Genomic DNA, 144,179 nt, shown 5'->3' with positions numbered 1-144,179 from the left:
AAACTCTGTTTAGAAATAGAGTTCAATCTTTGTATCAGTTCTTCCTATCACGGGGGCAAAACTCATTAAGATAATCTTACGAAGAGATCAAGTGGGAGAAAAAAAAAATAGCCTGTATGTCATATGGCAAAAGCCAAAGAATTGTAGAAACTTGAATGTCCCCCTCCTTCTTCCTCTGAAATGAGGTTGTAGTTGGAGCATTTACTGATTATTTCATGCTAATACGAGGAAAAAATGTTGACAAAAGAGCTTAATTCTTATTTTGCTTATCCAAGTCAGTACTGGATCAGATCTGGCTTTCCTCACCCTGATATATTTGGTCTTGTAATTTTATTCCTTGTTTTAAAATTCTCTCTGATTTGGATTCCAAGGTGAGAAAAATGCTAAATAGCAGCAGTGACACGGCACAGGCATCTGAACCCTTATTTGCACCTGTTCCTGCTTTCTGAACTCTCTTACAGAAGCATTTTGCAAGAATCTATTATTTTGGAAAGAAAAGCATGAATAATGGAGGAAAACCAAAAGTTTAGAATAGAAAGATGTTGTTTGCTGTTATGAAGTAAGGTGGGATATTAAATAATAGATCACATAGAGGAAAGGTTGAAAATTGGTCTAATCGCTCAAATTTTGAAGGAACAGCTGTTCTTATTTTCCCCTGATGGTTACTGCTATGTTTTATGACTTAAACTCCCTTCGTGTGGTCTTCTCGGAGCAGCGGGTCTGCTGAGCCCTCCGGAGCCCTCCCCTTAGACGGAGACACCGTCTAAGGAATCGTCCCAGGATTGGGAGCGCCTCACCTCCTTCTTTGACTGATAAATTACTGAATATATCCTTGAATAAGTCCTTGCCGCAACAGGCGAGTGTTTATCTCCTGTGGGCAAAACGGGGCAGAGGGCTCTGGTTTTGTTTCTTGTGAGTGCGTGTATGCACTCTGTGGATCCTCGTTATTCTTATTTTACTGCACCCCAATAATCTCCTCAACTTGATATCCAAACCTGTATCTTATGTTATCGGAGTGCTAACTAATTGTGTAAACCCTATTTCTAGTTGGTTTATGGGCTGTACTTTTCCGGCCAGAATAAAGTTTGGTTTGGACCTTGTTGTCCACCTAAACTGATTTTGGGGTGCCTCCGTGACACTTTCTTTGTGCAGCCGAACTTCCAGATATTTCAGAAAAGTGCTGTTGGGCAGTTGTGTGATAAAATTGCCTGCAACTGTATACCTCACTACTGTGCAAAGATCCTCTTATCTCAGGAAAACTAGTGAATTTAATAGAGCTAGTGGAGAAACTTCGCTTTTCTTAATCAAAATAAATTTTCTGGACATGAGATGGGCAAGAAACTATGTTGGGTCATGTGATGAAGACGGGGGAAAGATAGTGAGGAAGATGTAAGAGCAGAGGAGCTGCAGCTCCAGTTTGGTGCTTCGGAAGAATTCCTGCCAGTGCAGCCCCTTCCTCTCTGAAGAACAGGGCTCTTGCTCCAGGGTGAGGCAATCCTGGTTTTGCTCTGCTAGAAGGAGACTTGCGGTATCAATGGGACAAAAACTTCAATTTTGTTGAAACATTCAGTTTAAATTGTTCATTCTTTGGCTTACACAAGCCCTACATAGAGAGACAAGATCTAAAACAAGCTACAGTGATTGGTATCTATTAAAAAAAATATTCTGTTCCCAGCAAAAGACAAAATACTTTGCTTTTAACCTTTTTTTCAAAAAACCCAGACTACTTTGTTGTTTTTGTTCTCGATACTATCTGTTTAGAGGCAGAGTCAGGTTCTTGCAGAAAACAGATTTGAAACACCATACTAATTGCATTGGTTCCTGTCCATGATCTTTGCCCAGAGAAATAGCGATGGCAAAGTCCTTCAAGAAGTTCCCAGAGTTTCTCTGCTTCTGGGATCACAACTCTGACTGAAACAAGAGTGGGGTGGTGAGCACCTCCTTGGGGTTCTAATCTGGTGTGATAGTAATGCAATAGGAGAACAATCTGTACTGAATGCCCCTTGTAAGAAGAGAGAACAATTCTGTAACAGTTCTTTGAGATGAACAGGCACTTTTGTTGCCTGATAGTCTTTGGGAAATTATTCCACAGCTGGATCCTCTGGAGTGAAAACAGCTGGACTCTATGGACTGCATTGCCCAAGTTGTCATGAAAAATCATTGACTGAAATTTTTTCCACTGTAGCTGAACCCTGTTTCCAGCAGTTTCTCCATCCTCTCACAGCTGTCTGTGCCCCAAGGTGAGCTCCTGGCGGGACCTGCTTCTTCCTGGGTGTCTGAGGGTGCCCAGGACACCCTGGTCAGTGCTTCAGACAAGCCACTGCTGTCAACCTGCAGTCACTGCTGTCCCATCTAAACAGCGACCCCATCTTGTGTGTCCCCATTTCTGAGGAGTTACCTAGAGTTACCTGTTGTGTGATTTCTCAGTTAAGGTTTTGTAAGATCATCTGCCTTGCACTTGAAAAGATGTTTTCAGTTTATTTTGGGGAATCCTACTCAACTCAAAACAAGGTCACCTGGCCCATCTGAAATCTCTGCCTTGGTACTTTGCTATCCTGGGTGTGCGCAGACTCTCAGCACCCTCTGGTCATGCAGTTCTGCATGGGGTTCACATCCTCACCGCTGTTAAATGTTAATATCAAGGATCTCCTCAGAAGACACCTAACGGTAGTGTAAACTGCTTTACATTTCATGAACTCAGTGTAAGCAGGTGTAATCTCCAAGAGGAGGAAAGAAGCAAGCAAGCATAGCAAGAAACAGATTTTTTTTTTTTAAAGGAATAAAAAGTAGTATGTGAGGTAGTACAGTTTCCTATTGTTTGTTTTTCTTTTTTCACAAGCAGCTCCATTGCCTTCTCTTACGTATCCTAACGTCTAACTTAAACTGTCAGTTAAGTGACCTCTCAATTTAGCCGAAGGTTTTAATGTGGGAGCATGAGGAGATTACGGGAATGAATTGTCAGGCGAAAAGAGAGCTAAAGAAAACTGCTCTGATCCCTAGGCAAATAAGGAAACCAGACTCTGTTTATCCCATTCTTATCAAACCCCAGAGATAAAATTCTGCTAAAAGTGCCAGTGTTATTGCCTTCTCTGCTATTAATTTTAAAAAACTGCTATAGGCATTAATGTTTCGCAGATGCTTGCTTAAGCTGCAAATAATATAAATAAGAAAATGCAATATTTTTCTTGCTGTGAGATGGAAAATAACTTGGAAAATTCTTTTGCACTATGTCCAAAATATCAGCAAAACATTTCTGCACTTCAGTGTCCCAAGACAATGTTCTGAGTATGATGCCAACGATCATTGATTTCCATTTTTTAATGGTTCCTTTAAAAAAGTGTTTCAATTTGAACGACCTAAAGCAGGCACAGTTATTCCCTTTCTCAACACTCCCATGCTAATTCTCTGACAACTGTCCACATAAAAGCTTTATCTTTGGTGGTAGGTAGGAGGGAAAGTAGAAAATCCCATCTTAGTGCAAAACCAGGTGGGTGGTTGTGGGGCTTTTGTTTGTTTGTTTTGGTTGTGGTGGGTTTTTTATTTCTTTTGGGGAGGAGGGGATGTTGGTTGGTTTTGGGTGGGTTTGTGGGATTTTTTTTGTTGTTTTTTTGGGTTTTGGTGGCGTTGTTGTTGGTTTGGTTTGGGTTATTTTTATTGTTGTTTGTTTGGGGTGGTGGTGGTGGTGTTGGTGGTGGTTTTTTGGGGTTTTTTTGTATGTGTTTTCTGACAGTCTCACCAGCATTGCAAAGTCACGCACCTGAGAAGGGTGGGCTTCAAGACCACTGCAATTCCAGCTGGCTTAGAGTTAGATCTGGAATTACCCCTTTGTGACACAAAATGTCAATAATATATGCATCAACCTTGCCAAGTCTCTCTCTGTCCTCTGCTTAGACAGTGTTGACTCCAAAAAACCTCCTTTTAGATGCCAAATTCATTTCTTTAGATTCCTGTGCTACAGTCAGCTTCCAAATGGACTCTACAGCAGTTTCCTATAGCGTTTGCTTCCAGTTGGCCAAGGCTTTGAAGTGCACTAGAAAGTCTCATGTTTCCTGGAGATGAAAAGTTTCTTTTTACCTCATTCACCTGAAAAAGTGGCTCTCAAAGCTGTGGCAGAGCTATATCTAGCAAAGTTCATGCTGATGTCTTTCAGTTATTACTGTCGCATAACACATAAACCAGCAATAACTGCAGGTAGGGTAGCAAATATTTTATTAGCATAATACTTGGAACATGGTAGGATTATATTTTCAAGACAGTAAGCAAGTGAGGTAATGTGTCTTTAGAAGTTACCTCTTGTCAGCTGAGACAGAGTAATAGACTATGTGCTTTTAGTCCATCTCAGAAAACCAAGTAAATTTAAACCACTAAATCACAGACTTCATAAAAAAGCTCAGCCTGGTTGATTGCATCTGTGGTTCCCTTATATAAACAACTTCACAAATTCAGTTTTAAACTGTAACTTCTGTGAATTTTAACTAAGAAGAGTTCAATGAGGTCGCCTGTAACCAGACTGCCCAGTGAAGTCGCTGGAGCATATATAAATCGTTTTGAGGGCAGCATGTGTACATACACACTTCAATTTTGAATCCATGGGATCAGATTGCTACAACAGTAATGGTACTTTTCTTGTATATAAATGGTGTGATGTGGAGGCTGATAGGTTTCAGCTACTACACGCATATCAGATCCAGATACTTGGAACCCAGGGAAATATCACTGAAGAGTTTGTTCTATGCTTGGTACACATATGCTTTTTCACTAAACCAAGGGAAAAAAAAAAAAAAAGCAAGCCTAGCAGTCAGTTCGGGTGTTTTCTTATGAACAAGTGTCTGATTGAGTATCACCTCAAAACATAACTTCACTTTTAGAGCAAGATCCTAGCTGCAGGGGAACCAAAATAAAGCTGTTCTGTTGACTCAGGTGACATGTTTTAGCTCAATCTCTGCTGTATTTAATCTGTGCTTCTCTCACCTGCAGGCAGGAGTAGGGAGCAGTGCTCCTAATGTACTGTTTCTCCAGGTCTATGAGCTCAAGGAAGGAAGCTCAAAGAGGGAAGAGGAAAAAAAAAAGAATGGCAAAGCTTTAAGTGTTCTTTGTTTTGTTAAAAATCTTAGTATACTTCTTTCATACTGTGGATAAAAGCTACAAAAATTCTGCTGTGTTTGTGGGCTCCAGGGGCTCTCGAGTCCTTCATAGCAGCCCTTTTAATGGGCAGCTGGTAGAAACCCCAAAGATGAACCTTAAGGTTTGCACCTGTGTGTACAGAGCTATATATAAAATGCCCTCTCTGTATTTTACTGTTATTCAACCTCTTGCTTTCATGGACAGGGATAGTTTCTGCATGAATTGTGCTTCCTAACAGCTAGACAGTATCCTTTCGAATCAGTCATGGTGTCAGAGGGTAGTTTTGGAAACAAATACTAATATCAGCCATCCCAGTGACTGCTGGCTGTACGAGTCCTGTCCAGTAAGCTGGAAATGAAGCTGCTTTGATCAAAAGAGAGAGGTGTATCCAGCTGGCACCCGTTCAGGTGACACATTGCTTTTTCTTTTAAAGACAGCAAATACTTTAGTACTACATACTGTTTAAGGAAACTTTCCCATAGAATATATGCTGCTTTCATTTCCTTTCCAGATCTTGATCTATTAGGGGGTTTTGGTTTTATTTTTTTTCAGACACACTGCTTCATTTGTATGCACTTACTATTTCTTACCAAAATCTCAGTTTTATGAGGATCATATTAAGTAAATGCTTAAAAAAAAAAAAAAGACATTCCCTTGCTGGTTTTGGTTTAGTCCAGTGGGCTACATTTTGAGATCTAAGGATGTCTAAAGGGCAGTCTAAATCAAATCCCAGGCTATCAAGCACTACACAAAACATTTTCCCTAGGTGCAGTATTTCTTCATAAGAAAAGATATTCCATCTACTTATGTTCCATCTGTAACCAAATTTTACTTGTGCTTGTATTGTGCTTTCATTCCTCTTTTAAAATGTTATTTCCTTTGTTCCACACCTGATTTAAATGAAACCACCATTAGAAAACAACAGGATGGCACATAATTTCGTTGTCTATAACAGTCCCACTATAAATCTTTAATGTATGTGCAAGGACTTAGGCAAATAAAGCCACTGATGAAAGGCTGCCTGTTTACTCAGGAGAGGGTTGCTCACAAAGGCGAGTGTTTGCAAGGTCAGGATCTCTTGCACTTCTTTTGTTTTCCTGCACCACAAGCAGAGTTAACTTTTGCAAGTGCAAGTAGCTGTAGATTACCAAAATATTCTTAATATACCTTTCACAGAAGTCTCTTAGGTTCTGATCCAAAGTCAGTGGGAGTCTCCTTATTGACTTCCACGGATTTGGGATCAAGACGCAAAGCAGAAGGTGGCTGGGGAAAAACTCCTTTACAGATGCAGTTATGGGTTAGGTTGTTTTTTTTTTTCTTTGCTATTACCAACCTGTTCCCATTCTCCAGGCAACTCTTAAAAGATCTCATTACTAACATCTGGCAGAAGGAGAATGATATGAAGTAACAGCAGATGTTTTCTGAACAGGAGAATCTGCTTCTTTCCAGAAAATACCCACAGTGAACATGAAGATGAGAACTGCAAATGCTGTAATGGTGTCACAGAGTCTGAATGGGAGAGAATATAATGCCAGTCATCTTCAGTGTGCTGAGCAAATGCAGCACCTGAAAAGATAAAGGAGAGATCTTTCTAAATACTTTTGCAGCTGAACAAGGATTAGACCAGCTTTATGTATTTCCTTTCTGGCTGCCTTTTACGTCCAGCTCGCAAAAATCCATACAATCCAGAAAACAGTATTTTCTGGTGGTTTGCAGATACAGTCAGTAGAAAATCCTTCCATTTCTCTTCCTAGGAAGCATTTGCAATGTCTGTAAGACACCAAGACAAGCATGTAAAACTGTAACCAAAAAAAACCAAAAAAATTGTTTTGTAAAATCATGCTTCTAAATATAGGGGTTATCTAAGTTTTAAACTTGTATGATTTTCATACGCAGTGATGTTTTTTGAAGCTCTGGTGAGGTTACTATGCAAGGATTTCAAGTTCTTTTTTCTAAAATTCTCTCACATGCTTGTAGATTAAAGTTTTGAAGCATGAATCCTAAAGAATCTGCAAAACAAAAAGAATGCAGTGTTTATTTTTTCAGAGTTCATTCTTTTTGGGTTGGTTTATCCAAGTTTCACGACTTCAAGTACTTGTGATTTATCACTATTTGGGCTTCTAATAATGGGATACACTTTCCTGACAAAAATTGGCCCCTCCTGTGTTGAAGGTCAAGGCTCCCTCTTCAGTCCTGCTACTTTTCATCGTCTCTGGGGCTTATGGTTCATGGCTCCCACCAGGCTTTTTAAAAGTCACTGCTGAAAGTGAGCAAGCGCTGCTCAGCCACACTATTGATATGACGTGTTCTTTCCCCAAATTTCCCCCATCAAGAAAGCACAAGGATCACAAAATGACTTGGGCAGCCCCACGGAGCAGTTGCTTCATTTTTATAGTGGAGGTAAAGAAATCAATATGCCAAGACTCAATGTGGCAAACAGTTAATGCCTCCAAGTGAGGCAGAAAAAATGATCTATTACTGTATCTCCTTGTAGCTGAATTATGCTCAGACTGAGGGCTGAATTTTAAACTAAGCTGGTGAAAATCCAGAACAATTCTGCAACATATGGTGTGACCACGGTTATTTGGTAAGAACTTATAGATATATTGGTGATGCTGACAGAGGGAGTGGGAGCTTGAATTTGAATATGGAAACAAAAATTGGATGGGTGGCATGAGCTACTTTGGACCAGTTTATAATACAAACTGAATGTGTGATGCGGCAAATTCTCCAGTAATCATGAAATCAATCAGACAGGGCAAGGAGAGAAAGGGGAGGCTTTTCCACCAGATAATTTAGATTTGCTTGAGCATGTGGTTCTTTACAGCCATCAGTGCTGATTGAAAGTCTAAAGCAAAGCAATAAGAGAAAACCTGTGATTCACGATAAAATGAAAGGAATCCTTTTTTCTGTTTCTAGAGGAAGAAATGTGAGCATCTGTGTTTTCAGCAGCCTTCTGTCATGTTTCCTCATCTTTCCTTCTGAACAAAGTACTGACTGACACTGGGGAGATGATGTTCTTCCTGTCTGGAATCTCTCTGGCTGACTACTATGAATTCAGAGTATCTGTAGATAGGATCCCCAGAGGCTTAGTTTTGCCAGGGCTAGGCAAAATAGATTTGAAATGTAAATGCTAAATTACTGCTGAGAAAAGGTGTGTGCCTCTGCAGCTATTGTTCAAGAAAACCTTTGCTCAGTTCACATGCTGTTGCCCTTGTAGTTATGCTCAAAAGGGATGAAAAGATCGTTAAAGGTTCCATGAACTAAGTCATGAAGATTCAGAAATGAGCACACAGCATTTGGAGTTTCCTCCAGATGTTTCAGTGAAAATCAGATATTTGAATTTCAGTCTGACACTGATCATCAAGTTTGTTAGGATGTGTGTTTTCACAGCCTTATTTTAAAGTTCAGTGTATTGAATTATCCTCCAAAAAGCCAGATGCCAGACTTCTTGCCTAAAGCTTTAAGGAGCCAGATACAGAAGGTAGAGGAATCATGGATCAGTTCTTCTGCATCTTCTGTAGGTCAAACTGCCCTACAGGTGCACTTTAAAAGTACTGTGCAAAATGTAGAGCATGATCTTTCCAACTCTGGATGGGTTTTGGGTACATAACTATACCTTTTGAACAGCACTTGGAAAAGGCAAGTTCCTTGTTTTTGCTCTGTTAAAACCACAGCTCTGGCAGCAGTATTTAGGAAGTACTCTATCTTAGTCCTTTAATCCTCCTTGAATACTACTGCACTGCCGCTTTACGCACAGTAGGTTCTGGGGGCTGATGAGGGTGTGGAAAGCGAAGAGAGTCTCTGTGGCAAAGAAAATATTCTGAATTGTAGCTATTGCACAGTATTGAGCAATTGCCCTTGGTAAGAAGTGACAGTAGCAAATAAAGGCATATTCATTTTGTTGTTGAAAATGGATTGTCTAAGAATATATCTGAAAATCCCAATTAAATTCAATCTTGATGTTCAAAGCAGATATGTATAATGAAGATTCTAAGAGATCTTCTTTCATACATATGAATAAAATAATTATTATGCAGCATATCTAAGTAGTTGACACCATCAGAAAGTCTACCGTTGAATAGTGGGAAAGGAAGAAAATGTCCTTTCTTTTGTAGTTGGAAAGAATTGACTATGTATGTGGCACATTTTGGACATCACTTACTGTAAGATATTTTTCTTTATACACATGACAGCTTTACTAAGCATGGTACAAAAATTCTCTACTCTTATATGAACACAGCTAAGCTTACCTCTGAGAATGCGTTGAATGTCATATCTTCCAATGTAATGTCTGCACCATGGGTTCCTGGTGCAACTATGATGCATATTTTCACTGTGCTTTGAAATTATGGAGCATATTTATCCACCCACTGTCCATTCTTTTATACAGTTTCATACTGGAAGTTTTGTCTCTGATACTTGAATGACAAGATGGTGCAATTATAGTTCATATTGTAAGGAAACATTGTCAGCGTTTCTACAAAAGGAAAAGTCATAGAAATATAGTGATGTGAATTAAAGCAGTTTAGGTGACTACAAGTGTTGAGCAGCTACTGTTAATTAAATTGACTTGCAATTCATTACTGGCAATGTACTTAAAAAAAATCGGTAAACTTTCCTTTGCATGTATCTGTCTAAAATTGCAATGCAGTAACGTGACTTATGAAGCCAGGCTCTTGCCAGGATTACTTAGAAGACAGGATGAAGAAGTAAAAACATTGGTTTACTAATTTATTCTAGACTATTGAGAAATTAGATTTTATACCTGATGTTTTCCATTTTAATTTTGACATGAACAATAATATCCAGCAAATAATTCTAAGGTTCCAGTTCAGGAAACACATTTTGATTAGAGACTCAGAAACGCATGAAGGCATAAAAAAAGCTATAATATTAGTTTTTGTCTCATGATTCTCATTATGAATCAAGTATCTTTCCAACACTCTTATTTGCATTTGTTTTCCTCCCCCCATTTTGTTCCTCAGAGAAAATAATTTGAAAACAGTAGCTTGTTAAATTATCAGAATTATTTTCTGAAAATATCTGATGATAATGTCATCAAAACTGCGTGTTCGGAGCACATTATAGTTACAGGTAAAATCACTGCTATTTCCTCATGATGGGTAAATCAATACTAGGTTTATAACTCTTATTCAGAGCGATCTTATAATAAATCCTCATGTTCCAAGTTCATTATTGGCTTTGCAGGGTATCTAGATGAAGAAAACAGGGACAGATGACATTAACACTGATTGGGAACCCATTACTGGAAAAATTACACTGATCATGGGTTCAGGTCCTTAAATGAGAGTGACTGTAACACCCCCCAAGTGCTCATAAACAGAAAGGGAGAAGTTGGAATAGGAGAGAAAGAGAAGGGAGACAGGTCAGATTCAGATGTGATTCATCCTCCTCATAGATCTGTCCATCTTCAAAGTTGTACAGCTAATGAATAATTTTTGTTTATTAATTGCTCATTATCTGAACGATTGCACCTCAATAGCACAATGTGTCACAAGAGTTTGTTTAGGCAAAAAAAGAGAAAATTTTTTTTGACTGCAGTGTCAGAAGGAATCGTCCTTATCAGCACCTGAGTATCAGTCTCAAGGAGGAAAGTCTCTAAGACATGCATGTTGCATGGGAGTGGAAAACTGCTATAACTTCCAGGGTATTTCTCAGTGTCACAAGCTGTGCCTAGGAATAAACATTATACACATCTTTAGCAGCATCCATGCAAACACTTTTTCAACAGGAACTGAACTTCATTTATCTAATTTCTGAGAATTATCCCTTCTAATAAAGTGACACTACAAATATTGCCCAAAACTAAAATGACAAAGATAAATCAAAGAGGAAATATTTTCTTCATAATGCAAAGGCTTCCTAGATGTTTCCCAGCAGTTAAAAGTAACTAAATAAACCCCAACTTTTAAACAAAAAATTAGTTGGAAAATTAAAGGCTGCTTTCTTTAGTGGTGTTTTATAGGAGATTAATACCTATTTAATATTGACATTTGACCGAACAGCAAGAAAAGAATCCCTCACTTTTGGCACTTGTGTGTACTGCTATCTAAAAAATTTAGCATGTGTTACCTAAAGAGTTAAACATGCCTGAAGCCCAAAATGGCAGTGATACCAATGCCAGACCCTCATAAGTCACTGAGAAAGCTGTATCAAGAAACCAGAGGAATACAGCTTAATATTAGCCCCTAAATTAACAGAATGAAAACTGCATAGCCAAACTTGCTTTAAAGGCTGCACAGTTTCTTCCAAAGGCCCGCAATTATTGTGCAAACTCTAATTTTGCAAACAGTTTCAAACTATGTAAAAATCTCCCTTCTTATAAAACTTTAAATTATGCTTTCCCTCTCCTACCCAGTACAAATTGAAAGCTGTTACTGCAGAGTACAGAAAGAGAACATTTGAATCGGAAGAAAACCATAGCTATGCTGTGATAAAGTAGTGCTTATAAACATCTATCTACAAAAAGCATCTGCAATTTCAGACCACATTGAAGTATTTACCTCAAACTAGAAATTAGCCGGATCTGCTGAAGTCAAATAGAAGTATTATTCATCATCAAGGCACTCATTCACACAGATGCAATCTACAATTTATCATTATCCCATGGCACAGTCCCTGAAAATCTAGTCTTAGAGTATTAGTACAGAAAATAGTTTGCACCCAAGCAGAGGAAGCCTGCTGTATAATTAAGAAACAGCACACACATGTATGCTGACATTGTTATTAAGCACCATCTCTGTTTAAATGCTGTCAAACATGACTAGAGAGAAAAGCCACAAACCCAAGAGCACTAGTTCAGCACAGGACCAGACAGCGAGCGCTCCCCTGCAATACACACGCATCCACACAATGCCAAACCACACAGTGTCCCTGCATATCGGCTCCATCTCTTCACTTCATTTAGAAAAAAGCAACAACCAAAAAATCATGCAGTTCCGACTCTGCTCCCGGACTGGAGGTGGTTTCTCTCTCCCAGCAAAACCTGCAAAGCTTCAGCTCCTGATTAACCCCGGGAACCAGTGCTGCTGCAATATCCCAGTCACTTACTGCATTGCTTTTCAGCGGAGCAAAAGTGGCTGCTCCTCCCGGGCATACGTGGCTCTCGCAGCCAGAGGGGTTCTCTGTTCAGCACAATTCAGCTCCAAAGTCTCTGCGTGTGGAGGGTAATTGCCTGTGCTCGGTACTGGGGTTTTCTGGCTGCAGTGACTGCTCACCCTATCCATTGCCTCTGGTGTATGCTAAGTAAGCAATCCCCTGGGTCTTCATAAGGAAAGGATGAAGAGTCACAGCTTTGGAGAGCAGATAAGGTGTTCTGCCAAAAGCCTCTGTGCTTCCATGGCATTTTAAAGGCGAAAGGGCTGGGGATGCTTTCATCTCGCCTGACAGTTCTTTACAGTGTAAGTTGTTGTATTCCGTAACTTGCAGTCGAATTTGCAGCCAAACACAATTTTTTATGTTTCAGAGAGACCTTGAGTTTACAGTTTCAAGTCAATGCATTTTTAGATGTTGAGGAACAAACAAACAAATTTCAACTGAACTTAATCTCCTATGTTTCAGAAGTACCAACAAAAGGGAGGGGTTTCCTAGCTCTGAAACAGACTGTACCAGCCTTGCTTACATAAAGGGTACAGTCAAAAAGTAGCAGCCTAAAACTTCATGGATTAACATCCCAGATCTAACACGCTCCAAGCACTGCTCTAATCTGTAAGAAGGGACTGTCACTCTGGCGTGCTGTAGGGTGTCTGTCGCTGCATGGTAGGGGGACTGGTCCTACAGAATGCTGACGGGGCAGAAATAATGGGCAGTTTATAGTAAAGAGGCAGAAAGAGCAAGAGCCACAGCAAATGATTTCTCATTAGGGATCCTAATTTTTTCACTGCGGTGACTATTTGGCCCTTTGGGAAGCTGTGAAGGAATTACTCTCGCGTTCCCTGTAACCAGCTCGAGTGAGGGGTACGGACCAGCAGTTTTGTGAAGCCAGACTGCCACCCGCTCCAGCCCTGACCTTCAGGGGGACAATCAGGAGAACAGACCCATTCTCGTGCTGTGCTTGCCTGTCCCCAGCCCTCCTGTAACCTGCTGCTGGTAATTGTGCCTAACCAGCTGTGGTAAATTGGTGAAAACAAATAGGTTGCAGTCCTGGAGGTAAAGATGTGATGCTTTCTCCATAAAGGTGCCCCAATATGTAACACAGTGATCATTAATTAAGACTAGGTGTTGTGTAAGGTGTTGATTTGTTCATCCCCCTGAAGCTTTTGGGCAGGGGAGATTTTCTTTGCCACTGATCAGAGCGTTAAGACCTCCTGAGAACAGCAGAAGCTCGTTGTTGGTGAGAGGAGGCTATAACCCCCTTAGTAATGGCTTTGAGAATTCCCAGGGGCGTGGGGAAATCCCAGCCGCCAAAACAGTGTGGTTAATGAATTTTGCAGGAATGTTAATTGGGTGCTTTAGAAAAAGGGCAGTCAAGGACAGGCATCTAGAAGGAGGGTGTCACATTTCCCTTTGGAAAGTGTTTTATTAGCCAGACTTCAGCTTTGTCTGTATCAGTGCAGCTTTCTATGATACCCCTCAGAATCCTTGGTACTGTATGTATTGTTTTCTGTGCTGTAATTTCTGCCTGTGAAAATGACAAAAATACTCAATCTGCCTGGCTGACAGATATTTCGGGAAAGGCGTTGGTTTGCACTTTCACAAAAATAACATTTTAGAGGGGAGGGGAAACCAGCACATGATATATTGGTGTCAGCATCAGTGGGTTTCTATGAAATGAGAAATCCTGACCTTTTTTTCTCTCTTGTACTTACAGCTGTGTTTAGCACCTCAAGGTAACAAATTTGTTGAGTCATAGAAAGTAAGAACAACAAAGGTGCCTTGAATTTTAAGTTTGATGTATATAGTAATTTTGTATTAGGTGCTCACGTCTTAACTCTTAATATGCAGAAAAGACACAGTCCCTGTCGCGAGTACTATCCAGTACAAATCAGACAAAATGATGCAGATGTGTAACAACCGGGATTGCCAGGAGACAGCCTTGTTGCAAGAAGAGCAGGAAAATCTGTCCAGATTTGGGACCTGCAGTATTGACAGCTGAAACAACTCACTCTGAAGGACCTCAGCTTTTATAGGACCCTTTAAAAAGGCATTCCAATTTTCCTCATTATTCCTCTGTCACCCTTTTGGAGCACATTGATCCTTCCAGTAAGCCCATTTACTTTCCTTGGTTGGGAGATAAGATGTAATGGATTTCTTTGAAGCTTGAGTTGGACAAAAATAATTGAGTTCGCATGGTAATTAGGTGTGGACCTTTTTAACATTCCAGTAGACACCAGCCCTGACCGTGGGTAGATAAGTAGTTATTCTAACGAGCATCATAATCTCATGTTCTGGAACTGTGGTGTGGGCAGAGGGAAGGATTATAGACTTCAGTGGATCATTTTCCTCTAGTTTTCTGGGCTCCTTGCCTCAGCTCAATAACACGGCAAACTCTGCTGTGCTAACGCATCACTTTACTTTCTGCTAGTATAACAGTATTTTAAACCCTGAAAACAAAAAGAACTGAGCAACTGATTTACTGGGGAGGAGAGGCACAAAGGACAACAGTGTTGACTTAAAGCCTTAAGGAGACATTTTAAATTTAAAAGCACAGTTGTGCCCCCAGTCAAAAAACCAAAAACCCAAAGCTGTCTATGCAGTCATTTCAATGAAAAATAAATACGTTGTAAAATAACTGCCACATTTAAGGAACAGATCCTGGAATTGTGGGGTTGCCAGTTTGTTGTTGTGTAGGAAGGTACCAGTGACTAAGAAGCAGTGTTGCACAAGATGATTTAATTGAAGAGCTTTTCCAAGCCAGCTGGAAAGTATATTATATTCGCAAACTGCAATAAAAGAGAATTGAATTTTAACCTTCCTGCTAGGGAAACATAAAGGGCTTATAATTGACTCTGGACGTGTAATATTGAAGAGAGCCATAGCGTGCAGAGTGTTCACATTTGAATCTATGTTTATTGTAAATTTATTTATTTGATGGTCATAAATATAAAAAGATTTATATAGAAGCAATACAGTTGTGTCAAGAAGAGACTCCATAAGCTTAAAAGAATTTGGGAGTACCTGTGATATGCCTTTATCAAAGTGTTACAGTGGTACGATATACCGAGCAGGTTTGTTGTGGCTGCATTTAACAGCCTGAGCGACAGCCTGAGATAACTGGTGGTAAGTGCCGTATAGCAAGGCGAGGAGCATGGTCTGCACAGTGGGCTGCTGAGCTGGAGGACAGTGCGTGCAGGAAGGTCACAGCATCACTCCTGCTTCAGGTGGGGAATAAAAAAATGGGGAGGAAGGGACTGAGCCAAGCTTGCTCAGGTCACTTTGAGTCTTCAGAGAACTCAGAGAGCACAACTCCAGGTTATCAAGAGACAAGGAAGTTCTGTGCCACCTTCCAAAGAGTTAAGCAAAAGATCACCCTTTTTCCTTATTTTTTTAAATAAATTATTTAATTTAAACGTGAAATATTGCTTCATCATCTCTTATCTGGCTTTGTGGTCAACTGCCCACTGCAACCCACAGAAATCAAGCCCTGGAAAAAGGACTTCATTACTACACATCATATTATGATAGTAGTTAGAGAAAAATCTGCCTGATATTGTGTCCTAGAAGAAAAGTCATTATAAAAATTAGATATTTGCACATTAAGAGGTAGAACAATAGTACTTGGTTTGATGTGAGATCATATTTGTGTGCACACTGAATGAAACTTACTGCAGTTAAACTGTGTTTAATGTGTGAGATGGGCACCCATTCATAACTATAACACTGACATGCTGTTATTCCAGAATAATTTAAACTAAATCGAATGATGATTTTCAACATAAGCATATGACTACAAACTAAACAAGAATGCAGTTTTTAGGAATCTGCTTTAAATATGCAACTTTACTTATTTCAGGTGAATTTTCCTGAATATGCCAACATAGGCAGACCCAGTAAAAGTGAATGCACAGGAGTAGTGTCTGTCCCCTCTAGGAGGACATTCCCAAATCTTTCTTAAATTGATTCCATCCTGTTTCATTTGAGATACTACAGCTTGTGGAGATGAGCAAAAGGAACTGAATATTTACTTAGCAAAGCATCTCATTTGAATTAGAGATACACTTTCTAATTTCATGGAGTAATTAACTGTGGGATCAATATCTTAATTAGCTTGTGTTTTTCTCTTAAATTATCAGATTTTGTACTCTTTTATACCGTGTTTCAGCTTTTCTTCTTTTGTTGCTCTCAGTACTGTTACTCTTACTGACTTGCTACAAATAAAACGCATTATTTGATCCACAACTTTTCATCTATAACATTTTCCATGTAAAGCCATAAGTTCAGCTGACTTTTTTAACCCTTCCTATATGATTGTTCTCTCTCAGGTCAAGACTAAAGGGAAATCCTCTTGTTGCATGGGCGACTTGAGGTATGGCCCCAGTAAAACTGCAGGTGGGATCATGGTACTTGAACTTGGTCTAACTTAGAATATTCAAGAACATTTTACAATGGTAGTCCCTGTGCCCAAAAATACACTTGACCCTTCACAGGTGACAAAAAGGCAGACCCAGCCCTGAAGATCCTTGTTTGGCAAAGACATGTGCTCTGGGAGGATGCACTATGGAGGTGTGGGAAGTTATGGGTTTATATTTCAGCATGAGGGAAAAATGAGCAGAGTGCTACTGAGGAGAGCAGATTATGTGAACTGAAAGGTATGCAGACAGCTCGGATTGTCCATGAGATCAGAGAATGTCTCTTCTCCAAACACATTTTGCATTTGGATCTTGCCACTGGACTTCTGGGGGAAATGATTGATATTAAACTCTGAAGGCTTCTGTGTTCATTTTGGTGGTGTTTTTAACTTGATCAAAGAGAATCAGAGAGGGAAGGATAGTTTAAGTGGTACAGTCTTGATTTTGCCAGCATAAGGATGAGAACTTGAGGTGGTCGCCACAAGAGGTAGAAGCTTCTGAGAGTCCAGAACAGCAACTGAGGAGAGTGCTGTGACATATCAGATAAGAGCATTTTAGTTGTCTCTTAGATATGCTGAACTAAAATAGAAAGTGAGACCTGGGGGCTGTGAACAAACCACAGTCCCAGAGATCACATATTGTGCCAGGACAGAGGCTAGAAATTCATAATTCTGATACAGATCATGGGATTAAGCTGGGACGGGTGATCAGTCTCTTACTGCTTTTCTGTGACAGTTATTTATTGCACAGCAGTGAGAGGTAATGAACTTCCCTTCCCATTTGAACAGAGTTAATTCTACCTATCAAACTTCCTTTGGTATTGAAAATTCAGAGGTATAAACCAAATTATTTTTATGTAGCCAGTTCCCAAAAGCCTCCAAGAGAACAAAAATTGAATGAGTTCCGAGAAATATTTTCCTCTCTTCCTCCTGTGTCTTTGGGAAAGTGTATGATCTGATGAGCTCCTTATCTGCACATCTTTATTCTTATTCTTCTCAGAGTTGAAGTCACACACTCAAAAAGCCGGGTCAAAAGAAGAGCAATAGCAGAGAAAGCAATCTGGCTGCAAATGAAGGATTTAGGAATATGAGTCTTCTATGCAGCCAGCTTCTACAAAGAGAAAGGCAAGTGCACTGCGCCCATGCTGTCCCATTAATATTCTTCTAACTTAATCTAGAGGAGCTGGGACGAGAGACAAATTCAGGTCTGAGGGTCCATGATTCTTTCTGAGGCTGTCTGATGCTGGCAATGGTGGTTTTGTGCAAGTAATGCTTTAAAGAACCTACTATCAAATGTTAAAAAATAACACCTGTGAGTTATCTTAGTAGCCAAGTGTTTCTCCAGGAGAGAACTGGATTGCTTCTTGTCTTTATGGCTTTTGTACGACGGGACAGAGAGCTAATGAGCCCTTGTGAAAGCAGATACCTTTGGTTGTTTTGTGGAAACTGATGTGCTCAGTCCCTCCATGGAATTGAGTCAAAATGACTGTTGTTCCTACTCTGTGAGGTGGGTGACCTGGAACTTACTTTAAGTAACAGTGAGGGGAAAGGCTCTTCTGTTCATTTCAGATGGTCTCTGAAGGCAGCCCCAGACTATTGGAATTTGTTTCAACGCATGAATTTCAGCTTATTAACTAATGTCTGGATACATCAAGTGGTTAATAGTTGGGTGTGAATCTGCTTTTAATGCTTCGTATTAAGCAACAACTAAAAATCTGTGTATTAAGATGTCTAGGAAACAAAACTAAATCAAGAAATAATTACAGTGAGACCTTCTTAAGAGATGGAGACAATCTCAAGACAAAAATAGGTTATTATAGGATGGATCATAAGGCCTGTTGATTATAGGGTCATACATTACACCAGGCTCCTTTCAAAAATTTACCATGGTGCATGGCATGTATCCCTTGGAACAGTATGCAGGTAAAAAATGCATCATATGTGGAATGTGTAAGTCAGATGAGGAGTAACAGCTATGAATGATCTCATTCATCTGTGCATAATTTTCAGATTATGTTGTTGTTACTCAGTATCACAAGACATCTATGACTGGGGGAACCAAAATGAAAATATGGACTTGGAACAAAAAATGGTTCATCATGCCAAATGGAAGGGTTTGTGGTGTGTGGTTTTTTCCTTTTTTTTTTTTTTTTTCCTTTTTTTTTTTTTTTTTTTTTTCTAGAGAGCAAACCATGCCTTCCTGCCATATAGATGCTTTGGGGTTTCTGTGCAAGAAGCAGGCATCTTGCTGCAGTTCAGAGAACTGCAGGAAAAACACCTTAAAAGAACATAAACCTTCCAGTCTTTCCCATTACCAAAGGGAATACACATAGTCATGTTGGGTTAAAAAATAGTCTGAAAGCACTCTTAAAAAAGAAGTCAGACTGCTGTTCTGTTTAGCGTAGTGTGAAACAAGGGAGAAAAGAAAAATTTGCTAGGATGTGGGTTAAGAGAAGGTTGAAAATGTCTAACAAGTTCTGACTCTCTTTTGTACAAAGACAACCTCATTTTGCTTGAGTAGTGGTGAAAACATTAAATGAGTCATATAAATTGATGTCTATTGGAAAATGTTCTTCTTCTGTCTCTTTTTTAAACTTACCTTCAAAAAAGAATTGTGTTCAGAGGGAAAATGTCATGGCTTTACACACCTGGTCTTCCACAGGAATGAGAGAAGGAAAGTTCCTTCCTGAGGTTTTGATCTGTGCTTAGAAGCAGACCACTATCTAAATGGCAACCAAACCGCAAGTCCCAAGATTTTCTTTGCTGATGTAAAAAGCATGCATACCAAGGACCCAAATAGGGAAATCATAGACCCCAAACTCACTGGCTGTTTTACAGTGCACTTCAGCAGAGCTGATGCTCCTCTGGAAGTGCAATTACACTTGGAATTGGCCTTTAGTTACTGAGTCCACAGGTGATGGGCTCTGGGTGGGACACATCTCTGTTTTGCTGTCACAGTCCTTTTCCTTCTGTAGGGAATTTTTTGGCCATATGAAAGGCAGCACTTACATGCTCTCAATTTTTTTTCATTAGACAGAATAATCTTCCAGGCTTATCCTCTGTGATTTCCAAGGGGTGCTGTAAAACAGCATGCCAAGCCCAATTTAGAGAAGAACTATTATCTCTGAGGTTTTCTAGCTGATGTGCTTGGTAAGATGGTATTTAAATTGGACCAGTGGGCTTATTATCCAGCCACACCACAAACCTCCCTATGGTCCTGAGATGAAGATGCATAAATAGGATTTTTATTTTGCTCTTGTACCTACTATATATGACTCTGTTCTATAATTCAGTGCTTGATTTGGCACAATTGATCAGCTCTGATCAGAGTTGTAGATGTAGAGGGAAGAGCAAAGATACCCCTCTATTTGAATTTACCTACTACATGTAGCTCCTTATAAAACTTTATAGCCTTAAAAATTAACAGGCAATGGAGGGAAAGCCTGCATTCAGATAATGAGGTGTTTTCTGAGAGATACAGCTGGTGCTTTAGGATTTCATTTAATGCACTGTCATAGCAAAAGATGCAAGAAAAGTTTCAGTTACTAGTTTCAATAAAATCAGCTCAGCTTTGTGACAAAATAAATCAACCTCAGGCCTCAGGCATATAACAAACAACAATTCCAGTTGAGACTTCAATTTCTTCATGATGAAACTGCCAAACATTATTAAAAAATCATGAACACATTTTTTTTCTGTAAACAAAGAACAATTCATTATAATATCTGCCATCTGATCTTCTATGCCCAGTATATATTAGCAATGAAGATTAAATGCCTTTTCTTGAAAAAGGAAATATACAATAAAAGTAACAGAATGTAATTTTTTTACATACACAGGAGGACCTGGTTATATCACATGCACATTTATTTTGCTGCAAACATCTTTTAAAATCAGAACAAATCTCTGTTTCTCAGCTCTTTAAGAAAAAAAACCTCTGCTCCAGGAAAGTTGAGCTCAATTAAACAGTTCATTACAGCAAACAAAAAGCTCAGTTCCCTAGAGAAGAATAACTTTAAGAATGATGAGTTGTTTGTAGTTTTATGACCAACTGTCTGTGAACGGTCCAGTACTGAACTAACTTCTTTTAATTTTTGCTCGTATTAGGATTATTGGTCCTTTACTAAAACAGTTTAAAAATCTCTACCATGAACTGAAAGACCAGAAAAAAAATCCCTCTAGACTTCAGCCCTGTTATTGTAATATGATGGGGTTTTAGGGTTTTGAGCTTTTCATTTCTTAGCCACCTGCAACTTCTTTTCATATTTGAAAAAATAAGCAAGGTTTGCCATTTATTTAGTGCTGCTAGATATTTCAGTGTAACGAAAATGCATTAAAAAATCTGAGCCCTATCTCAGTTGAGCATGAGCCTGTTCACACCAGAGAAACCATCCCAGTGTGACCGATGGAAATCTTCATGGGAATCCCTTTGCAGACTTTCTCATTAACTGTTCAGCTAAAAAGGGAATCAGGGCTTGTTCTATTCTTTTCTGAGAGGTCTTATAGATCGATAATAACACTTTTACTCCTTTCTGCTACTCAGACCACACTGATGGATTTTTTTCATCACGTGCCAGGGGAAAAAAGAATTAATTCCTCTCAGTGAGCCCCATTGTCCAGGAGAATCCAAAGACATAGGACAGGCCTTCTCATCATGGGCATCCCAAAATCTGTTTATACATACAACCCCAAAAGTGGCTCAACAGGAAGCCTTCGAAGGCTGGAAAAGGACATTTTCCTGCCATAGGGTCAGTGCACAAATACGGTCCTGAAGCTGTTCCTTATGTCCTTATATCTCTTTTGTATCAAGATAGCACAGTTCATCAAACGCACAAGGTTTTCAACTCTACTGGTGCCAGTGGTTCGAGGATCCAGCTGCTGGACGGCAGCAGGGGCAGGAGGTGAGCAATCCCTGGCTGAGCACAGAGCGATGCTCCGGTCCTCCTGTCGCGCCTCACAGCCACGCCGCACCCCTCACACGTTTGCACCGTCTCTCACACTCACCCACTCACTCTTTAGTGGATTAACATTGACATTCTTCTTGGAAAGAATGTGTCCTCCAGAAGCTCATGACTGTGATGTGTGGCTATTTATAAATACCAGCTTGTTGAATAGTTTTCCTGCATTGCTAAGGAACATTTCCTAATTCTGCAATGAGATGCTACATTTTATACAGCAGATGGATGTTTTGTCTGGGTGGATTTTGCAGTGGCTCCAGCAGTTTCTTACAAAGTGCTGCAAAACTCCCGCTGTTGCAATTCCACCTTGATGCTGAATTAGGAGAAAACTGTTCAGCCTTGCACTAAGTGTGTGCACTGGGTGTTGATAAGAGAAGATAACTCTAGATGGATCCAGGCTTTCTCTCAGTGCTTCTGCTGTAGCGTGCCACCTTGTTAGCAGTGACTGGGGACACAGGCATATTCAAGGTATCAAGAGACACAAAATATATTAATACGGTGTTATGTGGACCTGAACAGGATAGAGTCAATGACAGCAGCTGTTGTAGCCTTATCTCCTCTTTTGTTCCCACTGCAGCTTTTTGTAGCATCCTGTCAGAGGTGTTAACCAGATAACTTGGCTGTTTGTACATGTCAGCTGCTAAATCTGGCAGACATGGTGGTTTAAGCTACGTTTTCCAAGAAAACTGGAAATGGATTTGCAAGTTCTTTTTCCTCTTCTAGGTATCTATGCTTGTCTCTTTAGGTTTTAAGTGTGTCTCATTTTAATTGTAAGTACCAAAAGTGGGAAATTAGACAAAGAAGCAGAATGCATTGTTTTCTCTTTGCAGTGCATTGCTCTATCCACAAATAGTATATTTTAAGAAGCCTTGACAAATATTTCCCATTTTATGCTGGAAGTGTTCTCTTGTATTTGGTTCCCCCCACTTTGACAAGAAATCCAAAAAAGTAAGAAACATCAGGCTATAATGGAAAATTATTCTCGGTATAAAATGGTTGACAAAAAGAAGCAGTGTGAAAATATTACACATTGGAGGGTGGGAGAAAAAAAGTAGGGAAACAGAAGTGTTGGAAAACTAGAAAATGTTAAACAAAGGGAAATATTTAGCAAGCAAATTTACAAAGCATGAAAGCTCTAGTTGCCAGGATTTTTTTGAAGGAAAATACCTAGTTACACAATGCCTTAGGTGATGACTCACAAAGACCTACAAAGGAAAGCAAATTCAAGAGGTAGAGACCCTGCAGCACAAAAGTCTTTCCCATCAACAATCTAACCTATAAATCTGGGAATTGTTAGTATAGAATTCTAGAAAGCTGCTCTTAACTACTGTGGTTTGGAGAACCAGGGGAATTAAGTATACTGCTTTCACAAAGAGTTTATATGCTTCAGCCTGTGCATATGAAGATTATTTATAGAGTTAAGTCCAAGAAAGCTGTTTAGTCTGGGAGAAGTTGGAAACCAATTGGCAACAAAACAGTGATCAAGACATGATACCTGGGGTTAACAACTTCAAGGGAGTTAAAATAACAGTAACTCAATAATCAGTTGGGAAAACACTATTTTCCAGGCCCCAGGCAGCTACACAGCTGGTTTGCCAAGTCTGAGAGCCCAAAGATCAAAAAGAATATGAATCTTAAAAGGACTTTTTTGGAACAAGAAAGAAAGGAGTGGGTTGTGAGCAGCTGCCTGGGGATGAGAGGAAGAGTCTGAAAAAGGAAGGGAACGGAGCAGAGCCCAAGGATGGAGATAACTGAACAGACTGGGAAAATGTGGGCTGAAACTCCCTGCTGCTCAGGGCTTGTTTCAGCAGCAGGTGGAAGTAAATCCTAGTGCACCCGGGCATATGGAAACTAGAAATATCTGGTTCCTAAAAGGATTTGCACTGATACACAGGCGTTTGGTGGGGTTTGATTTTCAGTGGACGAAGAAGGTAAACTCTAAAACTGGATTTTGGAGCTGAAATTTCCTCATAGTTTGTGATTCAGCTTTATTTTTGTGCTCATATTTTCCTGAATTAGCCAGGCTGTTCTTTCTATGCAGTGAAAAAATTTCTTGTTAGCTTTACTCATAATGTTCTGTAAAGAGCCTTTGTTCATCAGGTAATGCTCATCAAGCTACTTCATGTTGGCTGAGATGCAATAATTGCTGGTGTTTCTGTCCATTATTGGCCAGTGGCAAAGGAAAAGTCTTAAACTCTAAGTAAAAGAATATATTGCATTGGAATTGACTGGGAAGTAAGTCCCTTTAGGTTGAATTCCTCTGGAAAACACATCGTGTTTGAACATGATTATGACATATTTCCTTTTCCCCCTCTTCTTTTTCCTTCTTTTCCTCTTTTTCCTCTTTTTCTCCTTTAATGCTGATCCTAACCTTTACAGGCTAAACCAAGTCATACACAGCCATTCAGTAAATGAATTGTGATCTTCCACATGAAGCACTTCTCTGCAGTCAACATCTCATCTGCTAACTCAACTCGCAGCAAAAGGTTTTCCACTGACAGCAAAAAGCTCATTGAGACAACAGCATGTAAGTACAAGCATCGCCTGTGTGGGATGAGAGTTTGTGTTTGGAATGACTCTTTTATCTCTGAAGTCTTGAAAACCTTACTAAATATCCTGGAAGCTGATTCCCTGACTGGGGTTTGTTTGGGATTTTTTGGAATCCCATCATGCCTGCCTCCCACCCCATCCCACAGATTTGTCCTGTCTGTCTGCTGTGGCTCATCAGTTGAGCTCAGGCACCACGGAGCACGGATTGCCACTATCCTCATGCCTCAATGAGTTGGCTACTATAGGCTGCATAAATATTTGCTACAAAATAACAACAACAGCCCATCCGAGTGGGATTCAGTTAAGCACTGAATTATTGCTTTTGAATTTGAAATTTCTTGTACAAATCGTCAGGAAAACCCTAAGCTTTCTGAGAGGAAATCCCTCTGCAGTATGAGAGTCATAAACTACAGCAGAACAGAGGTCATTCAATAGCGACCTCCACGTTGGAGTCTGCACAGTTGGAACACAATGCTCTAATACGCTTCTAAGCTGCGGCAAACAATCACCATGTTGGATGGACCCTTTGGTGGATATTGCAATAAATATTGCGTTTTGATGGGTGCTTAAGATTCTCCCAGTGGGTCTTAACTATTATTCAGTTTGCTGAGCAGCTGCTAGCAAACTCTTATGGTGTAGCTGAGTCTTTCCTCAATAAAATGAATGTGTGTCAGTTGTGCTATAGGCACACATCTGTCCCAGTTTGTGTCAACACGGAGTTAGATGTCCAGGTCCACCCACAGATTAATGTTAGCACAGGGTATTGAGCAATGCAACACCTCATTTGTTTCCATCTCTGTAGAGAACTACCTTAATGTTTCCACTGAAGGTAAAACTGTGCTAGCTCATGAAGCAGAGGATTATAAAGTCTACCAGAAATACTGTGCCACAGAGTTTTTGGAGTGACGTATTATGCTGGTTCACCTTCCTCTTCAGAATTAACATCCACCTAAGCAACTCTCGGCATCTTGGCTGAGGACCAACCCTGTTCTCAGCCCCCGGCCGGGACAAGGAGGGCTCAGGGCTGACCCCAAGGACCTGCCATCACAAGGGAGGCACTGACAGCTCTTAAATCATCACACACGTACAGCTCCAATTTGTTACTCAACAGCATCCTTGCTGGAAGAAACATGTGGACTTGGAAAAAGTGAGTCTCGAAGGGTGATTGAAAAATAGATGACATCAATGTTTCCGGCTCTGCACAGGACTCATGGCACCCTACTCTGACACCCTGCCAGGTATGTTCAGTGAGTGGGTAGGACTGAAGAGTAATTCATGAGTGCAGTATGTTAATACCCAAATGCCCTGGACCAGCCATAACCCTCAGTGAACTTTCCCTATGAAGACTGATGGGCCTGACAAGAAAAAAAAGAAACGTGTAGCATTCAGATATGTTTGTGCATGGGCTACAAACATGGGGTGTGAGAACTGGGAGCAACACGTCTGCTTTCAGGTAAGTTCATTATGTTCCATCAATAGTGATTTTCAGGATTCCTGCCACATTTTTGCTTTGGTTCCATCTAAACTCTTGACCCTGTCCCATCAATACTCTTCCTTTTTTCCTACTCTTATTCAGCATAACAGGACCAAACATTGTGTTTGATTTTCAAATGTAATGAATTCTTTGAATTCATCACCAACAAAAGCTTTTTCCTTGGCAAAAAAAAATTACAAATAACTAATGAAACATTTTTAAATGGTCAAAAGCACTCAGCATCTCTGGCTGATATTATTTGGAGTCTTCCCATTGGCACTGATGTGATTTATAGCTGGATAAAGGAAAATATATGCACAGGAATTAAATATATGAACAAAACTTTCTTAATTTTGATCTATAATTTTACTACTTGATAGAGGGAAGGCTGCCCTAGCTCCAAGAAAATTGCAAAATATCTTTTTATGCAGCCATCTAATACTATTACCATCCACTGAATATAAAGGTATAAATGTATTTTCTCTGTCTTCTGACACTCGTTCCCAAAGAAGGCAATCCACAGAAACAAATTACTTTCATCCACTTGTATCATTTTGATGATCTGCCCCCCTGTTTTTTTCCCCAAATGTTCAAGTGTGATCAATAGGATAGAAACACAGTGTCTCTCTATCTGTCCTTGCATTTTCTTCTTCCAGCATGTGCTCCAACAGTAATCTTGTCTCCTAACTAAATAAACTCAACAACATATATTGTTACCTCTTGCTGCTCTGCGTCTGCTGTCCAACATTACTTCATAGCCCACTGAGTTTATTAGGGGATTTTAAAAAGGCATTTCTGGAAATGCTGGTCAGATGTAATTCCACTGGATTTAAATAAATATTTTTTGACTTTTTGCTGTTCTGTGTCAAAGCCAAATTCATGTCTGCATAGATATTATTTCTTATTTTTGCCAAATAAGACAGTAATACAAAATACCACTGTCTCTGCATTCCTCATATTTAGGGATCATTGGTTTAGCAAGCTCTTACAAACAAGCTCTTATTTGTTTCTAAGAAGCATTTCAGAGATGACATAACCAACGCGAGAATTTAGTTTTGTGGATCCTAAGCTCTTTTTCATTATAAATATGAATTCGTGATTAGTCAGAAATCTTTGCACTGGGACTGTCTTTACCATTGCATCTTCATTCTTTTATTTACCTTGTATTCATCCTTTGCACCAAGGGTGTATTTGCCTCAACATCTCAGATTTATTTCCACCCAAATGACAGTTTTCTGGAATTGGTTTTGAGCTCTTCAGTAGATCCAAAGTTTAACTTCTTATTTATCTAGATGGTAGTAAATAATGCATTCTTCTCAGGGGAACTGGATTAATGGACTGAATCTACTGAAAAATTATTATTGCTAACAAACTAACCTATTTCTGACTTATTTCTGACCTTACATCAACCTTTTACTCATCAATGGAGCAGACTCGGAAAAAAAATAATTACATTGTCCTAAGCACTGCACCTACGTTAACAGAAATGCTATTCCTTCATTAACTGACGTTCATGCCTCTCTGCTGCTTCTGCCCGTGCAATCTGGACTCTTTGCAAAACTAAGGGTTACTTGTTTGAGTCAGACTTTCAAGCCCGAATGTCTTCCTAGCTGCAAGTAATGTCCTTAATGAAAACGAAGAATGCAAAATGTTAGAATACCTCAATGCTGCACCATCACCAGCCAAATATTCAGTGTGTGCTAACAGTGTGGGAACAGAGGTGCAAAATTACTGAAGCAAATAAGCGAGAGATCTTAATAGTTAAGTAACATTATGCTTCTTTAAATGTTTTGTTCATTTTTGGTGCTTTTTTCAGTGTCTCATAGAGCGTAAGTCTTGTACACTATCTAGAGTTGCTCTCTTGGTGATTTAAGTGATATTTAGTACCTCAGTCTCATTTTACTGTTCATTAATACTCATTCCTTACAATGAGGTCTTGCATCTGCATACTTCCTTAAGCCACTTGCTCGTTATGCCAGAACTGCAGAATTGAATTTAATACTAACATGAAGCAGAGAGGATATGTAAAGAAATGTAAACCTATCTATTTTTTAATAAAAGCAAGCTCGAATGGCAGGGTTTTTTACACAGCGCATGTCCCGCACCTTGCCTGCTCACCACGTCCTCTTTCAATTTAAAGCTTTGCAAGTAATTGAACACTGTGTTGACAGTAATAAATTGATGTCGTATTATTTGTGGGGTAATTTGGCTTCCTCAGGACTCCTGCAGGTCCAAAGGATCCTGCAGACCTACTCGTTCAGGTGCGTGAGGAATCCGGAGTCCAGCACTTCTGATTATTAAATCTGTGTCCATCCTGCTGCTGTCCACAGGTGAGTGTGAACCTGGGGAGACGAACCCCAACCTGTAATTCTGCAATTTGGCATTTTCTCCTTACACTTTAATGAAAATGTTTCGTGGCACGTGATCCTGCAAGTGCTTGCGTTAACCTGCTATGAAACTGGTCTATGAGGCTTGGTTAGCCCCTTAAAATAACAAACTCAAGAGATTTTCTGGGACCTGATTCTTTTACTTAAGCAGTTAAACCTTGTGTTCAGAGTAATGTCCTTGAGTCCAGTGGCTCAGCTGATAATTTGATATGCAATCCAGCCTGCTCAATGAAAGCAGAATCTGGGCATTTATTTACACCTCTGTGACATTTGTATAATTTAAATTACCTCCTGCGACCCTTGTGTGAATGTTATTGTTCGTGTAATTATAGACAAAAATGATCTTGCCCATAAACCAGGTGAACTGTGTATAAATCCTTTATTTTAGGGAGTAGGATTTTGAAAAGTAAGTTACAGAAGGAATATAACATGCAGAAGAAAATACTCTCGCCAGAAAAAAAAACCCCACACGTCGATTCATGGATCTTTATTTGGTTTTTAATTTATAACGAACTTGCCCAATCTCAGTTTCTGTAGCTTCTGTTAAAATATTAAATAACATTGTATAAAATACATGCCTTGTGACATTAAAGGACATGGAAAGCTTAACCACACATTATTTGCACTCCAAAATGTGGCATGTAGCTTAATAAACCTAACTTAAAGAACCTTAGAACAATGACATTTATGCTTTAATTAGAGCTGTGCTGCACACTTCCACACAAAGTATTTTTCTTGCGGGACGAGGCCTTTCTGCCGAGGTGCGCGTTGCCCTGCAGCGTGCCACGTGTCAGCCCTGTCACATCGGCAACATTGGCTTCCTGGAGACAGACACTGGCAAAACAAGGTACAAAAATAAAAAGCATTATGAAAACCAAATAGAGAGTATAGGCAGCTTTAAAGCAAGGCTTTCTCAAGAACAGATTGGACTTTCCCAGGGAAATGAAGTCATTTATTTCTCTTTAAGGAGAACAAATTAAAGGGACCAGATATGCTCCAAAACCAACAATAACAGTTTAAGATGAAAAATGTTATTTTAATGATCACTATCTACTCTGGTATTCTAACCACAGAACATATGTTTAAAACAGAAAACATCAAAATCTGCAAAGAAATAATCGACATGAGATAAAAACCCCATCAAAAATCAGAGATAGATTAATAGATCTAATTTACTTTAAAGGTACTCACAAACTGTTATAAAAACCAGATTGGTCATAAGACATAAAGTTGTTACCATATGCATCTCACAGATTCGAAGTTATATTCCTTATGCTGGCAAACTGACTAATGATCTCAAGACTGTTCCCCAGACAAGAACATGGCAATTTGTGTGTTATGCATTAAAACTCTTCGTGCTGTGCAGCAGAATGAAACATAAAGTTTGCAGAAGAATTTAGATGTTCTTTCACAATCTGGTCTGGTAAAAAGGAAATTGTGTAGAAACTTAATGTATATTTAAAACTGACAGTCTTACTGAATGTAGATAAATGATGTAGTATGTATACTGCACTTGCTTTTTTTTTTTTTAATCCTACAGACACAATCTCAGTATTTTATCATCTTGTAGGTTTTTATATTGAGAACTTCTGCAGACCATTTGGCTGTTGAGTTAGGTATGTCTGGGGTTTTTTTGCAATTAGAGTTTGAAGGCACTTGGGACTGTAGGATAAGCACAGCAGCCAGGTAGATTTGTTGAAAATAACAGCAGTTTAATTATTTGCTCTAAAACCTAATGGCATTAATTTAAAATATCAATATTGTCAACAATCCAGTAACATCATCTATGCTAAGCATAGGTATTTGGAAATACAGCCAAAATGCTTTTTTTTAATAAAAAAAAGCTGATCATAAAATAAAATTCCAGTTTCTTATGGATTTCTAGCATCTCAAGGACTTTATTGCCAGTCTAAAACCCATAACTTCTAGCAGGGCCTGATGTGGCAAAAATGCATTTAAATCCAGAAAGCTGTGATGCCTGGTTTAGTTTAATAGGACAGAAGTATTTGATGCTGACTTTTGCAATTTATCCTACGTTGAGTTTTATACTAAATTATTATTAAAATATATTACAAAAGTCTAAACTAGATACATAAAGATGGTAGATAAATGTTTTTCTGTGGTTGAAATTAACAATTTTGATATGACTGAAAGAAAATTAGTAAGTGAAAAATGCTTCCAGCTTCCCCCCTACCCTTTTTTTTTCTTTTGGAAAAAAAAAAAACAAACAAGGCATGTTCCACTTTGATGAAACTGCAGATTCCATTCAAGAAATGTCAGCAACCTCCATCAGGGGGATCATTCAAGCGATTTAATGAATACGAAAGCTAACACTGCCCCCCGCCCCCATAATCAAGAAGGACTATAGACTTTATTTTTTTAAAAAGGGAAGTTAATTTTAGAAAACACTAGAACTGTAGGATGCGCATGTGGCATCAGGCCAACTACTTGATATTAGCTGTTAATTGGAACTCCAGTTCTTACTCCCTTTTGCAGGCTCCTCCACACAAAAGGATGATGCTGATGGGTGACGTGAGGGATGGCAGATGATCTGGGAGAGCAGCTCCAACTCTGTGCAACGCAGTGGTGAGGGAAAGCCATGAATTTACTGTTTTATTTCTTCTGCCTGGCAGTGAAGACGGGAATAAATGAGCAGTTACCTCTAGGGAGTTTTCCTCTGTTTTAATCCTGAGACATGCCCTGCAGCATCACACTTAAGAATTTGAAAACATTGGATCACACTACTTAATTGAACCTTTGTTTGACTGTGAGAGAGTTTTGATTCTGAAGACACAATACAGAAAACCACAAAATTTAGAGTTAATCAGTACTTAAAATTAAGGGGTAAAGATAGTGTCAACTCCAGAATAGTAACTGGTATTTTAAGGAAGTATTTTCCTTCCCTGTTACCGCCATCCTGTTGTAACACAGCCCAGTGGAGTGGGCTTTGCATGTGTGGTTGCATGTTGCCAAGTGATGGTTAGATGATTAGTAATTCAACATGACCTTAAATTCTATCACCTGCAAACTGGTAACCACACAACTTATGTCTGTTTTGCTATTGCTTTAAGCAGAAGATGGAAGGATTTGCTGCCTTCATGAATATTTTAGCAGCAGAGCTAATCTGATTCCATATGGTATTAATAGAAGTTCATTTTTTTTTTTCTTAAACAATTTGAATAATGTCTAAGAACAGCATTTGATATTAGCCATGGTAGTGTGAAAATATTGTGTCAATATGTTTTCCACGAAAAAGTACTGCAAGAAAAGATGTATTTTGCAGATGCTAGTCTTCAGGACCCATTCCTACTATTTTGGTCACCTGTGCTCCTGGGGTAAGGCAGTGAGAGGTACAACAACAAATACCTCAAACACATACCAAATAATGTGTTCATTGGGAATGAGAAGAAAAGAATGTTTCCATCACTGGAAACACTCCAGGCGAGGCTGGACAGGGCTCTGAGCAACCTGATCTAGTTGAAGATGTCCCTGCTCGTTGCAGGGGGATTGGACTAGATGAGCTTTGAAGGTCTCTTCCAACCCAAACTGTTCTATGATTCTTCATTAGGAAAATGCAGAGTACTCAACCCTGTTTTTAACGACCATCTTTCATTTCAGGATGAGCTTCTCAAAGGCCTGGTCTCCTCAGACCTTTTGAACATCCTAAATTCAGCGAGGTAGCTGACGGTAAATGGAGGGATGCGGAACTTACTCAGTCCTCATTTTAGCACTGGACAATGTCAAAACTGTATACACATTTCTCATTACCAGGCCTTGTCCATTCACAAGGTGGATCTGCCCTTGCGCCTCTGTAACATTCAGCAGCTTTTGGGCAGCATGATCACTGTTTGGAAGTCTTACTTTTCTCTACAGAAACCATCTGTTTCAAGCAAAGAAAACACTACGCTGATGCTGAGCATGACTAAAGGCAAATTTAGCCAAGGGGTCAGCTGTGTCCAGCACCACTCCAGGAAGTGTTTGGGACAGTATTTTCCTGTGATCCCACGTTATTACTTAGGCTCTGGTTAACCACATTTCACACAGCTCCCTCCTGCGTTTGCTCTGGTCCATCTCCACCATGCACTCTCACTGCCCCAGATGCTGGCAATGTAATTGTAGCATGGGGGAAAACGTACAGCCCTGTCCAGACAGACAGAGCTGCACAGCCTTAATATCCTCCCACCTGGGGTTTGGGAATTAGCCTGTGGTCTGTGGTCCTTTATGGCTCCAATGCACCAAGGGCATGTCTTGAAAATCCTGTTCTCTGATTTTGCCTTCCATCACTGTTCAATACTCTAATTGATAGATCTTAACTTTGAGGTGAAGCACAATGTGCTTAGAATGGCAAACCCTTGATGAAACCTGTAAACATGATATTACGAGTTGATAGCTCAGGCTCTGAAGAATCAGCCACCAATCTACCATTCTTCTGGTCTATCTGTCCTTCTGTCTCACACCAATGGACAGGATAAAATACATAATGAAACAGGCAGTATGAAAAAACAGCGTCCTGCTTACATCCCACTGACACAGGTTAAAAAGCATTTCTTTTCCAAGTTTGTTGTGAGCGTGCTGCCCTGGGGTGAATTCCATGCACGCTCAGGGAAAAAAAGCTGCTCTGGAGTGGTAGTAAGTGGCTCTTCCAAGATTGTGAATTGGTCTGCTAGCGAACAGGAAAAGCGCCAAGTATCACCCGAGCCCACATCACACTGTGTTTTGTAACATGTTGATTGAATTGTGAAACAGCTAACTACTTTTTAATCTTTTTTTTCCCTCTCTCCTTAAATAGCAACGAGTGGAAAAAGATGCTGATTTTCCTGCTTCCAACCCCCCAAAATGAGTTTGCCTAATGTTGTACAGGTGCCTTATCCTCAAAAAACTTTGTGGATGTAAAACACTCAGGCAGGCATAGCGAATACAGATTAGATGAACACAGCAAAATGCATTTCGATCTCTGGATACCCAGGATATTTTGTGATAGATTTCCCTACTATTTTGTCCAGTTCAAAGCATACACCCTAGGCATTGCTATTCCACAGTCCTTTTCCTATAAGCATTCATCTCGGTGTGCCTTTCAGTGCTGTTTGCACTGTAGCATTATCTCTTACCCCAAAAGATGCAGCTATGAAACAGGAATCAGTGTGCTAACTCTATCACTTCACTGTTTAAACTCCTGACACTCAGCCTCCTATTTGAGGGGATCAATACGCGACCCAGCCCAGCTGGATAGAAATTAATTGATGGGACATTTTACAATCAATCCAAAACACTGGGCTAATGCTAAGAGGGCTTTTAATTATGCTGATGATACCTCCTACTTCACTAATTCCCTTAGTTGCAGTTTGCTGGAAGCTCCAAGAGTACAGCAGAGGGAAGTATAACTCAGGATTTGTCTTGTCTTCACCCTCTTTTGTCAGGCGTTGCCAACTCAGGAGACAATGTCAGAAACAAAATGCTTGGCCAGGTGGATCTTCTGGTTAGTTCCTATAGATTGGTAACTGTTTTTAACACAACTACACTAATACACTTTTATTTTTATACGTTAGCTGATACAGTAAAAGAATTGTATTATATTCAAGGTGATCTGATAGGATGGATTAGAAAGAAAAATTATCTGTGCCTATATATCTGGCTATTAAAACATTCAGGATGGTTGTTCTTTCTTAGTAAATGCAAATGCAAGAACCATAAAGCATATGGTAAGGGATGCTCCATCACTTTTAAAGTATGCTTTTGCTAATGTAGAAATTAATTATGCTGCATTCCATAATTCAGGGGTTAGATTTTTGAACATGATTAAGCATGTACTGTCTGGTCATTGAGACACAGGTACCCATGTTCAGGTTGTCTATTTCAGAAATAAAATCAAGGGGGAAGCTACCAAAAGTATCTTGTGCAAGCTTTTAAATGAAAGGGTCTGCTGAGAATTTGCATAATATCTTACTTGTGAAATGCAAAACCTGTCATAAATCATAATTCAACTTATAAGACTAATGCATGTTTTTCTATTCTCTTTTATGGTTCCTGGAAATTGTTATCTTGCATAGCTGGAGAAAGAGAGGCTAAAGAAAGCAGAGAAGGAGCACGTTAGAATAGAGGGCAGATATCAGACAGGCACTTCCTCCACATGTTTGTTTTTTCCAGCTGTCCTGTGCTTTAATGAAATAGCACAGTGTGCTTCAGATTCCTCACAATTTCTTGCTTTCCTTAGGATACAGATTGCCTTCTTTGTCTCATGGGACTCAGGCAGTTTTGTTGCAACTAATTGTGAAAGATTTTCTGCCATTTTAGTCTTTTTGCAGCTTATGATCCTCAGTAAATCTCTCTGATGAGATAAAGAAAACTCTGTAAAGAGGATAAAATGTTGTTTACAAACCTTAGCAAAATACTTTTCATACATTCTCATTTCAAACAAGGCAAAGGATTCCACCAAGTTGGCAGCAGTATTTTTCTAATATACAATGTTCTTAGAGTATATTTTTCAAACTGCCTTGCCATAAATGTAAACGTGTCCTAGTCCTACTGTTAGTTTTATTGTATGTCAAAATGCATCAGTCTTCTGTGGATTACAGACAAGTCAATTCCAGAGATATTGCTGTAAACCTAGAAATCATGAACCAAGAAATGACATACTTTTGTCAAGATGCATGGATGTTACGTTACTTGAATCTTTACATTTTATTGCATTCACGGGCTTTGTAATAGGGCAGATGGGGCAGCAGGAATCTGGGAAACTGGCAGTTTGGTCCCACCATGAGCAGTCATTGAAAAAAGGCTCCTCTTCCACGCAAATGACTGGCTCTGGTTTTTATTACACTAATTTTTCACTCCAGCTGGTATTATAGGGCTAACGAGTTGAAGGGATGTGACACAGTGGCAGGATCATTAAAGGAAGCCTTTATCTGCTTAATAAACATTGTAAAGAAAACAAGTTACGCGTTAATGTGTTTGCACCAGCTATTCCTCTCTTAAGCTTGATAATCAAGCTTCATTGTTTAAATTTGGTTGTTAGTACATAGTGAATTTTATACAAACTCAGAAGAAGCTTTAAATGTTAGAGCTGAAGAGAGGAAAGATGCCTCTGTGTTTGGTTCCTAGTACAGACTTTCACTAACATAGGATTATTGTCTGATCTCAGTTACATTTCTCAGACAAGAGAACTTCTGTCACAACCATTTCACCTTTAGGAGAGTTTCTCCAATTTTCCCTAAAGGAAAAGCACTGCAGATTTTAACAGCGATAACTGTAGAGAACATCATAGAAATTACATTTCTACACCTCCAGGACTGAATAGAGATTAATGTAACTTCCACATTCCTATCAAGGTATTTTATTGCATTTTATAGGAAGAATACAATTTTCTTTTAAATTATATGGAATAGTTTAAAGAACAAGGTTGTAATTTCCTTAACAAATGCTTTTAAGACCTTCCTATGATAGTTCATATTTTAAATTTCATCATTTTCTCTATAGCTTATTTAGGCAAGTGTGGTCATCCATACATGACGAAACAAATTTAAAAAGGGCACGTAATGTTCCAGTTCCGAGTACTTGGGTGGATATTGTTGTTTAATATACATATATCATACTCGCTTCAAACGATCCAAGACTTCCGGATGAATTGGGTGCAATATATTAACTCAATTACAATGGAAACACAGATCAAGGAATGTAGTTGGGAGGTCTTATTAAAGTATGAGTCTTTATTAAAATGTCTCTGGGTTTGATTATTCAGGATTAAAATGTCTGAAACTTCACTTAGCTTCTTTATGTCCCCAGAAAAGAAAATTCTCCTGGGGAAATGTAGCTTCAAGCTTTCGGATCTTGATTTTTGATTCTGTTAAAGTGGAATTGTAATAAATTGGTAAGAAAAAACAAATATCTTTTTTATCCATTTTTGACACTGACCATATATTATCATCCTATATCATCCTTTTTATTATCTTTTTCTTTTGTAATTTTGTTTCTGGACTTTACTCATTCACATGGAGTAAACCATTTCAGAAAGACGTCAGTTTTTCCAAAGGAAATAGCAGAACTCCCCCAACTTTTCCACATTTTAAACAAAATAAAAATCTTTTAGAAATTGTTAGTGCCTGGCATGGGACGAAAACACATAGGTGCAAGTTCAGGTTTTCCAATTTCCAGGCCAGTGCTCAACTTCCAAAGGCAAAGTATTAAGGAAGAGCAGCTCCAGCAAGCTGCAGTGCTCAACTGATCTATTTCTGTTCCCAGTGCCAAGGTGCAGAACACACACGTATGCTGAGCACCAGTGTCAGTGATAACAGCCCTCAAAACTGGGAACAATCATTGTAAAGACACCTAACAGATGTTCTCTGGTACGTAATAACAAGATTGAGAAAAAAACCACTCTTCTTAATTTGTTTACTTTCCTGTTGCGACACATCATGCCAACACTTGTTTGTAAATATATTAACGTGGTAAGCGAAGCACCCCTGTTGTGCCACAGGAACAGTAAAAATTTTGCATATTGTGATTTTGTATATGCCTTCTATTTTGCACTTCGTATTGATATAGTGCTGTTTAATCTCTCAGAAAGGGCAGATTCCAGCGCTGTCTCTGCTTTTCTTGTGAGGAACCCCATTCCATAGGAACTGGGCTTTCAAGGTACACAGCTTGGCATGAACTTAGAGAAACATGAATTCAGTCACTAGATTGATTTCATGCTTTACTGTGTGGGGGTTTTTTGTATTACAGCAAAAGTAAAACATGGAGCATGCACTTCCGCTACTAATAGAACAAACTTTTAAGAGTAGTGACGGTTTATTTCTTCTGCTACCTTTGTTACAGATCTCACAGCAGATATGGAATGCGATAGCAGGGAAGTCGTTTATTACAGATAAACAGAGAATAGCTCTATTCACTTATGGATTGTTTCAGGGATTCTGAAAGACCCTGCTAATGCTGCCTGTTAAGATAGAGAACATGTAGAGGAGAAAAAAAATCAATCTCATCTCTCAATCTATTTAAGTGAACAAAGAATTGCATGTGGAACTGAACAGAGCGAGTCAACAAAGCTCACACCAAAACAAAAAGCAGCTTTATTTTGCGTAATTGTCTGAATCACAGTAGATTTGACAGAACATGTTCCATTCTAAGCCCTAAGGTCCTGCTGAGGTGGAGCAAAATATCAAATATACCGGCTGTAATGTGCTCTTTCTGGGCTAATCTAATATCTCACGGGATATTATGCAAGGGGACAGCACACATAGTTGAACGGTTTCATTGGTTTATATGCAGTCGTTTGGTTTATTCCATACGTCTATTGAAAGCTATGGTAGCGCACTGTCAGATCCCTTTGGGTTTGTTTCTTCTGGGGTGGCTTCCTTATCTCTAAAATAGAAATTTAATAAGAAATATTAATGTTTTTCTGGTAAGAGAGACAGAGAAGATTCAACCTAGGAATACTTGTAAACGCCTTCAGAGAACACTTGAGAAGTGCCTAATGCTACAAATTATGGTTTTATAAGATATTTACCTAGCATTATGGTATTAGGGGTTTGGCCCTTTAACTTTTATGTGTGTATATATAACTTGACATAATAGCGGCATGTGGAAAAGCTTTCATGAGCAGTATTACATGTGCAATTTGAACATGAGACTTTACAGAAACCTAAAGAAACTGAGCTATGACCAGTTTCCTGCAGCAGGGTAAGTTACTCTGAATGTTGCTTTCCTTGTTAAGAGTAAGAATCTAGAAATACTCTGACCAAGGTTCTCTCAAATCACAATGACGTTTTATCTGAATGGAAATAAGCTGTATTTATAAAATTGCTGATATTAACACGATTTTATTATTAGCAAGGGTAAATGCCTTAAAATGAGAATTAAGATTGCCTGCTGAGCATCCAAAACTCCACAGCATCAGGAGGCACTAAAGCAGTAAGATGCTTAGGAAAACAGCTCAACATCTGATAGACAAAAGCACGATAAATCAAAGATAAAGTAGACGTTCCAGATAAGCAGGAGCATTTTAACACTACTCTGATTAACTTCATCTACAGGAAACAAGTAAACACAGCCTCCATGCTTTCTCCATTTTTCTGCCACTTTATATTTTAATAGCTAAACTCTCTTCAGGTTACTTATTCAGCAAAGCAAGGGATTGAGTAGCAACTTTTCATTTTGAGCACTTCCATTAACTTCTGCAAGGCTGTTCAGGGCAACTGAGCACAGCCTTGGGGAGGCGCTTAAAGATTAACAGGCTTTTGCAGCATTCCAGGGTGTGAAAAAGCCTATTTTTTTCCCTCTAGTATAACATACATGCTACATGTGACTGCTGCATTTATTACACTGGTGGCTTTTCACATATCTTGCAGTTTGTTAATTCTGTGATACTGGTGTGGGTTTTTTTGTGGTGACGTGTTGTTTTATTTTTTCTCCCTCTAAAGATCTGAGCTATGAGGTTATGAGAAATATCTCAGATTTCATTGAAAGTGTATTTTTAGTCCTTGTGTTTGTAATGTAAATGCCTTAAAATGCCAGCCGAGTGAGTTACAAAGGATCAGTTGTTCAGTTGCACTAAGCTTGAACGTGAACATAGTGTGAGATAAACCATGGATTTTAGAGGGACATGATACAATTCCTATTCTCCGCCTGGAGGAGTGCAGAATGACCCATCTCTGAATTCCGGGATTTTTTTTTTTTTAAGAACTACAAGAGTTGTTACATTTTCCGTTATAATTCCAGGAAATTAGTATTACGAACAAAGGACTGAGATGTTTCTGTGTAGCACTATCCATTTGAAGCACCAAATCCTCCATCCTGCAGTCAGACATACGCTGAGTGTATTTGTAATGTGAAGATTACACCAAAGCTCCCTTTTTTTCCCCAAAAAAAAGCTCTAGGGCTCACTTCACATTTGACCGAGCTCAACGCCAGCCACACATCAGCGTGTGTGTTGACCCCAGGGACCCCCAGAACAGCATCCCTTGAACCCCAAGCGGAGGAAAGGTTGCAAGTGGAAGAACTCGGGGTGTTCCATCCCACTTCCATCTCGCAGAGGACGCCCGTCGTGCCTGGGGATGACGCGCAGAGGGGTCACGCTGTCTAACGGTCTCCCTCCTGCACCCTCTCGGCAGGGCTCTCGGGTTTGGGGGCGCCGGACAGACCCAACTGTCAGCCCGCTCCCTCAGGGGATTCCGCGCGCTCTGGGTCCGCCGGTTCGAGCCCCGAAGGCGGCGGCTGGTTTGGGACCGGGGCGAAAGGCGCGCCCACCCGGGCCCCTGCGGGGCGAAACGCGGTGGGGCGGGGGGGGGTCCCGCTCGGACAGCGGCGGGCGCGGGCCCAGCGCACATGTGCGGCCGCCCAGCACATGCTCACTGCGCGCAGCGCATGAGCAGACGCGGCGCGGGGGCCATCGGACATCTTGGGCCGCCCCGCACGGAGCGGGGAGCGGGGAGCGCCGCCGCCAGCCCGCGGGGCGGGAGCAGCCCGCCGCCCCCCGCGCCGCCCGGCCCGCCCGCCCCGGCGCCGGCCGCCTTCCCCTCCCCCGCCTCCCCTGAGCTGCTCAGAGCGTCCCTCCTCCCCTCTTGCATTTGTCTTAATTCTTCTCAGAGACAAGATGGCAACGCCGGCGGCGGTAAACCCTCCCGGTGAGTAGCTGCTGGTGCCGTCGCCCCCTGCGCCGCAGGGAGTGCGTCTCGCCACATGTGGCCCCGCCGCACAACACGTCCCTCCCCGCCCCACGCACACACCCGCACCCCGGGGCGGCGCGGTCTCGGCAGCCGTGAGGCCGGGCAGCCCCCGCCGCTCTCCCCTGCGCCCCCCCGGGCTCGTCCCCGGTCGGCGGGGGCTGCGGGCCGGGGGGGGGCGCGACACCGGCGGCGGCGGGAGCCGGGCCGGCCCGGGGGAGGAGCCGCCCGCTCGCCCCGGCACCGCGCCGAGCCCCGCGGCCGGCAGCCCTCGGCGGGTTCCTCGGACTGCGGGAGCGCAGCTGCCTCCTCTCGCCCCGGGTTGTTGCCGTGGGGTGTCGGCACCCCAGCAATGAACAGTTTTGCATAAGCATCTGCGGTCATGTGGCAGGGGAACGAGGAACGCGTTCCCCGGGCGGAGGCGGGTTTGGGCTGCGCCCTGCGGACCTGTGTCCGCCCTGGAGATCGGCGGGAATATTTGGTTTTCCTGCCAGTACGTTGGGCCAAGTTCATTGTCAGGAAGGAAAATTGGGTTGCGAAGCAAAACAAGGCGTCGAAACTGACCAAGGGCACCTCCGTGCCTGTGGGGTCTTTGCCACGTGTTTATTTCCTTGCCAAAGGATGTAATAAACATTTCGTGTTAATGTCACATTTGTTAAGAGAAGAAACTTACATAAACTTTCTCTTTGAAGTTTTGGTGAGGGAAGACTTTCCCCTGATGTTGTTACTCGTCTGTGAGATGCAACATCTATTCAGTTGAATGCGTGGTGGAGTAAAATGGGTTTAGGCGAGATGCTGTATTATATGTTTTGGAGATACACGTGGATCAACTGAGTGTTGGATCATCAAGTATCCCACACTAAAAATAAGGGAAACTATGGATCTTGCACTGGGCTTAATACTGATGAAGAATATTTTTATCAAAAGTGGATTGCAGTTTTATTTGTTTTGATATGTGATCACGTTTTGTCATTTTTCAGACTCGAGTTCAGTTCTGACAATTAAGGGCTCACTTGAGTAAACGCCAACTAATGTTTAAAGGCTGTTCTTTAGATTAAATCCTGCTGTAGTTGGTCGTGTGGTTGTCATACTGAACGTAAATATTATGATATAAACAATTAATTTGTTTCAGTAAGTGTCAATAAAGTAAGCAGGAACAGATCTTTGCCAATCAGATTAAGTTTTAATATTGGAATTCTACATAGTAAATGAAAATCGATATTTAATGGAAGGTTATTAAATGAATATTATTTAGCTTCCAGGATACCATGCTGCGCATGATAACAGAGTTTCATTACTTGCACACATAGTTGGAATCAGTGAGCTGTTTTGCAGACAAAATAAAAAACAAACAGCCTTTTTTGGCTTAGATTTGGTTTGCTGTTGTCCTGTCAGCTCCTACAAGCCGTGCACAGAAAGATCAGCCCAGACCACTTAGCGAAGCTGCTGGATTGTAATAGAGCTTGGTGGCCCTTTTGCACCAACCATTTCCACTTTCTGTTCTCACCTGCCTGCAGCTGAAGCCACCAGAAGATGTGTTTGCAGGAGGCGTGCGACGCACGAACCGCCGTGCAGCCGCGGCGTAGAGTTGTCCCATGAGCCAGGGAATACTCACTTTGTGAATTTAGAGAGCGTTATGGGATTATTGAAGAAACATAAAAAACCATGAGTGAAACAAGAGCCAAGCGTGTTGGCTGTACGCATCTCTGCGCAGTGATGTGACACAGTTGAAGTCAGCTGGCAGTGTGGTCCTCAGACTTTTAGACACAGGTTGCCGGTCCATGGGAAGGATGAGGAGACATGTTGGTTTCTTGAAGTGAACCAACACCTACTTCAAGGCTGAGGTTACAGAGCATCGCTTCATTCGTCATCTAGGCAGTTGGAACAGATCTGAGCTGAAAGACAAATTCACTGGCTGTTAATGATCCACCCACGTTTTCTGTGTGTGAGTGTTGCTGTCAGACAAATGTAGCTATGTGTGGACAAAGTTAAAATGAGGAGTTTTTCAGCTGCGAAGAGGTGAGGAGAGGGGACCTCCCATCTGTAGTGCAGTGCTGTGTTTCCTCTACCATGGACAGCAAAAGATAGAACTGCATGAAATACCTTGATTTATGCTGTATTTCTGTTAACGTCACAATCTGCTGCTTTTGTTATTTTTTTGGATTAACTGCAAAGCAGTGCAGAGAAACAATAAAAAACTGTAGCAAGAGGATTTTGGTGCTGTTATTTTCTCTTGGGGCCAGACCCTCAGCTGGAGTAACATGAAAGTAGCCCTATTAATATTGGTGAAGCTGTGCTGCCTGATGCCAGTTGACTTTCTCATTTGCAATGTTAGGGGAGGACAATAGAGAGATTAAATTGTTAAGCATCTTTAATGATGATTAGAAATTACAATATGATTAAATTTTTATTAAGCAATTGTCTGGGGTTCTAATAACAGTCGATAATTTAGGCAGGACATTAACTTGCAGCTACCACAATACAAATACGTGTGGTTTTAGTAATATTTTACGTAGTGGAATGGGGATTAGTGGACACAGAAAAGCTGGGTGTTCTGTAGCTCTGGCTGTGAAAGTCTTTTGGTGTGGGACCTGTTGGTACAGAGCTGTGCACTGCTCTCCAGCATCATCTTTCTCACGTTAGATGCTGATTTACCCATTTTCCCGCTGATCTTTTTTTAATGGAGAGTTTGAGTTACAAAAGTTCATAGGAGTGGGAGCAGTTTGCAGCCTGTCCTGGCTGCGGCTCATGGGAATTGCAGTGTCAGGGACTGAATCGTGATGGGGGTAAGGCCACCTCTGTGGGGCTCCTGGGCTCTGTTAGATCTAAACTGATAGTTCTTTTTGGTGAAGTTCATCCACAGCTGCAACTAGACCTTGCACTGATAAAAGTGGGGGCCTCTGTGAGATAGTCTTCTTTCTTTCTGTTCCCACGTGCTTAACCTTGGGAATGGGATCTGGTTAGAAGCACTTTGTTCATTTGTCGTAATCCGGATGACTAACTGAAGTGTGAAACACAATACAGGTGTGTGGGAAGCTCATCTGCATTGGCACAAAGCATCAGAGTTAATTTATTTCCTCCTGAAATAAGATTGGCATATTAAATGGGACTTAAGAACAAAAAAACTGTGGAGGTGTAACAAGCATTTCATGAATTACTGCTTGCAGCAAAGTAACTTAGTGCCATGTCTGTTTTAAATGTGTATATTTTTGGAAGGCAAACTTGTCCATAACAGTTGCTACTTTGAGGTCAAATTTTGCCTAACTTGTGGTGCAGTACACGATGTGGTGATTCGTATATCGTCCAAGTTGGGATGAAAACATCAAACTCTTAATTAATTCAGCATTTCTTTTCCCGAGATGTTACTTGGTCTTGGGTGACAAGTTCCAATCTGGCTCAGTCTGATGGGTGGTCCCACAGCAGCAGTTTTCTGCTGTGATCAGGTGATGTGAAATGAACTGGTTATATCTTTTCAGTTCTTCCTGGTGAGATATCCCTCGATGGAAGGGCCACCCTGGGTGGTACCCACAGATGCATTACCAAATGGCACAAACTCGTAAGTCGAGTCAGAGTAAAACATGAGATTTCAGAGTTTATCTAGACCTGTGCTAGAGTGCAGATCCATTAGGATGTATTTTTGGCTACGTTTTAAGATTTTGTGAATCCTTAGGATTGTGTTCTTATATTTAACCATAAATGAGTTTTGCACATAATTACTAACGCTCCTTTAATGATTTCTTACTAAGCGCAGAACCAAAGGTGTAAAATACGGAGAACAACATGTCAGAAGGGTGTCTACTAGAGACGGGTTGAGACTGAGAGATGTGGTGGCGGTGAGAGAAAGCAATTGCTGTGGCTTAAGACATCACTGTTACAACCACAGTAGCTGATGGCAGGTACTTTTAGCTTATGGCTAATCCAAGATATAAAAATAATTGGTGTTGAACCTTGAAGAAAGGTGATTAAATAAGCTCTCTTTCAGTTTGTAATGAGTTAAGAGCAAATTTTATGTCATATCAGCAAAAACTTGTAACTCAGCCCTGCGTCTGGGCTCTTGTCTTAAGCAAGTGTCTTGTCTTCTGGGTGCGTTGGTTTTGTTTGTATGTTTGTTTACCTTGGGAGTTAAATGTTGAGATAAATCATTCTCCTGTTTCTGCTGGACAATCTGAGAACAAAATAATCTGTTAGCCCATTTTATGTTTGCACTCAAGGTACTAAGATATTAGGTGCTGTGGGTGAATTTTCTTGATGATGCCTATTCCATATTCCTGAAAGGAACTGTATTTCTGAAGTTGACAATCTGGCCGTTCTGGCCGTTCTTTTTTTTTTTTTTTTTTTTTAGTTTTCATAGAGCTTTGAAATTGATGACTAAAAAAAAAATCTAGTGTTTTAGATTTTAAAATTGTCTATTCAACTCAGAGCCCAAGAGTAGTTGTGTTTTATTGCTACAGTAGTAACAGCTTTGCCCTTCATTACAATATAGACTACCGAGTAAATTCCAAAATCAATTTAACAGCATCCTGGGGAGTAAATGGAGTGTTCTAGTGATGGAGGTTGTAATGGGCTCTGATGTTGCTGGGATGCAAAAAAGTGGTATTCTTTCTAAGATAATGTTAAACCAAAGGTCTCAAAACCAGAAAACTCGTTAGCTAATGTGAGGTTAAAATTGCAGATCTTTTTCTTCTTGTATTTTCATATCTTTCTTACTGCAGAATTGGTCCTCATTTCAGTAAAACTGTGGTATGAGATGATAGTGCTTCTTAAATTGTTCCGTTATGTTTTGTCCTTCAGGACTGTGTACCACACAGTAACTTGCATAGAAGAAATGTCATTTTTTGGTATTTCTAATATATAGGGCATACAAAAGGTTTGACTTCAGGTTATCCCTTCTATCACAGAATATTTATTTAAAATTTGGATATGTAGCTTGTGGTTAGTTCCAAATATTTTTTTCAAATACAATAATGTTTCCCATAGCTCTTAATAAAAATGCAAAACAAAACAAATATTGCGTTTTTCTGTAATACCAGGTGGTATTTTATTTCCAGTAAGAAAAATTGCTATAGAGATTAGGTAGGAAAGGAAAAAAATTAGCATTTTCAAAACAGACAAGGCAAAATAATACTGTTGATATAGTGCTTATTGTTATTAAGAGGACAAAAATGGGACTGTCATTATGAAGATGTATGCGGAGATTATGCTTAAATGACTTCTGAAGATCAGATACGTGTATCATTTAGGGTAATTTTTTGGGCCTTACTTCTTGATAACTGGCAAGTAAGAATGGAAAATGCATTAATTCAGTGCTACCTGCAGAAAGTACAATGTTATTAAAATTTGCAATAGAAAAGGGAAAAAGGGGTCTGGAGCAGAGGTGTCAAACTCGTTTTCACTGGGAGCCACTTCAGCCTCCCGGTTGCCTGCAAAGGGCCAAATGTAATTTTAGGACTGTATGAATGTAGCTATTCCTACATTTATACAGTCCCAAAATTATGTTCGGCCCTTTGAAGGCAACCGCGAGGCTGAAGTGGCCCCGGTGAAAACGAGTTTGACACCCTGTTCTAGAGTTTGAGATGTGGGAATTTAGATCTGCGGTCTTGTTGTAGATCTTTGGCAGATTTTCCAGTCTATCTATAGCAAAGTGTCTTTGGGTGGCCGGCTGAATTTAGAGATGGATGAATCAGCCCTGGATGTGCTGTTCTCCCCACGCAGCACTGTGGAGCGCACAGACGCTGCCTTGGCTGCAGGAGCATGTGGATACCAACCCAAGCGACAATATTTTCTTCCCCGTAAGAGCGTGCTCAATAAAGGTTATGTGGGAAGGAAATCTGCAAAGATAGAGGTGCTCCTCCACCCAGTCTGTAAGATAATTTGTGCAAAAAATTAGATTTGCTGGACAAGGCAGGCAAAAAATTTGAAATTTCATTGCTTTACAAGCAATTTGTACAGTTTACTTCTTGCTAACAGTATTTCTTTGTTCAGATGTAAAGTATTTCCTGGTACCCCTTCTGTATCAATCATCCTGTCAGATGAGGAGAAATTTTATAAGGCTGCAATTGTACATTTTCTCTATGTTCCGATTATAGTCCAGATAAGATAGATGCACATTGTTAGCAAAGAAAAACTTCAAAAATTAATCGTTCATCGTCTTCCGTTGTTTAAAATAAAACTCCAAATGAAAATCAATCGATTGAATACCCACACGGACCAAATACCCATGTTTTGGCTACTCCCATGAATGAACTGTTTTATCTCAAAAAGTTATAGGATTTCAGCAAAATATGGCCTTTAAACTGCATAAGTTACATGGTTTGAAACTTCAGTATCAAACACAGAATGCCTATGTTTTAATAAGAGCTAATTCAAACTTGTATTTGGATAGTCAAAATTTAAAATAGATCTTGGTTTTATTGTTTACGTAGATTAATGACTGTAGTCATGCAATGGGTAATGAATTAGAAGCTGTTTTCAAGATAGATGTAATTTCCTTCTTTGTACCCAAAGCACGCTAGTCTTCTTTGGGCAAAGCCATCTGCACAGGGAGAAAGAGAAATCCTTTGTTTTGCATACTCTACATATTGATGGATGTTTCTAAACTTTCTGCTTCCTCTCTTTTGTCAGCTGCTATTTCTATTTTGTCTGTCTTTAGTATTTCTATCCTGTGGTTTCAATCCTGCTTTCCATTCACGTGCCTCTACCTTTCTTACAGCTCCTGTAACTACCCTATTTTAACCGTGGTGCTATGCTGAGCTGGGTATTGACTTTTCAGTTCCTGTTGTTTAAATGTAAATTAATCCTGGTATTGTACTCGGCCTATCCCCAAGTCTTTCAGCAGCTTATAAATTCAGACTCCATTCTATAGGTAGCATCTAAAGTCCCCCTTAAAGAAAAGTGGTACTTTTTCTGCTGTACATGGCAGCTGTGCTGCCTTCCATGTGACCCAGCAGGTACTGTAAGATATAATCAGTTGGCTCCAATTAGCAATGTGTATTAGCTTACATCTACCCTAGATGTATACATGTTGCTGTTTTGTTCAAGAACAGCTCATAACATTTGTTTCAAATGTTTAGATTTGGGCTGCTGCCGATTTTCTCATCTAAATGTCAACTGCATGTGACAAATAGAATAACATAAAATAATTATGATTTTTGTTCTAATCAAGCAAAAGGGATGTTGAATTGTTTAATTACTGGCTTTGCCAGCATGCAGATGGGAAGGCTTTTCAGGTAAGTTGCTCATACAAAATGCCTGAAATGGATGGTAATTAACAACTGGCTCTTCATTGGTATGTTAATTACGCTGCCATTTGTCCTGGTGCCTGTCCTTGTTTAAATGTGCAGTTACACTGAACTGAAGCGCTCACTTCCTGGCAAACACAGAATGTATCAGAACAGTTTGACTCTCAGATATATGCAAATATTTTATGGGAAGAGGCATGCCAGTAAATCACTGAGCTGCAAAGAACAAAAACACTGCATATTTGTCTTCTTCAGAGGTAAAAGCAAAACCTGTTTCTGTGGGATATACAGGCCTGATATTGAGAAATGGTCTTTGGTATTTTCCCAGTTATAATTGAGAACACAATTTCATGCAAGTAAAAAATTTTAGGGACTTGTTACTGCTGGCTCTTTCTGTTAGTAAAGGTAGGTGGACATCTGGCTGCTGTGAAATGCCCTTGCAATGCATGTGTTTTTAAAACTGTATTGCCTGTAATATCTGGATGGAAAACCAAACTGAACTGGATATGCTTTTAAAATTCAGGATAAAACTGATTATTTTGAGTGCAGGGAGAGTTAAAGTAACTTCTTACGAATAGATCACATCAGTAGCCTCAGATCTTATTTAACTTACAGTTTAATTCTTTGGAGAATGCAGATTGTCTCCTGTTATGTGGATGGTGCTTTGCAGAGTGCATCCCCATCCTCCAGAACTACTGCAGTGGGTAAAACCAGACTGCACCTGGCACGGCTCTCGAAGCTATTTGGCGATGTCCTAAAGAGGGGCAGGCTGGTAAAGTTACGTGGCTCACCAGTGTGTCAGTATGAGGCTGGTATTTTAATTTGCTAAACTTCTGTCACATGGAAAGCGGTTAATCTGCCCAGTGCACAGTGACCCGCAACATGTGGCAGAAGTCAACCACTGAAATTAGGTGCTGTTTGTAACAGTAGCTCTGGGAAGTGGATTACAGTCATAAAATTAGCTGTAAAATGGCACTAGCTACTGTGTGTCACTGCCCTCTGAGTCATGTTTGATCTGTTTATTGACAAAATTTTATTGCCGTTGGTACTGCAGAGCCAGCACCGCCGTGGACGAGCTGGATTTCAACTGCTTCGCGTCCAAAAAGCAAAGTTGCTTCCTCAGTTTTGAGTCCAACTTTAAAGACTTAAAATAGTGGTATCTAGAAAAGCTTGGTTTTGAAATGCGTAATAAAGCACATGCTCAATAAATTAATTCTTGTGTTCCCAAGCACTGAGGGGCAGCTCATGTAACAGCAGTCTGTGGAGGCTGGTCCTGTGAGGGGGTTTGGGAGGATAGAGGTCAGTCTGATGATGGCTCCTGTGAGTCATGTTCACATCGTAGTAAATGGGGACACCAATGGTTTCCTCAGATTTAATTTTTTTTTAAAGCATCCTTAAGAAATTGCTTGGCCTCTTGTGCATAGCTCTGTCACCCCTGAAAACGCTCTTCGCTTTCTGTAGTGAGTAGTGGTTTGATCAGTAGCAAGCAAGGCTGTATAATGAAAACTTCCCTTTATTTTTATGAGATTTTCAGTGGCCTTAGGAATACAGTGGCAAATTACTGGAGCTATATAAAGGTTCCAGTGTTTCTGAGATGAATGTTCCTCTGCTAATTTGTTTTGTTGATGTTTTCACATAAACCAGAACTTTTTTCTGGTTTATGTAAAAAAGAAACAAAAAAAAGTCGAATTTGCTGTGCAATCAAGTTTCTGGGAACAGCAATTGCATCTTAGCTGCATTGCATTTTTGCTTACCAGTGGAGGTCTGAATTATGCATTTTCATTGTTGAAATTAAAGTAAATGAACCATCACTAAGAAAAATATAGGAGCATTTTCAAGCTCTCGTACAAAAATTGGACAATACAACTTTCTGAATGTATGAACATATTGGAAAGCTGGACTAAAGTCCTAATATTCCTCAGCTCCTTTCTTGTAGACATCGTATCAGACCAAACATTTTGCTTGGTTTTTGGAGGTGTTCAGACCTTCATTGACTGTGAAATATGGTTCCGATGGAAGAGGCGTCCGTCTGCTCTGCAGGAGGAAGGATTCCTGCTGTGGTGGCCAGGTCGTCCTGCCTGAAGGGTTCTGGAGGTCACCATCCCCGGTGCCGAGAGGGCACAAGGGTCTGTGCTCCTCCTCGGCTGCACCACAGCCCTGCTGTGGATTAAAGGCTAATGGAGTGGATTTGAGCTGCATCTCCGAGTGATAACCATGAGCAGTTGAGGTGTTGAGGACTTCTGTTCTTGTCGCCCTCTCATCATGATGTTGGATCTCCAGCAAAGAGGACAGTGGACTGCTGGAATTAAGAATGTCTTAAATGAACATTAAAATCTTCCCCAAATGCCACGTGTTGAGGCTTCCAGAGTCCAAATTTCACAGCTCCTACACAAGTCCTTAAAAAATGTGTAATGTCTGTGTAGATTCTCTCCCAGGCGCTCTCTGCATCTATGAGTTAAGGTTGTTCCAAGTGAAACTGTTTCTTTTATTGGGGAGATAAGGCTGAACTGGATTCTCACAAGAACAAAATGTGCTAGATCAGACTTGTGCTACATGGAACCTCTATCTAAAAGTAGCTTGTCACAGACATTTTAGAATAAAGTATATGATTTTCATTGTGGATACTTGCAGAATAGGACAGCAATCGAGAATTTTCTTCCTCTTTTGTTGTTGATGGGCATTGTGAAGTACTTAGGTTTATATGAGTCTTTGAGGCTCCTTGTAGTTCAAGCTTGAGACTTGGTTCTTGAATGATCCCAGCTGTTGGTTTTATTCTAAATTAAACTGCGTGTTTCTGTACTTGCTGTACTCTGTGATATCTTCTTCATACAACAAATGAACCTGTGCCTTCCTGAGATGTAATACTTTTCTGGTTAAATACATCTTGATACTCTTTCACTCTTCAAACAAGCTGATACCATATGTTTACAGATTGTTTCCTGACTCAAGACTTAATCTGATTTTTTAAATTATGTCCTCCTTCTGCTTCTTAAGCCCTTTGATTCTGAACTGTAAAGGAGACCCAGGTTTATGATGGTTTTTAGCAGTTTAGTGAAATCCTCCAGGTTCCATGCATGCTTTAAGAAAGGAGGCCATGTAAATATGTAAGTAATGTTTGAGGTTAGGCAGCTGCAGGATGGCGTTGTAAAGCGAAGTCTTAATGTTGCAGCACAATAGCTGAATTAAAAGATGGGTGGTTTTACTTGTTGGCATTTTGGTTGAGCAGAATCAGTTGGAGATGTGTGAGTGGGTGGAAAGAACATTAACATGAAGTTCATGCTGAATTATGTTTTGCTTGAGGAAAACTATTCATTAGTCTCATAGCTGGCACATGCCTCTTTATTCCTTCTCTAAAGTAGTATCTGACTGCTTTGATGAAAAGGTTGATATGACATTAAGGAATCGGTTCTGCCTCATCTACTGATGATGTGCAAAAGCCTTTCTGCCCTTGGCAGAACTAAGACACAGGCAGCATGCCAGTCCTTGCTTCGCTCGAGGAAGGGCACGCACAAGGGAAACGGTTCAGGGTACACAGGGTCACGGTCCATCTCTTCGGGTGTTGCGTATGGAGGTTAATAACATTGTCCCTGAGTCCAGCTCCAGACCCCCCTGTGTCTCCACTTCAACGACTTTGTTGGTATTGGCTTTTCAAGATGGTCTTAAGGACAAAACGCTCTTTCATCATTGCTAAATTTAAAATGCCTGTGGTAATTATGAGTAAGAATTTCAGAGACCAATAAATTCTCACTTTGCATGAAAATTCTTGGCTGTTACCAGCTGCCTGCATTTTTCACTTTTATTGCTGGCTGGCTCTCTCGTGTCTGAGAACTGACCAGGGAGAGGAGAGAGTTTTGTGGTACGGGCACTGGGCAGGGTTCAGATTTCCTATAGACTTCCTATTTAACCTCTGACAAGTAATATTCCCATGCCACAGTTAAGTCATCTGATTCTTGTTTCCATTTCTCTTGCCTCCAGTTTGCATGTCCTGTTTATAAGACTATGTACTCTGAGATGCTTTTTTCATGTGTGTCTGTGAAATTACATCAATTACAAGGGGGCTTATAAAATGACATATTTGTAGGAGAGTGTGGAGTGCAAGCAGAGAAATTTTTTTCATTGTGATGTACTAATTGATAATGTTTTAATAGCAGGCTTTTATTGCAACCACATTTATGTTGGATTAGCAAAGATTTTTTTTCTCCCTTTGGGAAGAAGGGGACATTAAAAAAAACAGAACAAAGAGCTTATTTCTCCTTGGAAACAGCAGATATTATTTCTTCCAGGCACATGAATAACCACTAATTTGTATTTTCTTTCTACAGTAGGTATGCGGTTGGGATAATGTGCTTTTTAAGTATCTTGGCAAAATCTACACATGAGCATAGATGGGTACCTATTTCAGTGCTGAACTGCCAACCATCCACTTAGCTTTAAAGTGTTAATATAGGTTTTACAACTTATTTCTTGCTATCTTGACTTATGGTTGCTTTTGTGACTTTGAAAACACATTAGTTTGTTCTCAGTCAGTTACAGTTTGAATTAATATACAGAGCAAAATATTAATTGCTTCATACACAAAAGAAATGATTAAACTATGTGCGAAATACAGTTACACAAAGTGAAAATTCTGAGATAGTTTTCAAGTGTTTGTTGTGTGTTTGAGAGTTGAATTTTAAAAAGTAGGAAACAGCATTATACGTGGGTATTTGGTTAGTACGTTAACTCAAACCGCTCTTTAAATCAAGTCAATGAGCTGTCACTGGAAGTAAATACGTTTTCAGAAATCAAATCATGGTTCTTCCTAATGTTGCAATGCAATGACAAAGTATTTCTGTGATTTCTTGGTAAGTGCCTTTGGCTGCCACCAGTTGTTTGTGCTGTTGCGGAGGGTCCCTGCAGTAGCTGGAACCTGATCACTGAGTTTGGCATTCAGACTAATTTTATATGTCCTTTGTACTTGTCTGTGCTGCTGTTCAGTCAGTAAATATCAAAGCAAACCCCTTAGTTTGGTCAATATTTACAAACACTCAGCTTGTTTTTTGACAAACATCCACTTTGTTTATCGTGAGGTTTTTTTCAGTATCATTCTTCACTTCTGTATTTGATATATCCACAGAACTGTCTGTATACTTTTGGGAAAACGTGGCTTGTAATGGATGTCGAATCATGTTTAGTATCCATATGGGGACATGGAAGAATAATGATTTGTTATTCTGCGTTTTTGTTGGTTTAGTAGTTCACTGGTATAACATCCAGTGAATTATCATATTTTCTAATTCTGAAAAAACAGGAAGAGCGTGGCCATTACAGCTGATCACTTCTTCAAAGCCAAGCAGAACTTACCTGGAAACATCCAGATATCTGATAGGTCCTAGTTGGATATTGTGGAAGACTGGCACACTCTTTTCAGGTGGCTTCTCAAGGTCCACTTCGATTTGAATCTGGAATTTTCTGATCCACAGACCTTTTCCATAGTCTGAAGGCTGGCCTATAGTGCTTCATAAAGTGGGCCTGGAGTTTGGAAAAATAATGGTTTGAAGAGATGATACAACCATTCTGTTCACTTGGACATCTCGTTTGAGTCATATGAAGTTTTTGATCCTCGTTGCCACTACAGGAAAATGAAGTTAGCTATTTTCTCATATCTCTAGAGAAAAAAATGAAAAGAAATGTTGATCAGAAAATCTCCTTTGACTTAGTGGAAGTTCAGTAAGGGATAAAATGAACTGAATGTTTAATATGCAAGGCTCAGGCTGGGTTTTCAAAATGGAGTTAAATGTGGGATTTCTCCACCCAATTTTTACACAGAGAACATTGCATTAGAAATGGTGAGGAAATGGAGAAGCACTAAACCTATATTTAGAACGTGCTTTGTGATGCATAGTGATATTCTTTTTAGGGTGTTTCACATAATGTTCTTATTCTTGGTAATAAATTGGGATGTGGAAACACCTGAAAGGCCAATTAATTATCATAAGATCAAAAAAGCACCATTTGCTTGTTGATCAGAATTGAAGTTGTTAGTACTATCAATAAAATACTGTTTAATGAAAACAATAGCATTCTGACTACCTAACAGTGCCCAAAGACACTGTAAATATACTGATAATTAAGTGATTGCTGTTCTGAACGAAATTTAGAATTAACATACTCTTCTGAGGCACACTGAAAAAAAATCTTTGTAATAGTAATAAAGGCATTTGAAGTGCAGGAGCAAGTAATTTTCAATGAATAGTTTAAATCGGAGTGGTCTAAGTTTTATACCTGTGTAGTTGGACTCTGTTGTTCCTGAGCTTCCCGTACCTGGTGTGCAGTGGATGTCTCCGTATGTGTGGGTGCATCACGAAGTCTTTGACCCCAGCTTGGTCAGTGGCTGCAGGGCAGCTCATGGGCTACCACCGCAGCATCGGTGGTCGCTTCAGCCTGATGTAGTTTGACAGTTGCCACTTCCTCAGAAATACTTCATGCAGATCTTTCATGGTGATCCTTCCGGCCCCTCCATGATTTGGCTCAATATGATAACGAGCAGAAATTATTTCTTCTGGCGACTGACCCCATGCTCTGTTGTAGTAGGGAGGTCAGGTGCAAGATACCATTTTTGTCTCCTTGGATTTTCAAATTTTTAAATTTAGAATAAGTTTTAGAAATACTTGCAGCCGTGAACTTACACAATGCTTACTGTGCTTGTCCACCTCAATGAAAATGGACTATAAGAATATTAAGGTGAAACGATTTTAAGAAGGGACCAGGGATGAATCCATTCACAAAGACATCTCTGCTCATTATTTAAGAAATACCTCATCAAAGTTATTCCAACTTGAACCAAAAGTTGCAGTCGTAAATACTGCCTTGCACACTCACGAAATGTGACAGCTGACTTCTATTGTAGTGAACAGAAAACATGGACAAGAATCAAGTGATGTCAGCAAATAGCAATGATGGTATAAAACTAGTAGTCAGTGATCTAAAGCAAGGGCATACTAAGGAAAATGCTCGATTTGATTGTTAATTAAATAAATTAATAGTTGTAGTTGGCTAATTTCTTACCTTTGTAGAAGAAGCACTTATGAGAAATGTTGCATCCCCTGCCCATGATGTAAAAACTGGCTGTCCTGTCCCTGAAAAAAGAAGATTTTTGAGGCCCAGCATGCCTTTTGCAGCACTGGCCAAAAGCAGGTGCTTGAACGAATTATAAAATCAGAGCAAGGATGTACGGTGCTTCCCCCGGGTACCTTCTTGAGCCAGGCATGGCACTTGTATTTTGTAGCACTCAGTGGATTTATTTTCCACAATTTTGGGCAGGCTCTGCTAAACCCCATAGAAACTTCTAGCATCCACAGCTTCCCATCGCAGAGAGTTTAGGGCATCCAGAGATAGTTGTGGCTGGTAAGGAAGGCTTGGCAAAAGTAGTGAGGGTGTGGGAAGATGAGAAAGGGGAAAAGTGGCAAGTTGTGGGACAGTTTGATAGTAGCTGAAATGGTCTCGCATTGTCCTTGAGGAGTGGACCCGCTTGGGGTGGCTCCCAAGAGGGGACAAAGCAATGCAATGGGAGGAGGAATCTAGTTTGGCTGTTCTGCGTGATACATGTGGTCATGAGAATGGGCAGCAAGAGACATCACGTCGAGCAAGGCAGGAAATGAGGAATGGTTGGATGAGACAGTTTTTCTTTCTGTGTAAGCTGAAGTCCGATCTCAGCAAGTCTTAGCAGTGCGGAGGCAGATGTGACAGAACTTGGCCATGACTGGAATCACAGTAAAGCTAATGGTATGTGGTGGTGTGGATTGCCTTTTTTAACTGGCACTGAAACAAATCGGGAGTTACCCAGTTGGCTCTTTGCTTTTCTACAGAGCAACAGATCTTACCAAGCCCTTTTAACAAACAATTAGTGATAATCTTGTGGGTCAGGGCCATGTGCAGGTTGTTTTGCCTAATTCAGTATTGTTGTGCCAGGCTTTAGTGTAGCTTTAGCTTGTCTTGCAGCTTCCACTTTACCTCCCGATGTTTTACTGGATGAAATATAGCAAGTGTTCTGTTTTTAAAAAGGGGAAAAAAATGTCCTGTACATGAATTTCTAATTGAATGCCAACCAAAACAAGCTAAATGAAACAGAGCTGTTAAATGAAGAGTTAATAGATTGAGCATGATCTGTCTCTGAGAAGCTCGAAGAAAGGTCATTACACGTTATTATTTTTTCATGGTGTGTGTTTGCCCAGGCTGGGTGTGTGCTTCTGCAGTTTCGTTGAGTTCATTAATGGGTTAGCTTTGGCCACTTCTGCATAACAGAACAGCCATATATGGTATTTTCTAGTTCTGATGCTAAGTAAAAATTATGGAAAATAACTTTGAATGTTACCTTCTGTTTCTTGCACACAACTTATAATTATGCAGTTATTTTTGGCAGATACAAAATGTCAGAGGAGGAGGGAGTATCACCATTCATTTCAAATGGAAATGATGCATAGTTTGGAGAGCGTGTTTCTTTTTGCTAATTTATTTAGTACTTGTGCCACATGCCACTAATAATATCAATAAAACCTGGGCAAATTAGGGTAGAAAACAATTAAGTGAAGAATTATGTTGTATCGGTGCATGATCATGTATATAACAGCCTAAGACCAGGTGGGGTCACATTCAGCATAAATAGCCCTGCTGCTGTTCACTGCAGTTTTACTGTGACCCTTCAAGGAAGCTAAGAACCCGCCTCTCTTCTTTTAATAAAGGTTCCATCAATCCTGAAAAAGGCTTTCAAAGCCAGATTTTCATCCTCTCTGCCAATTGGCCTTTTACAGTGGCTGCCCTACTTCCCTGCCTGATTTGCATGTGTATTTTCCGACTTGTGACTATTTATACCTGAGAGACTTGCCAAGCATTGCCGGCTCAGGTTGTGTTTTCAATGTAAGGCTAGTCCAGGTCCTTAGATTTGCTTCTATCTTACTTTTTGGTGCACTTCCAGACTTTGGATGCGAGAAGTGATTTTTTTTTCTGGTGTGCCAGTCCGTGATAACCGTGGTGAAGACGTAGGTGCTGTTCTGCTTGAGTTAAATCCCTCACTTCTACGGTGAGAAAGATTTATCAAATTTCAGAGCAGGCCAGGTGCTTAGCTTCTACAGTGGAAATAGAAGCCTCGTTTTAATTCTAAGGGGTTTTATTATTTTGCAAGACTAGAGACATGCTTTCAGAACGAGAGTCGTTATGGCCTCTTTTTTAATCTTTCCTCCTTATTTTGAATTCCAGTAAACTCTTTTTCTTGATGGAAATGGTCATAGTTTGGCAGGACTTGTCCTATGTATTGGCTTTTGTTAGAGGGAGTACGAGAAATAGCTCATCTGAGCCAGAGGCTGAATAGGTTGAGAAGAGGTAACAAGGAATTATGAATGAGAAGTGGAAAAATAGCTGAGGAGAAATGCATGAGAAGGTGAATTGGGGCCATGCCATTTGTCAGGAAGACAGGAGGGATGAAGGAACAGCTACTCTTTCCCTTCTTCCCAGTCTAACCTCAGATAATAATGGGTATCTTCTGTCTGTGCTTCAAGTTGAATTTTTAGTGTGTAACAATCTCTGCAGTAGGTGCAGAGATGTGATTCCAGGTCTTCTGCATCATGCTAAAGGCGATTCTGAGTTTATTAAATATATATGCCTTGATGTATGTAGAAATTGTTGTGCCTTGACCACGGGGTAGATCTGGATGAATGGAACTACCAGACATGACTGGAATGAAGGTGATTAGCATGAAAATTAGGATTAAAAAGAAGAACTGTTGTCAAATAGCATTCAAAATCACTTAGGAGTACTGAATGAAACCATTTTTGGTGTTAGAAATTGTAAGATTGACATTTCCACGACCGGGGTTTTTGGGTGCCATGCTTTCTGCATGCTCAGCTTTAGATGCTTTGGAGGACTCTGATTTTCAGTGTCGGCTGCTCGTCCTGCAGGGATCTGACTTGCATTGTTCCTCAAGCCGAGCACTTAAAAGCAAGAATTTTCCCCTAAAGTAGACCAAAACTCACACCAAAATTTTGTGCCTGCATCCCACCTTCTTTTGCACATGCCCGTGGTAGTGATGAACTACAGGGCACACACAAAAGTGTGGTTCATACTGAGATTCCAGGACTCCACAAATGGGTTGTGTGGATGCAACAGTGGAGATGGAGGCACCGTAGAGGATTTTGCCTTGGGTTTCAAAACCTGCTCTCCCGGTCTACTGATGGGGCATATGGTAGATATCTCTTAGATTTGTTACATTGCACTGACTTTGGCATCTGCTCCAGAGTCACAGCATAAAAGGCAGTGGGCAAGATAACTGGATCTGGCCTCGGGACCACCAGTTAGGCTACTCTCTTAAGTGGCTGGTCACTGTCTCTGCTGAACAGTCAGTCCCCCCTAAATGATGCTAATTTATAGCATAAAGTATATAATTTATAGCATAAAGCACAATAAATGCTAAATTGCATCATCTCCCTCCCCTGCATGTGTACGTAACATTCATCTGTGATGCCGACAGATGATAAAGCTCTGATTTTAATTTTAAAAAAGGGAGCGTTTCTCCAGTAACTATTTGCAGCATGCCCTAATTTTTCTTCAAGACTACAGGGGGGACACCCTCCTCCCCCCACAAAGTACAGGGCGTCTTGGTGGAGGGGAAATTTTTAAATTAAGTAGAATTTATATGTTATTCATAAAAGCCCTCCCTATCTTAGTAGCTGTTTCCAGAACCTAAATGGTTAAAGTAGAAAATGTTAGTAATTTTGCTGCAAATAAATTGATCAGTATGCAAGACGGTTGTCACCGGCTGAATCATGGTCCACAGTTAAGGTAAACAGATCTGTGATGACATTTTCTGAGCAGAATACCAATGCTGCTACATTTCTTCCCAGAGGTTTCTGACACTTCTTATATGCGGATAAAATTTCTCTCCGAGAACGTTTTGTTTAGAGGAAAGAAACAGCATCTTTGTACGAGACTTCCTTAAAGGTGGGATTTATTATATTTCCTGATTTGTTTTCGTAATTCTATTAAGAGCATGGAAAGGAATGTTTTTGCTTTTCTGCGTATCCTCTGTGTACAGTAGATCTTTCTGATGTGGAGTCTATTTAAAGTATCTGGCAATGAATGCAAGTAAAACAGTGTTAACTGAGTTATCAGGAACAATGAAAATGTTTTACTTTTTATATTCTCTGAGAGTGAGCTCTGTTTTATAATCTCTACAGTAGCATATAAAAGCAATAACTTTAGGATACAGCTAGGTTTTTAGCATAGGTGTTTCTGTGAAATATTTTAGGCTACATGATGGCTTCATATTTTCATTGGCGTATGCTGAAGTTTATTATGATTTAGTTTATTCTTAAATGTCTGTGCTAGGCAGAAAATCCCCTTTGCAATTGACTGCAATCAAAACCTTTTTGCTGAGACACATCTAGCTCCCGTATGACTTCAGGGTATGGAAAAATACAGTTTCTAAATAAGTTTTTGAAATCTGCTTTCTTAGAACACTTAAGATCTCTGTGTATGATGCTGTTCATGGGAGAGGGAACATTCATAATTCTGCATTTAGCCTTAGATCCACATTTATGTGGAGGTGATTGACATCTCAGTCGTTCTGTGGATCAGTGGCTGGAAATCTGTCGCGTTTGTGTTGCTAAAAGTAGAATGTTGTTCATTTAGTCAGATGCTGGTATCTGACTTTAATCCCATTTATTACAGTAGATAGTGAAGGATAAAAGAGCCCTATGGAGGGCATGCTCAGTGGTACCTGACATGTAATAGCAAACCTGGAACTGGTTGTTAAAAGTTAATGTTGGGGATTCAAACTCCATTTAAGTTGACGAAAGCATTTCTCCTGTAGATTTCAGATTTAAGCCTGGCCCTGCCCTTGTCTGGTGTCTGTAGGTGAGGGTGGTATACCCTGGGATGCCGGAGGGGCTGAAAATTGCGTGGTTAATAGGACCCTTTGTAAGATGGACTTACAAAGTCTTGTCATGCACAGCGTCTGGTTGTATTTCAAAGCTTCACAGCAAGATGTACGGCTGTGGTTTTTGGAGAGGAGCAGGGCAGGAAACATCTCCGGAGCTGTGTGGTGCAGGCGCTGAAGAAACCTGGCTGCGCTTCATGGGGGTGTCTCGGCAAGTTGCAAATTTGGGTGTTGGAGATGGGTTAGAGCTGCATTTCAGACGATCGATCTGAGGTGGGGCTCGAGATTTAAAGTTTGGGTTTAAGAGTTGTGTTTTAATAATTCTCTGATAAAAACAGAACTCCAGGTTCATCCTGGCCTGTTGCACTGTCCAGTAATTCTTGTTGAGGTTGTAGTTCACATACACTTTCAAGGTATCCTTGTGCAGCATTTAACTTGCTTTTTGTGGTTTGCTTTGGGAAGTGAACGGTAGCTGTTTTTTTGTACAGATCTCTATAACAAAGTTTGACATGAACATGGAATTTATTTGGAACAAGTCCCAGTATTTTATCCCTATATTTTTAATATATGTTTTCAGATTGTCTTTTATTTCAAAAAGATCCCTGAATATTTTTGGGGTGATGTACATGTGGCACTGGAGGAAAGTTTAATATCCAAGCTGGAAGTGTTCAGCAGCGCAGTTAGTTCTGGACAGAAATGGAGGGACTAATTCTGCTGCTTTTATATCCGGCACTGACATTGTCCCTGGGTTAGTTTGGCTCCTCTGGGATCCCCAGGATGAACATGAGTATTAGTGGCAGGATCAGGCCTGTGCCCAGGGAAAACAGCAAAGACAAGAGCTGTCAGGTGCCATCTAACTGGAAGAACAGCCACTAAAGATTGTGAGTGTTGCGCTGGGTTTTATTTTAATAGCATTTCTGTGTTCTTTGGCAGATCTCTAGGTAACTTTCAAACTTTGAAATCAAATACTGTGTGTATTTTTACAGCAGAAAAGTGATTTCTATTTGACACTAAGGAACTTCTTTTAAATAATTTTTTTCAGAACACTGTCATGATGGTTGTAGATGAGCATTCAGCCTGACCTTGTTTTACTTTCTGAACATTATACCCTTATGCCCATGTTTTCATTTTGGGTAAAGTAAGCAACCCTTGTTTTATTTCTGTTGACAGAAGGAAGGTCCACTCTCAGAAGGTCCAGTCTCAGAGAACAGCTTGTTTCCTAATGTTCATTGCTGCTGAAACACTTCTGTGAACATCGGTGTTAACATCTGGCTGCATGTGGCTGTGGATGGGCCTGGAAACAGGATCTTTATGATTGTTGACCCAGCATGTCCTTTTTTTTTTCTTTTTTTAAATACATATAACCACCTTGACACCTGCCTTGGCAGTGCTGGCCTTTCATACTAGTTTATGCTACAACATAAGAGCTTCATTTACTTTCAAGGGGCTGCCTTAAATTTATATTGATGTAACTTTACACAGTTGCAGGTTACCCTGCTGATTTTATATATATTTTTTTCTTTAGGTCTGTGTCTGGTGCACACTTTTTTTTTTCCCCTAATGGTAATAGCCTCCCTGGAGTGCCCTTCTACCACTGTATTTCTATCTGAGGTTCCAGTCTGTGGGTGTCTTTTTTTCCTCTGTCTCTCTTGTTTTCTTCCCAGAGCATGCACAGACAGGTAACTCCTCAGGTGCTTAGCCAGGGAAGCAGTTGTCTGTTCCATCAGATTTATATTCTGGCTCTGCCTTCCCAGATTGGCCCTCATTTTTTGAGATAACATGTTTCTACTTTTCTGACTAGCCCTTTTTTATAGAAGTAAAAATATCATCAGAGATCTGGTCCTTTTAGATGCTTGTGGATAAGTAGAGAAGGGAGTAATTTGGGAAGCAGCTCAAATCTGTTCCATTGTCTCCCCAGAAGTTCTTGCAGCAGTGAGCTGCTCCATTTGAGTAGGGTTTTTACAACCACAACCTAGTGCTTGTGTTTCTGTACAACCATCCGACTTTGATATGGCTTCCAACACCCAGCTGGCTGCAGCTGGGCAGTGGGGTCACTCTATCATCTCTGTCCCTGAAGTCCTCCTGTACTGCTCTGGTGCCGCTGTTTGTGCACTGAGACTGGGTGCGAGGAGCTTCCCTCTGCTCTGGCTGCTCTCGCTGAGGCAGGTCAGGTTCTCAGTGCTCCACGTTCCATGGTGGTGTTGCCCTTGGAGTTGCTTTCTTTGCTGTATTTGCCATGTGGCTTGGAAGACACCCAGCCCTCTTGGTGTCTCCATCTGCAGAACTCCTGTTGTGTCAGGAAAGAAATCTCAGAAAGCCGACTGCTTTTGTTAGCAGTGGATGTCCACCATCAAGGGTCTTAGGAAAGCTGCAATAGGTCATACAATGGCTGGTGTCTCTTTCACATGGGAAACTCTGAAGGGGAAAGGTAAATTGGGTGTGATGGATGTGCAGGTCTGTCACACCTTCCGACTGTTCCATAATGGAAGGTCTTCTGATTTGAAGGGCCTGAAGCTTTCCTCCCTCATAGTTGAGTTTTCATGTGGATTAATGTGTGTGGATCCCTTGTTTTGTTTTTTTTTTCTTCTTGTGCTTATATCTTGGAAATGGCAATTTTTTAAGACATCCTTTTGGAACGGTCAGCTCAATGAGCATTGTTTCATTTTCCCAGGACTGTGAAGACATATTTGGAGGCTATTTTGTGTAAGAAGTTACTTTCTTCATTGCGCCGTTTTTGATGTACCATTCTAGAGGTTCAAGATACCTACACGGTAACTCTTCGGCTTACACCCTTATAGACAGATGATCTATTTCTTGCAGAATGTTTTCTTTCAGGTGTTTTTGGACACTGATATAACTGAGTCTGTGATTTGACTATTCCTCTAGCCTTTGCTTTTTTCTTATAAAAAATACAGAGTTTCTGTTTTTCCTTGCTACTCAAAACTCACCAACTACCCTTGCCTCTCATGTCTTCATACTTTAAAGGCTGAACATAAGAGCAGAAAACCAACTAATGCTGCCTAGCCTCAACGACCTAAATTGGACATCTGGTCAAAACTATCTATCTGGGTCTCCCTGAGTTCTCAGCAGTGAGAGCAAGGAACCTATAGAAAGAGATTTACTCAACCAATTTTGGATGCACCTCTAACTATGGAATGCATAGTAGTGGAAGGATGGTGCTTTTTTTCACTTTTAGTGATTTATACAGTTACCTTTAATTAGATTTGGCTTTTAGACTTTTAAGAGTAGATGAATCCAACCCTCGGCCTGTTTTTTCGTCGTCTTTGCTTTAGATGGAGCGAAATGAGGTTACAAGAATTTCTCATCACAATCATAAGTATGATATTGTCTTTACTCTCTTAAAATACTGCTCAGAGTTGATCTGAAATTGTTTTACAATTACTACTTTAAAAAAATCTGATCTCCTTGATGGTCTGTACTGAAACATGTTTTTGAGTGACAGGGACAATTTGCAGGTAGATTTATTATGGCTTTTAACATCTGTTTTAATAAATGAGTGAGCAGAGCATTTCAAAATGACCTTTGGTTCTATCCATGCAATGTGAGTTTGAATGTGAATTATTGGCATCGGACCACTAAGGGTACTTGTTCTGGAAGTAGCGATTTAGCAGTTGTTTGGATGCTCATGCTTTTATTTGTATGGAAATATGTTTATATACATTAATGTAGTGTTTCCACATAGCAGCAGCTTTAGACACAACAGGACTTTCCATGGTGTGGTGTTGTAGGCAGACGTCTCACTGTCTGTCCTTGCACACTTTGTTGAAAAATATTGGATAGTACTTTGCTTTGTTGCCTTTCAGTTGAAAATGTGTTAATAAAAGCAAATGTACAAGAAGAAATTCATGAAATCAGTGAACAGATAAAATGTTATTATTTGAAATGCACAATGCTGCATAATGGATTTATATAACGTGTGGCAGGTCTCCAGACATAATGAGAGAACATGGATTCCTGTTTCCATAATTTAAGTTCTTTTGTACTTATCTGTTGGGGGGAAAATAGCACAATTTTTTAACAGATTTGCTTTCCATTAGTAAATATATTTATTTGTAGCTCCAGATACTCCACTAAGTGTTTTAAAAAAGAAAAGTTGGAAGGAAGATGCATTTTCTTTTAAGATAATTAAATGTTGTGACTGTAGATTTTACCGTCAGAATGAGTAAAGTGTATCTGCATTTAAAAATTTTTAATTGCTTACGTGGTTTACAGGAGTTGCACAGAGGCAAAACATACTTAATCCATGGGATAGGAGAAAAGGATATAAACACATTATATTCCACTTTTCATTTTCGAAGTGTAGTGAACCGTTATTAGCAGGGTGTAGAAGTACAGGCCATTAGCAGTCTGAAAACCATTACATAAGGTGTGCTCTTGCTGTTCCTCAGGCCGAAGCTCTGAGGTTTGGGGATCTCGTGGACCTGTGGCTGCACCCAGGGCACTGGCAGAGGGCTGGGTGTCCCCCTGGGTTTCGGGCTGGGTTCTGCTCTGCGAGGCCCCCCACAGAAATACAGGAAGCCTTGGAGCTCTGACGAGTTCAGTCTAGTCCTCTGAATGCCACCAGAATAGAAATAATAAAAAACAGTGTCGCCTGATAATTCATCCCTTCTCTTGACCTCTCTGGCAAACTGAGAAGTTTTTAAAGTTTTATTTTTCTTCGTACCGTGGTACCAAGATCAACAGCTTCATTTGTCTTGGGAATTCAGCTCTGCATTGCTCTACAGGGCAGTTTAACTACAGTAAAAGGTTGCTTGCCTTCATCTGGCAGCCCCTCTGAGAATTAAAATTAGAACCATTAGGTAAATTGAAATACAGAGGTTACCTACCTGCAATTTTCTCTGTCTCCTGAGGCACTCATAATGGCTATTGACAGAACTGGGCTGCTTTTAATGGAGCTGCGAATCCACTGGTCTTTGATAGGGAGAGCTTTACTTTTCCTTAGAAATAAAAAGGAAAACTTTCTCTGCTCATTTTTGAAGCGGCCTTTCTATAATATCGTCATCACAGGTGTCCCCTTGAAGGTAATGGATTAAAGGTTTTGTTTGTTTTTTTTTTTTTTTCTTCCTCTTTCCCTACTTCTGCATTAAAGAAATGGCATCAGATATTCCTGGCTCGGTGGCCTTGCCAGTGGCACCAATGGCAAGCGGACAAGTGAGAATGGCAGGATCCATGCCTTCCAGAGGAGGAAAGCGCCGTTCCGGGTAAGCCATTTCTTCTTTTTTTTTCAGGTCTGAAACTGGAAATGACTGGTATTGAAAATCTGGAAATGTACCTATATGTGTATGTTTGTTCTGTAATATTTATGCAGGTGAACTACATTATGGCATTAGTCGCTGATGTTTTGTTTTTCTTTTCAATGTACTTGCTCTTCCTGCAAGATTGAACTTGCTGATAAGTGTATTGTTTGTGTTCTGCATGCTTCAAAAGGCTTTCAGGTCTGAGTTTGGAACCTCTGGCTGTTGTACATGTAATTAGTGCTTATTGCCTACATTTATTTAATCTCAGAAGGATTTATCATGTGAATAAAGGTAACAAGATGTGCTCTTACTTGCACATGAAGACTTATCCAACTTCATCTGAAGTTTGGAGCTGGAATCTCTCAAATAGAGGCCTTGAATTCTTTATAATCACAGGTACAGAAATAGCACAAGCAGTCACTCTTCAGAGATTGTGGTCTACGATTTTCTAGGTCCCACTGGAAAAGCAACGTAGTCTCTCTGATTCTGGGAGAAAGAGCCTGCATTCAGTTCAGCCCTTGCGCTAGCTTGAGTGCTCTGCAAAAGAAGAAATTTTGTTTTATCCAACTGCAGAGATTGGTGTGGTACAGGGACAGTTTTTCCACATCATATTGCTCTCTGGCAATTCATACTAATCCTCTGTTGGAAGAAAAGTGTATCAAGAGCTGCAGAAGGGCGGAGAACTACTCTCTAGTATTAACAAAAAAGACCCTTTTTTATCAAAGGTTGGTCACAAATAATGGTCTTTAGGTGATGCTTTCTCAGAGATATCTCTGATCTGAGAGTGCCTGCAAAAGAGATTGGTAAGTCTTATATTACGCCCTAAATATGACAGTGACAGGGCTTAACCGGATCGATATTGTGAGTAAGATCTTCACTGATGAACACCTAAGGAGAAGACATTATTTCTTGGGAGAGCTACTCTAGGGATTGTTCACCGACGTACGTTGACTGTTGTAGGTGTCTCCGTTCTGAAATGAATTAAGAAGAGAGAAGATGGACCTTGCCTTGGACGTGGAGTTAAGTTGGTGTGACGTGAACACTCAGGATGGTTGTTTTGGAGGGTTTCCTTTGGACAGGACAGTTTGGAGGTTTACCCCCACTGAGTGCGTTTCCATACGCTGAGCTCATTGTATGAAATTGGTCTGAGAAACTCCTGAAATCTGTCTTTGAGAGACATCACATTTTTATTTTAAAACTGTTAAATGAAAAAGCCTTTTCAAACTTCCACTCAAAAGAGAAAACAAAGCATTCGCATATTTTCATTGCTACATAACATATATGAACTTTCGTACTTTTGAGTTGCAGGATAATTGATCTCTTTTTTGATCACAAACCATGGCAAATACCGTTTTTGAAATTACTGTTACCAAGGGTTGATGCTTCTGACTGTGAAGTCTTCTGATTATATTAAGTACTGATTTGATATTAATTGAAAGCTATGCTTTAACCATTGCATTTTAAGTATCATCATCTATTTGCAAGAAAGTGGAGTAGGGGGAGGGTGGGTGGAACATAAAATCAAATTATTTTAGATGTATTTAACATGCAAATTCAGTGACAAAGGTAGTATAGATTTGCTGTTATACCCAGTGATATTTCATCTGTGCACCATAGCTCTGAACTAATGGTCCTTCTCCAGGCCTGAGCTGAGGGTGCTTTTTTGGGTTTTTTTGTTTGTTTTTTTGGTGTTTTTGTTTAGTGTGCACATGTTCAGACCTTGAGGGAAAGAATGCCTGCTGTGTCTAATTCCTCCCAGCTTCTCTTTGAACAAAGTTGCAACTAACGCTTGGTCCTTTCATTACTGCCCTGGTGATACATCTTCGTACACCTAAATCCTTGGGCATTTTAGAAATGAATGCTTTGTGTCAAACATAAAGGAATGTACCTAGTCAACACAGCAATCTTTTCCAGCTTCGGTTATCTCTGAAAATTGTTTCTTTTCTCATAATTGCTGAGGCAAGCTGGCAGAATAATTGCTGAATGGACTTGAATGTAGATCAGTTTAAACTCATTGACTATCCAGAAGGTGTTTCTGCGGTGCAGGAATTCAGCTTCGTTGACAGCTTGGAAAAATATTTTTCCTTTCTATAAATTATACCAAGTACTTTATAGAAAAAAGTGACAGCCTAAGATAATGTGCTGCACTGGTCAATGACTACCTTAGGTTAAGGTCACATCAATTTTTTATTTGATGTGATTTTTCTTTAGACTTTGCTTTACTAGAAGATATGGGGCTTTTTTACCTTCCTAGGTTATCAGTACTTGGAGAAGGAGGCTTGGTGGGGTTTTTTGGTTGGTTTACAGGTGCATTGGTTTTGTTGCAGTTCAGCCTATAGCCTTGTCTTTTCTCTGACCCAGAACTGTAAGATACGGAGGGGAAGGGACCGCAGCCCACCAGCCTCCCTCCCCAGGTGTACCCCCAGTATTGTTCTGAACAAAAGGCTGGAGTACAGATCCCCATCTGCCTCTCAGCTGCATCTGCTGTTCATGTTCCTGCCGTCCACCTTCCTTCGCTGCCTCCTCATGGCAAGCCATTTTTGACATTTCTTGGGAATTTTACATAATGATTTTGTTGCAGTGTTCCAGTCCTCTCCCATCTCAATTTTTTTAACCTGTGCAGGACCACCTTGTTGTGAGTGGTGTTTGTGGTTTTTTATTATTTTTTTAGTGGAAGTATTCCTAATTAAAAATAAATAAATTTTAAAATATTTTTATCATGGTATTTATGGTACCCACGTGACTTTTGAGCAAAATGTATTTTAATAAGTACCTCATACATCAAGCCTTTTCATGATTGACATGAACAGTATGAAAGAAGAAAACAAGATTTATGCTGTCTCTTCAAAACAAAAGAGCATAGTGCAGCTCTTTTTTAAAGTCTCTTTTTAATGAGAACTTTAAATGAAGATAAAAGTTACTCTTTCTGAAATGATGTCATTTATCTTCTTGGAAGCTGCTTCTGCTGTTTTGTTAATGTGCAATATGTTCTATCTGAACAGAAGATCTTACCTGTCAGGGTATGAGGAGTTTGTTGGGATATTATTTTTATGTGTTCTGCTAAAGGTTACAGCTGATTCCCTTATCTTTCACTCTGCCTTGCTGTAACGAGATGCGGTGCTTCAGGCAGGACATTGGAATCACTGACTTTACACCTGAGAATTTTTGTTGTTGTTTTAAAAGGGTTTTTTTCATTTTACACAGTGAAGTGTGAAATTAGGAAACTTGTTTATTAACAAGGATTAGACAGAGATACATTTGCTGTTGCATTTTTACAAATATTGATATTTTAAATTTCATTTTATGTTTCTTTTTGTTTTTTAATCTTGGATTTGGAATAAAGTGAAGATTTTTAGGTAGTTTAACAAAGCAAAGGTGTTATTTAACGATTTAGACTGCTGTAGTTGGTATTGCACCCTGGGTACTCAGATTCCACTGTAATGAGCCTGCCATAAGCATGGTAGGTATTAGCGATGGATATTAACCCATCAAGATCGTGTAAGATGCGAAGCTGACACCCGACCAGCCGGATAAATAGGTGAGCTGGTCCCACTTGTTTCTTTGGAAGTCGGCACACAGCATAGGCGGCGGCATCGAGCCGTCAACAGCCATCAGGGTCTCCCTAATTCTCTGCATTACATTCCAGTAATAATACACTAGACTAAATGTTGTAGAGCTAATATTTGATTCTGGGGGCAAAAATCCATCTCTTAGTACTCAGCTGGAGTATTTGGCTGGAAGCTTAAGAAAATCTACCAAGGCACAGGATCTCAGTGTATTGGAGAGGACGGAAAAGAATGACAAAATGAATCCATCCCAAATGATGTCCCTGAAGAAAAGGCTTCTCCCCATAGGCATATATATTTCCTGCAACCCTTATCCGCCAAGTTTGAAACTGGAGGTTTCTCCCGGTTGTGTTTCAGTTGCCTGTGAAACCAGTGAAGGATACGCCTGATGCGATGCTTGCGCAAATGGTTCCAGGTGAGCCAGACCGTTGCTGGTCTGATCATGCCTTCTGCTTGTAGATAAACAGCTCTCCTGTAATGCTGACTTTCACAATTTTGGCGTTGGTAGAAACATTGCAGTTGGAATAACTCAGAAGTTTGCTCTGGAATGTCACCTACAGGCACATTATTATATGTGGGGAAGAAGCAGGTAGGTAAGAGGAGACCTTTGGCTAGATGGTAATGCATGAATGTTAAATTGCCGGGAGTATTGTATACATAACAGATCTGGGGAAATTCAGGCTGCTGGTGCCAGCGCTGGAGGCCACATCTGGCGTGACAGGTGGCAGCATGTCGGCTGTGCCAGGTCACTGGCTTTGAAACCGCATTTGGTGGTAATTGGGTGAGCAAAAATACGATTTGTAGGGAAAATGATGACTACATCAAACTTTTAACCAAATTAGATACATAATCTTTTCTTAAGACTCTTTAGGGAAAATGGTTTTCTTTCTGCTTCCTTCAGAAATGAATAATCGCTGTTACCATCTGGAAAATATTATTGTGACTTTTCTAATACCATTTCCAATTTCTGTGCTTATTTGCTGCCCTTGTCCTGATTGTACATAGATTACTGTGACTCAGATACGTCTTTTATAGGCCAGCCTGTCTTCGTTATCAAAGTTAGGATGCAAGGTGGTATTGCCTGTCACTCGTATTTCTCTGTGCTGATGTAGTTTTAAAGAGCATTTTTACATCTTTGTTCCCATACTGTGAACATACAAATCTTAATTTTGAATTCGTAAGGGTTTCTTTGTAACATTGAGAGAAATATTGTCACTTTACAGGGTTTTTGCCTTTAATATGACTTATCAATATGAAAAGTGTTAGAGACATGGACTCTGTAATTGTATAAAGTTTTCTTTCACTGAAATGTTAGAAACCTTGAAGTGCTAGGGAAACCCGACAAAATTGTTTGCAAAACAAACCTATGATTTTGTATTTACATGAACTACATTTAAGTGACCGATCAAGGTCTGTATATCATACTAAATGTATTTGCTTATTAAGATGAATACACTAATACAGTAGTTATATATGATAATTTCGTATCAGCTTGGTTCTGAGTCTGCGTTTATGGCAGAGTCACCCTTGTATAATTGGGATACGTATTTGTCCGCCTGTTTTTAAAGGTGTAAAAACATATAAAATGCTTTGGAGATTATATTGTTGGATAACTTTGTAGTGACTTGATATCAATGGAAAGGAGGCAGTCACACTGCCTGACACAGGAAACTCATTTAGGTGGCTAATTTAGGAAGTTAATCTTCCCAGTCTCTCTGTATAAGAAATGAAGAAAGAGGCTCCTGCTTTTTGTGGGTCCCTGGAGGAGCCCAACTGGAGGGTTGGGATTTGGCCCAAGGAAGAGCGTTTCTCTTCGACTAACTTAGGAAAAAGGTCTGGGATGTAAATCGGGTAAGTTAGTTACACAGTAGACCCATCGGTCATTTTAGTAATGACCACAGGAATACCACAAAGTAGTTGCCATCTGCAGACTGGTAGTTTGTGTGAAATGACTGGTAATATAGGGCAAGGCTAAAGAATGTACCACAGTTAAAATCAATAGCAGTGATGTAGATAATCCTCTTAGCAGGGATGCTGGGAGTTTATTCTGCGCTACCTCTAACATGCTTGCTTTAGACTGGGGCAAAAACAGTGGCCTTTATTTTCTTTAGCCTTAATTTCAGTCCTCTAGCATAGAGTCCCCACGGATTTCTGTAAACTTCTATCAGGTGTAAGAGATATTAGTTCTGACAATCTCACAAGAACTCTATTTGTTTCATATTTCATTTCATTTGTTAATTTTAACAGTGCAGATTTCTGTGGAGAAGAACAGTGTTTTATTAATTGAAAAAAAAAACCCTTTTATTCTTTGTATTCTTGACAGCTGATGAGCTGATTTAGGGGGTCTGGAGATCATCAACAAGACTGGAATCTCTAGTCATTAACACCTCCAGTCAAAATATAAATCAAACAAGGTCGAGAACCTCTGGCTTGACTGTTCATGTCACCATTGCCAACATCATGATTACTGATTTGGAAATCTTGCTTTTACAGAATGGACTTCGATGATGAAGATGGGGAGGGCCCCAGCAAATTTTCAAGGTGAGCATTTACAAAGAGTTGGCCAAATCACTGACTTCTTTTAGTGGCAAAAGACAACTATCTTGCTACCGATGTTTTAAGTCGATATGAATATGGCTGAAGAACTTGCCAACACTTGACCTAAATTCTAGTTGCTCTTCTTATCAGCTTCCTCTGCATATTAGACATCCTGGCAGAAATCTGTGTAGTGTAGTTATTGGCTTACAAAGCTGACTGTGTGTGTCATAATTTCACTCTGCAGCTTTGTCAAATGAGAAAAATTGTGATTTTTAGCTTGTTATTTCAACTGCTGTAGATGAACTTTGGTTATTTGACGCTGCTGAAGTTGTCTTTCTGCCGCTGAAAATGAATTTTCATTTGAATTTATTTCGGATGTTAACTGCTTGTTTAGACAATATGGCACATCCTAGAGGTGTGGATTGTTTTTTTAAGGTTAAAGCTCATTATGTACCATTAGGTGTAACTGTATAGTAAAATTTGCCAAAATAAACGTTAATTAACGTGGAGCATTCTAGTTTAGAAATAAAAACAAACATTAAAGCATCATTGCCATTTTTTCACTTTTCCTTTTTTTTCTGGTCACACTGTTTGCATTTTTTCACTAGAAAGCACGCAGCTGCAGTGAGGGGTAGATACTTTAAGGCCTACAAATAACCACTGATTATCCAAATTTACCTGCTGCTCGATAGCAGCCATCATGTTGAAACACAGCTGTCGCCGTGGAGTTTTAACAGGATCTTATGAGTCAGTCTGACAGATAGCTGTGCTGAGGATGTGTTGTGACACCATATCATAACCTACTAGATAAGCCCTGCAGCACCGCTGTTTATCTGATGTCATTTACAGAAAGGATATTCCAGTCTCTGGTGTTAAAACTGGTGATCTGAGGGCTAGTCCAAGTATTTGCTAGAAGATACATGTTAAGGGAACAAGATTTGTGACGAACGTGACCTGATTTGTGCCAGTGTAAGCGTCAGGCACGCTGGTGCACGTGTGTTGGTCTCTCTCTATCCTGGCTTCAGCTTTTCAAAGTTTGGTGGTGTGGAGAGCCAGTAGTTCCATTATTTTTGTTGGAGAAGTATGCCGTGCTGTGCTTAGACTCTGATTTTAGATGTCAGATCAAAATCTGATATTTAAATCTTAAATACTGTAAAACCCCAAGTTCTGCTTTTAGAGGGTACAGCAAAACAGTGCAGAGATGCCCAACACCATGTTCAGACCATCCTCTTCTAGTTGTGTCCCTTTAGGACTTTTTGCTTCTGCAGGTTGCTCTTGTGACTAATCCTGGCTTGCCTCAGTCAAAATTATTTAGTTAGCAAAAAGAGCAGTTTAAATGTTCAAGCTGACCCAGCTGGCTTTGACTGAAGTTCCTGAAGAAGCATGTACACAGGGAGCTCAGCTGGGAGCCTGGAAGGGAGAAAACAGTAGCTGGAGGCAATAACATCCTCAGCCCAGCCAGGCAGACAAGGATGAGCAGACAAGCCCCAGGCGGGTGGGAGCAGAAGAGGCAGTGGTGTTAGTGCGGTCCTGCACCTGAGTTAACACACCTTGCTTCTCAGGGACTTCCAGGGCAGCTCAGGTATCTGCATGGCATCTCACCCTCACGTGTGTGCACGTACTTCTCACCTAACTGCATGTGGCCATTCCTCGTTCAGTCTGTCTTTTTCTTCAGGATTTTTTGGGCTCAGTCTGTTCTCTGGGCAGAGTCAAGTGGAATGAAGTGGCGTTTTCGCTTGAATGTTTTGTGGGTACTGGTGTTAAACACAACATAGAAAGAAATACTGCTCAAGTCTCGCTTAAGCTTTGTCTTCAGTGTTTGATTCTTAATGAGGAAGCAAAATATGAAACCTCCTAGAGGAACTTCCATAGTCGAGGTACTTAAAATTAGTTTTAATTCATTTGAGAAGATAAAAAAAGGCAAAGCTCATTATTAGTTTTTCAGAACAGAAAAATATGCTTAATTAGGCTGTACTTTTTGGCTAATACGTGAGACATTCATAGGCTGGCTGTTGTAATAAAAGGTGTAATTCTAATACAAAATCTCACTTGACTATTCTTGAGCAGTAATACTCTTCACTTATAGAAAAGCTATTGTCCTTACTTTTGTATTTTTGAAAACCTACATTTTCTGTTTTGGAGTAAGCGATTTGGTTTCTCCAAAAGTAAGGTCTTTTTCAAACAAATGCATCTTTTTGTAACAATGCTAGCAAAATATAAATTCAAATGATTAGTATGTTTTTAGGAAAGGGAAAGGAGGAACCGCATGTGATTTTTCTAGTGAAATGCCACATGGCTGCCTGTCTCGGGGAAAATGCTCCAGAAACAGTGACTCCTCAATCCCATGGGGCAAAAGTCCCGTTGATCTGGACCTCCTCCAGAAAGTTGCTGCCCACAGACTGCACATACCTGTTTGGGCATCTGACTTCTATTGATTTGGGTAGGAATGAGATACCTGCTTAGGGGTTTCAGCCAGTTTTAATTTCACTTCTATTTACCCAGCAGTTTCACCTGCCTGGCTGACTTCTGCCAGTCTTTCCAGCAGTCGGTGCAGTGTCTGTACCTACCAGAGCTTATTTCTGAAGGTGTCCTTACAGAAAGTGTTGCGCTTCAGCGTGTGTCTCTGCCCTCCCATGTTATCTGTAGACCATCAGTGCCCTCTGCTGAGTGAGCTGTGGTTGCAATCTGGAAAAGATACAGCCCTTTAACTTCCAACACAACAATGAATATTTCATGGGCTGCTGTCGATAAAAGCTCAGTGGTGTTTTCTGTAATGGTGCTGGTTGTTAAGTTTCCCAAGCAATGAGTGTATGTCAAAGTGTTTGCATAAATCCACTGAAATGTGTCTCTAAGTTTTTTAAATATATAAATGAAACTTTTGAATCGGCATGGCTTGGAAGTTTCATCAAACTCTGTTTTCTTTGCTTTATCATTTTCATGCCCTTATTTTTCTTGCTGTTAATAGTTTGCAGTAGTGAACCTCTTTGCTTTCTGCTGTGTGTTGACTGTCATGCAATGTACAACCCTTATGCATTTACTTACTGTCTTTTTTCTTCTAGGTATGATGGTGATCAAATCTCTGGTGATAAGGAAAAGTTTGCAAGGTAGGCGTGTTCTGTAGAGCTCTTCTGCTGAGAGAAAAGAGAGGGATGTTCCTGTCCAAAAAATCTCAGTACGTGTGCCCTAGCTTAGAGAGCTGGTTATTTTGTTTCTAGGTGGGATGATGATCAATGTACTGCTGACACAGAAAGGATGGCCAGGTAGGAAAAAGGGAAATCAAATGCAGTTTGCCCCCATTTTTATTTTATATGATGCCGTTCTGACTGATCAAAAGTCAAGAGGGTTGGCTGATCCAAAGGTGCTTAAAATCAGAAATACTGACTCTGGATGTAAGTGGGTTTGGATCAGCTCCTGCAGTCTCCCAAAATTTAATGTCCCTCCAAAACTTCCATATAAAAACAAAGTTAGAAATGACAGAATTGGGACATCATTCTGTGTACATGTTTATGAATGCCAGGGTTCCTAGGGCAGACATTTTTGGAAGAGGAGCACAGCCACTCTTTTAAGGGTTTAAATTTGAACCAGTTTCAGGAGAATTTCAGTGGTTGTTAGCTTGAATGTTTTCATGGCCAGCTGATTAACATACTATTACTTTTTAGCTTTCATTTTCATAAATGAAATGGACTGTCGGATATTCTTCCCTTCCTTCTCAGGAAGTTTTGCAATCTCTTTGTTCATCCTTTATAATGGCTGTTTTCAATGTTCAGGAGTATTAAAGTGGCAGACAATGTAGTATTTATTTATAAATGTAAAATATATGTTGAATTTGTGTGTTCTTTGTCTCTCTCTTTTCTTGATCACCATTTCTGTGAAAATGCTGAACTTGGAGCAAGCTTTCGTCATGTAAAAATGCGTTTTCCTTCCCCTTGTCCATTTTTATCTGGATGTATATGCTGACATGTACACACGTGTGCCCTTATATACATGTGCACTGTCACGGTAGCTGTTCTGCTTGCGTATGTGTATACAGTCCAACTCCCACGTACACATGTGTGCTCTTATGTACATGTGCGCTGTCACACGAGCTATTCAGATTGTGTATACGATCCAGCTCCCACAGGCACTGTTCTCTCCTACGTTTGTGCAGACCCACACAGAGGCTGTTTACCAGCCATTCGAAATGCAAAGGTTCACTATACGGTGTAACAGATAATTAAGTAAATAGTGACCTTAACCAAGGGACTGGCTGTAATTTACTGAAGAACCGTGGGCTGGATTTTGTGAATATCAGAGTAAGCATAGGCATCAGTAGGAATAATAACTCTGCATGTAGCCGTAACAAGTGGTATTTCTGGAGACAGTGCCTCGTGCATATAACACCTATATGTGCAAGAGAAGGATACACGTTGTAAAACAGGGCAAGCTCATGCATTCCCCTATTTCAGGTAGGAGGATACTACAACTCGGATTCTTTCCTGCATTTTAAGAAAAGGCTTCTTTATTAAAAGTAACCAAAAAGTGTGCCAAGTCTTCTGCTTTCCTGATGAGTCTTCGTAACAGTCAACTCTAAAGAATGTTGCAGTTTCTTTTAATGTTGCGTTATCATACTAATCAATGCTGGTGGACTCTTCAAGTGATCACCTTCCACATCTTGTTGGATCAGCCAGCGATCCCACAAGAAAATGCCGTCCACAGCTCATTGAAAGCAGTGGAAGATGCTACTTTGACATCTGAAGCATCATGTACCTGTTGTGTACTTGTGTTTAGCTGCCACCTGACAGGTACAGTATGGGAAAAAGAAGTGCTTGGCACTGAAGTATTCTAGGTCCATTTGGACCAGTTCAGATGTATATATTGGTGTAATTCCTTAATAGTGGTCAAGCAATGGTGATTTACAGTATGGGAAAACTGAACTCCAGATCTTCAGTTCTGAAACATTTTGGTGACTGCTCATTTTGAGAATTCTCAGATTCGACTCACCACCTCAGTCATATGTTTCCTATAAAGGATGAGAACATGGGAGCTCAGCCCGAAGCGGGGCAGCATTAAGTACTGTCGTTGTTTCCCTGCTGTGCTAGATTGTTCTCGAACATAAATTCCGATCTGTCTGACAAGCTGGATGTTTACTTGCTGTCTTTCGTACTCATTTTATTTATTTACTGGGATTTTTTTTGCATGTACTGTTATATCATATATGGTCCCTGTCCTGCAGTCTGATCCCATAGGGATGTAGTCTCTCCCTGCGGGGATGCGGGATGTTCCACACAGCATTACAGGACCGGAGATCTGTGTTGTCGTTGAGTGGGTTTTTATGTAAGTCAGTGCTGACACTTACTGCTGACCTGATACAGTTGTTAGTGAGAGGTTTCTTCTAAAACAAACCTTTTATAAGCAGATCCAACACCTTGAGCAAGGACTGGAAGCTGTGAGATGCAACACAGCAAATTTGGGAGTTTGGCTGGAGATGGCAGTTGTCAGTTCCTCACATCTCTCTACTTCATTTCTTGCCTTTAAACCACAGGAAAATAAAACGGTTAAGAGATTAAGGCCACAAGCCAATAACTAGAAATATGGGCTCTTTGCACAGCTGTGGGCAAATCATATTTATCCTTCTGTGGCCTAGATTTTCTGTCTGTAAACTGAGGGATAATAGGACTTAGCTTTGTAAAGCACTTCGCTTTCCTGAGGTGAAAACAGCAAAACAAGTGTGAAGTATTATGATTCACTACCTCCAGTTGAAATTCTTACTAATCATGTCTGCTTTTCTGTTGGTTTGGTGTTTCTTTAAATGTTCAGGGAGAATCATAGTGAAATTGAGAGACGCAGGAGAAATAAGATGACACAGTACATCACCGAACTCTCTGATATGGTACCCACTTGTAGCGCATTGGCTCGTAAGCCTGACAAGTTGACAATTCTTCGAATGGCCGTTTCACACATGAAATCAATGAGGGGCACTGGAAACAAATCTACTGATGGAGCTTACAAGCCATCGTTTCTTACAGAACAGGTAGATTTTTCACAATGTCTGGGGTTTTTTTCTGGTTTGTGGTCTTAAAAGATGTGAGGAAATGCTGAGAGGAGTAGAGTCTCAGCTTGATCCTTTGCTGTTCTGTAGTAACTGGTAGAAGCTACATGTCCAAGATGTGAATACAGCCATTTTTTGTGACTGTTTGGACTTGATCTTAACTATATGACAAGTCTTTCTCTCTGAAGCAGCAAAATGGGCATTCTTGTCATTGAGGTCTGTCCCTCTGAAAAGCAAATCACTTGCTCCTCTCAGCACTGGCAAGGAATTTTCACGTCCATAACTGGGTTCTTCCCATCCTAACAAAGATTCTGTAAAATAAGTAAAAATTAATCTGGAAAGACCTGCTGCTCATGGTTTAGAGGAGGGTTAAAAACATTGTTTAGTCTTAATGTGTAAGTTCCCAGCAGCTGAACTGTGCAGAGATTAATCCCCTCTGTACTGGCTGAGGTACTTCTTTTTCCTTGGTTACACTTTTGATGGAAGAAGGAAGATGTACCCAGCGCTCGAAGGAAAACTGTGTTTAACTGAGCGCACTGAAAATTCCTACCACCTTCATTGTTTTTGAAGTCCTATGGGTATAATGTGCATTTTTGTGGTCTGAACGATTTAAGCACTTACACATGTAAGTTATGGCTAGAGGCAATACTTTTTTCTACTGGAAAAACAGCAGCTGCTGCTGACCTCGCAGTGTTCCCATCTCTACTTATTCTGGCTTTCCTGACATGTGTTTCTGGAGGGACTGTGCCACTCTGCTGGTTGTTGGTAGGGCACCCTGGCCACTTCTCATTGCAACTTTTTGGTTTTTTGAACCTTGCAGAATGACAGAGTTTATCTTCATCTTTGTTAATAACATATGCAAAACAGCTCTCATTATCCTTTGTGTAGTGCAGCCAGCTATGCAGTGAGGTTTTTTGTTTAGGCAGTGGTTCAGAGTTGATGTGCTTTCTCTACAAAGAAACAGCAGAAGTTGACAGTCTGTTAAGTGGATCTTGAGATGAGTTATGCGTTTCTTTAGTAGAATACACCAGATTTTGATCCTCACCTTATCAGCTAATATCTGCCACTTGCACACCAGCCATGCTGAACTGTCCAACCTGGAATGGGACTCAGATTGTCCAAAGCTTTCTGTCCCACTTCCAGATGCAGTATCTGAGCAAGCTCTGGTGGTCACTGTAGCCACCAAGCAAAGGCTGTTGGAGCTTGTTTCCCAGGAATTGGAGTGGTGGTTGTTATCCTTTCCCATGAGAGGTTTTCCAGCTCCGTTAAGCAAAGATAGCGTTTCTGTGTGATGGTCAGGGCTCTGGGTGCTGCATCTCAGGCAGATGTGAGGGTGTCTCAGGACAGAAGTATCCAGGATGATGAAAAGGCCGAAGACAGTGGTGTTCCACACCCTTTGGATCTCACATCCACAGGCTGGAAAAGTAAAGCTAGAAGTGATACAACCATCTTGTGTAGTGTCTCAGGCCCCCTAATGGGAGCGGGGGCTGGGGATTCCTGCCCTTGTTCCCATTACACTTTCTGCCTTTTATCCAGGGACTCTTTAATTTACAAATAGAGCTCATCCTGAGGGAAAAAAAAAAAAAACAAACCAAAGTAAACCAAACCAAAACAACCAGAAAGACTTGTTGGTTTCTTTCCAATTAAATTATTTAGGACATTTAATTAGGGGGCGAGTTTGCTTTATGAGTTATAGCTGTTCATTTCCGTTGTTTATACTCTGAAATAACTTTTTATTTTTTTAATGTTAGATGCCCATCACACAATATGCAATGAGTTTTAGTTACTTAGTTTTCTTAAAGTGCATTGAGATCAACAGATGAAAGGTAATAAAGGAAAACAAAGTGTTGTTTGTTATTAAGATCAACGATTTATGGCTTGCTGCAAGTTTAGTTGTGTTGTTATATCAGCAATACAGGGAAAATTTCTGCTTAGGCTGTGATTAGCTACTAAGATCACAAGAAAACAATATTCTTTGGCAGTGACACATGTGTTATTTAATTCCCTTTTCTTCCTGGCATTCTAATCAAATCCTTTCCTTGGAAGGAACTGAAACATCTTATCCTGGAGGCTGCAGATGGGTTCCTGTTTGTAGTTGCAGCTGAGACGGGAAGAGTGATCTACGTATCGGATTCGGTGACTCCTGTGCTGAACCAGCCACAGTCTGAATGGTTTGGCAGCACTTTGTACGAACAGGTTCATCCAGACGACGTGGAGAAGCTGCGAGAGCAACTGTGTACATCCGAAAACTCTATGACAGGTCAGATATGTCTGATGTACAGTTCTGTGTGTTACAGATCCCTGCAGAGTTTTTCTGACATTCAAAATGCCTGTTTTAAGAATTTGGTAAAAATGGAATTCAGCAAGATTAAACCGCTTATTTTTGCAGGCAGTGCCATAATATAAATCTTTTGCATGACTGCATTTTGCTTCCTACTTGTTTGACTTCAGTCAATCCACCTTCACGTAGCTCTGCATTCAAACTTCTGGCTTGGGTAGGTTTGGAATCTGGATGGTTTTCAGGCTTGGTCTGGAAATCTAGATTGTTTTCCTGTCGTCGTCAATGAACTTGTGACTTCTTTACAAATATGTGTTTCTTTAGGGCAGTGCTTATTTTGAAGGCAAAAGTCATACTTTAGACTTTTCCATTTTCATAAAAATTCCTTGTGGCTTGATAACGGGAATCCTGGGGAAAAAACCCAGTGTTTGGCAGCTAAAAATCTAGTGGGTTTTAAATGGGAGGCTTGCTCCTGTAGCAGTGGTGTAAGTTAGCTGTAAGTTGACTACCTACCATTTTGCACATAAAACTAAACCATCTTAATATCTTTAGTTTAACTCTGGCTTTTACAGTTACTCGTACTCAAGACTGCCGATAGGAAACTACCCTTGTCTTTAATATGATACATGTATGTTAGAGCTGTGAGAATTAGCTCAATCCTGGTTTGACTTGAACTTGGAAAGCAGGAAATTTGGCTTCTCTTTTTATTCCTCCACATAGTATGTTCACAGCTGAAGGAAAAAAGCTAGGGAAAAATATTTATAACAAAGTCTTGATCCATGCAAAAGTCACCTAATTTCCTCTTACTTTAGTTATTCAGAATTCTGACCTGGTTTGCTGGAAGTTTTGTTGTGTTTCATAACTCAAAGGACAGTGATCCAGTTTTGAGTGAACCTGCACACTGTTTACAGCTTCCATGTCAAAACAGGGCCAAATTCATGATTTCCTGTGGTTTGAATGTGATGTGGTTTTGGCAGAGCTGTTGTGTATTAGAACTGGAAACTCAAAGTAAAATTCTGTGGTGAAAATCCAGATGGATTGAAGCCAAGTGAACAGTTAGGGAAACCTGTGCAGAGCAAAAGAGCTGAGTTTCATTCCACGAGACTTGCAAAAAAGCACAGCCTCTGTTTTTATCATGTAGCATGTATTACATTTTAATGTGCTACCATCTTCCTCCAAGAAGCAATTACTGCAGAGCCTCAGTTGAACAGTCATGTTTCAACTCCCAGAAGTGCTCAGTTATGGGGCTTAACCTGTACAAACTAGAGCAGGACTAGACAAACGCAGAATGCTTCTGAAAACCCGACTGTGTTTTCCCCAATTTTAACTGTGTGCTTTTCTTTTACACTGAATATTCATCTGTAACCAGTGGAAAGAGAAGTTCAAATAATAGTATTTATAGGGCTAATTTTTTTCCCTGCCTGAGTTTTTTGAGTTGTTAGATTGGCACAGAAGGCCCGTAAATCTGCTGTACCTGGACAACTGAACATTCTTGCAGTGTGAGGAAAACATCAGCCTGTTCAGAGCCAGGGTAGCCTGCTTAACTACACTCCTTAAGGTGCAGAGGCAGCCTGGATGTAGAAGGGTGCTTTTTACACACTGGAGAGTGTGTGTAGTTACAACTGTTCCAAGCAAGTGCAAGTAAGAACAGTAAGTAATTGGTCCTAACTATATGGAGCACACTGTGCAAGTTTTCCTTTACAAAGTTATTGTGGTTACGTGTACTGTGCAATTTTTTGGCCAGCTGAACATCTCTCAAGCCATAAACACAATTGTCTGCTTCTGAATCAAGCACAGACATCTAGTTGTATGTACATCATGTCTCGTAAGATCATGAAAGAACAGATTTTTAAGGTGTCTGCTGCATTTTTCTAGCTTTTTAATAAAATCAGTGTAAAGCAATGAGATCATAATACAGTCCTGCTTTTTGAGTAGTTCTGTTTTAAAGATTTGGCTGGTGAAGTACATTTAATTAGTACACTAGTAGTCTTATCAGTCTGTAGAGCATATAGATAAACACAAAGCTCTAGATTTGGCTGTGTTAAACTTGCACTTCCTTGACCCCATAAGGTACCATTAAATAAGAAACGCAGTCTTCTACAACGACTGTCAGCCCAGCATCAATTTGCTTATAAAAATCATGCGGCAGGACTTCAGCAGCATCTCTCTCCCTCCTTTGAGATACCTTTCTGGGAGCAAGGTGATTCTCAACCACTTACACCCTCCTTCCTGTAACACAAGCCGTATTAAGAGTTGCAGCTTTGTACCAGGTAGGAATCAAATGAGATATTGCAGTGAACAGAAATAATGGGTGCCTTAGTGACATTTTAAAAGAAGTCAAGTAGGCAAATGCATTTCCTTTAAGCCAGTATTTGTCAAACCATTTGGGCAGCCCCCAAATCTCTCTTTACTTTCCAGAGTTATATTTCATGCAGAGCAAAGGGCAACACAGAGCTTGAAAGAGATGCAAACTGCAAGCCAGCCAGCTGCGTTTGACGTTTTTCCTGCTCAAAGTGAAGTTCACTGCATGCAGCAGGAAAATCCCCATCGTTTAGTGACCTCTGTCCATCAAGCACAGGGTCTGCTTAGGGAAAACAAAGAGTTTTGCAGGTGAAGGTGTCGTGATGTGTTATGATTTTTAATTTTCCTCTCTTCTTCATCTTCTCAGGGTCCATTTTCTCGACCCTGTAACCTCCTCCATCAGAGCCATGTCCTTTGATTGTATTTGTTTGTCCTGTTTCTAGCGTTGATCATTAGCGCTGCATTGCTGGGCTTTTCCCAGCACCTCTTAGCAATCCTGCTACCCAGAGAAGCTGGTCCAGACCCCAAGGACTTGGGAGTTGCCACTGCCAAAGGGGAGCGATGGAGAAGCAGCTGGTGGAGAAAGCAGGCTCTCTGTCTCATTTCTGCCCCCAGGAATAAGACTGGGACTGGGGCTGTGGTTGCATGAGCGTTTCTTTGGCAGTCACACCAGCTTATGCAATCCTCACCTCATCTCACCCTTTCCTCCTTTGGCATCTGTGTGGTACTACAGTGAGTCACATCAAGGCTGAGAACTAAGCTAAGCAAAAAAAAAATTGGTTTTGGTAGAGCCAGTTCTTTGGCCCTCCTTGTCATATGGTTGCTTGAACTCTTGTGTTAACACCAAGGAGAAGCCAGGGGTGAATAGTTAAGGGTAAGGAGAGGACAGGACTTCAGGAACAGTAAAACCATATGCCAAATTGAAGTGGCTGTTTAACTATGGCCTAAACCCCATGGTGTGTTTGCAGAGTGAATTGCTTGCTCTATTTTTAACTCTCAGGATATAGAGAAGGATAGATAGTTTCTATTCCATTTTAGATCCCTGGAGATTTTATTCCCTGGAAATGGAACAATTGTCTGCTTGTTTGTTGCACATTAATTGCTAACACATTGTGGTAACAGGAAAGCTGAACTGTGAAGTATATGTACGGTTTGAAATACTCTAGAAAATACAGCAGCTGATGATAGCAACAAATAGAGCTCCCAAGAAGTCTTTACATGCGTCATTGGCCTGATTAATCAGAATGGGCCAGATATTCAGAGTAATAATTTATTTTCCCTCTTTGTTCTTGAAAATCTGCAGATGGGAAAACAAATCACTTCAAATATGGAGGAAGATCAGATCCCACAGTAGGATCCATTAACAAAGACCTCTTTCCCCTTAGGATGCACTCATGAAACTTGATGGATGTTGGATTCAGATGCAGGTTCTGGGTTGGAACTTGTGAGAGGCTGAATAACACACAGCACAGTGGAATCCTAAGGCAAGCGAGAGCCTCTGAACAGCTGCGGACAACAAATTTCTAATGGCACAGGGAACCGACAGAACTTAGATTTAAGTGCAAAGAAAAACGACTTGTGAAGAATACATCTGCTACACTTTCCGAAAAATGACTGAGCAAGTATTGCAGTAGACTGTCCTTCTGTTAAAATATAGTGTTCCAGAACACTTTGCCAGACTGATTTCTACTGATCTAATTCTCCATAAGCAGTTCATGAAAGAGCAGAATGAGGAATATAGGTACCTCTGTATGGTTGCCTGGAAGAACTCCAAGTGATTCCATGGTGTGTCTGAGATGAGCTTGTCAAGGCTGTGAGGTCCCTGTTCCTGCAGCCAACATCTCCAGTGGTCCAAATGGGAAACACCCAAGTTTATTGTATTTGATTCTGAGCCCCAAGCAGCACAGCACATAGTAATCCAGCTATGACATCTTTCTTCAGCCTCGCTCTCTATAGCTAAGGTGAGACAGGGAGCAGCAAATGTAATCCCATCCGTGGCACAAAGCCTCCTCAGGACATTCAGGTATCCTCATAAACTGTTTTAGCCGAGTCGTTAAGGGGTTTTTAAACTGCAGACGTGTGACTGCAGGAAAGTGATGAGAACCAGAACCTCTACAGCTTTCATTTTCAAGTGACTTAAAAATGACTAAGTCAATTTACTTGCTAGCTGAGAAAGATTAATTGAGGTTACTTCTGGACAGAACTTGTATGCCAAGTTTAATCTTGGCATGATATTTTATTGCTGTATTTTATAAGTCCAAAAAAGTAGAAATTTATGATGGAAATAGTGACTGACCACAGCAGAAATTGAGCTGATAGGTACCTTTTTAGAAGAAAAGACCATAGTGTGACAATTTGCTGTGGTTCCTGAATATTATGGAAATATCACTCCCATGTTATACAAGCAGAGATTTGGATTGGGGAACTAATCTCATGGAACGTTCAAATAATGTGTTGTCTTGCAATCATGGTTTCAGCATACGCAGTTTTCTGCCTGGCTGCAAAGCTTTCTGTTACCAAGCACAGTTTGTAGACAGAGCCACAAAACCCAGATGATGTAGATAGAGTCAAATTATCTGTAAAAATGAGAAAAATAAGTGTTTAACTCAAAAGAGGGCAGTGCCAGAGACCAGTGGAGAAGCAAAGTAAAGCTTTCCACAGCACTGAACAGATGGGCAGCGCTCAACAAATGGTAAATAACCAGGTGAAAGGAAAGATTAGGAATAGCTTCTCTCTATAACAGATAGTCTTCCTGAAAATCAGTGCAGGACTTCTTGTGCTGTGAGCTTCTCTTATACTTCCATGTCAGTTTTCCAACTCTGATTTCTGCACAGTTTTTCATAGAAGAAAAGGGATTCTTCTCATATGGACAGCCAGCCAGTGAATGCAGATGTGGCTCTTAACTCGTGACCACTGAACTCTGACCTCAAGGAACGATTTAGGGGAAACCGTAACTGATACGGAGAAGAGCTGGATGAGACTCCTATTTGGCTTCATGTGCAGAATTCTCCAAAGAAATTCAAAGGCTAACCTGAGGCATGACCAGAAACTCAGCCTTGGCAAATGTAATTCTGTTATGCGCTAAATGTCATCATCAGTAACAGTAAAACTCATATGTAATGAACAAATAATATATTATCAAAACATTTAATGAATGGGATGACTTCTGCATTATATTAGCAACACAGGGAGCTTCTCATTCAGGTGGAAATTTGATAGGCCTATTTTTTTTTTTTTTACAAGGCTAAAAAGTCTATTTATGGTTATTGGTGCCAAAAATTGTATAGAAAAAATATGTTTTCAAATGCTCTGTCTTCCCTGTGTCTTTTGTAGAAATTAAGATACTTGGCCACAGACGGATGCTTTTCTACCCAGAGCTCTTAACTCTCCTTGGAAAAAAAAAAAAAAAAAAAAAAAAGATAAGAAAAAAGAAAAAAACCCCTTTTGTTCAGAGAAGTGTGTCCTTGCTGAGACAGTTGACAGAACAAGGAGCTGTAGGTAAAGCTCCTTTGGGACTCTGTTTTCTAGGCTTTGGTTCTGAAGAGCACATTTATCTGAGGTTTGTGCATTGGAAAGGTAGTCTGTGTGTAAAGGGCTGTTTCACTGACAGCACTTGGTTTCTTTTTTTTTTTTTTTTTTTACATCTGTTTGTGAACTCTTTTAAGTACATGAACCCTAAAGAACCACCCGTCTCTGAAACGTGCCCAGCCCAGCAGCTTAGGAAGTCAGAGTACAGAGAATTAAAACCAGATCCCAGTATTTTAGATTTTAACATCTAAGCACAGGATGACTGACCCAGTCAGACCATCAGCCTCCAGGCAGGTAGGGAATGAGTTGTATAATTTTTTGTTTATAGGGAGAGTTACTAGCTACTTGTGCTTTTTACCCCAGGGTAAAACTGGTTCATCATCAGCTGTTTCCACTGAATGTCCATGAAACATCGCAGCCTGTAGAGGGAAGACAAGCAAGCATCCAGTAAACACCACACGGCAAAGCAGGCAGGATGGGCAGGAGATAAAGTTTCCATATACATGATACGAGATGTCCTGAAATCTTTTTATGTCTCTGCAGGACTGTCTGAAACTTGGCTCTTAATATTTTATAGGATTTTTCCACCCACCCACACCCCCCCCAATTTATTCCTTAGAAGGGCAGAGGCTGGAGACAGCTGTGCCAGGATTATTGCACCTGCAATGGAGGGGAACAGAGAGATTTTTGAAAACAGAAGCTTCAACACTGAGATTGTCCCCTGAAAAAGAGGGGACAATTCTTGAAACATACTGCCATGTGTAGAATGTGAGTGATTCATGCAAATGAAGTATTAATATTTCAGGTTTCAGTCTGGTTTTCCTGTAGGAAAATCCAATTTTGGCAAGGCATCTTTTCCTATTTTAAGTGTGAAATCTTGGAAGAGATTTGGCTTATTGCTAACAACTACCAAATTAGCATGTGATACCTGTTTTTCAGTGAAGTTATGTGGTCCCACCGGCATTGCGGAGAGTGAAGAGGATGTTTCAGATGTAAGAATTTCCATACACACCAGCCCGTTGTTGTGCCATTGTTCCAAATAAAAAAGTCCGTCCACATTTTTGTGGACTGATTGTTCTCATAGCAGGACGGTCACAGTGCCAGCCAGAGATGGCCTCTGAACTTGGGCAGTGCCGAGCGTAGGAATTTGTGGGGTTTCAGCTTTAGTGTGTTCAGCTGGTGGGGTTTTCACATGTAGGATGGAGGAAATGAATGTTCTGCTTCTCCCATCCCCATTCTCTTTAGAAGCAAAGGAATTAGTGCAGCAGATGCTTAGGAAACAATGGAGCTGTGTCTATACAGCATCTGCATCTTGGCCATCTCGCTGGCACGTGCCTACAAGCGATGCCCAAAGCCTCCACGTCTTCAGCTTCTCTTCCGTCGTCACTCAGTTTGATCCAGCACGGTTTGCCAACTCCAGGTGACAAAAGAGAAAAGCTTAGTGGGTGAGTGAGAGCCGTCTGAGTCTGTGGCTGTGCTGGGCTCTCTAGAAGGCAGATAAGGAAAGCTTTAGATACTCTGTGCATTAAATTACACATAAGGGACTTAACGTTTCCTTTGCAAGTGGGTCGCCCTGTTTTTCAGTTGAAGTGAATGAAACAAATCCTTCATTCATTTGTGGCTGACCAGCGACTGTGGTCCCTTGATCTTACAGGGGCAATGCAGAGGGTAGAATTCGGCTTTTTGTATTGTTTATGTGAGAAACAGGATTTTAAGGCCTTAGAGCTCCATTCTTGCTCTTTGACACACTGGACAGTACCAGAGAAATAAGAAAAACCCAGTCTGCTCTCAAAAAATAGGTACTTTAAAATGATCATATTTTAAACATATGGTACATTTAATCTCTCTGGCTGATTCCAAGTGAAGTTTGTTTTGCTTTGGTCTCTTGGGCCATTTCTGGGGGAAAAAAAATCCCAAATGTTGGGAGAAGCCAGCTATGTATGAAACAGTTCATAAAGCAACTCCTACACAAACACAGTGACCCAGTGGTATCCCCACTGCTGAGACACTCCATTTGGGTGGATAGTACTGGAAGGAAAACTAGTGATAATAAGCTGCATTTTTTTGAATTACTTTGGTAATTATAATGGTGGTTTAGAGAGGTCACCACATGTTTTTACCAAAATAAGGAAGCAATGTTAGCCTAGTACTTTGGGACAGACTTATGACACCTGATTAGCATTAGGGAGTGCTCTTAAGGTGAATTTTCAGGTATTTGGGCACGCATGTGCAAGTGGGTTTTGTGGTCTCTATTCAGTCTTCACTTTGAGTTTCTCTCTCAGAAACCGCCGGATACTTAGGTCTGTTATCACAGATGTTTGACTGGATCGTTTTCAGTTGCTGGGTTTCAAGGGTGGTAGGTTTTTTTAATGTTCAATATTTATTCAACCTGCTCTGTTTTGTTAAAAATGATGAAATACATGGAGTTAGTGATTTTTTTTTTTCCCCCTTTAAAAAACACTAATGTGTCACAAGTACCTGACCAGCGTCTTTGGTTAACACATTGCCAGTAAAGCAGTTTGTGTGCCTCTTGGAGCCTTTTGGCACTGGCCCTGCTTGCAACCCTCTGTAAATCTCAGATGCTTCACTGCTTTGATGGGAACTCCACAGATTCTGAGAGGGTGCAGTATTACCCTTAACATCTGCCCTGTGGAGAACGAGAATTTCCTTTAGCCTAATTTGAGTGTTATGTTGTCTCAATGAAGTTAGTACAATGCACTAAAACATTTTATTATTGCGTGGTGAGTTGTGGCACCAGGCTAGGGAGGCAGAGGGAGGAGTGGTGCCTGGGAGTGATAATATTCCACCCGAGTGTCCACTTGCTTCCAAAGGGAATAATTGAGTTATCCCATGCTGCTGTCATCTCCTTCCTGAGCTGAAGCTCTCCTATTTATTAATACTGGGACAGCAGAGGCAGGATTTCCAGAGTCTCTGGTCCTTTCCTGGCCTTTCCCCCGCCTGCTGAGCCCACGGCACCCACGTGCTCCTCGCTGAGACCCTGCAGAGCTGCACAGAGGGGAAAGCACGTACCAGCCTGGTCACCTGGCCCACCGTCAGTTTTCCATGGTTTTATCTGTTCTATTGTACTGCCTTAGATCCGAATTTATGTCATCAAATATTCTTCTTTTTTTCCATGTAATTTCTAGATGTCTTGAGTCTCCAAAAATATAATTAAAACTACATGATGTTTTGCCCCACACACCTTATTTTAATTGAACTGAAGGAGTAGCCTATAAAAACAACCAGACAGCATCTTTGGGCCTTTTGTTCTCCTCCCTCTATCTCCCTCCTCATGTGTTAAAATTCAATTCTGTCCCCAGCAAAATATCTCACTAAGTCATCTTGCAGTCATTATTTGTTTCCTCTAATGGATTATTCCATGGTGTGTCACCGGCTGATGTGGAACAGATCACAACCAAATTTCAGAACCAGATGATACTAGTATTTACTAATAAAGCATATAAGCTAGTTATTTGAGTTTGATAATGAAGTAATAGTAATACAGAATGCCAGGAGTTGGAGCTTTTTTGGCAGAAGTGTTTTTCAGTAAAGCTTCCTGCTGAGCATTAGAGTGAAACAAATAGTTTAATTTAAAAGCTACTTACAACCTTTATGTATTGATTTATTATGCAGCTGTGAATGGTAAAAGAATAAGTTACGTATTGCAGAGTTACTTTGGATAACTGTCCTGCCTTGGGAGTCTCTGCTGATGGTGCTTTGGAGTAACTGTTTCTGGGGTTTTCTATCCTTTTCCTAGTTATAGAAAGTCTGCTCTGTATTTTGAGGAGTTCTTTGTATTTTGGATCACCAGCAGACCTTAGTATGAGAATTTTCTCCAGCTCAGGCTTTCCTTCGAATACATCTGATAATTCTAAGAGAAGTGCTGCCCCAACTGCCCAGCTCATTGAACCGTGAACTTGGTGACATTTGTTAGTGACTGGGCCTGAAAGTACCTGCGGAGATCAGAATGTGGCTGTGGCAGGACTTATGCAAACCTATAGCAAGATAAAGCTTCTGCTGCTAAAGTTTATATGGATAATGCAAGGATGAAAAATGAGAGGATCATCATCCTGTTTTACAGATAGGGAACTGGAAATGGAAATAGATGCTCTTGTATTTATGTCTAAGGAGAGCTTACACATCTGTATGGGCTTCTATAAGCTACTTTATTTAGTATACTGAATGTTTCCCATATGTAAGATAACCATTGCTGAGAGTTCAAAATACATTTAGTCCTTAAAATGTTGTGGGTTTTGGTTTTTTGTGTGCATTATAACTTAACTTTCAACATGTGCTTTGAATTATTTGCTTGGTTTTTTATATACAATTTTTCCAGGTCCATCAGCAGAGAGACTTGCATGTGATCTGTAACACTATCCCTCCAGATAGTCCCTTAAAATTAACTCAATAGCAAGGCTCAAAAGCTCACATAGTTTCCTTTTTAATTTAATTAAAATGATGCATATTTGCCCAACACTGTGGAGAATTACATGATGCAGACTGGTTAGTCAAACATGAAGGCAGGCACAACGGAGACCTTTTGGCCTCGTGGGCTTTTATAAGAACAAGTGGTATTAAGCAAACAGCTGTGTAACGTGAGGGGTTTCTTATTGAAAAACAAGAGGGGGTGAGAAAGCTTTTCAATTCCCCCTTTGTGGGTCAGTGTCTCCAGTTGGTAAGTAGGGGACAGACAGATATTTAAAAATAGCTACATTTCAATTGCATTACTTCTTTTTTTATTTTTTTAACTTTGCTGTTGATTGGATCGACTCTTCATTCTATTGTAAGAATGTCATAACTTGACTCTAATGCTTATACAACGCCTTTTGCAATTAGATGATGTAAACCTTAACATATTTAGAGAAGTTCAAATAGTCCCCCTGAGAAGCTAGCCTAGTGAGGAAAGTGAGCTTTGATGGTTTATATTTATAAGTGGAACATTAGCCGTCGTTACAGGATAGGTAGTTCAGGAATTTTTTCATGAGTGCAGAGGGAAAAATGAGCAGTAGAGAGCATGTCTTAGTTGTAAGTAGCATCATGAAAGTGGAGTATTCAATTCAAGTGAGATTTCTTTTCCCTATTTGGGCAAATTTGTTTCAGGTTCTATACATCAAGAGGTTATCACTGGATATAAAGAAAGATGAATCAGCCACGCAGCCTATAGTCCTTTTTTTGGAAGCATCATCATGTTTATTTCTCATTTAAGCTGATTATGCCATTATAAGCATATAGTTGTCATGAGTTTTTTATGGACTTTCAGTATCACTGGGGATTATAATATTAAGAATTTTCATCTACAGCTGCAGTGTGTTGAGAACTCATATTGCTTATGTAGCTTGGACCCCATTCCTAACTGCACCTCCGCTGCTGGCTGACTGCAGGCAAGAGAAATCACCTTTGGGCTTCAGTGTCCTCATCTTTAAAACAGTGTGGATCTCCTCTGAAAGTTGCTTTAATGTCTGCCAACAGGAAGTACGTGCTTGGAGCCAGTTATTTATTTCGCATACTGGTATATTTGTTTATCATATACTAGCGATGCTTTGTAATGCAGCGGTGTGTGCAGTGGGGCAGGGTTTCTGGATGCAGGGTTCCTGCTGCATGATAGAACCAGCCTGTGAGAGCAGTGAAGCCCCAGGCTGTGAGCGCTCAAGCGATCTAACGTTTGGGTGGAAGGCACTGCTGGCTTTGGAGCAGGAGCAATTGCATTTTATCCCTGCCACGCCACACGCTTCTCGGCTGATACGTGTGCATTACCAGGACAGCTTGGAGGTCCTGTGTGGTCCCTGATTTTGTTCCAGGCTGTGTGAAGCTGACTGATGTTACAGTTGTACTGTATTCTTAAGGGATATTGGTGTACCAGTGTACCTGTGGCTTTGTTCTTCTGGAAAAGTTGGGCCAGGGCACAAAATCCTATATGGCAGTGGACAGAAGTATATATATTGGCTTGCTGTACGGCCTCGCTGGTGGGGTGCAGTGTCTGGTGGGGAGGTCCCATCGTCTCTGTACCATAAGACCAGCTGGGCAGCAAGGGTGGGACGTGTGTGTGGGGAGACCGTGTTCCCACCACAGTGCTGCCTCCCACAAAGTCTTGCTGACCTTCTCCTTGAAAGGTCTGATAGGATCCTGATTTTAATATCAGGAAAGATATAGATTGCATCAACCATCTCCGCAGGATTAGGAACGTGTTTCCTCCACCCCACTCCTCCCATGTCCCGTAAGCCAGGGACTGAAATTGCGATTATGGTCCATGAAGGCTGTGATAACCACTAAGGGGCGAGCTGTGATACCAGCAAGGGATGAGCTGTGCTACCAGACACCTTCCAGGCAGAACGCAGAGAGACAGCCTGGAGAACAGACCCTTTCCACATGCGAATTAAAACTATCTGTACACCACTAATCCCCGGTATGAAAGAGAAAAGCCTGCTACCTATTAGGAGCCCATCTGCATCTCTGTGGGCATGGCAGTGGTCCCACATGGTGATGCAGCCTCTGGTGTGTCGGGAGTCCGGTGTCTGCACGTTGGGTTGTTTGTGGACGAGCAGGGGTTTTGGTGAATGAGTTAAGCATCACAAGTTAGCAAATTTGTTTTGTAAAAACAACCTCATCAGGCTCTTACTTTCTAGAACTGTGTATTCTTCGTGGCCTCTCGGTGTGTTTTAAATTTTATCACGTCTCTTTGTCATAGATTTAAAAGACTCAGCAAAGATGAAGTAGTGGTGGTAGAATAAACAACAGGTTAGCAGCGTTGCCTGTGGGAGCTGCTCTGTAACCTCTGGTGTGAGTGAAAGACATGCTGGAAAATCAGTGCTGATCTTGGGTGCACAGTGTTAACTGGTGCTCCTCACGTGGTTCTGCCCTTAGTTTGTAATTTGAGGTTAGGATGGCGTTAAGTCCAACTCTGTTTTGAGTGTCAGGCTCTTCTTATTGCTCATGTGTTTGCTTTCCCTCAATGAGAGATCAGAGAGACGCATTTTTTGTGAGTGCAGTTTTATTGGGATTGTATCGTCTGGTGTGTTCACATAGTTCCTGTCTCTGGTGGTGTGATGCTGAAGGGACGCTCTGTTTCTGGAGGACACCTGGATGACCAGCAGTGCATTTCTGTGCTATGGCGGTTGCTCTCGGTCTCACCAACCCTACAGCAGATATTTTGTTATTTATAGAGCAGAGACTTGGGCTTCCAGGACTGGGACTGTGTATGTACACGGTAGATGTGTCTGTGCTTTTGTGAACGTTACCTTTATGTAAATAATAAAACCCAGAATGTTGGAAGAAGAACTATGTGACCATGGTTGGTGTGGGTTGTTTGTTTAGTTGGTTTTTAATGTGTATATTGTTTTATTTCTATATTGCGAGCTGCTTCTGGTTTACGTAAACGTGAATTCCTGGAAAGAGAGTCTTCAAATACTGTGTTTGCGGTTTTACATTTCCGTTTTGATTCCTAATGTGTTTTTAGATCACCTGTAGTTTGGTTTTTTTATATTGGGATCCACAGGGTAGATGTATGCTTATTAAAATTAATAGGGCTCAAAGCACTTGCTGAGCTGCATTTAACATGAGACACAATTTTATTCCTTGCAATTGTAAGGATATAAATTTTTAAAGTTTTTAAATTTTCTTTTAATTGTTGAATTAATGCAGAATAATTGTTTCGCTCTGTCATGAGCTTATCAAGATTAATTTAACATAAATTGGTCAAATTTAGGCTACTTAATCTTATTGAAGACATTTTGTTTATGTATTTGTAATGCATCTATTGTTTTCAAGAGGAAATCTGCCAGCTGAATACCTCAGTTGGTATAAAGCCGAGTGTTCAGTTGTACTCAGTGCACATGTGTAAACCGATCAATGAAAAATTAAAAAAAAAAAAAAAAAAAGAAGAGCTTCACTTCCTGTTCTGGAACTTTATTGCTTATCCCAAGCAGCGCCTTGTATCTGATATTGGTACAAACCGTTGTGGAGTCGGTGTCCAGCCGCCGTGGCTGTCTTCAGGCACATCTTTCCTATCCCAAGGTGCAGTGGCAGAGTTGGCTTTTGATGCTACTACACTCAGGAGCGGTAACGACTTCTCTGTTCTGCCTCCCTACAAATGATAAGTAGTTCACGTGCAGTGTTGCACTTCTGCGTGGTGGGCTGGCAGCCGGTAGTTTTAGCTGAAAACGTGCATCTTTCTAAAGACTTAGCGTACTCATAGAGAGCATCACCACAGAAGAAGTTCTTTGTTCTCTGACCCTGCAGTTTGAGGGTCAGCTTATATTTGGAGCTGTGTCCAGAAGCATTAGAGCCTTGACCATAACTTTACTTTTTTTTAAAAAATTATTTCCTTTTGCTTTCCTGCATCCTGTCTTGCTTTTTCCATTTTTATAGTGAGATGAAGATGTTTTTCGTTTTCATAGGGATTTTTAGGTGCACTGTTGCTGTGTCCTGTTTGTCTTCCCTGAGTAGCCTGTGGAGTATTTTTGATGAGCACAAAGTCATCTTTTGTTATCTTGTCCAAGCTAAACCTAGTTTATCCTCTATTTTATTTTGCCTGGAAAGAAATATGTAGACAATCTGGTGGCTGAGAATAATTATGAAATATCTAACTTGTTCTTTTTAAGATAAGACACTATCAACTACAGCACAAAGCTTGCCGAAGGTACTGAGGGCAAGATGAGGCTCCATATATTAATTCAGCCTGTTTCCCTATTAGGTCCAAGATTCTGTGAAAGAGAGCAGTCCATCTACTGATGAGTTACAGGGAAATGGAAAATTGTATCATGTACTTTGCCAGCAGTATTTTTGTGGGCATGAGGCCAAACCAAATTTCTCCTGATCTTTGTAAACAGGTAGTAGACTTTTGTTGCAAAAGAGGATGTGAAAACTGTATGATTGTTTTTAGAGACATCTATTTCAACTTGCACTGAAATTTTTGCAGAATGCCCTCATGTAACAACCCTTCTTTCAAACTAGAGACTGTAGGATTCTTAGGAACTGGAAATCCAGCAGAGAAGGCATTTGTGGTAGAATTAAGTGTCGAACCTTATGGAGTTTTAAAACCACCAAAACCAAACAAACAGACAAAAACCAACTGAAAAAAGTAACAAACAACAGACTGTGTTTCATTACCAGGCTCTAAACCTTAGCATGCAGTGCTTTTACATGGAGGAACAAATTTTCTAGCAGGCTGGCGCTATCGCGTAAAGATGGATTTGAGCCAAACTCGCAGATTTGAAAGCCCATGAACTTCAGCAGGCACGGGCTCATCCTTGGCTTAGGTTCATCTCAAACATTGCAAGCACAGGAAAGGTATTTGAACATTCACAGTAGCAAGTGGAGATCCAAAAGGGGAAGGTTCGTGCATAGGCTGTTCACTGTTTGCACACACAAGGGGCGTATCGGTGCCAATATGAACATTTGTCCCCTTGATCATTATGAGAACATTTTTAGACTATCTTTGAAAACCCACTGCAGAGTAACAGAAAGGGAATATTTCTGCCATGTATCCTCAGTACCTGAATCTGTTACTAACTAATCTCTTCAGTGGGAAGAGCTTTATGTGGCTCCTCTAATTTTAGTCAAATAATGAATCTCTTGCACATTGTCCTCACCTCTGTGGACCCCTCTTACAGCCCTTTTCTGTAATGACGCCTGACATCAGGTTCCTGGGTCGCATGGTGGATTCCTGCCCAGAAGACAACTGGTTTACTTCAGGTTTAAGCAATACTGGCTTCTGAATGGGGACCGTAGTGGCTAGATTTCAACAAATTGTCAATTATACCCAGACCGAGAGGAGGGATACATGTGCTGGTTTTAACAAGCATTTTGCTCATTTATTTGCTTTCTCTTTTGCAGCAGAGTAAACTCTGGTTTCCTCTGAGTTGTGCAGCTGCTGTAAATGGTAATAACATACCAGTGTGACGGAGACACATTGTGCACTTGCTGTATCTGTGGGTTGTGTCTGGAGCTGAAGAGGAGAAAAGTTTAATATGAAAATGAACGACATGCAATTACCGATTTATGGGGAAGCTCATAAGGGAGGTGGTGGCACTGAATTGTTAAAACTGTTCTTCTGAAGAAACTAGAAGAAGAAATTTAAAAAATGCACGTGTGCTATTCAGTTAGCAGAAGCTCTCGGAGCATCCTAGAATATTTCTTATTAATAACAATATAATTGCCAACTTTTACATCAGATATACTTTGTGTCTGTTTCCTGTGGAAAAACCTAAATGAGCGTTTGTCACCGAGGTAGCAGCAGCACCAGTGTAAAAGATGCAGGAACACACTGAGGTATGAATATGTTATGGTTCTGTCACAGCTGTCATCAAAGCATGCCACCCCCTTGAATTGAGCTGTCTGCATGATGCCAAGTTGAGATTTATGCCAGTTTGCTTGACTGCAGTGTGGGACCTGCCAAGGTCCATCACATGAGCAGCTGCAGCGAACTGTAGTTGATATTAAAGCAGGTAGAAGATGATTTTGCAGTTCCACGCTGGCAGAAGCGGAGCTGTGTTTGTACATTCCCTTCTCGGAGTCAGGCGGGGAGCTTGGGGAGAAACAGCTGCGACTTGTCTTGAGACCAGGTGACATTGTACTGTCGCAGTTGCAGATGGTCACAGCAATAAGAAGTCATGACAAATACTGTGGCACAACTCCAGCTTGTCCTGACTTCACCATTTCTCATCTCTCTGCAGTTCTTTAGAATTATGTGGTGAAAACTGAATGCCGTCAGTCTAGATCTAGAAATGCAGATGGCTTTTCGAGCAGTTAGCAGGAAAATAAAAAGGGGTAATGCTGTATCCAGCTTGCCATCGTTAACCAGGAGAGCTCTCCAGAGAAAGCTCTTAGCGGTGTGTACGCAATACTGTGGGCAGACACAGGCTGCAAGGACCTGGGGGTATTAAACTGTTCCTTTCCCAAAATCTAGTATTTTCCTGTGCCGCAGGCAGCTTTGGTCACATACCACCTCACAGAGGGTTGTTTCCCAGTTTACTCTCCCAGATACGCTCCACACACCTGGTGACACTGGTATTGTTAACTTAAAAGGTCTAGCTGAGATGTGAGCCCTGGTATGCCGTGTCCTAGGACATCCCTCTTATCCCAGGCGTATGACAGGCTTGTTTGAGCTAAAGAGAAGGCTTTGTCCTTAACCTGTTCACCTATAATTCTTCCTCTTTTTAATATATTTTGATCATAAGCTTCTAATAAAATATGAGATACAAACGGCTTGTTCTTTATCAAAATCTGCACTGTATTGTTAGAGCTCTACAAGGTTAACACACGCAGAATGGACTATTGGAACAAGCTGCTGAGAGGTTTGTCGTAATGTCTATGTACTAAACATTTCTCTGACTCATAGCCCCACATACCCCCTGCAGTGATTTTGTAAGTCAGGGCAAAATTTAGACTACTATTTGTTATCTGGTACATATTTCTAAGACATTGCCAAACAAAAAGCTAAATTTAAAAACTATGACTTTTGTCGTTGGGGGTTCCAGCCATGCCAAAGGAACACGTGTCAGCAGTTTTAGGTTTGGCAGCCACGTAATTGTGAAGCATATTTTTATAGATGCTCTTGGATGATAAAAGCTGAGAAATTTGTTAGCTGTCTGAGTTACGTTTACTGTCATTGCTTTTTGATTATTAGTGTCACTTCAAGAATTTCTTTTGGAATGGAAAAAAAAATGTGCACAGAAAAGAACTCTTAATTTTGTTTATGTGCATGACAAAGTTATTGTATCCAAAAAGAAAAAGGTTTTAATGGTTTGATGTGGCTTGCATGCTTATTTGGACAGCCATTGGGTCCTGCACATATATTATGCCTTAATTTACTTCGACATGTATTGCCTTTGTTTGAGAGTCAGTTTGCCTCCTGCCTAATGACATTTTATTTCTCTAAATTGTGTGATTAGTTGAAGGGATGTGTAAATAGCCCGTGGCTTTGGCTATAGAAATTGAGACAGAGAGATGGACTCTGTGGTGCAGGGACAGGGAGTGTGTTTGAACTTCAGATCCATCCTTCAGCACAGGGTCACCGTAACTGAGCTGGGAAATACGGTGGTGTGATTTCTTTCCAGCTCACACTTGAATCATACATCAATATTAATATATAGCCCAGTGCTTTGAACTGAAGCGTGTTTAGGGATTGTTCCCAGGCTCGCTAACTTCTTAACCATCTGAGATGCACCTTGAAGATACACCAAATGACATCTAACCTTCTGTCGACAAGGATGGCTTTCCTCCAGAAGTAGTTTCCTGGAGTATACCTTAAGAATAAAATGCTGCTGCCTAGTTCCTTACTTAAAATACTAATACACTGTTTTGTAGTGGTTTTATTCCCATTCATGGATGGAGGTATTTTCAGTTACAGTAATTTTGAAATTAATGTTCGGCAGTTGGGTTGTTTCAGAACTTTAATTTTGGACAGAGACTTTTAAGTAAATCTGGTGAGGGAGAGTTTGAATATATTCTGCACAATTTCTTCAACTTAGTACAGACAGAGTGTGGTATCTTATTGCTGTAAACTTGACTAGTTATATCACAGTAAAGACTTAGGCTTATGTAGTTTCAGTTATTGAAAGGCATCCACCTTAAACATGCAGGGTTGCTCATGGCTGTGTGTCACCAGCACTGGTGGCTGTCATTTCATTGTCCAGCAGCTATTCCACTGCTTTTCTCTTGCCCACTGTCACTTTTGTGGCTGCATCCAGACCTGAAGCATTGTGGATCTGGGCCAGTGATTCACTTCTTGTCTGTGTTACTAATGTGTAACATTTTATGGTCATCTGTTAGCAATTGAGCTGTAGATGCTGTAGTCCCTTCTGTTAGTTCTTTGGTGATACACAACAGGATTCTAGGTGATACCCTGGACCCTGCCATCACTGATCTGAACCTATTGCAGCAACCACTGCCTCTGTTTTGTCTCAGGAGAATGGAAAGATTAATTTGTTACTGCCTTGCTACCTTTGGTTTTTAAAAAAGATCTGCCCCAACTTACTGTAAGAGTGTCAGCTCAACGCTCCCTCCATCCTGTCGTGTCTCGAGGTGACTTAGTTGCTGCTATCGCTTTTCAGCGCTGTGTCCGTGGGGTGAGATTCTGAGGTTTCTACTCAGCTTACGCTGCTCAGCACGGTCCAGCCATGGACCTTGCATAGACTCATGTTGTTATGTGGTGAGTCAGGTCGTCTCACTGATCCAGCTGAAAATTAACTTTAAAAATATGCTGACGTGTCAGTTTTTTATCAGCTATGAAAAGGCCCTGCCACAAGTGCTGTTGTGACATATCCTGTATCTCATCAAGCTTGGTCTTATGTGTTCCTCACCATTGCTGCAGCTCTGAGTATGTGAGGTGGTGATATGGTGAGAGCATTTTGGATAGACATGAGAGCACAGGGAAAGAGAAGCAGCTCTCAGGGGAATGATGCATGTTGCTTTATCCGCAGTTCTGGTAAAAAGTGGAACAAACAGATCAAGTCAAAAAGCTATGCTTGCTGTCATTGTCTTCTCTGCCTCCAGACATTTGACCCTGCCTTGGAAGTTGGTCTTGGGCCAAGCAAGAAAAGAGCCATCACTGTTATGACTCAGAGTCAGCTTTGCTGAAATCATTAGTTAAGCCAGCACATAACTGATGTGAGAACCAGGATCAAGATTTTTTGTTGGTATTTTTTCCCCCTGGCTGGGTTAATGGCGTTTAGCTTATGAACTTAGTGTCAACTTAGTTTGTAGTAGATTGAATTAAATTTATGTACTGAACATCAGTTGCTCTCCATGGCTTTTCTAGGACGAATCCTGGACTTGAAGACCGGGACAGTGAAGAAGGAGGGTCAGCAGTCCTCAATGAGAATGTGCATGGGATCAAGGCGCTCTTTCATTTGCAGGATGAGGTACATGTTTACCTGGTATTCCTGTGGTGGTTCCAGTCCTGTCTCAGATTAGACTTCAGACATTTGGCCTTGCTTAAAAAACAAAGCTGGAATGGCATGCTCCCATTAAGCGTTTCCAGAATGCTTGCTTTTGGAACTCAAGTAAAATTGAAACCTGTCTTCCTTAATGAATGACAAAAGAGCACCTCATTTGTGTGTTGCAGTTATTTTTGTCAATGTGGGGTATAGGATGCTTTCCCCAGAGAACTTCATGACAGCTTCACCCCTGGAATGTAAGCCATTGTCTCTTCTAGTCAAATTATTCAAATCAGTACTTTGGGAACAAAGCTTTCGCAAGTGTAATGAAAGCCCAATTCTGTGTATTTTTTCAGCAAACGAATAATATTAAAAGAATCTTGAAGACAAACAGGAATTCAGTTGCAAACTTGCCAGCCATGTAGGAATTAACCTAAGCCTGGTATGAATTAACCAAATGTCAGCCGGTTGATGCTAGATAAATGAGTAATTGTTAGAGGGTTTTTATTTTGCAATTTCCCAACTTCTGCATTGCTTGGGCTTCTTTAAAGAGATCTGCCTGCCCAGTGGGTCTGACTGGGGCTTGTGGGCACTTGTGTTGTCGTAGGGCTAATGGGATGAAATGCCTGCTGCTACTGCAATAAATTTCTCTGTGTGGTTAGGATGGGAAAGTACATAATTGCATCTGCAGCCTATACCTATATATGTGTTGAAAACAGATGATGCAGAATTTGTTATGGAATGAAACAGGCAAAGCAAAATATTTGACACATCAAAACAGATCCCTGTACTGCAGTTATGTGGTGGAATTCTTCCAGTTGTGAGGGAGCTGAATGTATGGCTCTGGGTGCCTTCGTGAAGGGTTTATATATTTCATACCTGCAAAATTAGACTTCAAAGCCGTTGCTCCTTTTCCCCATTTAACTGGGGAGAGAGAAATACAGCCTGGCAGAGAGACACTTGGAACTTTGCTTTCTTTTCCTCCAAGCTGCACATAGTGGTCACGTGAGGAAGACTTCTTTGTGCTGTTTACAGTTGTTCCTCAGCTTTTAAAACAACATTTGAGATTGCAGTTATTTCCTAGCACCGTGATTCTGTAAACTCCAGTGCACGAGAGTAATTTTATACATGCCAGTAGACCCGTTGTTTTTGTAATTCTGAACCTTACTTTAATTGTTCATTCCTTCTCCTTGGCAGTGATTGGTAGTAAAAAAAAAAAAGAATTATTGAAAAAAACCTCGTGGGAAGAATGGGCCTCAAATAGTGTGAACTTTCTTTGTGATTATGATTACTTCTTTCGTTGTTATTTTTCCTTTTTTTCCATTGAAAATGAACTGCTTTTACCCTTAGTTTCAAATGGATTGTTAAAATTATGCAGTTAGACATAGTTAGAAATATCACAAAACATACACGAACAAGTGTTAAATAAATTCACTTGATGGAGTAAATAGTCTGTTCTTGCAAACAGTGGAGTGTCTACTAACATGAATTTGCGACTTTCTGTCAGAAATAAGTATCCATAATTGTCTACTAATATATACTGATAAACACCTTAAGATGCGTTTTTCTCTTGGGTATTTGTATTCATTTTTGAGCCTTTTCAAATATTAATTTACTTTCAGGTGTGGAAATGCTCCTCTGGATCATTTACCTCTGAACAGAATAACCACCATGAGAAAAAGATACAGGTACCATTATTTAATTTACTGCAGCAGTTAGTTGCCATAAGCACTCTCATTTTCCACCAGGCTAATGCTCAATTTGGGAGAACTACCTGGACAAACATCTGCATTAGCACACAGCATAAAACAGCACTGGGTCTCAGGAGACAAGAACTCGCCACCAAATTCAGCCGTGGCAGAGTCGCTGGGTCTTTTTGCAAACCTTGAGCAAGTCACTCGGCTTCTTTGTCTTAACCAGCTCCGTCTCTGAAATAAGCTCCGATATCTTTCTCAGATAAATATTATGGAAATCAGATACAGCCTGAATAGCTTTGGAATGGAGCTGACATGCAGAATTCTAGGTTGGCGGTTGGTTGTTTCTAACATAACTTGCAAAAATTAGTAAATCATTAGTAGTCATAGTTTAAAAGCATAAAGCTATTCTGCATGTCAGTCTACATGATACTTTTGTGTTTCCTTTTCATTTAGGAATGGCCTTGGCCCAGTAAAAGAAGGCGAAGCCCAGTACGCTGTTGTCCATTGCACTGGCTATATCAAGGCTTGGCCACCAGCAGGTGTGTATCTGTCTCCCTTGGAGGTGATGGGCAACGCACTGCCCGCAAGACAGTTGAAAACCAGGCTCAGGTTCCTTTACTGGTACAAAACCAGGCTGAACTTTAGTGGGGTAACCAATTCAGTCTCATCTTGAGAAGCTTTTGATATCAAGAAATCGGCTGTTGTTACTCAGGGCCTCTCCATTTTGCCATGTGAAACCTTTCTCAGTTTTGTTGGCACAAAGAGCTGTTGGAATTGTCAGTAATGCAGAATTGCAGTAGCTGGGGCCAAAAGTTTGCAATCTGGTAAACCAAAAAAAGTGGCCTGATTTTAAGAAGGTAAACACAAAGCATTTGCACCTCTATAAAACACCAACTAGTGCTTTTCTATTTAAATACCGAGTTGCAAGGATCTAGGTATAAAAATGTGTAATTTCAGTTTAGGCATGTAAGTCTTCAGAGTGGTGGTGTTAGTGGAGACCGTTCAGTGTTTGTGATAAATTCTGTTTTGAGGCTGGTTTTCTGGCAAACAAGTCTTGGCGTATTGCTTTGAACTACAGAGAAAAACATTTAGCAACCTCAGTATTACATATGGGAGTATTTACCTTTGAAAAATCCAAGGAGGAGACAGTGGAGCTCATCCAGACACCCTCATGAACTGGGCTGGTTGACCTTGGCACTTGCAGTGGTTGAAGAGACCGTTCGCGATGTGACAGCGCCTGCTGGCGTGAATCAAACCATGAGTTGTCCTGCCCTTTTGCAGTCGTATACCACAAACATAAATCACATTTGTCCACGGATTATGAATGCTAAGAGGTGGTTCGCATCAAGTCCGTGCAATGGGTTGCAGACACCAGCACACGGATATGAACTTCTTGTTGATGTCCTACTGAATTGCAGTTTTGGAAGAAGAGGAAAACCTCCCGTCTTGTTGCTGATAGGATTTAATATACTTCAGTGTGCTGTAGGAGGCAAAATATTTCAGTTTAATTTCTGTCTCCAAAGAGTGAGAGCACACTGTGTGTAAATCGCTCTATGAAAATGAAAGGGTGTTTTCTTGTGTTTTCTTCCACAAAGAGATTAACTTGTGTGTTGGTAATTCCAAACATAATTGAATTCAGGCTTGATATATGGGATGTCTCTTCAGGAAGATGCAGGTCAAACGAGCTTGCTTTCAGCTCCTCGCTTAGCTTGAGTGAAAGGCTTGCTGCATGTTCTGGGACATCTAAAGAGATCTAACCCTTCAGGGATGTATGTTGCTAATGCAGAGCTGCGAATGCATGAACTCGTGTCAGTGCTAGGTTACAACGTCAGCAGTGTATGACAGGAGCAGGCACTGCAAAGCAGGAGCATGGGATGAAAAGGATCTTCTGGATCTTTGAGCACCCAGTTGCCAAGTATCACATTAAGTTCCACTTTATATTAGTGATCTGGTTTCCCTCTCTCCAGCTCTTCCAAAACCTCACTGCTTTCCCATGCTTAACAACCTCTTTAATTTCCAGTTCTCGTTAGTTTATGGGAAGTTTATGCCAGTGTGTTCTTGGACTATATTTCACTAAAGATCAAGCAGGAGTTTTCCTGCCTTGGGTCTCTGTCTCTCTCCAGTGCTCTGATGTCTTTCCAGAAGGAGGACGAGTCCTCTCAGCCTTGACTATGCGCAGTGAAACCAGCCCACTTCTTCACACTTCCATTCTCACAACGCGTTCTATTCTTTATCCTTATGTCTTTTCTCTGCACTTGTTTGTATTTTCTCTTAGCTTTTCAAAATGTGGGTCATGGGCACTATACACTCTTGTTCCAGATGAAATTGTAGTGATGTGTAGTGAAAATGATATTTCCTATCTTGACTGGCAGCACATGATACAGCAGACTTCTCTTCTGTATAGTGCATCCTGCTGGCATCCTAAATCACCTGATACGTACACCAGCCTGACTTTTTCTCAGTTGTCGACTCAAGATCTTCCAGTTCATAGCAAAAATAGCTTTTAATTGTGTGATCTTCCAATTAGTAATACAAAGTTGCATCACATTTCTGTTGCTGTAGTTTATGACTGTTATTAGTCCCCAAGTGCATGCTTATGCATTTAGTAATGTTGAATTTCTTCCCATTTGTATTACTCCACTTCTCAAAATCACATGGTGCTCCTGTGTGATATCCCAATGCTCCTCCACAATGTTAATACCTCCAAACTGTAGCACAGTCCTAAGGGGTGTTTTTGATTTTGACAGCCTTATGTGGAATTTCGGTGTTTTTTTATGTTCCCGTCCAAATTGTTACTCATCATAGTCTTGCCTGAGTGCCTTTTTCAGGGCATATAATACTGAATTGGGGCTTCTTTCATGAGTCTTAGTTTGCCTTCCCAGTCTTGCCCGCTTGGTGTTCGTGGTTGTTACATATCCATTGACTTTTCAGAGTTGAATGGGATTAGCCAGGGGTTGAATTGGTCCCCAGTAATGTTTGGGTAAATAAGTGGCAGCATCACTGCATTTGTTCTTATTTCCAGTGGTAGTTCAACCGTAATCTGCAAAGCAAATTAAATAACTGCAGCAGTAATTGGATTTGCTAAGGCTTTTCTACCCTGTAATAAAATCACTTTTGTTCAAATCAGTTAGAGAGTAGCAAGCCCCTGGCCTTTGCATTGTCTCTGGATTCTTGGGAATGTGCTAAGTCACAGCTGTTTAAAAATTCAGGATGGAAAGGATCGTTTTCATTTATTTTCCAATTGCCAAGTGATCACTCTGATATAAACTCTATATCCTTTTCTTTCAGACCATGCAATGTGGTGTGAGTATTATACAACTAATATGCAACACATAAAACATACTTCCATAAATGAAATAAAAAATATTTAGCAAATGCACTAAATCTGTACTTAATCTTATTTGTTTAGCACCTGGTATTTTCTCTTTCTGGATTGTATTGCATTGTCTGTGGCCAGTGTGTTAATTTTTTTAGTCCCACACTGGGTATAACGATCACTATTGATACAGAAATATCAAGACAAGATCTGCTCTGTGATAATTGCTAGTGTAATAAACTATCAGGTCTGACAGTGCTGCTGCTGTGAGTCGTCCGTGCTGAATCTCTTAAGTAGTTTGAGTACTTTAAACAGGTGAAAACAAATGAACTACAGACAGCTGGTGTATTTTAAGGTCTGTTACGGCTGAGGTCTGTGGTCAGGATGAAAACACTGGCACATCTAACCTAGCTTTTCTCTTCTGTGGAGCATCAAGGCTCACCTACTGGCAGACTGTCTTTAGCCCCTTTTTCACTGAGAAATGGGAGAGAAAAGACAGGAAGCATCACGCCTCACCCTCCGTTCAGGCTGTGTTTGATCCATTAATTTGCCTCCCTTGTGCCTGCAAAAGAAGGGTAAAACTAAGCTCAAATGCAAAACCTGGCATATGATACCTACACACTTACATCCCCATAAATTATGCGTTGGCCTCGAGTAATTGGGGTAAACTTCGTGTAGAAGTCAAAGGAAAAAGGAGTCGGATATTCCAGATCAATGTTCCACCCAGTTACATTGTATACTCGATTAAAGGATGACAGTGTAGTGTTGGATTATTTTGAATGAGGTAAAAAGACCCTTGTTTGAAACTATCTGAGCACCAATTCCAGCCTTTGTCCGTCCCTTTGTTTCCAGCGAAGCAGCGCAGCTGGAAGAACTTGTGATCCTTAGCCCAGACAAGGCTTCAGGTTCATAACCAGTCACAAAACAGAGGAATTCTGACCTTCTCCTGATCATTCAGTTTTCAACTTAAGAAGCATTTACTTTTCTTCTTCTTCTTCTTTTTTTTTTTTTTTTTTTTCCCCCCCCCCCCTCCCCTCTGAGCATCTTGTTCCTGGAAGCAAATGAATCTTACTTGGTCCATACAATATTTTCCTAATAGAGTGTTTGTTTTTTTTTTTTTTTCCATGCCATAACAATTGATGGAAAATATTTGGTGGAGAGAGAAGATACAGTCTGTCAGGATGTTCATAGTTTTCTGTAAATCAAAGCCAGGACCTGCAGAAAAACACATGGTAAAGAAAAGGCTTAGATAGATACTAATTTCGAAAACATTGAATTAAAAGTCCCAGAATAATGTTAAATAATGTTGAAATCTTTTTTTTCTCCTTAGTTTTTTATCTTAAAAAAGAAACATTTTAGTCTTCCAAGTCAGACTTACGGTAACGTCTTAACCACAGCATGCCAAAGCTGTTAGGTTATTTTAAAGTTTTGGCCAGAATCTGGACGTTTGTGCAAAGTACTCCCTCTTCCAATACAAAACAAAATAGTTGCTTGAATATTCTTTGCAGTGCTGTCATTTTTAAGGCTTTTTAAAAAAAGAAAAAAAAAATCTAGTTTTTGTTGGGATTTTTCACGAAATTTTTGCTTGGTATGCTGTAAACATCTGCAACCTTTTTTTGTGAAAGCCTTTTTCCATTGTTGTGCATGGGAGAGAAAGTCACCCAGTGCAGTTTCATGCACAGGCATGTAACTATCAGTAATGGTTCTGATGGAGACAGGCATTAACAGGCATTGCTTGTGACCACTGGACACTTCAATTACATCCTTCAAAAAACTCATAAATGGTTTGCTTTTGAGTGTAGTGAAGTAAAACCACAAATCTACTAATACTGTTCTGCATCTTGCAGAAAATATGGGGCAGAAGGATAGAGAAAGAAGGCAGAAAATGAAGCTGTTTTGTTGGAGCCAACTGGAAGCTCATCGGGGAAACTAAAACGTTCCTTATGTCCACACAAACACATGCCGTTACTTTGTGGGAAACGGTTTGCTGGCATAAAGGACACTTGGAAATTAAATATAACCTCTAACGGCACAGCATTCTATTTGTGATGCTCACTTGCAGGCTTAGCTTTGCAAATTGTTGATATTAACTTGAACAAGCATAGCACTATATTTGTTATTCAAGAGGAGCATATATTTGGTGTTGAGAAATAAAGCCTGTCCCAGGGTTACACATAAAGAATGTGAATATCTGATGTATGTTTATTTTGTTGATATCTCCTAAAGAGCAGTTTCATGGCTGCTTTCCTGGAGGCTTTTGCAACTTTTTTTGGAGATACTGATGGTACTTAGCAAAGTTAAGGAGCAGCGTTGCATTACGTTAAGGGCTGGACAAACCAGTACTAAGAACTGTACACACATCTTTATTTACTCATCCGTAATGGAGTATTTTCAATAGTAAGTAAGCTAAAGCAAAAGTAAATCTTTCTGCCAATGCATCTCATATAGAAGCTCACCCACAGCTGAAACTTTGTAGCCATCAGCAAGAGAGTAAAGAAAGCAATTTCAGTCTATGGAATGCTGTCAGTAATAGAACCTACACAAGCAGACAATCATTTTGGTGTATTTTTACTCTAGGCACTTTTAGGGAAGGGTTAGCAAATCATGTATTAATTAATTCTAGCCAGATTGCTTTTTATTCATAGGGTGTCTTGTGGTATAACCCAGCTAATACATTTTCCAGTGTGTTATACAGAGCAAATGTAATCCATCTTGGGGGGAAAAAAAAAAAAGTGAAAATTAGAACAGCAGCCTCCATTGGCAACAGAGTGACATAAAAAATGGTGTTGCTTAGCTAGGTTTAATTTTGGAGATTGTTTATGTTGCTTTGAGTTTATTTGGGCAGTAGCAAGCATGGACCAAGTTCCTAAAATGGAAAGCCTTGTTGAAAGCTGCAGAAAAAAGATTGTGCGAAGTGGAAGCCATCCAGTAGAATATCTTTGCTGTTGTTTGCAATACACTGTGACGCTAAGGAAACGATTGAAAAAGCTTTTGAAGTCAAGGGAAAATACTTGAAATTTGTCCTTCTCAAATGGAAAAGTTCATGTTAGAGGGACCTTTTGGTTAAGGTTATCCAACTAGAATGCCTAGAATTATTTCCTTAAAACGGCACTTAGGCCCCTGTACCAGACATCCACCAAGAAAGTCCTCTGAAGTTGGTGGGACCTGGAATCACTCACCATCTTTGAAATCCAGCCACCCATATCGAGCTGTCTGAACGTCACCAGGATCGCCTCAGGCACCAGCTTTTACAACGTTTGCTCTTTCAGGTGGAAGTTGAACTTGTAGGTTGTGAAGTTCAGGACCAAGGAGCGAGAGACTCCTCATCCCGCTCCCGAAGGGCTGCAGTCCTTGCTGCCATCTTCCAGCCGAAGGGCCAGGTCAACTCTTCCGTTCATCTGGTGCCTGCTTTCCTTCCGTGGTTGCTTCTCTACACTGCTGCATGTCTTTTGCAACAGGGTCAGCGTCCTCGTGCTCCATCCTAAACTGCTGCATCATTTAATTTGTCCTGTCTTGGTTCACACCTATAGTCACCTCTTTGTGATGTGAAACTGCTGGATTCCAGTTATCAACCCCTGCAAACTGCACAGAACTCTCAGTTAACCCTTTTCTACCTATTTAAAATTAGAATTGCTCATGTGGAGGAGTCTATGTTTAGTTTGTGTGTGAGCAGATAGCAGCCGTGCATCTGCCAAAATTTTGTCTAAAGTGGACGCAATTTTAAGCATGTATGTTTTGCTGCTGCTTTTTCAGGGTGATTTTCTTTCTCTTTTTTTTCTCAAGAGGCAGCCAAATTCAGTTCCTTTGCCTATTGGAGCTGTCATTAGCTAATTACCAGGTATCGTATTGAAGAAATAATTGTGTGTGTAGAAACAGCAAGGAAGGAAAACGAAATACTTCTGTAATATTAATCTCCTAACTGTAGTTTCATGTCAGTGGTTTTTGCTCTCCATGCTGTGCTGGTATCTCAGAGCATGAGACTTATTTGCCTGGGGGCTCTGGTTTGTAGTTTGCCTGGTGTGTAACAGAAAAGAGACTGGAATAGTGGTGCGTGAAGTATCAAAACAATGTTTTGTCATTTAACTGCTTGAAGGATAAACTGACAAATTGCAGGCAGTGCAGAACAGTCTCACAGGGGGTAAATGCAGGTTGTCTTCATTACAAGGACATTCTACATACAGTGAAGGATCTCGAGTAAAAGTCTGGGTCCCTAGTAACCCACAGAGGAACCTTTATCAGAAGCACAAAGTAATGTTTAATTGAAAGATAACGTGTCAATTTCTTCCAATGTTATTTTTAACTTATGTGTTTAATGACTGATTTTTTTAAATGTACTCTTTAAGGTCACGCACTGCCACCTTGATCTTCTCATGCAGCTTCTAAGAAAACATTTCAGAGGAGTATCCCAGCTTTTGGTGAGGGATATCACATAGGTTTAGATGCTAAGGAGTTATTTAGGGCCTAATTTGTATCTCTGGATAGCGAGATCATTGTGTAGAAGACAAGGGCTTTCTGCCCATCTCTTAGTATGTGACACTGAAATTTGTAGTGCATCTCAGTTTGCCGCTTGTTAGAAGGGACACTAATATTCCTCCTTTGTAAAGCTCTTGAGATCCCCGGCAAAATCCTAGTTATCTGTCAGGGGCTGCAAATGAAGTTAAGTCACCAAAATTGTGAATTCCATTGCAAATAACATTTGAATATATTATATAAAAATGTGGGGTCTTTTCTTTCATACTTTATATATTTTATTATATAGCTCAATGGGAACTGAAAAATACCTGTGGAGAGTGATATTTAGAAACTGATCGTCCGATAAGATTCAATTATTTTGATACAAAATAACTTCCTCCAGAGAATACTTCAGGTCAATCAGCAGCATTTACAGCCATTTTTCGGGGTCATAATGTAAGAAAGTTGTATGTTGTCATCCTCTGCACAGTCCAAAGATCGACGTTCATTGGGAGTTGTAAATTTCAAGAATAAGGTGGCTGCTGTTTCATAATTGGTAGCTGCTTTGCAATAATGTCGTTAATGCCTTAAAGTGCCTCTTAAATGATTCACTGCTTGTTGTGACTGAATTCCTTGAAAAGCCTTGTGAAAGAGTTGACAAATCAATTAAAATAAGTCAGCAGTGTCACTCTTGGAAGATGTTTTTTCAAGTGCTTCGTAGGAACCCGGCATCTCAAAATTGGAGTTGGGAAATAGCCTTAGCTAAAGGCTTAGACAACCAGCAAGTAAACAGAGCTAATCTGAACATTCCTGCTTGTGAAACACTGAGATGGAAAACAGTACACATGTATGTTTTGAAATTATTCCTGTGTTTGTAGTAGTTACTCGTGTTACACAACGGATACAGACACTGTCAGCAAAGCATCCAGATTTTTTTAGTCTTTCAGCGTAATGACCCAGATTTAGTCCATTATAGAAAAAACTAAAACTGGCTGTTAAATGTGAGCCTGAAGTTAATGAAAAATCTGGGCTATGCCTGGTTTTTAAGGCTCATTATGGTATATTATTCACAAAGAAAACTGAACATGTCTCCATTCACTGAACATATTAAGTGACCACATGGTTCCAGTAACATGCTGCGGAGCAGTACTCACGGAGATGTTATCCTCCATCTCAGTGTATAATGGAATTTTCCTGTCTGTTTTGTCTACAGCAGCCAAAATTGCTGCCGTGGGTACTGTATATGCATGTGAGGTATGTGAGATCAAGCACAACTGAGAAAGATCATCTGATCTGAACCCAGAGATAATGCCCAAATCCTAGAGAAGGCAATAAGGTTATTTTGTATGATTTGGAGCATGTAGAATACTACAGAACCAGGTTAGCAGCAGCTCTGTTCATCCCAATTTCCTGATTGTAACAGTATTTGTTACTGTTTATTGCAGGAATGACTATACCAGAAGAAGACACTGATGTGGGACAAGGTAGTAAATATTGCCTCGTGGCAATAGGAAGGCTTCAGGTAATGCCAGTCTTTCCTTATATAAATAAACTACTACTGAAATCATAACCAGTCTTGTGCTTTAGTTGTAAAGGATTTGCACAAAGTTCTGGTACTAGACTGTAACTTTGAATATGCCTCCAAAATATGAAGTGCCTGGATGTCGATGTGCAGCCAGTGACAGGTTTAGAACATTTCAACAGAGTGAAATGAAAATATGATTTTGGCGCATGTGTGTATTTAACCCAATGGCAGCAGCAAAGACGCTCCTGGAGTAGGAGCCCGTACAGACCTGCTGGTTTCTGGGGTGCGTAGGGCTGGGATATTTGAGATAGTGAGAAAGGTGGGAGTGCAGGTGCTGCAGATGGCAGGTTGAAGTGGCTCCCGACACAGTGATACACTTCCTGCCATTTGTCCATTCGTTCTCTCTCTCTGGATAATCCACTACATGAAAAACGGTGATTGCAGGAGCTACTCTGAAAATGGTAAAGATAAGGCAGTCAAGTGGCACTTCAAAAATAACAGCTTTATTCTCCGTGTGTATTGTATTGTGCGTTCAGATGTGATGTCAGCCAAAGGAACTGTGAGAATAAAATATTACTTTCTTTTTTTCCAGATGTTTGCAATCGGTGTATTACATTTTCTTTTTTTGTCCATTGCTGACGAGAGTTCTGAGTGGGAGCTTGAGCAGTCGCAGTGAATCTCCTTCACTGCAGCAGGGAGTCTGGTTTTTATTTTCCCAGTCTGGGAATTCTGCCATGGGTTTGAGCCTCCTGCGTGATCTCCTCTTGCCCTGTACTTGTTGCCATCTGCTAGGATGGCATCACTTTCTCTGAGGAGGTAGAATGACCCTTTCATTGGAGCACAGGTGCCAAACCCGTCTCCTCTGGGGGGAACAGCCTGCACGTTACTGCATTAGCACTTCTGCTGAGTATGTCTCTGTTGTGATGGCAGAGCTACAAAAACGTATTGCATGATGTGTTTTAGGTTAATCATGCTTTTATAATCGAGCGTAATATATTTCATTAATGGATAGAGGGAAGTTACAGGGATTCATATGTTACAGCTGCCAAAGAAAGATGGTTCCCGAGAAAATCACATTGTTAGCATGCGGAATGTCAAAACATGTTACGTTAGAAGGGGCAGCAGGGTATGTGAGGGAGGCTCTGTGGGTAGGTTCAATCACAAAGAAGTCAAGTGGCACAAATTAAACATTCTGTTCTGTCACAGCAAAATGAAAGCTTGCATACAGTTAATTTTGCATACAGTTATACCGTCTAATCTGCTTTAAAACAGAAAAAAAAAAAAAGAGATTTTGCTCTTTTTGTATTGGGACCTAATTAACAGAGAGCGCTCTGGAAGCTGTAAGAAAAACATTGGTCTCATTTGTAGCCCCAGTAGGAATGAATGGATTGGAAGGGACCTGACTGCCTGGGTTTCAGGTAGAGAGCTGGAAAAATATCATTCTGATGAGATTTGAGGAGCATTTATAGGTGGACTGTGTTTTAGCATTATGAGCAGCCACTTGCTGGTCTAATATCATCTGCCTCAGGTTCTCTGGGTGTTTCAGGTGGGGTTCATCTCACCTGAAAGTTGAGTGTTTGGTCTGAGCTGGTCCTGTAAGATATATCTAGAGATAATGAGCTGGCCTCTTCTAGAGATTGACCTTGCTGTCCTAAAATGGGTGGACTGAATCATCCTCTGCAAGTATCTCATTCTTGGTTGACAAAAGTAGGAACTGAGATGCCTAATTTTAATGTGGTGCCAGAAAGTGAGATGAATCTAGCTCTACTTACATCCTTGCTACATCCCTCCTTCTTGGGAACTTCTGGTGTATTTGTTTTCTTGCTGTGCTGCTAAGCCTTGGCAGGGGCCATGGGGTGAGATATTTGCCCTGCAAACTGGACTAAAGGCTGTTTTGTGTCATTTATCTGTGCTGTCGTTATGACTTCCTTCAGTAGTTAGCCCTCTGCCAACAGATTTTGTTCTTTAGCTACGTAACGAAATTTTACTTAAGGTGACTGTTCTGTGGACTAAATGTTGTGGTCGTAGGTAACCAGCTCTCCAGTGTGCATGGACATGAACGGCATGTCGGTCCCCACGGAGTTCTTGTCTAGGCACAATTCTGATGGAGTCATCACCTTTGTGGACCCAAGGTGCATCAGTGTCATTGGGTACCAGCCCCAGGTCAGTGAGTCGCTTTAAACGCGGAGACTGGTTAGAGCTAACGAGGAGAATTCTATTTGCACATTAAATACAAAAGCAGCAAAACATGAAATATTTGTAGCTGATAATACATATGTGATGCACTAAATGCTGTTCACTTTTTTTGCTGTCCACACCTCTGTAAAATGTGCAGTTTTCCCCTTTGTTATGTACGGTGTCCTTTTATAGCTTTTCATCCAAGTAGAATTCTAACAGCAAGATGCTTTAAACCTTGCACAGCTTTCCAGTGAAGACATTTCTGTGATAGGAAGTTAACGGTGCTTGGAGAGGGTTTTAGTCCTGTAGATCTGTACTTCTGCCAATCTATTGAACAGTAAACAAACGTCATTTATGGCATCTATTTTCCTTTAGGCTTACATCTGCTCCTCTGAATAGGAGGCTACTCACAGAACTGGGTAGAACAGTAAATGAACTCCTGACTACCACAACTTTTCCTCAGATAACTCTAAACAGTTGCAATTTAGAGGCAAAAATAATTTCTTGCTCATTTGTTTTTACTGTTTATTTTGATTTTAGGTAGTTTTATAATAACTTTTTACAAAAATTAGTGCCATAAAATGTGCTGTACTAAAGAATGGCAGTCTTTTCAAGACACTTTTTTGCAGCTATTCAAAAATCACTTAAAATTTGTTTGTAAATACATACATCTGTGCAGCAGTACAAATATAGATTGGGACATAATGCCTATAAACCTCGTTTGTATGATTCATCCCTGATTAACTGAGTAGTCCATCGAGGGTAGCAGATCTAATGTCTGCAAGGATTACTTGCAGATCTGCACATGGGTTTGTGTTGTGGTTTGAGTTTTTCACACAGCCTTGTGTTTTATTCTAGGACCTTCTGGGGAAAGATATTTTAGAGTTCTGCCATCCTGAAGATCAAAGCCATTTGAGAGAAAGTTTCCAACAGGTGCTGTGTCCCGCTTCTTTTCTTCCACAATATATTTAGTACTTTTGTTATTATTTTGTTCAGAGAAGTAGCTTTTATTTTACATTTCAAGGTGTTTTTTCTGTTCTGCAGGAGAAGTGGCAAGATACAAAACAGTTTGTTGATCAGTTAGTTATCAGTTAAACTGCATAAATAGTAAACTGGAGTATGTGTTGGCTGCATTTTCAGAAATAAGTCACCTAGTTATACATTTTGTTTTCTTTTTTACAAAAAATGAGATGAGCGTTCACGGCACATTTACGTTCCAAGGTGGGTTGTTGATTTGAAAGCAGTTATGCTTTCTAATGCTGGATTGTTTATGGCCTAAATTCTCTGCTAGCATAGATGACATGCTTCATACTTTAATGGAGTTACACCATTTTACATCAATAGAGAATTTGGCCCTTCTCCCTATTAGGAATTGAAATGTAGGCAGAAGTAACAAAAGAAATATAACATATGGAAAGAGTTACCAATCTGGATTAGTTTTTACAGTGGGCCACATTTACGTCAGCTATATCAAAGGTATTTATTCTGCTGTAGAGCTTATTATTTCAAATTGATCTGGGACATACAGTAGAAGTACTTTCCCCAAACCTTGTGCTTGTTGCTGGTCTTTTCAGCAGCTTCCCTACTGCACTAGGAAGCGTGATGTAGCATGTTTAACCCATTACTGAGGTTCAGATGATCTAACTGGTTCCAGATTTCCTGGCAACAGCCTATAGCTCAACCAAGTTTTGTTGATCCATCCTGCATTAGGTGCTGAGATGTATTTTCAGCTGTGTAATGTGGATATGATGTGACTTCTAAAATAATTTGTATAGCCAACTATTGATTCAGGCATGGCATGCAGAAATGGAGCTTGAAAAAGCCTCTCTGGGGAAAACAACTAAATGCTGTTCTGTTACCATGGAACAGACTGTGAAACTGAGGTTTTGGTTTCTAAAGAAGCATTTGAGATAGTGTAAGGTATGGATACTCGTGACCTATTTGTCATCAGCCCTTCCCTCAAGTGGAGACTACCACCCCGCTGCTGAGCTAGCAGAAAAGACTGTGTGAGCGCTCTGCATCCACACCTGTGTGCCTTGAACGGACTGAGTTCAAACATCAGCTAAAGACCTTTTAAATTCAAGATGTTGATTCACAGGCAGGAGCCTGTGAAGAGCCGGATGCTTGGAAGAGGTCACCACTTCAGTCATCTTCTCTGCCCCACCGTGGCTGGGGCTGTGATGCTGCAGGTGAACCTACCGGATGGTAACCTGTCAGGTCCTGTTCCCACTTTTCTCCTCCCTGACCTCCTCCCCACCCTCCCTGCTGTCCTGACACTGGCACAGATGAACGTGCTGGGTGGGAGAGCTAAGGAACTAGTCGCTTTTGCATGGGACTGGCTTGCAGCTGGTTCAGCTCCCTGAACTTCTGCCTGGTCACGTCAGCGGCACAGGAAGAGCAGTGAGACCGTGTACGCGGTTTTTCACGAACACCCAAATGATTGATTCCAATAACTTATCCGAGATACGACAGAGACTAATAACGCATCAAACATCGGTCTCTACGGTGATGGCCTGGGGCTCAGAAGGGCTGACTAACTAACATTCCAGTTAATGACTTGGTCCTCGCTGCGCTCGCCGAGAGCGAGATGCTGATGTGTCCTCAAGCTCAGCTGCTGGGGACTTTGCCGTCACTGCTCACTGTGAAGCGAGTGCATAAATGATTTGCTGGATCAGGGACCTACATGATGTGCTTAAGGTCATGCAAAAAGACTGCAGGAAAAAATGTAGATCAGAAGTGGAAGCTCCTGCTCACTCGACCTGTGTCCAATCTATGAAAATATTGTGCTGTTTCTTTAGTAGGCAATTCATCTTTCAGTATATTTTTGTTTGGTACAGTAGCGGTGTGGTTGGGGCTGTTATTTCAGTCATGTAATAAAAGACTGAAGCAAACAGTTGAGCTATGCACCAGGTGGTTTTTATTTGCAAAGAATGTAAGAAAGTAAAGGTTAAACATTAACTTTCACATTTTTTGCACTATGTTGTTTGTGTGCACTGTTTTAGACAGTTCAGGATTTTCCCACCAGCAGTCTCTGTGCTTTATATATTATTACAGAATTAGTGTTTGCTTACTTCAGACTTTAGGACAATAGATCACTGCAGTTTGTTTTATTACTGTTAGTTGGGCCTTAGAAATCTTTTCATTTAAAAGGTAACTGTGATTTCCAATAAACTCTTATTTTTTTTTCTAAAACTCTGTGAAAACTTGACATTTCTAATTTGCTGACAGTATCAGAGCCAGGCTGGTGCATAACAGAGGAGGGAGGGAGGGTTTTGCAGTTTTTGGTCGATCGCCAGTATCCATCCCAAAGCTTTAACTTCCTTGGGAAGATAAATTCATTCGTCAGGGTGGGAAAATCAGTCCACAATAAGGTAGTCTCAAGGCCAAGATCAACAAATAGAGTTTGGTATCAAAGGATCCAGAATCCAGCTATATGATATCCAGTAGGATGCTATTCAGATTGGACACTTTTACACAAGCACTGTGGTTTTTTACGCTGGGTGTGGTGGTAGAAAATTACTGATAAAAGAATGTTACTCACTGAACTCAAACTACAAAAGTTGGCATTTTTTTTTCCTTTGAAAAAAAAAAGGCATTTACCTCAGTATTATTTTGAACTTTCCTGAGCATCGCTAAAGCTTTTCGTGTCTTCTATTTGCATTCTTTCCATTTAATCCAGTATCCAATCAATCACTTTGAAATGTAGACCTTTGGAAAAAAACAGAATTGGAGCATTTTTCCTAATCCAGTTGCTTGTCGATAAAGACAGAGGGTACGTGCTGGGTTTTCTACTTTTAGAGAATACAGGCTGCAGATAGCTAATAAAAAATACCAGTGGATAAGCATTAAGAATCCACAACGAGATGTGGCATTTATTTGCAGTAGACATTCTCTTTCCTTCCCTGAGATAGCTTGGTGGACAAGCAATCAAAAATAAACACAGGTAGCTCAGGTAAGTGCCAGCTGAGTGACTTGAAACCATATCAGTTTTCTTCTGACTTAAACCAAGATTATTAGATAATACATAAAAAGCAGTTACAGTGCCAGTGTGCAGGTATTATTTTGAGCATACTGCTGCTTCTCACTTGATGCCCAACTATTGGCTTCAACAAAACTTAAGCTACCAAAGACAGAATTTGAACTGAATATTGCCAGACATCTGAATTCTTAGTCATAGAAGAATAGGCTGTCCAAGCAAAGAATTTGCTCTCCGTTTTCACTAATACTGTTAAAATGGACAGTGACTTATTGGTGTTCTCCATTCAAAGGCTGGCTCACTCTTTCTTGTTTTGAAAGACAGAAACAAGTATTTCTTGTTAGCACTTTGCCATTGTAGATGGTCTTAGAATGTGTTGGGAAAAAAAGAAAAAGGCAAAACAAACACACAAAGAAAAAAACCAACTATGTATGGTTTCTGAAAAAAAAAATCTTAATTATTATTCTAAATTTTGGTGCTGATGTGTGATTTGATGTATCACATATATGAATTGTATAGCTAGGTATCCAAGCAGGAAATCAGATAGCCAACCTCAAAATGTATCTTCTTGTGGGCTTTTGTTTCAGCTGCAATGTTTGGTTTGTGGTTTACTGATAAACATTTAAAAGATCCTCAGTTTGGTTTCTATCAATATCTCAATATGTGTTCCATATTAAAACCTTCTTAAAGCTTCTCTGTTGGGATAACAGCACAACCTGTTGGTTGTCCTGAATCTGTGTTGTTCTTATATGTAGCCTGGAAAATGGCATTTTGCACAACAAACAGTGAGGGTTTCATTCTGAAGGGAATAGCTTGAAATATGAATCATATTTTGTTTATTCGCTTCAAATTAAGAATCTCCCTGCTGTGTCCATAGTTTCTTTAATTCAAGTTTAAAACACACCAGTTACTGCTATTTACTATTCACTCGCACCGCAGGTAGCAACCTCCTTTTATTAACCTTTCCAAATGGTTTTGCAGGTTGTGAAGCTGAAAGGTCAAGTCCTCTCTGTGATGTATCGTTTTCGTACCAAAAACCGGGAATGGATGCTGATCAGAACCAGCAGCTTCACATTTCAGAATCCTTATTCCGATGAGATTGAATACATCATCTGCACCAACACTAATGTGAAGTACGTACCTTTGCAGATGCTCGCGTATGTGGTTGTGGAATAATTTAGGCATTGATTTTTGCTGTAAAGCACATTCAGATTTTTTGGTAGCCTGTTTCTAGCTACATTTCTTTCTCTATGACAGTGCAGTCTGTAACAGGATGTTTCTGCATCACAAGATCTCACAGCATAGCTGTTTCTCTGTGTCATTATCCTGCGATGCTTCCAGGGCCTTGGCTGTGCTGGGGGAGAAACGTCACTTATCTGTTATGTCATTCGACAAGCCCATTGATCTCGGTCCAGGCCGCCTTAAACTAGCACAGAGCTTCCAGCACCAGAGCAGCTGTCCTGATACTGGAGGAAGGTTAGCCTGATTCCTAAGCCAAAGAGAAAATTGTGTGTCTGTGCTCATTGTGATCATACCATTCCATAGTTCTGGGCATCTTCTCCTTGAGCTGTGCCTACACTTAAGGCAAAATTATTTCCTAGTAGCCTTGAGTGGGAGAGGTTTCTCATACTCAGTTAAGATCTGGTGGAATATGCCTAAGTACGGGGACAGATCCAACCCCTTATCTTAAGAGGGAAGTTAAATCATCCTGCCTTTGAGTTAATATTTTCAAAAATCTGTCATTGGACCTTTTAGGAGGAGGTCATCTAGGAGTATAGTGGAGATTCATCACTGTGTAACAGCAGAGTTGCTTTTGGAGCCTTCTGAGTTCTGAGCCAATAACTGCAGAAGCTAATCTGACCTTGATAAAGCCATTGCTTTATAGTGTGGGGACTTTTTAATAAGTATTTCTTCTTTCCAATATAAACTTACTCTATTTCTAAAAAAAAATCTGCTTCTAGTCTGACCAAGGATTTTTTTTTTTTTTGCCAAGTTTTTAGCTCAGAAGAAATTATTGATTTTAAGATCTCAACCTGTTAGGCTGTGTAATGGAAATGCCGAACGAGCAGTCTGCTAGTGGAGATGCGTGCTGAGAGCTCCACTTGCAAAATCAAACCCTTGGGGCTTTGGCATTTGAACTTAGCAAGCTAGTAAGTGTCTCTGGGTGTTCCTAGACTTGATCCTTTGGATATGGCACATACCTGGACTAGAATGGCTGTGCTTTCACTCACTTGAAACCCAGCATCGTGATTGTTTTGCTCAGTTTTTTCTGCATACCCAAAAAGTCACGGTTAAACAACTGAATGGTTAAGCTCATTGAAAAAAGCAAATGTGTCTTGAAACGATGACAGCTAAATATCTCCCTGTCTGCACTGTGCATCTAAATAGATATTTCCACATTTCTGCTGTCCTGTATTTCTTTTCCAAATAATTTGTATATGCAAAAACAGGCCTGCAAAATAAAAAGCGACTTCTGAAATCTGTCCCAGGCTGGCTTAATTGTGCTTTGTTCCCAAGAGTCCAGAGATCAAAAAGTGGGGCTGTAGACTTATGTTGTGCTGACTCTTGGAATGTTTTTTTCCGAGCCTCCGCTATACTGTTCAGCTTGGCATCGCAGCACTTACTGTGATGAATAGAACTGTGCCAGCTTCTGGCTCTTGTTATATCTCTCTTGCTAGGCTTGAATAACAACCCAGAAATGTTGGCCTAATATGGAAGTTGCCTGCTGCTGCTTTCACAGAGGATGTTTCCGCTTTCCTGTCATGTAGAAAATGTTCTAGTCATATGGCAAGATACGACCCATTGTACATCTGCTTTTGAATAGTAGAAAGAATGCATTATTCAAAATGTTTTCTGTTTTTCCCCCCTCTTCTCTCCCACTTCTCAGACAGATTTCCAAAGAGGACCTACTGTAATGTACTGCTGTTCCTGCCTGTTTCTGTATTTATTTATTTTTTTTGCACATTTTGGGTCATGTTTTGACTTCCGATTTCCTAGATGCCTTGGGGAGTTGCACGTCATGGTAACTGTTGATTTCCACCTGCTCACGAAGCTCCTGCTGGGGCTGGTTGCTTGGCACCGACCCCCGTGTGCGGGGCCGTCTCCACGTCTCGGTGGAAGTACCAGATGCTCCGGGTCCAGCAAAGGGCTTCACACGGAGACCCAGGGCAGCCTTCCACCCACGGTTCTGGGCAGTTCTGCACGGAGACAAATTTTCATTTGACTTTTTGCTGTGGTAACCTAGCCAGTTCCATAAAATGAAGGTGTGAGGCAGTTAAAAACTCAACATGAAACTGTAAAGACAAAGGATTCAATCAGGTTTTAACTTAGGTTAGTTTAATGCCACAGTACACGTCTGTGTTTCTGTCTGTTAACGGAGCAGCTCTCATTTTGCATTGGCCAGTGAACAGCATTTTCCCAAAAGACTGTAGAGGGCAGTGGTGGTTCCAGTTGTGGAAGGATTAATTGATTTTTGTTTTGTTTTGGTGTTTTGGCTTTGTTTGTTTTGTTTCTTTTTTTTTTTTTTTTTTTTTCTTAAATAAAGATACTCCTTTGGAGCTTCAGTCAGCTTTCCAAATTTGCATTTTGTGTGGAAGGATAACGAAACATTAGGTTCAAATGTTCACTTAGTTCCTTGCAAAAAAAAAAAAAAAGAAAAGAAAACTTACCTCAGTTTCACTTGGGTATAGTCATCCAAGAGAAACTTCCTGGAGAAGTGAAGCGTTTAACGTTTAGCATTTGTGCTGGGTTCAGCTGAAGAGTCCCTGTTTGACCACATCTTCCTGTGTAGTTGGGACTGTTTGATTTCCAAAAAGAAATAACAATTGTGATCAGTGTTTATTTAACATACACATAGAGCAGTGTTTGAATAAAATAATCTGACATGGTGACAGATAAAACTGTGTAAAATTATATATATATGAGGGATTTTTTTCTGACCTTTTTGGAAATTCTGATGTTTCATTTTTGTAAGCCCCAAAGCCCTCTGTTGCTCTGCGTGAATTTCTGAATCCTACAGTTGTCCTGAGTCCTAAGATTTTTGCTTTGGAGTGAGCTGGCACAGGTCACTGCCGGAGCAGCCTGACGGTTGAATCAGCTCACACTTGTGGGAGAGATGCTTTCTGTTTCGGATTTTCATGGGCCAGAGTACTAAAGACATCAACTATTCCGATAAAGTTCCAGCCCATGGTAGTGGTCCTAAAGACTCATGATCCCTGTGCCGTCCCTGGGGCTCTCTGATCCCTCAAGGCTGGGGTAAGACAGACCCTTTCATGGGGGTGAATTGAAGCTGTAAGCTAAATGAGGGAGATTTGGAGTGTTTCTGAAAGAGGATTTTCCAATGGCAGCCCCAAGGCTTTTATTGTCCAAGCCAGACGCAGGAAGCACGTGTCCCTGTGATACATAAAAATAGCTTGGTAGGGATATACAGTATTGTTTCTCACCCACCATAGAGACTGTTAATTTTAAAGTTCAAATCCTTTTTTCGTTACTCTGATGCCTGGAAAAGGAACAGGTGACTTCAGTGCTCATGGAGAGAGATTAATTTGGCTGAAATTCTTTCCAGTGTCAAATCTGCCCTTTTCCTCCAAGTACGTATAGTGAAGTAAATTTGAATTAACTATTAAAACCTTCAGAGTTGCTGAAGTTGTTCAAGCCAAGGGCTTTTCCAGTTTCATACCAAACCTGTGGGTGAGTCAGGAGTTCCTGCAGTACAGGCAGAGTCCTCTGTTGACCCAGACAATACCTTACTTGCTGTGTTGGGTGTCCTGTAAAGCCAGGAAATACCTCTTGCATTTACTCCTTGAAGCTGCGAGACTGAAATTGAAACCAAGGATAGTTTGGGCTTTGGTTTCAAAGTCAGAAGGCAGTTCAAGTTTTGCCCAAATTGACAGTAATCCCTTGGTTTTTATCATCGTTACAAAAACGATCTAGCAACTGGATGACTGAAGGGACCAGCGTGTGTTGACTGTTCAGTCTGAAACAACCACAACAGCAGCACTCAGCTCTCCCTGCTCAGCTGGTCCATGAATTCCTGCACCATTTCTTTCAGGTTTCAAGCATCATTTGAACTATTTTATGCAGTAGCAGCAAACAACAGCAGAAGATGCTAACCTGGCTTTGCATTTCAATCTTAATTAAGTGCAGCGTAACTTGCACAGAGTTCAGTGAAGATACACTTAAGTATTTGTGGTTTATAGGAGCTGGATTTGGGAGGTTGTTCCCAAAGTTCAGTGCTGTTAACACAACGTGGTATTTATATTGCACTGCAGCTTAAGGAGTATTAGAGATGAAAGATAGAGAAGGGTGAAGGAGCACTAAGTTAGAAGTGCCTACAAAACAAATAACTAGTAAGTATGCTGTTTTGTTTGGCTCATTTGTATGTATATGGCTGAATCAAGAAAACATACTTTATACGGAACAGAAGAGACCTAATGTGCTGTTTATTGACACACGCACCAAGTCATTGGTAATAAAAACAAATGAAACAGTGTAATTAGCTTTCACGTTAACAACAGGATTTAATGGGTGTTTATTGTCCACAGGGTGGTATTTAGAAAAACTTCCCCATAGATTTGCCGTGATTAAATTACCTCCCATAGTTCTGCTGTAAAACTATGCATTTTATGCTTGCGAACAAAGAATTTCTTTGCATTCCAGTGGTAATTTTTAGGAATTTTCTGTGTACCAAAATAACGTGGAACATCCATGGCTCTCTAATGTCCTGGAGGACTGACTTCTGCTGCATGTTACTCGTAAGACAAAAGCGATTCTGTGTGTTGTGTGTTCTTACACTGTAAGGCTAGCAGAAGGCTTTTGGCCATCTACTCCAATCTTCTGTTCGTTGTAGGTCACGGATTTTTGTCCAGTTTGGCATGGAGCCTAGTAACTGGTGTCTGAGCAAAATGTCTGCTAGAAAAGCATCAAGGGATGGAAAAATCTACTACTTACTTCATTGATTGGTCCCTCACATTCCCATCAGTTTGCGCCTAATTTGACATTTGACTTTGTCTGCAAGTTTGTCTGTCAGTATTTTGACATTTGAATCTATCTAGTTCAAGATTTAAAAGAAGATTTGGATAATAATCTAAAATTCAAGGCTGTGGCGAAAAATGTATCCTAACTTTGCAGACTTTCAAACCCATTATCTTGCTATTTTGCAAAATCTCATCTATTACTGCCTGTCACATTAGTGTCTCTCTGAGGGAAAACCCATGTGGTGTTTAATTCCTGTCCCATTAGGTGATTTTTCCTAGAGAAAGAGGCCAGAAGCATACAGAAATTGTGGCCACTGGCAAGCATTGAGCTTACTTTCTTGTCGGTCTAACTCCAATCTTATCCTAACCTCTGAGCATTAGTATAATTTGGGGGGTTTATATCTTCTTCGCTAACTGACCAAAGCCTTGCAGAGAGGCTACCTGCGCATCCCCAGGCCCAGAAGTAGCTTTGCTAATTGTGACCAAGCGACAGAAAGCAACTGTTAATGGGTATCGGCCCATGCCAGCGCAAGGGGCTCTGCCTTCTCCGTGGCGCGGATGATGCCCCAGACAAGGGCCAGCTCAGCGACAGGACAGAGCTGGGTTTGTCTGTCCGCAAACAATCCCGCAAACCTGCGCTCAGACAAGTGAGGTTCCTGATATCCCAGCCTGGGGATGGCGTAAGTCCAAACAAGAAGGCATGAGTTCACATTTTAATAGTAAAATTCTGGTCTTGGAGCATCAGCAGCTCTTTTGCCTTTCATTTCAAAAGGATTGGGTTTTATTTCTGACAAACTGTACTGCACAGTGGCTCTTGTGTAGAAGTTTTGTTACAGTAACATCAAAATTTCCGATAGCAACAATTAATATAACTGTCTTTGATCTTTTTTTTTTAATGGGGAGCTTTGAATTTTTGTCCTTTCAGAATTAAAAAGAGCAGGTGAAGAAATGGATTCAGAAGTTCACTGTGCTATAGATGTATTACAACTATATAAAAGATCTGTATATTTTTATAAATAAGCAATATTTGCACACGTAGAACGTGAATATGCATGACTTACAGCCACTTGTATGCTGTCCCTACAGGCGACCTGTTAGTTAATTCTCAAGACTTCCGATGATTTTATCTGTTGATATTGGCTAATTGTCGTAGTTAAGTAACAGCGCCTGACACTAAACACAAATCAGCTGCATTTAAAGGATCTGCAGAGTTTTCAACACTGAAGTTCTTCATTCTGGCATATGACCCCTGATGTTTATTAGCTCCGGCAGTTTCTTTTGAAGTATTTTTCTATTGCTGCTGCACATATAATTTTTCCTAAATTCATATAATTGGATTAAGGCTATTACTTCCAGTGATTTTTATCTCATTTGAAGAACAATGGATATTTTTTGTTCAGTTCTGATTAGCATGAAAAGGAGACTTGTGTTTTCTGTAGCACTTGTCAACACAAATTGATTTTATATAGTAGCATGAGCAATTTATTTCTGGACATTCACTCCCTTAAAAGCTTTCAAAAATTGCATAGAATCTGGACTTGGATCATGAGGAAAGTAGAACCAGAGTATGTTAAGCAAGTTTTATTACAAAGAAGGATTTATATAGAGTTCTTTCTAGCTCAACAGGTTGTTCCATTTGGTATGGTGTGCTTCAGATAGAGCTTTGATCACATTTTCTTTCTGGCATAATTCTGTGTTAATGTTACTGATGGTTCCTGTTTACTTCAGCAGGATCAGTGAAGGGGTCTGGTATATTCATCAGTAACATGAGGAAGACATTCTTGGTGTCTTAGTAGTGAATTCTTAAATCTTTTATAAAAAGACTGCATTCCATCCTCCATTACTTACCCACCTACATTTCTTGCTATTCCAGCAAAACTCTTCGTGTGCCCTGTTACATTCCTGTGGTACAACCTGTCTCAATGAAAAACATTTAAAAACAGACAAATCTCACAGGAAAGGATTTACTAAATCATCCGAGAGATGTTTCACTCAGAGTGTAAAATAGGAGACCGTGGCTTTTCCTTCTTGCATCTTAATTGTTTTTTGTAACTAATTCATTTTGTCTCTTTTGCAGACAACTTCAGCAGCAGCAAGCAGAACTTGAAGTACATCAAAGAGATGGGCTGTCATCCTATGACTTATCTCAGGTGAAATTTCTCAAGTTTTTACTTTTGCACCTCTGATCCTTTAAAATGCAAAGCAGTGGTAGATTTCAGCACAATTAAAAATATATTGTGACTGTCCTGAATTCCTTTTTGTCGAATATGATGGAGGGAATTACATTCCTCTGTGTATCTCAACAGGTGCCTGTTCCCAGTATACCAGCTAATGTTCATGAGGGTGGAAAGTCTGTGGAAAAGCCTGATGCTATCTTCTCCCAAGAGAGGGATCCTAGATTTGCTGAGATGTTTGCTGGAATAACTGCTTGTAAGTGAATGTCTCTGTTTAATTTTTAATATATGTTAAGGTTGGTTCCATGATATATAGCACAGCTTTGAGAGAATGAAGAGAAACTATAACATGGCAGAGAAATTTCCAAGCAATGTCAGTCTTCAGGACATTTCCTAGAATTTGCCTTTAGTCGATATTTCCCCTAAAGATGACGAGGAGTAAATTCAAGGAGGGAAGGACAGCTTTTGCGTCACCAGAGCTACCTATGCTTGATTCTCTTTTCCTTTCACAGGGGCACCTTAAGCAGTGTTCGTAGATACTAAACATACTGAGCAGAACTTGCCATTTCTAAGTGTATATTTTCTTTCTTAAACAGCAGATGTGAGTTCATCTCTCTAAATAGATCTGGATTAAGATAGGCCTGCAGTTTTTTATCAGATCACCAGCTTTTGCACTGATGCTTTCAGAGGCATATGCTGCCATGAATCGCAATAATATACTTGTTTTCTGGTCAGTTGAGGCACCTTCAGTCATATTACCTGTCGGTGAGTCCTTGCTCTTTTTCCCACAACTTTTGAACTTGTTGGCAAGTCCTTTTAAGAGTGATAGGAGTCTCAGAAATAGTACATTCTTCTATATTTTGTGGAAATTACTGTGAGGACCCTCACTGAAGGGTATCCTAGTCCTCTTCCAAGAGGTAGCAGCCAACTTGTCAGTCAGACAGATGTCGCTGACTCCAACTAGCCCCAGCCTATACTGCCTATTGCCCTGACAGACAGAAGTCATTGAGAAGACTGGCAGCTGAAGGGGTCATCCGAAATGTATCTGTAGGAAACCAGGCTCTTTAATTCCTCTGCTTGTGGAAGAACTCGTTAATTGTTTATTGTTCTTAACTGTCCTCACTGAAAAAGAGAAGTTTTTACATTTGTTTTAAATAAATCAACATGCCAGTGTCACACAGTGCATGAAGGAAACGACCCACAGGGTTTGACTCCGGGGGTGTCTGGAGATGACCTAACTGCATTGGTTTCTTGTGCCTGGCTTGGCCTTTGCAAATGGAGAAGGCATTGTAACTGCAGGACAGACTTGATATTCTGTCCTCCTGTTGCTAGGACTTCTCCGTTATTCCTGTTGATCCTTGTCTGTCTACTCTAACAGCGAAGTCAACAGCTGAGGCCATAAAAGGGGTCCATTAGAAGGTAGCAAGACTCCAACCCTAAACACCAGAATATGTTTTTCCAAGCAAGAACATCCTGCTTTTTGGCTGCCTTATTGGCTTTTTTTCAGGCAGCTCTCAACTGTTTGTGGGGAGGGGTTAGGGTTAAGGGTCTAGCAAGCTGTGAGATAGCTGGGAGGTTACGTTCTTGGAAATGCCATTTGTCTTTTCATTCTTATCAATTTACAGGCTATGCTTTTTTTGGGACATTCACGCTGTCTGAATTTCTCATGGGAGCTGTGATCAAGGTCTTCTCTGAATGATAAAAAGAGATGGTTCACAGAGATGAGATACACTGTCCAAAACCAATATTGACAAACCTGCATGCTGCCTGCAAGACATTTGCATTACGTTCATACCCGATCTCATTGTCTGCTACGTTCTGTAAAAATACAGCTTTGACATAGGGAGATTCTTGCCACAATTCCATACAGTGGCCACGCGTAATTAAAAACAAACGTGGGGAGAGGAAGCCTGGCTTCACGGATTCATGCAAGTGCCTCGAAGCACAGGATGATGTGCTTCTTACAGAGATCTTCATTCTACAGGCAGAAACTCTGGTCCTCATGGGAGAAGGACATGTCATTGACCAGTACAGTGATGGGGTTTAGAGAGAAACAGGTCTAAGGATGCATGTAAAAAACACCAAGAAAAAAATAGGTTTTCAGTGCTGTACCAAAGGTGAGAGAAGTAGTGCGTGAAGTCCTGAGTGGGAGTAGAGCTGGAAGAGATGTGGGCCAGATTCAGAGGCTGAAGAGCATTCGGTGTAACTCAGGAAAGAGGATTTTAAAGCCGATTAAACTGTTTGTGATTAGTGTAGCCATTCCTTTTGTCTTGGCCTCATCCTGCGGCACAGACCCTGGTAGCTGCCATGGCAACTCTGCTCCACTTGAGGAATTCCAGTTCATTCAGGGCACTCTCAATTTTCCTGGCGACTTGTTCTCAAATATCTAAAGTACCCCCAGGATTTTGGCTCAGTCTCGTCCAACCCTGAGAGTTTGGTATCCCTGTAAAGGTTGGCCTTAGACAATGGGACGTCTCATGCAAGAATGACATTACTACAAAACTGGCAAAATCATCTGTCATTCTCAGAGATATTGCAACCCATTCTCAATCCTTCCTGCCACATATGTGACCTTCTCTAGACCTTGTCCACATTTTTGCTTTTTTCTTTATACGAGAGTGTAGGTTTGCAGCCCAGACTCAGTGTCTGTGCAGGGCAACATGTAGCCAGTGTGGAATTTCTACAGATTTATACATTACAGACGAAAAGCAATGACAGCTTGCATCAGTGGCATACATGTTTCTTCTCCAGCGCTCCTGTGAGGTAATTTGAGGTGACTTTTTTCTTTGGAAGGTGAGCTTAGGTTCTTGTTAGGAACACAGCATTAATAAGAACTTAGAGAAGATCTGGTGTGTGTTGGAGGCCTTTGATGAGTCACACTCACAAGGTCTCTAAAAGCTAGGGAAAACTCAAAAATGCTTCTGTTACTTGTGAGTTGAGTGGGTCCTTAGTCCAGGAGAGCGTCTTGTGAAATGAGTGGGAATCTGAAAAGGGGAAAGTGAGGAGGTAGACCTGATTTCTAGGTCTGTCAGAGGTCTGTGGCAACAAATGGTTGCAAAGCCATCAGCAAGTTGCGGGATGTTCTGTGCTTGGAGGTAGTAAGGGAAGATGGGGAAAGTGAATAAAAGGTGGTGTATCAGACCTTTAAATTAGTTTAAGAAAAGTAGTTGTAGTGAGGTTTCCCTGGGCTTTGGAATAATCCAGTGGCAGAAAATTAAATTAAGGGACCAAATGGCATTGTTCACCCAATCTCATTTCATTCAATTAGAGATTGACTTCTAATTAACAGTAGACTATAAAAGTTAATGGCTTCTCCATATGTGTGTTGTTCACTATGCTAGTCTGTTTTACACCCCACTGGGACGCTTGCATCCTATCTCATGGCTCTCTCAAACCACATATAGGACAGCAAAATGTGTGAGACACCAGTGTTTTGTGCTGCCACAGCTCAGGTGCTTAAGCCTTGGGGACACTCAGAAGCAAAGTGCCTGCAGCCACCTGTGAGATGGAAATGCAGGTGGGGGCTGCAGGATCACCCACGTTGGCAGGTGGTCACCCGGAGATCTGCAGACGTGCCACCAAGCGTTGGGTGTTCCTCTCTGGCTGTCCTGGAGGGAAGCAGGCTGTCAGCTGATTAGGACAGGGACTCTTTGACACCATTCCTTGCGATGTTTAACCCAGTGGGGTCTGAGGCCTCAGTCACTACCTCAGTGCAAAGAGGCTGCAATCACAGCAGCAGCCCTGGAGGGCTGCTTCTGGAGCTGCTTCTTCAGACCAGGCTTGTTTCATGTGGCATTCCTCCATTCCCCTGGGCAGACTCTCGCATCTTTCTTCCAGAAATTTTTTTTTTCCCCTTTCCAGTCTGTAGCTGGGACCCACGCACCCATCACTGCCCCCCTGGGACCCACGCACCCATCACTGTCTGCTTCGGCCAGACCCACTCTCTGTGTCCCATTCCTCCTCATGCCTGTGTGGTCAGGAGCAGCTTCCAGCCAGCACAGAGAAGGTCTGGGCTGCATGGTTGGAGGGCATGTACTAGTGTTACGTTCCATGCAAACAATAGCATAAATGAGGTACATCCTGGGAAGCGGGTATGAAGTAGACGCAAACCAGCTGCGCCTCTTGTTTCATACTGGCTTGTCAAATAGCCATTCTGTGTCATTCTTAATGTGTTCCATAGCGCTTCATCAGTGTGTAAGAAGGAAAGAAAAATCACTGCTGCATATATACGTTGCAGTTCTCATTAAATAATTTTGCCTTAATTTTCTCATCCCCTAGACTCTTCTCTTTCTGTGATTTGTTTTTCTTTTGTAGCAGATAAAAAAATGATGGCCTCAGCATCCACAGCAGGAAACCAGCAGCTTTACTCACAGGGAAGCCCATTTCAGCCAGGACATTCGGGAAAGACTTTCAGGTACTGACTACATGACGTCTCAGCAGTTACAAGCTGAGACGATTTGGATATCTCTGTTAAAAATAGCGGCTGATAAGTAGATACTTGTTGCTATGATGAGGTAATTGGACAAAGCTAAGAAGTAGCAACAGATCATAAAGGAAGATAAATTTGAGAGGTGATGGAGCAGGCTCAGAGACCAGGGAATATTCAGCCAACCTAGGAAGGTGCAAAGGTTGGTTTTGCACTTACAGCTGTCAGTAGTTCTGATGGCTGCTTTGAAGGGCACCAGCATGGACACATTATTAAAGGGAGCAGAGGGATGCTTCATCCGTAGTCCTGGTGAGACCTCAGACATGGGCATGAACAGTTCTCTAAGGCAACTTCCGAATACACATAATGTGGTGGTCCAGCATTTTCCGAGGCATTTTTGAGGTATTCAGAGTGCGTTGTTGCTGAGCAGCTGGCAGCACAGGTTTGGCTGATGTGAAGTTTAAGAGTTTGCCTGCATTTCCAGTCACTTTCTGAGAATCTGGTAACAGTGCTGATATTCACCGTGGTGCCCTTCATATCACTGTTCTGGGACCGTGATACTGAAGTTTCGTTCTCCTGTTTTAAACCAACAAAATTGTGAAAGTGAAAGAACAGCCATTCAAAGGTTGTAAGTCCCAGGAATTAGAAAACATCTGCAAACTATAATTGTATTTAAACCAATGTGTTCTTAAAGTTATGATTGCTAATAATGTCAGTGGGGAGAAATAAAATCCCCGTGCGTATGTTTTGTGAAATTAAAACCAAAAATAACTTGGGGGAGGAGGGATATGACAGTAAATTAAAGTGTCTTTTAATTGGATATTGTGTATTACTGAATAGATGACTTGCCATCTTGGAATTTGGCCTGTATTTTGTTCATTTCCTTTGTTAATTCCTATAGCTTTTTTCCTACTGCTGTTCTATTACATCAAGTAATGACACATCTGCTAGCTTTTCCACCCTCCATGAACTGTCGTCCCCGAATGTTCTCCACGCTGGTCCATTTGGTCACTGAGGCTGGGCAGCCTTTAGGTACGGTTTTACAGGCTGCTGGTTTCAAAGTGTATTCCAGATGCAGTCCAGGCCCCTTGGATGATGGGACTGGCCAGTCGGGCTGGGGAGGTGTTGGCAGTAGGACCAGCCCTCCCCAGCAGCTGGGGTGTCCTTCTGAGTCCAGCCAGATTTAGGTGGACTTTCTGGTCCATATTTCCCCCTTTGGAGACTCGGTGGTAGCAAAAAATAAAAATAAAAAAATAGAAAACAAACTCTGCAAAGGCTCTCTAAACACACACTTTGCTTTTAGGCAGCTTAAGAAAGACAGAATAACAACTCCCATATTCAAATGCCTGCCACGTTTTGGTTACCACTCTGGGAGGGATTTTGTCAGCCTTCTCAGAGGTTCACATTCCTGCTTCCTCTCTGCTCAGCCTTGTTTATTTCTTTTCCCAATCTGCTCTCTTTTTTTCTCTTCAAAATTGTGAAAACAGACAATAGAGAAGGGATTGGAGAAAAGTGCATGCTGTTTCAATTGATGTACAAAAGCATTTTTATATGTAGTGTCTTCATTTATATTCATTTATGTGTTTATATGTGACATGTAAAATAATAAATAGATATTTTATATATAAAATTATATAAAAGCACATTCACAATGTCTGGTTATATAGATTTAGTTGTTCAAGACTTCCACGAGACTAAAATGGTAAAGTGTAGCAATCCTTCATAAAATTTTCCTTCTAATTAGGAATTTCTGGGAAATTTCTCTGTAGTGAAATTCAGTAATTAGGAAACAGCTAACATATAAACAAGTTCCTTTGGGAATACTTTTTTCTTGTTTTTAATTCCAAATCTATTACATTAGTTTAAGTTTCTGTATTGGTTATTCTTTTGCCTAGGTATACAGCTGCATGCCCTTCTTTAGAATCATTTGGTGAAAATAGGAATTAAAAGCTCAGATTTTTAGTATATAATACACACTTCTTCATTTCCCAGGCAGGAAACAAAGAAGCACTTAAAACTGTCATCTTTTTGTGCATCCTCATTTAGGATGGCATTTAAGCAAATGCTTAAGTACCATTGACTTTAAGCACAAATTATAAAATAAGCATCTGCTTGAATACACTCTACAAGCAGGGTTTTTAATACATTAAACTAGTATGGAGCTAAGTGTTTATGCACTGTGTGTTAGACTGACTTTATCCTTGCAAGCCCTTCTAAAGACATTATAGAAATATAATTCGAAATAATTTTGCCCTCTGTGTCTATTTGAACTGACATTTTAGAGTGCTGAAAGCTTTCATAGTTTTGTGATGATTTCAAGTCATTTTTTATTAAGAGAGATGAAACAATTAGGTTTAACATGATTATGAAAATTTTCGTATCTGAAATACTGTTTGTGCATCGAGAATATATCCTACAAACCAGGCCCTGTCTCTGTTCCTTTAGTTCGTCTGTGGTGCATGTGCCTGGTGTGAACGACATCCAGTCGTCTTCATCAACGGGCCAGAATCTGACACAGATTTCTCGCCAGCTAAACCAGAGTCAGGTTGCCTGGACAGGAAATCGCCCACCATTTCCAGGACAGGTATTGATTAAAGGTGTTTTGTTTTCATGGTCATTAAAGATTTGCCATCTCTGTGCTTTCTACAGAAGAATTAGTAAACCCCATTTATAACATGATTAAATGTACTTTGTCGTTGTCACTTGTGGTTGGAGAGCAATGAGTTTCCCGACTTCTGTTCCTTGAGAAAGCTGCCCTATGTGTAACTGCATTTAATTTGTAATAGCGTCCATAATAGTGGCAGTCATAACTCCGACACAAATCCCAGCGGAAGAGCTCAGTCCTGCACTTATTTTTATATGTGCACTGAATGAAATAAAAAGAGGACAGCTGTTTGGCTTTAGTATTAATCCTGTGAATTAATTCTTTCTTGGACCAAGCAAGACCTTGCACCCAGCAATGTTACCCTCAGTTGGCAGAGTTATCAGAAAGGGGCACATACAAATCCAGGTATAATATGAATTCAGAGCAGAGGCTGCTGAGCCCAGGGTAGCTCACCCTGTGTCGTGTGCCAGAGGGAACAGCACATCCCTCCATCAGGTGGCCTGTGCTTGACATCGTTTGCCCAGAAATCGCCTCGTGTTCTGTGCAACAATAAAAAAACTGGTTTGAAACTCTGTTAAAGACAAATAATAGGAAATAATCATGTTTGATCTATCATTAACGCTGCTCTTCATTGCTCTTGACTTTACATTGTTCAGTAGGTTAGAATGGCATGTTGGGGCGGGCACTAAATAGTTTTTTGGTAACTGAATTGTTTCCACGTTAATTACTGATTCTTCCCAGCCCTCAGTGTACCATTGTTATTCTCTCACACCTGTTTAATGAAATGCAGTCATAACATTAATTTTTTTTTTTCAGTGATATGGAGTATTCTAAAAATGACTTAAAAAAATGTACTCATCCCTCTTACTGTCCAAATTCCATCCAAGTCAACAGAGTTTGTATGTGAGTGTAAGGAAATTGGAATTCATTCGTCAATTGTAAATAAAGTAAAATAGAGTTAAACCTTGCAGAAGTGACACTTCATGCTTTCACTGTCATTGTAGAAAGCTTTAGAAACGTACTATTTCTTAGCTTGGAACTGAGCTGAAGAGTTAATAGCATCTTCATCACATTATATGCCTGTTGGGATCTGTTTTCCTCCCCCCAGCTCTCTTACATTTGTCCAAGAAAATAGCTTCACTTAAGTGCATTGATTGCCAATAACACTGCAGATCATTAGAAGTATCCAGACATGTAATCACGTTTAATTTCTATTTCTGGAGTTGGTTAGGCAGTGAGTTTTTCTTGGAGCTGCTGGATTTGCTCATAATGCAGGAAATGGTTTATAAGCAGATTCTGTCTGTAGCACTGTACGTTGCTGCAGCACGTGACTTTGGATGTGACACTTCACATCGCTTTAGTCTCAGGGTACATGTCTCAAAGCGGTCTTGCAGCCTTTAATCATGTGTGTAACATTCTTGGAGACTCTGTGACAAAGCCGTTATGTAGATGAAAATGACAGCAAGGTGGTTTTTCATACCCTTGAATTAACTCAGCTGCGCAGCTAAAGCAAAGTTAGACTGTTTCTTCCCTGCTCCCAGGGCAGGTGATTCACACTGCCAAGCCTTTTAGAAGGCAAAATAACTTGGCTGCGTGTACTTCTTAGGCAGGGAGAGAAAGCAGCTCATTAGCTTTGAAACTTCTTTGACCATTTACCCCCCAAGCACTGGAGACTCTGCTCATTTGAGAGCTGCATATGTTCTGCAAGACATTCTGATAACTCTGACTTTACTGGCGCACTGCAAAATCAAAACACCCGGCAAATAAAGGTGAATTCTTTATAGCTGTTCAGTTTGAGATTAATCCTTGTAACAGAGGTGAAGGAAATAATGTTTTTCCAAATAGCTCTGATACTGAGTACGTGCGAGTTAATCAGCAGGAGAGCTGTAAGTGCTGGTTTATAGTCTGTCGTGTTCCTTATGCAGCAACAAGTTGGCTTTGACAGAAATGAAATACGGCTGAGACAGGAATAACGTGCCTTTTTGCATCCACAGAGTTTATTTAGTCTTTACACTGTTAAAAAGCGAGTCTGCTGTGCTGTTCCTCAACAATAAAACTCATTCCTTTCTTTTACCCCTTGTTGCTCAGCAAATTCCGTCTCAGTCTGGCAAGGCTCAGTCGTCTCCCTTTGGGATTGGGACCAGTCACACCTACCCGGCGGATCCATCCTCGTACAGCCCCCTTTCCAGCCCCGCCACCTCCTCTCCCAGTGGGAATGCCTACTCCAGCTTAGCAAACCGAAGTGCAGGCTTTGGTAAGTTTTAAATGACTTAACGCAGAAATGTACCTGAAAATGAAACTCTCCGGCGTTAACTTCATTAAAAATCCTCCAACTTGTTCTTTTGGTGGGTTGGTTGGGAAGCCCAGTGCGTGAAAAGGTTTTGCAGAGTGGACTGAGATGACCTGTTCTCTCTGTGCCACATCTCCTCCACATCCAACACACTTCCAAATATTGTGGCATTTTATGGTGTGAGGGCTTTTTTTTTTTCCTTCAGTGAATGATGTCATGAAAGATTCAACAGTTGCTTACATCACTAGTACACATGTTCCCAAATTGTAGTCAGCAGGTTCAATTTCTTTTCACTTCTCAGGAGAACACTTATGGCACAAATTTACATTCTTTTCATTTGTTAACTTCCCTGGCTGCGTGTTGGTGTCCTCTTGCCCAGAGACGGCTTGTTGGAGTTTGGCTGGAGACAGGATTTTTTGTACCCACAATGTTACTAACCTAATCAGAGTAGGTGCCATGTTTTGAAATGGTTTTCTTTTCCTATTACATGCTCATTTAGTGGCTTTCAGACTGTGACCCAGTGGGTGACCCCTTCATAAGTTTTCTGCACTCCACCAGCACAATAATATTCAAGAGTAAAAAAATTATGAATCCAACAGTGATAAACCCATTTGGAGTCCTTGAAAAATGTTGCTGGCTGATAACAAGGTGCAATTCCAAAAAGTGTAGGTAGCACTGTGCTAATATGTGTCGTTTTTCCGTTATCCCTGGAGAATAAAATGGGCGCAGAGCTGTTGCAGCTCAGGCTCGCGGAGCACAGACCTGCGCTGCGTTGTCTGGAAAAAGTGCATTGAAACGGAGCTCTTCCCAGAGACCTTATTCATGCCTCCATTTCCACCAGGCTTTGTACATTTGTTTATGAGACAGCCTTGCATTTCAGGCCTAAGCTACTTGGCAAGAACCCTTTCGCCTAATGAGAAACATTTCCTGACCTACATCAGTTTGGATGCTATTAATAACACAGCCTTCACAGGGATGAATGTCTTGAACCTCTGCCTAGCAGTAACCGTTTTGCTGAAAAGAAGCTTCATTTGCCTCACTGAGTTAATTTCAATGTATTGTTCTGAGAAAAAAAAAAAATCTTGCAGTTTTCTTTTAAAAGGGTAACTTAGATGATTTTTGGTTTGGCCCATAAAGTGGCTGCAGGGTTTCTGAGTCAGCTTGATTATTGGTTGTGGTAATGTCAGTAAGAGAAGAGCTGTAATTATCTACTCAGATGTGATAGAAATATGTCACTACGGCCTGTTTACTTTCCTGTAAAATGCTCACTTCGTCTGTTTTGCATGGTTTAGCTGGTAGCCAAAAGGACTGGACTAAGCATGTGTATTTTCTGAAGCCACAGCTATGAGTAGTGACTGATGTGACGTGATGGAGTCTGGTTACCGGAGACCTGACACAGCACGTGTGTGGAAGTTTGGCACAGGGCATTTGGCACCCTTGGCAGAGGACGCTGATAATTGGGGAGAACCGGATCTACCCAGCTTGATTCTCTGCACTGAGGGGAAAATAGGCAAAAATAGTAGGAGTAGATATAGGACTAGATGGAGAAAAAGTATAAGCCTGGCAGCAAGCTTTCTAAAATGATGATTCTTAGAAGGGGACATTATAAATAACTGGAGGAAGATTTTATACATACGGGGCTAGTCTGTAGAAATACAGCGTAAAATTAGTCCAGCTTAAGTGTGACCTGTGACTGTAGTCATTAAAAGTGTACGTGTAATAGGTGATCAAATTATATGTGTGTGGCATCATGTTCTGGTTTTGTTTTTCTGGTAGACTATTTAGAAGAAATTTAAATTTAATTTTAGAAGAAATTTAAATGGCCTCAGACTTTTAAGAAACTATCACCATACAAACAGAGTAATAAATGGCTATAAGCTGCATTTTAAATCATTTTCCAACTGTAATACTGGAGGACAAGATAGTCCAGCAAGCAAGTCTGCATTTAATACAGCAAGACTGCTGTCTGTTGATCTGTTTTTAAATCTGCTTACAAGATCTGAAAATGTTTTTCTTAGATGAGTAGGCAACTGTGCACCCACTGCTCTACAAGGGTTAGTCTTTGAAAGAAAAAGAGCATTCAGATGATGCAGTTTGGTTTTTAAGTGAAATGGCAAATGTTCTTTATTAGTGATTAAAAAGTGGTGGGAAGCTTGAAAATTGTCTTCTAGTGCCTGGCTTGCGGTGTCACTGTGTGTTTTGCTCTGAGGGATTCACCTGCCGTGTCTGTGCAGCTGCAGCAATGAGCTTTGTTCTGGGGGTGGCCCCCACCCTGCAGCCGGGGCTGAAACTCCTTTGGCTTCCACCCCGCGGGGGCTTTTTTTCTAAGACTCATTTGCAACCACAGGCATTGACAGATGAAGCCTCAAGAGCAGGCAGGCGTTTTGAAAGAGCTGCTCTCTGAATTCTGCCCTTTCTCTCCCCGCCCGGCCAGCTGAAGGTGGCCAGAGCAGCGGCCAGTTCCAGGGGAGACCTTCCGAAGTCTGGTCCCAGTGGCAGAGCCAACATCACAACCAGCAAAGCAGCGACCAGCATTCGCACCCGCAGCCCAGTCAGACCGAGGTGTTTCAGGTGAGGAGAGTCCAGCCAGCCCAGCTTCTGACAACTTCCCACTGCGGAGCTCAAGAACCGTGGCCCTCGATGACCGGGGTGCCAGCAGGGCTTGGAGCGATTACCTCTTGCTGGGCGCTGCCATGGGTTTGTGCTGCCATTAGCTACAACTGAGATGGTTTTGTTTTCTGCTGAAGAACAGCAGCTTTGCTGATTTAAAGTGTTTACCCTTCTCTTTGCACCCTTTACTTAGGGCTTTGGCGTTTTGCAGGGAAGCCGTGAAGTAGTCCTAAATAGTGTCTTTTTATCCTGGTGCTGGCCTCTAAAATCTCAGTCATCCAGTTGGGCATCAGTGTAATTCTCTTTGATAGTACAAGCAGGAAAGGAGGCTGATACTGGATAGAAGATAGCGGCCAGTAATTTTTTAAGGTTAAACCCAGTCAGATATCAGACAGCTGGTAAACAATCCTCTTCAACTGCCTTCATTTTAATATTAAGTATCATTTGGGCCTTCACTACAGATGGAGAGGGACTTTACAAGTTAACTAGTAAGGTCTCTGTCCTTGTATAACTTGTTTTGAAATTAGATCAAGAAGACAGTTTGCAGCAAAACAATGCAGATAAACGCAGGAAAGACAGTTCAAGCCTCAAGCAAGGTTTGGAAGTGGGGTACCTCATTATCTTTTAGAAAGTAAATTCACCTGCAAGACTGGGCTCGTGCTCAATTGCTCGCAGGAACACTGCAGAAGAGGCGTTAGCCTGAAAATATTCCTGTGTGAACAAACCATTGCTTCACACAGGAGCAAATAATATCACTCCATCAACTACCTGTCTGCTTGCTTTTATCCCATGGCCCAATCTGTTTCATCTCTCTCTGTAAGCAAAATTTAATCACTTCGCACATAATTTAACCCAAAAGCAAATCCAGGATAATTCAGTTGGAGCCGATGGCAGTGTGGTTTGATGGCCCACAGAGACACGGGGCTCCAAGCAGCGTCTTGCTTGTGTCTCAGGCAAGTGCTGTGTCCCAGCAAACATCGTAGAGGAGTGGGAAGGAGAGCCGAGGGAGAGCTGGGCTCACCCGCAGAGCTCTCGGAGGTGACCGTGCATTTGGAGGGAATCAGGATAATCACTAGACGTGATGAAAAACTTGGATGAGCTCAGTTCAAAGGCCTCCAAGAAGCTGCTTGGACTGTTTGTGCCTGAAGCCAGCCCTGGGGTGGCTGGACGCATGGAGAGAGGCAGACTCGAGAGGGTCTGTACCTGAGGAGACCTTGCCTCAGACGTCCCAGCAGCAGAAATGCATTCAAAAAGATGGAAATTTAAACAGGTGGGGGCAACTGCAACTCCTCCTATGCTAGGGTGGGATGAGGGAAAACATAAAATTAAGTGGAAGTTTTGGTCAGAAAATGAAGGCAGCTGAGAAATTGCCTCTTGTGTTTTCAGCCTCTTCCACCAGCATCAACTGGGATGCCACAGAGACCTCAGATAGATTTTAATCTGTCTTAATTTTGGGGTGACTTCTCAGTACGCAGCAGCTCTCGGTAGTTATTCCTTCAGAGAGCAGATCCTGTGAGCTTTCTTATTTGCTCCTTAGGTTTTGTTTTATTGTAAGGATAATGAGCCATTCCTGGCAAAACTTGGCTTTGCAGTAAGAGCTTATTATTGTAAGGACTGACAGGAAAAGCAAGCATCAACTCTGGTTTTCTCAGCAAGGGATATCTTTTCCCTGTGGCTTCGGTCTCCGGCTGAGAGGAAAGGTTGAATATTTTTTGAAGCCTCCTGCAGGGACCTCACTTGGCTCAAGACACGTGGGAGCAATTACCACGAAATGCTATTTCTCCTGAGAAGTTCCTGCTATTTCCTCTGCCTTTGTACATGCATGAAGGCTGCTTGGGGATCTTGTCAGCTGGAGTGGATGTCCAGGCTTTAGTGTTCCTCAGAGGACGAAGAGCAGTAATAAATTCACTTACAGCATGCTGGTGAGGAGGCGAGATCCTCCCCAAACCCACGTTCATTCAGCAGGAGCTCCTTCTGTAGGGTGCAGGAGTGTGTGAGATGTTTGAATACTTCCCATATAGCGAAACCAGAGAGGTTGCTTCTCTCCATATGTACCTACCCGTTCCAAGGCGAGCTGTTTCAGCCTGGGAGGAGTATGGGGTACCTCAAACGTGCCTTATTCAGAGGAACAATCCAAAACTTATGCCCTGCTAAAGTCCCACCTCCTGTTGAGAAACGTTCCAGCAAAACATAAGCAGCACATAAACCTCAGCCCAGCCCCCTGCACAGGTCTGGTTTTCACCTTATTTATCTAAACTTTGGACTTTCTGGTTTTACACTTGAAAAGATGAACAGGAAACGGTTTGTGTCTGGATAACGTGTGAGTAAGTGACACTTCACTTTGATTTTTCCTTATCATGCAGGACATGCTGCCAATGCCGGGAGATCCGACGCAGGGTACTGGCAATTACAACATTGAAGATTTTGCTGACCTGGGCATGTTTCCGCCATTTTCTGAGTAGCTGGAAGTTCTTCTCCAAGGCCATTTCGGTGTAATTTTGGCTCTGCTTTTTCTGTGTTGCATTTCTGTAGAAGCTACTAAACCAGAAGACACATTTCTCATGTTTCAGGTAGTGGTGTAGGGCTTGCTTTCTCCTCCTTGGGGTGCGTCAGTGCCGACAGAGGAGCTCCAGCACTTGTTAGTGTTAGTCAACAGCTCCTTTTTTTATTTTATGTTATTGTCCTCTACCTCAGAGATGAAAAACTTTGCTTGATTTAAAAAAAAAAAAGTCTCTGAGTCTTAAATATTTGAATGTGAATGATACCTAATATTTCCTTTGAATGGTAATTTTTAAATAGATAATGAAGTAACAAAGACTAACAGAGAAAAGGTAAGGTAATGTGTTGTTACAGTGCCTACCGCTAAATTTCGATGCCTTGCTTTAAGCTTAAGTTTCTGGAAGCAGACACAGTATTCTGTTTTCTTTGATTCTTGTAGTTTTTAGGTCACTTTAAATGTGAGATTAAGCAACATAATGTAGGCCTCTCCCACCGGAAGATTCAGCTCCGCCTTTTCTAACTTAAACTTGAATGTGTGTACATTTTGGTATTTTATGTATATCTTGTGCTGTATGAAGTGATTTCCTGTATTGGTTTCTTTCGCCTTTACAAAGGGTCCATTCTGGAGTGTACTGGAAAGGTCGATGATATATGTGGAGGATTTAGATATCGTGGGAGTCTCCATCTCTTCACATAGGTGTTCTTATTTTTAATTCAGGTGGTTCTCTATTCAGAACAAACACTTACATAAGCTATTAGTCTGTTTTTGCACTGAATTGAGGCCTATAACTCTACACATTTCTCACTGGCTGCTTTAGTATCTATTGTTCTTGCTTTCCCAAAAAATATTGCCTCGTAAAAAATGACTGTAAACACATCAAGATTGCATTTTCTGTATTAGCTGCATTTCCTTTCTGTGAAGTACTTTTTTATGCTGTGAAACCTCACATTTTAACAGCGCAAGGTGGTGGCCTACTACTAGGAAATCATTCAAGCTCATTTGCTTCAAGCAGTGAGATGGTTTTGTAGTGTATAATTTTTTTAGGGCGAGTTGGTAATAGATATCAATTGGACTATTGTCCACTGCATACACAGTGATAACTTGAATTTTTGCTTGGATTCCCAAGCAATCGCTTCTGTTAAACCCTGTTAACCCTATTCTGTTAAATATGGGATTTTCAGCCCACCAACTATGTTGAGGACTCTTGACTATTCTGAATGCTGTATGCTTTTCTGCAGAGGTAAGTTAATCACCTTCCTCTTCGGCAAGTCCCCTACCATATGTCTTAATCCTAAATGCGGTAGAAAGTTTTTTATTCAGTATTTCGCATGCATGACAAGTTACAGAGGTTGGATTGTAAGGTCAGCATTTTTATCCAGATCGTTTCTTTTGGGATGGGAGGAGAAGGAATCTCCCATGAAGGACAAGGAGCCCAGAGTTCACACGTGCAGGTCGTTCGTGATTTTCGAGGTTGGATGGTGGTGACCAGCCTTTGCAGAGGAGGAAGGGAGCAGCTTCCCTCAGCCTTTGCATATTCAGGGGCCATCACAGATCTTGAAACAGCAGCCCCAGGGCATAACCCCCATCTAGAAGACCTGGATCTCCGCAGCAGTTCTTAGACCTCCCAGCAGTCAGCTCTGCCTTCTGCCTTCTCTTCACTCCTCTTGAATTCGGGACTGCACATCACTGCAGTCCATCTGGCCGGGATGATATCTCGGGAAGCAGGCAGGAGCCCGTCCTGCAGCCTGCTCTGCCCACGTGGGTTTTGTGCTGACAAGCAACAGAGATGGCTGGGCTGCAGCCAACACGACCCAGGGACGCAGCTTCAGCAGTTGCCCATGTGGCGGTGGTCCCATCCAACTCTGCTTTCCCAGCCAACCCTGAGAACAGCGTGTAGCTTTCATTATCCAGCAAGAGTCCTTCCTACTGTTCCTCTCGCTAAATCTGGGACCAATCTCTTCCCCTATTTGCAAGTGGGGCTAGGGACTCTTTTTTTACAACATTTTTAAATCTCTCTAGATGCAGCACTGGAGAGGCCACAGATCTCCTGGTCTGTACTTGCCTCACCAAAATCACACTGAGAACAAACAAAAAACCTTTTATCTCTTCTCTCCCAGAGATCGGGAAAATACCTTCTTAGGTGAGCAAGCCACGCGCTTATGCGCTATTATTTTAAATTCACGGATGTTTATTCTCTTGGAGCCTTCTCCCTTTCCACTCACACACGACGGCTGCTCACTGGATTAGACAGGCAAAGCTCTGCTATCCCAGAATGAAATTCATTGATGTCTGTAAAAGGTGGCCAGATGCTGCGCCAGCTGTGCAAGGCAGTCAGCATCTGTACAGCAGGGCGAGCTTTTTAAAAGGGGCTGATCACGAGGGGCCGAGCAGTTTATATCTGCCCAGAAGACGCTTGACGTGATAAATGTCAGTTCTTCTAAAATTTTTAAAAAGTATTTCTCTGTAAAACGAAAAGTAAAAAGTGAATTGAAAAAATGCTGTTCTTTTATTTTACCCAACAAACTGCTCAAAGTATAATGATAATTTACTTTTTCTCCTGAATTCAATCTAAAATTAAAGGTTTTTTTAAAGTAATTTTCTCTCTCCTAACATCAGCGATAACTTCCTTGGTGTGTCATGGTTTTTATACTACTGTAGAAGCCTTCTCATGTACAGAATTTGGTCGTGCAGCTAGAAGTGCACTGTTAGCAGAATTTCAAGCACATCTCTTGTTTTTGTTGTTGTTTTTTAAATACAGTATTATATTTTTTCATCCATTATGCCTGAGGCATCAGAGCACGGGCTGCTGCTCACCTTGTAGACTGCTCCTGCCTTTCTGCTTGGGAAAGGGGATGGCTGCTCTGTGAAGGAGCGGTCCAGATAGTGCCAGGTTTGGGTTTTCCCCGTGAGCCGTTAGCATCCCCGTTTCTGTTCAGCCATCCCAGTGCTTCCTTCTTGACATTTCCCCCCTCCCTCCCTCCCCTCCCGTTCCTGGCCGCCCCATCTCCGCAGCGCGTTCCCACACCCGTGGGGAAGGTGTTGGGTTTGCCGTTCTTGAGCCAGCGAGGAGGGGACGCTTAATGAGCCTAAAATTTGGCAACTTTTCTGCTTCTGACCAAGCTAATGAGTAAGTTCAGCCTTTGGTACCGCTGCTGGGCATCCTGTGCTGCCCTGGCCGTGTCCTGCCGTCGTGTCCGTGGCTTGCTCCTCTCAAACAGCCTCGTCCCACGTCTCGGGGCCAAAAAACCTGCATAGTGTTGGCTGTGCTCTATCTTTTTGTCACGTGTTTCGTTACTAAAGCAACTTACTTATCCTATAGCTGAAGTTATAAAGTGCATTTGGAATGCTAACGTTTTTTATTACGTGCCCTTGGTGTAGCTTTGCTGGCACTTTGGCTGCCGGTTTCCAGAATTTCACAGGTGGTAGATTTCTCATATCATTTGTGTTTTTTAAGCTGGAAATGAAGCTGTGATTTCTGATCAAACTGCGTTGGAAACACAGTGTTTCTTGAAACTGAATCTTTTGGTTTTTAAAGTGATGGAGCAAGAAACTGCTAAGAGTAATGGTCTGGGCAAGTTATTTCAAAGAGCGGGCATGTAGACTGAGAAGATTTTTAGATACTAAAATATTTATATTCATTTATTAAGACAAGCAATCCTGTTTAACAAGAGGGACTCCATCACATTACTTGTTGTAAGTGCTACTGGCAGTACCTATGGTGATGCTTTAACCAGATAGTTCCATTTGTAGCTTTGTTGCCTTTTTTCTTCTTTTGAAGTACAGTATGAAACTGTAAATACTTCTTGCAGTACTGCCTTTTTAACTCTTAATTACTTTTGGCACAGTGTTAAATAGTGTTGGATTTACCCAATTGCTATGACATATATTTTTATACATAGGTGTACTCTTTTTTCGAGAGTAATACAGCCATTTTGTCATTAATGCCTTATCAGTGTCATACTGCTGTTGCTCTTTGTTTGCAAGGTATTGAGTGGACTAATTTCTAGTTCAGATATTTTCACTTTTCCTGGCAGTGCTCAAGTTTGGTTTCAGGTGTTTTTTGCCAGAATTCCATTTTTCACAGTTGTTCACTGTGAGAAGAGGAGAATATGGGCTGGATTTTGTTTCTATTAATGGAGCAAAGAAATGGTGATGGCATCTAATTGTCTTTAAAAGGTCAGTCTTTTCCTACTGTAAACCGGAGTGCATTTCATGGAACTGATGACTGTGGGCACTGCTTACTTTGTGTAGATTAATGTTCTTTAAAAAGGGAAAAAAAGGGGGGGGGAGGAGGGGGAGGAGGAGAAAAAAAATTTTAAAAAATTTAAAAAGAACTCCAAAAATGGGCTTCTGTCATTGTTAGGCACTTGGTTACTTATCCGTTTAAACTCTTCATATTGATGTGAAATTGTGCTGTGGATAAAGTGTATTTTGTACTTCTGAATGTTCTATATTTATGACTAACAAGTACAGAATCAGTTGTGTGTATGTATAACTAATAACTGCCTTTTTAAATTTCATTAAAATAAAAATGTCATGAGCTGTTGTTAATTCCTGTCTCTCTGTAAATAAGTAAGATACGCTGCTGGGAATTGTCAAGTAGGAAATAACTCTGAATGGTAAGATTGGTGCCAAAAGTCAGACGATTAGGCATTGATCTTTGTCTTTGAAATCTCCTGTTCTGTGCGGTTGTGGATGGGAAGTTTCCCTTTTATCTGTCCTGTATAAAGGCTGTCCGGAGGGAGTGGGAGAGGAATGGTAGTTGGAGATCTGAGCTTTTCAAAGAAGTTCCAGAAAAACATTCATTAACAGTCCTGTTCTGCTGACACTGAGGTGTGTGAATCCATGTCTGTATTGTAGAGAGTTTCATTAGAGCACAATTGATTCAGAATTAATTCATAGTATGTGGCAATTTTTATTCGCTCCCTGAGGCAGTAACACTCTGGTTTCTTTGTCCACCTTTTAGTCTCATTGCTCAAAGTTAAAAAATAACTTCCCACAAACATTCTGGTGACCTTTTCAGACTTTCTTATGTAAAGTGCATTTGCCTTTCACTGTGGTTCTTCATTGTCTTTATACTGTATTTCTTTGTCAGCCTCATAGTTTGTGAGCAGGATTTACCTTGCAAATAAATCCAAAAAGCTGATGACTGGACCGCAGCAGGAGCTGAAGATGCTGTGCTCTCGGGATGCGTTCCTGGTGCAGGGTAGGTGGTGTCGTCACAGCCCATACCGCATTTTTGGGGCTCTGTGTGTGGAGAACAGACACGGGCTCTGCTGGGACCCATCGGGGCACTGGGATGTGCTTAATCTGACGCAGCCACCAGCCCCCCTGCTCTGTCAGGCTCTGCTCGCTAAGTGCTCATCCCAAAGAGAGAGGTTGCTCAGTGAAAATGTCCCATTCGTGCTCTTTTGCTGCGAAAATTGGTTTTTCAACAAAGTGATGTTCTTTGGGCATTTCCCCAGACGCTTGTGAAAATCTGTGATGAATGGATATGCCCCAGACCATGAACCCCATTTGGAAGTGCAGTGGTACCTTCGTCATGGCTACTGTCTGGTGCTTTTTTTGATGAATTTTAATAGGCTCTTAGTTCCTTTTGAAGAACATTATGCAAACAGAAGGGTGCACATAGAACGGGTGATGCACAAATGCTGAGCCAGGTATGGTGTGGTCGGGCTGGTTTAGGATCCCTCCTAGCTCTCCTTTTAGATTGATTGTCATTAACCCGTGCTCTCGTGCTTAATCAAGTTTATTCTGGGTACCAGGGTGACAACTGAGTATGGAAGTGCTAGGAGCTGCTAATTTTGGTGTGGAATCTGGGTTTGGAGATACGGGATGTGAAACGGAGCTAAATGTTTGGTGAGAAGTAGTAACTGCAGCTCTGCGTGGCAGGACACCGTGGTAGACATCCACATGCAAAGGCTGGCGCACAGGACAGAAATGCAGTTGAGGCTCGCTGTGTCCCTGCACTTTTCATCTTTGGCTCTATAAACTGGCACTAATGACTAATAGCAACAGCTTAAGTCTTCATTACGATGATAGAAACGTATTTTTCGTAATCTTTCCACGGGAGCTAATTCTTAGCCACATTTCCATCAATGTACAACATCATAGTTCAGGAAGTATTAGTCATTTAATTTTCCCACTTTCTGTCCAAGTTGGATGTAAGAGGGACAGATACAGGATGAATTCTTCCATCCTTTTCCACCAAGTTTCGGCATATTCCTTATTGGAAATACTTGGTAGCATCTTTCTTCAAAC

At 40.8% G+C, this 144,179-nt stretch overlaps 1 protein-coding gene across 2 annotated transcripts; it reads left to right on the top strand.

Moving 5' to 3' along the window:
- The first annotated feature begins 39,565 nt into the window (after positions 1–39,565).
- On the top strand, positions 39,566–142,234 carry ARNT2 (aryl hydrocarbon receptor nuclear translocator 2). 2 transcript variants are annotated; one of them, XM_065641771.1, is made up of 19 exons: positions 39,566–39,638; positions 63,934–64,045; positions 70,141–70,188; positions 75,982–76,195; positions 78,260–78,473; positions 98,077–98,179; positions 99,817–99,882; positions 100,345–100,430; positions 109,105–109,181; positions 111,213–111,347; positions 112,221–112,295; positions 116,320–116,471; positions 123,391–123,463; positions 123,620–123,743; positions 127,805–127,901; positions 130,359–130,497; positions 132,607–132,772; positions 135,243–135,379; positions 137,782–142,234. In XM_065641771.1, the coding sequence occupies exons 1-19, from the start codon at positions 39,608–39,610 to the stop codon at positions 137,878–137,880; spliced, it is 2,148 nt and encodes a 715-aa protein (XP_065497843.1). In that variant the 5' UTR covers positions 39,566–39,607; the 3' UTR covers positions 137,881–142,234. The 2 variants fall into 2 exon arrangements, with proteins under 2 accessions (XP_065497843.1, XP_065497842.1); XM_065641770.1 differs by having other exon boundaries at positions 127,802–127,901.
- Positions 142,235–144,179: the final 1,945 nt, after the last annotated feature.

The sequence above is a fragment of the Caloenas nicobarica genome, chromosome 10, assembly GCF_036013445.1.
Source record: "Caloenas nicobarica isolate bCalNic1 chromosome 10, bCalNic1.hap1, whole genome shotgun sequence".
NCBI classification, from domain to species: Eukaryota; Metazoa; Chordata; class Aves; order Columbiformes; family Columbidae; genus Caloenas; species Caloenas nicobarica.
This window is presented reverse-complemented; position numbering and strand designations above follow the sequence as displayed.

What these genes read in the sequence shown, in the direction of transcription:
- ARNT2 (XM_065641770.1), top strand. Translation starts at nt 39,608, where the DNA reads ATGGCAACGCCGGCGGCGGTAAACCCTCCCG. An exon ending in CATCGTTTCTTACAGAACAG is followed by an intron (nt 76,196 to 78,259) that starts GTAGATTTTTCA and finishes TTTCCTTGGAAG; the next exon opens with GAACTGAAACATCTTATCCT. An exon ending in TGAGAGAAAGTTTCCAACAG is followed by an intron (nt 112,296 to 116,319) that starts GTGCTGTGTCCC and finishes ATGGTTTTGCAG; the next exon opens with GTTGTGAAGCTGAAAGGTCA.